This window comes from Cryptomeria japonica, chromosome 10 (assembly GCF_030272615.1).
Source record: "Cryptomeria japonica chromosome 10, Sugi_1.0, whole genome shotgun sequence".
Taxonomy (NCBI): domain Eukaryota; kingdom Viridiplantae; phylum Streptophyta; class Pinopsida; order Cupressales; family Cupressaceae; genus Cryptomeria; species Cryptomeria japonica.
This window is the reverse complement of record NC_081414.1, coordinates 179,112,403-179,256,581: the sequence shown is the minus strand read 5'-3', so window position 1 is coordinate 179,256,581 and position 144,179 is coordinate 179,112,403.

Sequence of the window (144,179 nt, the reverse complement as noted above, 5' to 3'; positions counted from 1 at the left end):
AAACAACTAGTGTTGACATCAATGACAAAACATTAATGCAACACATAATCAATTCCTCTAAATGGCCAACACAAACAATATCATGGCCACAAATTGACCTCATGAACTACACAAATATATCCAAAAAATAGACCAAATTTTCCCCAATTGGCATTCCACACCTCCTTAGCATAACCATTGCACACCAAAGTGCAATTGCTAATTTATGTTGTTTTATTAAAATAAGAGTTCTAGTTAATATTACATAAATATAATTATTCTAATATAATTTTAAATCAACAATGATTCAAAACTATAATGACTAAAAATTAAAACAAATATTTTTAGTATTTAAAAATAGAATGATTTAAAGATTAATCTTTATTTGTTCACTTATCTATCTCCCTCCCTCTTCCCCTCTCTCTATATGTCTAACTCTCTAGCTCTATATCACCATATATATATACTCTCCCTCTTCCATTATATATCTCTCTATCTCTTCCTCTTTTGTCTCTTCCTCTCCATCTCCTCTCTTTCTATGTTGATCTCCCCCTCTAACTTTCTCCATCTCTTTTCCCCTCCTCCTCTTTTAATCTCCACTCTCACATGCTCACCATATTTCAAACATAACATGTGCATGTTTCTAATAAAATTTGAGTATCTTCTCAATTCAAAGGTTTCATTTCAGTGATGATTGAGTCCTTCTAAGTGGATACGCAATAGATTTTAAGCTATCACCCTTCAATTAAGTGTTTTTTTGTACAAACAACATCATGGGCATAAATTGACATCATGAACTACATAAATATATCCAAAAAATAGACCAATTTTTTCCCAATTGAGCTTCCACACCTCTTTAGCATACCCGTTGCACACCAAAGTGCAATTTCTAATTTATGTTGTTTTATTAAAATAAGAGTTGTAGTTAATATTACATAAATATAATTATTCTAATATAATTTTAAATTAACAATGATTCAAAACTATAATGATTAAAAATTAAAACAAATATTTTTAGTACAATACTATGACGACAAGTACTCGCCACTACGTGGCACTTGTTATTTGTTATTAAGCATTTATTTCTTATCTTTATTATTGTTTATTATTGTTAGTTATATTATCTATGTTGCTTAGCTTCTATAATTTCTAGTACATAGAATTTGTATTGCAAGTTTTATCTCTTGGTTTATTTTTTCACCTTTTTATATGATATCATTATCATATGTCACATTGATCAACTTATGTGTATGTTCCTTTAAATTGTGTGATCTTTGATCATTTTCTTCAACAACATTGTATACATTTTATGATCACCTTTCTACTTAAACTGACTTATCATGCTCTTAAATATATCATATCATGTATATAGCTTATATGATCTTTAATTAGTCACAGTGATTGCATATCATTTTTTTATAGGCATGTTTCTTATCATGTATAAATCTTACAATTATAGATAATCAATCTTTATGATGAGACTTAGTCATGTAAATGGTAATATGATCTTTCTTTTTAGATTTTAGGATGTTCTCCTATAATTTTTGTATCCCATAAACAACATTCAATGCATACTTTTATGACTTATAAACTTAAATTATCCTTGTCTTCCATATATAATCATCCTTATTTTATCATTTCTCAATGGTTTTTATAATCTCATCCATATATCTCTATCCTTATACCTTTTTTCATAATCTTTTATTGTTTGTATCTAGCATATATTGCTTTCATTATCATTTGTCTATAGTAGGACTAATCCGCTAACATGCTTTGATGGCTGTCTCTAACTTATCATGTTGTTTTTTTCTATAATACAATATGCCATCATGCTGAGAAAATTCTCCTTTTCTTTGAATCCTCGGGTCCTTAATATAAAACCTAGTATAAGGGATCATATGTATCACTAATGTTCCTTAATTACACCGAAGGCGTACCCTATTTGAAGTAACTGAGTTAACTTTGAAGATCAACGGTTTACATCTTCTAAAAAATGATGCAAGATGATTGAACTTGTCATGACCATCGATATTAAATTCACAAATTTAAATTAATCCTATTTTCCTCATCACTCAACATTCTTTTTTTCTCATTGGCCAGTTGGGATTGAGAAAGATTTTTTTTGTAAGCAAAGAAAAGTATCCATTTTTAAAATACTATTATAATTTTGTGAGAGAATTTTATAAATAAATAAATAAAATTTTTACTAGTGGATGGATATTGAATTCAAATTTTTTAATTAATCCTATTTTCCTCGTCACTCAACATTGTTTTTTCCTCATTGGCCAATTGGGATTGAGAAAGATTTTTGGTCCATTTTTAACATAATATTATAATTTTGTGAGTATTTAATCAAAAAATAAATAAATAAATAAATAAATAAAAGTTTTACTAGTGGATAGAGATTTAAGTGAAAAATAGAAATAAATCATAGTAAATTATAATAGTTCAAGATTTCATTCCATGTTTTTTTCCCTCTATATTGTTATTTTCAAGCTATCACAATTTGTCATTTTATAAAACAAGATTAAAAACTATTTTAAAATTTTGTGAGAGTATTTTATAAAATAAAATAAAATAAATAAATAAAAGTTCTACCAATGGATAACAACAATCTTGATCTCAAAAATAAAACAGTAAAAACAAGATTAAAAACTATTTTATAATTTTGTGAGAGTATTTTATAAAATAAAATAAAATAAATAAATGAAAGTTCTACCAATTGATAACAACAATCTAGATCTCAAGAATAAAATAGTAAAAACAAGATTAAAAACTATTTTATACTTTAGACTGCTTTCATTCCATGTTTCTTTCCTATATATTGTTATTTTCAATTTGCATGACAATTTGTCATTTTTTTGTGCTACACACTGCTGGTTTTTTTTTTGGCTGCTTAAAATGTAATTCTCTTATATAAATAAGAGACAATATTATCCACATTGAACCATTTAGATAATTATTTCTTTGCTTTGGATAATATGTTTCATTATAGAAATTAGTTTTGTGTTGTCCACTTTTGCATGTAACTATAATTTGTTCGATTTTCAACAAGCAATAGAATAGGTGTAGGAGAGAGCTTAGAGCATCTTTTTGAAATAGGTTTTTACCCTATTTTATTTAATTCTTCACTGTTTTTACTTATTTGCATTGGTTACTATTTCTTTTCCTGCATTTTTCTTATTTCCAATAATTTTGATCACTCACTCTAATCTTTTTCATTTTTCAACTAATCAAATTTTAATAAATGTTAAAAGATATACATGTATATCATTCATTGATTACTAGTGATTGTTGTAAATGTTCGTCCTTAATATTTTTACTGGAAACTATAATATCCCTTTTTTAGATTATCTTGTAATTTACGCTCCTGAGTTTGCATACCTAGCAAAGCCTATGCACCATTCCCCTCCACACCATTTGCTCATTGGATGAAGATTACCCAAAATTTATTCAACAAAGAGATTGTCTTTTAAAACAACCCTACACAAAATCTTTATGCTTGCTCCTACAACAGGTTCAATTGAAAGAGATTAGAATACCAACTATCTACTCTTACAAATCACCATAAGCATAAAATCATAACATAGTTTGAATATTCTTGTGATTCTTACCTCTTCAGTATCAAGTTCAAACTATCCAAGTACCCATACACCTGTACCTAGTTTTGACTTTATACAGTCCAAGAAACATCTTGAACTTCTAGATAAAAACAAAAGTGTGCAAAATATTAATAGTTGAGCAAAATTTCATGCACTCCAAATTCTAATTTTCTAAGTATGTAATTATTGTTATTTAAAAAGAAAAATGGCATTAAAGAGAAATCATATCTGCTTACAAATGTACAAGAGAGCATGGAATCACAATCTTCATTTGTGGCAAATATTCCACCTGCACTTAGAGAGGTTGTGGACGTGCACTCTTTACTACAACTAGGGAAAGGATGACCAACTCCTACTCTAAATTGGCTACTGATTTATCCATCCCCCATAAATAAATACACCACTGAAGGATTATTCGCAATGGAATTTCCCACTTTGTTTCCAAAAGGAAGTGCCATGTTCAAACAACAACGCATCAAAGAAGTTAAGTTACATGAATATGCTCTACATCTTCTATGATACCATGATAATAGATTTGGGCAACACCCATGATTTCGATACTTCATACTAAACATATTGATGCATCATCAAAGTCAAGCCACATCCTCTATTTTTGTGCAAAGACAACTAGATGATTCTCTACCAACAACAATTTATGATCTATGCCAAAGACTAAAGGACTTGCCTGATGAAAAGCTTGCTAACCAACTCATGCGATTTACCTCATCAATTTGTGGTAGATGCCCATTCTGGAACCAATGTAGAGGAGAGCTCTCAGACATGGTTATTCAGATTGGTTGCCCAACACTATTCTTCACGCTCAGTGCAGCAAATACAAAATGGCCAGACTTGCATCGTATCATGCCATACAATGCACCCACAAATCTATATGTAGCTTCTAGATGGAGGATATAAAATATAGCTCAAAACCCACACCTTACTGTAGTATACATGCACCATAGATTTACAACACGTGAAGAGGTCTTGGAAAAACTCCTTGGTGCAAAAGACTATTGGTATAGGTATAATTCTTAAACTATTGTACTCTTGTATTACAACACTTGTTACTTATATTACTCACTAAAAATTCCTTTAACAGGTATGAGTGGCAACACAAAGGATCTGCACATATCCATGGTTTCATTTGGCTCCATGAAGCACCGGTCTTTGAAAAATTACAATGGAATAACATTCAATCAGTACAAAATGCACTTGACTACATTGATAGATATGTCCATGCATGGAACCCAAAAACCATAAAATTAAGAAACATAATGATTCGCAGATCTCCTATTGATGATCCTTGATTGATGGACACAAGAATGGTAATGACAATAGACCCTTCGACTAACTATAGTGAATTGGCAAACCATGTGGAACTCCAAACAAAATGCACCTTGCAAAATTGTCTAAGGAAAAAATGGACATCTCTTCTTTGTCGCTATAAAGCCCCTTTGAATATGCAAGAGAAATCAATCTTGTCCAATGATGATAATGGCCAACCTAAACATACTCTGCAAGAAAGGATGGTCGCTTGAATCTTCACAACCCATCTATACTCTCTATTTGGAGGGCCAATGTAGATTGCCAACCTGCTCTCTCAATAAATGCAGTTCTAAAATATATTGCAAAATATGCAGCAAAAGCCGAACAAAAATCTGAAACATACCATGCTATGCTATCTCGCATTTCAACCAATTTTGAGCCTAAAAAACATGCCCCAATTACCTATTGAAAAATGCTTACTGATACTCTTGTAGATTGATACATTGGTGCTTAAGAGACTTGCCACCTTCTATTAAAATTACCACTCTCCATATGTAGCAGGACATTTGTTTCTTTAAATGTAAACCAAAAAAACTTTCAACATATTTCAATCTCACCCACATCCACAACCATGTCCCCAGGTTATACAGATGCTTACATGGAACGACCTACACATCTAGAAACATTGTGACTTATTCAAGTCACTCAAAAGTGGACCTTCAAAGCATCTCATAAGCACAACCAATGGAAAGAACAATCCACACCAGCCATTGTTCGAGTATCTCCATGATTCACAAGCATCCCAACAAAAGATGACAAAGCTTTCCAAGCATTCTTTTGGACTGAACTATTATTATACCATTCATTTGGCAACATTCAGAATGATATTTTTACATCAGATGACAAAGTTATGAAAAAATGGGCAACATTCTCTTGCTGCTAACAACCATGGCATGTGTGGTGCACGCCTCTACAACTAGATGAAGAAACTAATATTGGAAGTCCACCTATTAAAGAGGACCGCATGCAAGAAGATATACCTGATGAATGGAAAATCTTATCAAGTCTATATCTAGGCCTCTCTATGCACATTAATGAAATTGACATGCTTGGTCGATGTGGACTTGACCTCAACCATGATTGGGGAGAGGCTCATGTAAATACGCAAGAAGAAATAATAGCTACTACTTTCATAAACTCAAATCAGCCAATATGTAAATCCGCAAGAAGAAATAATAGCTCCCTATGGTATCAATCAAAACACCCAACTTCACTTCTCTATTGAACAAAAAAAAGCATATGATATAGTTGTTTCACACCTACAAGCCACCACTTTGCAGCCACCACTTAAGATAATTGTTCAAGGAACAACTGGAACTTGAAAGTCTCACTTGATTAAAAGCATCAAGATCACATTGATGAGTTCATCACCAATTGGCCAATCACCACTACTACTTCTTGCACCAATAGGTATCGCAACATTCAACATACAAGCATCAACAATTCATTCTGCCTTGAGAATACCAATAAAAGTAATGGCCCCCTTACAAGGACAAATGCTAGAAACATTCCAAGAGAGCATGTACTTCATTTGATACATTCTAATAGATGAAATGAGTTTCATTGGCCCAAAGCTACTACAACAAATTGACAACAGATTGTGTGAAGCATTCCCAAGCCAAAATCATATCCCATTTGGAGGACGATCAATCATGCTATTCGGTGACTTAGGACAGCTACCACTAGTCAAAGATATCCCTATGTATGCTTAAAATTCTTATTGGGGAATACTGTGGCATTCTTTCACAACAGTTATAACTTTGAACAAAATATTTCGTCAAATTGGAGAGGATCTAGCACAAATTAGTTTTCGTGCCCTTCTCTCAAATTTACGAAATGCAAAGCCTACAATTGCAGATTGGCAACTTCCAATGTCATGATCAAGCTCCTCACTCACAACTAAAGAGAAATCTCATTTCTCATCCTCCATACATCTATTTGCAACGAATGAAAAGGTGTTTCCACATAATAAACACATGTTGTTATCTAAAACAAGGCCAGTAGCATTATCCATAGTAGAGCAACTTAGGGGATCAAAATGCTCAAATCCAGAAGAAGAACAACTTCAATCTAACATACTCCTATGTATTAGCCAAAAGGTTATGTTATGTTCAATTTTGTGGGTGGAAACAGGGCTTGTAAATGGTGCACTTGGAAAGTCAAAGCAGTTGTATATAAACATGGATAAAAACCACCTCAACTTCCATTATTTGTTGTTGTCTACTTGAAAAATTATAGAGGACCAATGTGGGATCACAATCAACCAAAAAATGTTCCTATAACCCCTATGAGTTGGGGTGTTTGCTGTCAAATACCACTAAAAATGACATGGGCATTAAATATACACAAATCACAGGGGCTCACACTCCAATGAGCAATAATCGACACCAACAACATTGATCGTCAAGGATTGATATTCACAACTATCTCAAGAGTTTGTGAACTCACAAGTCTCCACATACACCCTACCTTCACATTCGAAAGATATTCATGCAAATGGAAACCAACCCATATGTTTCTCATTGAAAACAAGAGGAGGAGCAATTGCTAGCATTATCAAATACTAGTTCTACAAACACAAGTTAAAAGATCTCTAGGTTTGTTCACTCCAGCACTTGTTTCTGTAACTTTAAAATGTATACATTAAAACCATACTTTTTAAACTTGCAAACTATTCAACAAATACATCCTTTAATTTTGTTTGAATTACTAAATACATAAATATTTGGTAATCAATGTTAAACAAACAAGCATGTAACAAAAGTTGTACAATATTCAAATTCTAATTATATATCTTTTCCATACTCTATAGGTACAAATTCTATAAAAGGATAATTGAACACTTATTCATAATACTATTCTATTATTACTACAAGTGAAAAGATCTCTAGGTTTGTTCAATAAATCACTTGTTTTTGTATCTTTATAATGTATACATTAAATCTAGACTTTTTCAACTTCCAAACAATTCAACAAATAGTTCCTTTAAACATTCAAGCATGTAACAAAATTTGTAGAATTTTTTACTTTCTAATTATATTTCGTCTTCATACTCTACAGGTGCAAATTTTACAATACGATAATTTCCCTTATTCATAACACCATTGTATTATTAGTTACTTCCAATTCAAAAGAGTTTGCATAAACAATTTGTACAAAAAAAGGAACATTACTGTGTTAATTGCATACATTGTTCAAGGTCCAAAACTAACTTAAATGCAATATCAAAGATATCATTGGCGTACCCATTGCAAACTAAAGTGGGATTGCTAGTAGTTATGTTGTACAATGATACATATATATAATTCCCACTCCCATAATAATATTTATCAAAAAAATGTTCTAGAACCCTTCCACATTTTAATATAATTGAAAGTTTCTATGATTTTTTCATAATGAAGAAAATCTTATCTTAATTTCTTTATAATATTGCTTTTACTTTCAAAAAATTTAGCTCCTCCTCAATCAAGTTGAAGCTAATGCAGGTTCAAAATTGAATAACATAAGTTACTATAAATTTTATGTTATTAGTTGGCAAAGGACACAACTTTAACAATGAAAATAATGATGTTAAAGTGTAAAGTGGTATAGACAGACCGCTTTTTCTATATAAAACAGTATCTGATTTAAAACACAAAATCTGCAAATCAGCACAGTTTTTAAAGTGATCTTTACTAATTTGATCCTCTTAATTATATTCAAAACTATATATACCAGTTGAAGGCAAGGTGTTATGTACTTGCAAATCGTTTGCAGCAACAATGAGTTCCTCCGCCTTCTTTGTCCTCTTCATGTGTGTTTCAGGTATCCATTTTATGGATCAATTTGCAGTTTCAAGTTCATATTAACATTATTAGAAAACAGTTGTATCTAGGAAAGCATATTAACATTATAACGCATTTGCAGGGTTGTTAGCAATGGAAGATTCACTATCCAATCTGACGAAAGACAGTGTGAATTCAAGCTATAAAAACCCTAGGCTGTTGGGTGTGCGTAAGTTGAATCTTTGGAACGCCTTATCAAGAATTTCATGGTTAGGAATATGATGGTTATGATTTATATATTTGCAGGTATTCCGGAGAGAATAGGGCAAGGTTGTACAAAAGAAGACATAGTAGTGAATCAGAGCCCCGAATCCCCCATGCCAAACGGAGTTCCATCATACAGTGTAGAAATTCAGAATTTGTGCAGCACAGGCTGCTCGATAGCACAAGTACACGTCACCTGCGGATGGTTCAGCTCTGCAGTAGAGATAGATCCAAAATTATTCAAGCGTTTGAGCTACAACGACTGCCTTGTCAACAATGGGCGTCCCATAAAAGCCGGAGGCTCCGTATCCTTCGTTTATGCACAAACTTATAAATATCCCATTGCAGTCTCCTCTGTGAAATGTGTCTAATGACTAGCAAACCATCATACTGTATGCGAGAGGTTACGGCCTTGAGAATATTAAATAAAACTATGATCCATGCATGTGAGATTTGATTAGAATGATCAATTATGGGATGGAGATTACATTAGATGTTAAGCCTTTGCTTGAGCTTTCTGTTTTAAGCAATAATTAGCATGTTGATCTGTTTGTTTCAAAAACACTTCATCCATTGTTTTCTCTTGTAGATTGTTTTTTCTAATTCTGTCTTTGTATGGAACAGATTCTAAAAACAGTTCATGCGCTGTTTTTTAATATTGTTTTTTAAGTGTTTTTTGTTCTTTTGTTTTTCCTTTACAGTCCATGCTTGAATAAGAAAAATAATGCTAAATGGATAGCTTGATGTGTACTTCTTTGTTGATAGAAGAAATACATTGAAAAGGCTATGCCAACGGTGATGACCTACCTTCTCATAACTATCAATTACCAATTATCAATATTTCGCATCATGTTTTATTTTCTATTGTGGTGTATGTTTCTACATTCTATATTTTTAATAACTCGATATTTCACATCATGGATTGAATATGACATAAATATTCTATATCTATTATCAATGGAATTGTTCATTTTAGTTAGAGATCAAGTCAAAATAATAAAAAGCAGTAGCCATTGATATTCTTACATTTTTCATTTTCTTCAATAACTTTGTAGTGTAAGATATCATAGTAAACAAAAACACTAGTGTAATGTAGTTCATGGATGTTGAAAAGGTTAGTGGTAATCTACAAAATCGCATGAGCTGAAAAATGATTGTGTTCCTATTTGTGTCTAGGTTTGGGGTTAAAATCTATGTGAAAAAAAATGAAAGGTTGATGAGAGCTACATTTTGTTTGAATAAATTTCATTAACCATAAGAGTTGGGTTTATGATAGTGGAAAGTAGTGATAACTTTAAGAAACTCCTCTCAAAAAAGATATAAAATCTTCGCGAATATTTATTTATTTTGGATAGAAATAATAATTTGTATTGGGGAATTTTTTGCATCAAATTTTTTGGTAGAAAATCTTGACAAATCTTAAAAAATAATACGTATGGATTAATTACTATTGTGAATAATTTCACTAAAAATATTAAATTATCATGGAAAAGTAGAGGTCTAAGGTGGAAAATATTAATGAGTTTAAAGGGTAGACATTACCTTATTTAGTTACTACGATTAATTGAAATTAATCTAATACTCTTCTTTGTATTTTGTTAGATAAAATGTACTTAAATTTGTAATACTCATGGGCCTGAAATTGTTTTTATACCATTAACTTCCATTGGGGTCAACAATTGAGTGCATTATAGCTTGTAGGTACAATTTATACCTCGTGGAATGCAATGATGGTCATTAGATTATATTTTAAATCAATGGTGGTAACTAAAGATTGCTGATAAAACCCTAAAGTAACTAATAATTATGATGTATTATAGGCGAATTAATTTAATTTTTTACAATAAATTATTAATTTTTGGTGAATTTGATCCAGTCATGTATCGAATATTTTGGTGAATCTTTGAGCTAAAAAATTTAATAAAATAAATTCTTTGATGACAAAAATAAAATTTAATAAAAATGTGGTGATTAAGGTCACCTTAAAACTTGAATTATTAGGCAAATTTTGATATCCAAATTTTTAAAAATAGCCAATTGGCAAATATTAGCCACTAAAAAAATCACTCATACTAAGTGGGTAATGTTGGAGAATCTAAGTTTAGTGCTTTTTTTTTGTACTTTTTGTTTTTTTCTTAAAACAACTCCTAATTATAGATTTAAAGATAATTGTACAAGAGAGGGTTAGGAAGGTTGTACTTCTTTGTTGATAAAAACATACAATTCTAAAATAATTGATTTGCATTAGAGATATCCTTCAACATAATTTTCTTTATATTCATCTAGTCCATAATAGTTTTTTTAATCTTATTGTGAGGTTGATCTAGAAGTTAAACTATTAGTTTTTTAAATCATTAAATTGTACATTTATAGAATTACTAGTTTTTTTAAATGATTAAACTCCACACTAAATAGCTATCAAGTTAACCATGAGGTTTTTAACAGATTTCATTTTTATTGCTTTCTACATGCATAAAATTCTCTAATTTGCTGTCTAGTGTATTTTACAACTATGCAAAGTACATATTAGTCTTGGAGTATTCTCTAATTTGTTTGAATACAATGAAAACTCTAAATTTGAAACAAGTCTTCTATGTAGACAACAAAGCAAGCTCACATTCAAGAAAAGGAAGCCCAAATTCAAGTTATTCCCATCAAAATGAAAAATAAAATTCTTCTATTATAATGTAGTAGGACTTTCACTTGAAGAAGAGGGAACAAGGTCAACTAGATGACAAACTAGATCAACATTCTTTCTTGGTAGAAGAAATACATTGAGAAGGCTATGCCAACGGTGATGACCTACCTTCTCATAACTATGAATAATTTGTGTATTAAATATTTCACATACTTAGTGTCATCTCCTCAATTACTAATGACAAAGCCAATTATCAACTTCGATGATGTTTTATTTTCTATTGTGGTGTGTGTTTCTACATTCTATATTATTAATAACTCAATATTTCACATCATGGATTGAATATGACATAAATATTGTATATCTATTATCAATGGAATTGTTCATTTTAGTTAGAGATCAAGTGGAAATAATAAAAAGCATTAGCCATTTATATTCTCACATTTTTCATTTTATCACATAACCTTGTAGTGTAAGATATCCTAGTAAACAAAAACACTAGTGTAATTTAGTTCATGGATGTTGAAAAGGTTAGTGGTAATCTAGAAAACCACATGAGGTGAAAAATGATTGTGTTCTCATTTGTGTCTAGGTTTGGGATAAATCTATGTGAAAAAAATGAAAGGTTGATGAGACCTACATTTTGTTTGAATTGATTTCATTAACCATAAGAGTTGGGTTTATGATAGTGGAAAGTGTGATTTTTCACCATCTTCATACTAAGGGGGTAATGTTGGAAAATCTAAGTTTAGTGCTTTTTTTTTTTTTTTTTCTTAAAATAACTCCTAATCATAGATTTAAAGATAATTGTACAAGAGAAAATAAGGAAGGTCCTAGTCCCATGAATGTATTGTCTCAATTTATTTGAAGAGTAAATAAAAATAAATACATAACTATTAATGTGCTACTCTAAATTTACACTTTCTTGAGTTCTACTATGTCGTAAAAAAGAAACATACTATTAATAAGTACCTTAATTGGGTTGTACAAATATCATGGAATTCACTAAGATGTATATTTTTTACATTAGATACAAATGTGTCACTTTGATTTTTCTAAGATCATTTACATCTAATTTTTGTTCATTATCACAATGATTTTAATAAATGTCTTGAAATAGTATCACATAGCATAAAACAAATTCATTGCTTAGATAAATTATCTCCATGCATTAACCAAGAATGTATGAGCCTAGCAATATAGATGTTAAGAAATAAGATGGACCAAGATAGAGTTTGAAGGTTATATTAATGAATCTAAGATAGGAGATGTTAATATTTTAGGGATGATCATAAATATGATGGAACATCCTAGAAGTAGGGATTTCTTTCATCCAAAGTGGACCAACTAATATGTGAAGAGGATTCTGGAATTAAGGGTTCAAAGTTGAGTTGTAACATAAAAGTAGATAAGAAAGATTGTAGCCAAGATCACAAATCTCATAAGTGAAAGAGGGGCTAAGATTATACAAATTCTACATAGTGTAAAACTAGAAATTGCACCTTAGTGTGCAATGGGTATGCCAAAAGAGGTGTGTTAGGTGAATTAGGAAAAACATTGGTCTATTTTTTATGCATATAATTGGGAAATATATGAGGTCACTTGTTACGTCATAATGATGTTTTTCGCAACAAAGTTCTCATTAGAGAAGTGATAGCATTAGATTAACTATGCATCCACTTACAATGATCCAATCATAATTGAAACAAAACCTTTAAGTTGAGAAGAAAATCAAGTTTCATTACCAACAAAATATGGTGAGAGCGAGAGAGAGATGGGTAACGAGATTAAGATAGAGATAGAGAAGAAGATAGAGATATAAACAGAGTTAGAGACAAAAATGGGGAATAAGGAGAGGAATATGGAGAAGAAGAAAGAGACATGGAGCTATAAAAGAGAGAGGGAAGAGGAATAGATAAAAATAGAAAAGAAAAATAAAAAGAGAGAAAGGGAAAGATAAAAAGATAGAGATAGCAAGTGATATATAAAGAGAGGGAGAGATATCATGGTAGAGAGAGATAAAGATAACTAGATAGAGTTAGAGGGATATATAGATATAGAGAGAGAAAGTGATATAGATAAATAGAGGTCTAAAGAGAGAGAGAAAGAGAGAGAGAGAGAGAGAGAGATTAATAAAAGGAGGCATGTTTATAGATATAGGGGAGAGAGGAAGATATAAGTAGAGTTGAAGATAGAGTGAGAGAGGAAGATATAAGTAGAGTTGAAGATAGAGTGAGAGAGGAAGAGGGAAAATACATAGAGAGATAGAGAGAGGTAGAGGGAGATAGAAAAATAAAAGATAAGGGGATATAGAGGAAGAGATAGGGAGAGATCTGTAAATGAAGAGGGAGAGATACATATAAATAGATGGTGAGATAGAGTGAGAGATAGATATCTAAAGACATATAGGGAGAGGGGGAGAGGGGGAGTGATAATGAGATTAACAAACAAATAGATCTAGGGATAGACAAATAGATATGGAAAGAGGGTGAGAGAAATAGGGTGAGATAGAGGGAGAGATGCAAATATATTGGAAGAGAAATGGAGAGATGTAGAGATATACATGAAGAGAAAGAGAGATGGATGGAGATAAAGAGATAGATAGGGGATATGGAGTGAATGAGGGATAGAGAGATGGGGAGAAATGGAGGGGATGGTATGGTAGAAAGTGGGAGGTCTAGGGGAGAGAGAGAGAGAGAGAGGCGGGGTGTAGTACCCCTCCTCGATCAACCTCTTTTTGTATATTTTGATTTACTTCAGTGATTGTTCAGCGGAACATTTTATATATTGATTCAGATTATATGCAATGGTATTTCATGTTTATCTGGAGGTATGGTGTATGCTTTTATGCAGTATTTTAGTGCTTAGGATTAATTCTATTTAATGGATCATTATCATAGACTAACACTTTTACCTTACATTGCGATATATTATTTATATGTTGTGTTCTTGCAAGTGTATTGGGATGCGAGGGGATGATTTTCCTTCACTCACTCTAGTGAGATAGGGAACGTCATGATTCTCCTTCATTGGTGTGCATTTCGTGTCTGTATATATATATATATACATACACACACACACACACACACACACACATATATATATATGTATATATATATATATGTATATATATATATATATGTATATATATATATGTATCTATATATGTATATATGTATCTATATATGTATATATGTATATATGTATCTATGTATCTCTGTATGTATGTATATATATATATATGTGTGTGTGTGTGTGTGTGTCTATATGCACATGTGGATCTTTGGTGCAGGACATTGCAGGTACTAGTATCGGGTAGGTACGGGGTATTGACTCCACTTGGTTTCACAGGTCTAAACATGTCTTTTATATATATCCGATGGGAGTGGAGGAGATAGTTTTTGTACCCTAGTTTGACCTCCAGTCACACTCGTGTGAGTGTTGTTAGTCGGTTGTCTTTCTCGTCTAGTTGTTATGCGAGTCATGGTGCCTTGGTTTGGTTATTTGAGAGTCATCATTTGATCATTATTGGTTTTACATATTTCCGTTATTTAAATGGATGATGTTATCTTTTGCGGGCATAATTAGTTGATTATTATGCTTTGTGGTTATTGATTTAATTAAATAAATGCTTTGCTAGATTAAATGGTTAAATGGCTTATTTATTTTGTATGGTGTATTGATATATTTTGGAAGGAAATAAATAATTCCCTAGCCATTTAAATGTGAAATGATTTGGAGATAGAAATTAATAAAAACTTTCCTTTTTAATTTTTCATTTGACTTTTTCATTTTAATTATTAGAAAATAATTATTTTTTGAAAAGGAGTAAATCTGATTGTTTTTACTTTTTAAATATTTAAATCTAATTGGTTGGGAAACTTTTAACCTAGAAAGTTTAGGTTAAAAGATAATTTTCATGCTATTTCTAAGATTCATGGGAAGAAGGAAGAGGGGAATTTTGGAGAGAAATTATGAAAAACTTCCTAGAGGAACTAGAAATTTGACCTGGTTTGCAAGACTAGAAATTCTTCATCTTTTTGGTTGCTAGTTGGCTTCAAGGTTGGATAATCCCTTCTTGTTTTCATTTTAAATTTGAAATTTTCAGTTTTCTTTTTGTGTGTGGAAATTATGCACACCTTCATGTAGATGCTTGCGGAATGATTGGAATGGAAGAAAGAGTGTTTATTATTGTTGGTTTTGTGAAATCTATATCATATGGTTTCCTTTAAGAAAGAAATGGTTTATTTCTCTATCTGTTATGTGTCTGTTCTTGAAAATCAATTTCTGGTTATACCTCTTCTATTTGGAAAGAATGAAGTAGACTTAGCTTGTTGTTTGCTTTCTAATATCTTGTTGTCCAAGATTTAGTGTTTTCGTAGGATTTTATTTCACTATTTGCCTTATTTAGTAAATTTCCGTTTGAAAATTGGATTTGGCACTATATATGTGTGTTCCTGTGAAATGTTCTGGAAATGAATCATTTTCTTGCTTAAACAATTAGGTGGAGTGTTGATTTTAATGCCTTGGAGGCATGTATTTTTTTTTTTTTGTTTGTTGACCTTACCTCACCACGTGCTGGGCTAGTCCCACCAAGCAGGTCAGTAGTCTCTACTGCCTGCACATAGCAGTACTATCAGTCAGCAGTACTGCTATGCGGTAGCAGTACTACCGGTCAGTAGTACTGCTACATGGTAGCTACTGCTACCATTGGTAGCAGCACTACCGGTCGGTAGTCACTCTTACCAGTTGGTAGTAGTGCTACCAGATGGTAGTGCCTACTACTAGTCAGTAGTGCCTGCTACTAGTTGGTAGCAGTACTACCAGTAGGTAGTGCCTGCGGCCCCTGGCAGTGATACTGCTATGGGTTGGTTTTGATCCCCATGTAACCATGTCCCTTCATTGATTCAAACCGGTTAGTGCTATAAAGTTAACTTTTAATAAATAAAATATATATTTAGAGTGGTTTTTGGTGTTAAACGAAATATATTTTAGAATGAATTTTGTGTTGAAGAAAAATAAATAGCGATTTTCATGTGATGGTTATTATGTGGTTAATAAATTTATCTATGGAAATCAAGGCATGGAATTAGGAATTCAAATTGGTTAATTTGGATATATTCTAGAAATGGATTAAATGCCTATTTGGAATTCCTGTTTAATCTAGTTGAATGTTTAATGTGGATTTCATTCCAGATGGAATATTGATTTGGAAATTGATTAGATGTGACTGTTGGAAAAGAGTGTTTTATTTAATTTTCAATCAATGATGTTGCAAGTGTTTATGATGCTGATTTCCTCAAATATTGTCTCAGTGCAGACTTAGAGAATTAGCTATCCTTGCAAGTGTATAATGTGTTAATTCTGGTATGTGGTTCAGTCATCCTATGGTGACGTATTTGGTACCTTTTACCAAGTGATATATGTTGGCTTCATTGTTGTAACCATGTAGTGTCTTTTCCTTATGGTTAGCCAAGAGTCAGAATGTCCTTGTTTGACCACTTCTTTTTGAAAGTGGTACAATGGCTATCTGCTTCACCATAGGGTCCTCGGGGAGTGACCTTGTCTATTTTGTGTCCTTTGAGAGAGTGGATTTCGAGTAGGTTACTCTTGCGAAAGTTAGATAATAAGTGATAACCTAATTAATTGATCAGGTGGGTAGTACCCAAGCATTAATGAAGATAATTGTACCTCGCGCATAGGTGAGTGCTTGTACAGGGTTCATAATGTTGCGAGAAGGCTTGAAATGGCAAACTGACCACCTTGTCTTCACAAAAGGCTAGAAGGGTCTGCATGAGACTTAGTTGGAGTCGGAGGTTCGAGAGAGGTTAGTAGGTTAAAGAGCTCATTGTTAGGAGAGCCTACCGAGGTAACCATCAAGTTATGTGATGACACTTTCTCATTTGGTTCACTTGTGTGTTTGTGATGTTGAGTCACCTGATTTTTGTGGAGTCATATTATGCTGTCATGGATTCGTGTTGTTTTGTTGACCATGTCATGCTTATGCTTGTTTGAGGGTCCTGAGCTATCTCCTAGCATGGTGGGGTGATTCCATTTTGGGAATTACATGGTCGGGTGGTAGTACCACTTCCCATCGGATGTTTGAATTTGTGCCTTCATGCAAGGATTGGCTTCATAGGTGTTCTTGTGGTTTGTGGCTCATGATTCATCTCATGTTTGGAGATTGTTGTTATTTAAAGGCCTATGTGGTCATTGTAATATTGATCTTATGTAACCTTGTATTTGGTTATGATGTATCTTTATATGTATATTGAGAAGCTATGTATTGGAAGAGCAATCTAATCCTATGTTGGGATGTTTTTATCAGTTTCCTTTATGATATGTGTACATGCATATTGAAGTGGAATTATAATGTATCCTTTCAATCTTTCAATGGTGTAATCTGTTATTTGCTTATGTCTTCTTGTGATCATTGAGTTAATGATGGATATGTGGTTTAATGGTAATTGTGGAATTTATCTTATGAATTTAATTCTTCGTTGGTAACCCTTAAGGAATTCTAGTGTAAGTCTTCCACTTGTGTAATCGTGCATGTTGTGTAAATAATTAAAATTAAATTTTAACTTAATAAACAAATAATCTTGAAAAAAAAAAGAAGTAGAAGAGTTAAAATAAATTTAAAAATAGAATATCTGATAAAAGAAGGTAACATTAAAAATATTCTCATCAAAGAAAATATTGAATTAAGAAATATTATAATTCTAAATATAATTATTCTACAACAACTAACATTTTGATAAGACAAATAATTATAAATTAAATTAATTTTAATAGTTTTTAATTATTATTTGTAATTTCCTAAAAAGACATAAATAACTAAAATAAATTTTACACTTAATAAAAATTAATCATTAAAATTAAAAAAGTTCAAATGGTTGAGCTTAACTGGTTAAAACACCGGGTTCTCATTGTGGAGACCCAAGATCAATTCCCAATAAGGACATCTAAAATGGAATTCTAAGCTGTGACTCTTGGCCTTCCATGGGATGGGGAAGGTCTAATAATAATAATAATAATAATTCAAAATATTGCGGCTTCGGCCTATTACCTATCAAAAAAAAAAATCATTAAAATAAAACGGAAAAGATGAATTAGAATAAAGATAATTACTTTTGTTTGTATTTTTTTTTCTTTGTAAAAACTTAATAATATATTTATTTTCCCACATTTTCTTTTTCTTTCTTAGAACTTAGAACACAAGATGGAATATCTCAATAAAATAAATAATATTGGAAAAATATTCTTATTCGATTTTTTCCTTTATGAACATTATTTTTTTAATTAATTTATATTTAAATATATATTTTTTAGTTTTTTATCATAAAAGATATCTTTTCTAAATTTAATGTAAATATAAATATGTGGTTGTGATTAATTCTATAATCTTGCATCCTTCTCAAATTTGAATTGTTGATTTCACAAAGTGAGTGGAAAACTGTATATAAGGTATGCCTTTGGCATAATAATATAGGGGATATTTGATTTAAACCCTCAAAGAAATCCTTTAACATTACAAATGTTTTTTTTTGTCATGCTATACTATCTATGAACTTATGAGAAAAACATTTATAAAGCAAATTCTAAAACACTATTAAAAACTTGTCATAATAGATCAAATTTGAGATTTTGATATTTATCATAATTAATTATTAACTTATTTAACATTAATATGTACATAATAGATCAAATTTGAGATTTTGATATTGATCATTATTGATTATTAACTTATTTAACATTAATATGTAATATATATGATTCTATATTTGATTTTTTGATATCAATTTAGAAATTTAATTAAATTAATTTTTTTTTTGAAATTATTGCTTAAATATTTTTTTGACAACTATTATATTTTTTAAAAATAACAAATAGCAGACATTGAAATGACCAAATTATCATGCAAATTTGGTATAAAGAGGATTTAAAAACACTCTATGCGCTATTTTTCTTTGCAAATTGTTTTTAAAGGTTTTTTTCTTGCTTTTCTTAAGTCTTGTATGAAACAAATTCTAAAAAAAGTCCATGTATTGTTTTCTTCCTAGATTTATTTGATTATTTTTTATTTTTTTTTCAAATTCTAAAAAGTTTTCTTTCTAGATTTTTTTTGTTTTTTAATTAATTTATTTATTTTAGATTTGAAAAATAGTCCATGTATTATTTTCTTTGTAGATTGTTTTCAATTTTTTTTTACTTTCCTTATCATCTTGTATGATGCAGATTATGTGCCTTTGCAAACTGTTTTCTTTCTAGATTGTTTTCAAGTTTTTTTTTCAAATTCAAAAAATAGTCCATGCACTTTTTCTTTGTAGATTATTTTTTAAGTTTTTTTTTATTTCTTTATCATTTTATATGAATCAAAGTATTTTCCTCTGAAAATGTAATTTTCTTTACCATAATGATAATTTACATTTTTATAGAATTCAATTCTTATTATTGAATTTAATTTTGCTTATTGGCTTAGTATGAATAGATTTTTTATAATATGCTTCAACATAATTTTAGTGCTATTTTAATTTTACATTTGTATAGAATTTAATTTTTACTATTGGCTCAATTGAATAGATTTTATTTAATATGCTTCAACATAGGTTTTTGTTTTTCTTTATTGAAAAGGGGTAAAAATATTATTGAAAAAAAAAGAATGATACAAAACCAAGACCAAAGGGGACCCAAAAGAGTCCCAACTAGCACATCATATCATCATCAACAATTTTATCTAAAGAAATCACACAATCCTATGATAGCTCACCTCTTCTCCCAATGTTCTAGTCATCCATTCTCTTAGAAGCCCACTTTTCAAAACCATCAATTGTCTTATACCATTCTCTAGGAATATAACAAAAGACTACAAACTACAAAGGGTTCCTAAAACTCAATTTTTTCCTGCCCACCATTGCCAGATGCCAATCCACACTTTCTAGATTTTTCTTGTTTAGCATGTCCACAACAATCTAGGAATTAGATTTATAAATAATCTTCCTCCAACCAAGAGCACAACCTTGTTCAAGAGAAAAAAGAACTGTCAATGCCTCCATAAAGTTATGAGTATGATATCCCTTATAACTAGAGAATAGGAAGATCACATTCCCAAAACTATCCCTACCAATACCTCCAATACCTACATGTCCCAGGTTTCCTCTCTAAGAGCCATCAGTATTAATCTTCAAAACTCCCAGGGGAGGTGGAGACCACTTACCATTGCATTGAAACTTCTTTTTGACAAATATTCAATCCTTATTACACCCTCCCAAAATATTCAAATTCCTTATAATAGACAAATATTCTAGCTTCACATTAAAAGAAAGATTACATTTTGTCCACAAAGTTTCCTCGAGCATATTAATTACTCTCTACCATACTTGTTGCACAAACACCTTCTTATACTGGAAAATCTTATGATTTCATTCTAGCCATAACTTGTAGATAATAAAGGAAGGCCCAAGATCCCAAGCAACCTAAAGGATGGAGGTTTTAGTTTGGGGCCTACCAAGACTATTCTAGAACTCTAATAGAGAATTGACATGAACACAAGCATGCTTCCAAGCTCCCCACCAAAAATGCTAAATATCCTTAGAAAGGTTGCAATAGAAAAACAGATGAGGAGTACTTTCCTTATTATTGTTACAAGAAACACACTGAAGGCCCATCAAGTCCTCTTTCACAAAGGTTCTCCTAAGTTAAACATCTATTTTACATGACAAGCCACAAGAAGAAATTACACTTGGGACAAGAGAGCTGATTCCAAACCTTTTCCTGGCAAGGAACAACTTCCTTCCCAAAATTCAATTTTTCAAGCTCCTTGTAGCCCGAGGCCATTAAAAAAATAACCCCTTGGATAAGGATCCCAAGCAAAGATATCTTGATCCTTCAGCGAGCTACACAATTGTGCATTGAAAATCCTAGCAAGTTCCTCATGATCCCCAATTGACCCACCAAGGGGTCATTCTTGAGCATCTTTCTACCTACCCACTACCCCATGTCCTAAGATTTGAGGGGCTTTCAAGTATTTGAATTTACTCCAACAAACTTCACAAAAACTATCCATTATAGACTACAAATAGAAAAATAGAGTTATATTTTGGGGGAATCCATCTCAAGAGTCATACCAAAATAAATAATTGAATCCTTTATTACAGGTCCAAAACAATCATTTCTTAACAACTTGTGCCCCTTTTTTTAGAATATTCCATATCATGAATCCACTGCCTGACAAGCTATATCATGGCACATCCCTGCTATCCTCTCCCCCCAAATACTTTCAATTGAGAAGCTTAGCCCACAATTGATCATGTTCCATACACCATCTCCAAAAGAGCCTACTAGCCAAGACTCGACCATTCATTTCTATTTTGCATAATCGGAAGGTTAAATATTGAATAGGTCTCCAAGAAGAATCCCATTTAACCAATCTCCACTTTGATGATAGAAGATTACCAGTCCACAAAAAACTATGTACAAAGAGCATCAAATTCCTTAATGAAGCGAGTTGGTGCACTTTGCATAAAAAATCTATCAATGGGAAGATCTTGAATCATAGTTTTAAAGAGAGTCGCATACCCAAAAGTTGAGATCCATTTATGAGACCAATGACAAACCTTCTTACAAACCTTATCCAAGATATCCTACCAAAATATTTTAGGCAAAGGGCAAGAAGGAAGAGGGATCCCAAGATAAACAATAGGAATTGTACCAACTTGAAACCTTAAAATCCTCACAATACATAACTCAATAGAGACAATATTTTTAAAAACGAAGATAAAAGACTTATTTTCATTAATTTCTTGTCTTGAGGCTGCCAAATAAATATGTAAGGCCTTCCTAAGATTTGTTGCCTTTAAAATTCTAGCAACACCCATAAAAGTTGTATCATCCACAAACTGTAGATGAGTGAAGGAAGGAAGACCATAGCCCCAATTCCAATGCTAAATCAATCCTTGCCTAACTTGATATTTAATAAATATTCCTATTCCTTCAACCATTAAAATGAATATGTATGGTGAAAGAGAGTCACCTTGCCTTAAACTTCAAAAAGGCTCTATAATGCCTCACCAAGAACCCCAAAGGAAAACAACACAACTAGGCAACTAAAGGGTGAAATATTTTTATTTTTTTAAAAGACTAAGTGCACTAACTAATCCATTGCACATTAAATAATACAGTGGAAGTCTAACATATGTTTTCCTAAGGGTTACCAATGAAGATTAATTCGTACATTATATTAACACCACAGTTAATCCATTTAATTAGATAAATTGAATACTTAAATTTAAAACTACACATACATCCAAAATTTCATAATAAAGAAATAAAAGTATTCCAATGTATCCAATTTCCATAAACAATTCAAACATAAGATCAAGCAATAACATCCATTCCATTGACATAATATTACAAAATCCATTAATACATGGCTTCCAATAATGCCACTGATTACAAAGTTACAATATCTAGGTTACATAAAAGTTTGATACAATGACCACAAGGTCTCAACTGAACAACCATCTTGAACAAGAGCTAGTACATAAACCATGAACCAAGAAACACCAATGAAGCCTTTCCTCGCCTAAAAATACAATCCAAAACATCCAATGGGAAGTGGCACTACCACCCGACCATGTGATCCCGAAATGGAACCACCCCACCATGCTAGGAGATAGTAGAAAACCGTCAAGCAAGCAAAGTAAGACAATTACCAAAGGACTACAAGACTCTGCAAGCATCCATGTGACTCAACTCACAAAACACTAGTGACTCTAAGGAGAGATTGTCATCACATAGCTTGATGGTTACCATGGTACAACCTCCATAGGTCTCGACCCTCGTCCTTGGGTTTCTTCTAGTAACCTCTCCCGAGCCTTTGGCTCCAACTAAGTCTCATGCGGACCCTACCAATCCATTCGTAAAGATAAGGTGGCAAGTTTTTCATTCCAGGCCTTCTCAGAACACTATGAGCCCCGTACAAGCACTCACCTATGCACAAGGTACACTTATCTTAATTAATGTTTATCTCACTCCCACCCAATAATTTATTATGTTATCACTTTTTAAGTAACTTTTGATGGGTTATCCTGTCATCTACTCTGGGCACGGCCCCCGCTCAAAAGCCACTCTCTCTCATAGGACACTAACAAGAAATGTCTCTCTCTACAAGAACTCTATGGCAAAATAGACAACCATAAACAATCCTAACAAGAAGAGGTGAAGGATACACAAATACCAACCCAAGATTGACCATTTGGACAAAAACACACAATGGCTCATATCAAATAGGTTATACAACATCACCTGGTCTAGGAGAAATAATAACATAGGACACAATGACAATTCAACCAGAATACCAAAGGAATTTAAGCTTGACTGAAAACATCATTTACACAAGATCCTAATACAAGCAATCTTTTCTCAACACTGCCAAAGCATGAATTACTTGCAAATAAAGATTTCCTAGAAAATAAGAAATACAACTATATTTAAATAAATCAATTTGGTCATTTATCTAATAAAGTTAAATAAATTCACATATGAATTAATTCTCCTAACATGTTTAAACATAAATATAGGATCTTAATTTATAAACTTTTTCCTGAATAACTAAATTTGAATTAATTATATATAAACTAAAATCTTCAATTATAAATTTCTCACATTTATAATTTAGCAAAACCTTATTTAAAATCCCAAAACATAAAGAAACTATTTTAATTAAAAGCAATATAAAGTAAAGACAACTATATATATATATATATATATATATATAAATATAGACATATATATTAAATCAAATATATTATTATTTTATTTTATTAAATTTCTTCAAAAAGAAAATTATAATAAAATAAAATAAAATAAAATAATAAACATCACTATTTGGCTACCCTAAGGTAGCGGTGCTACCATAGGTAGCCAACGCTACCCTTGGGTAGCGCTGCTGTCCTAAGGCAGCAACCGCTACCTTTGGGTAGCACTGCTATCCTATGATAGTAGCCACTACCAAAAGTATTACGACGTGGGTTAAGGCATTGCCTCCCCACATTTTTTTAATTATTAATTTTTTTTTTTAATTAATTTTTTTTTTAATTAAATTTTTTTCTTTTAAAACATAAAATTACAATTTTATTAAAAATCATTACAGCAACATAAAAAAGACTAAATACCCAATTCAATAAAATTCTAAAATTGAATTTTATTCCAATTTTTTTAAAATTAGATACTCTCATAAATTTAATTCAAAATTAAATTTATTCCTAAAGAGATCAACAATTTCCAACTAGGTACCATTATTTGAAAAACTATTAAAACAAATCAAACAAGAGAGGATAATTTCTCAGGTAAATACCCTTTCTCATAAATCTTGCAATTTCCATGCATCCTAAAACTTGACAAATTTTCTATAATAATTTCTCATAATTTTCTTAAAATTACATACTTCCTATAAATTAGAAATACACATCAGGCATGGATTTTAAAACAAAACTCGAATTCACCATAAGAGGGTTTGTATTTGACAATAACTTTACACACACACATCAATCAGAGAAAAATAGAAATATTTACTAAAAACCCACAACTAAGAATTCATCCAACCTGGTATAGCTTTCTTGGAACTATTCCCCCTTTTTAAACTAAAATTCTAGGTTCAATAGCTTTTCTTAAAAACCTAAATTTAGAATAAAAGTAATTTTATTTTCTTTTCTAATTTTATAACAAAAGATAAGCTAACATGCAATAATTAAAAATCATTATTCTTTCTTTTCTTTTCTCATGCAAATTAATTAATTCTCTAAATAAAGAATTAAAATAATACTTTAATTCTAATTAATTCTTTTATTCATTTATTTATTTATTCTTATTCTTTTAATTATTTAATCATTTATTTATTTAAAATTTAAAGAACCAATAAATATAATTAATCTAATTTATTTTTTCTATTTAAATAAAAATATATTTCAAATATCATGTAGCTTAATTTAATAATTTCTTTTAATTAACTAAATTTATAATCTCAATGCATAAATAATACAAAAATGAGATAATTTCATAAACTTAATTAATTAATATAATCTACTTAAAACACTTAAATTAAATAAATCTCAAGTAATTACCCATAAAACATAAAATGACAAAATACGAAAGCCGAACAAACTAATAAGATGACCAACTGACAACACTCACATGAGTGTAACAGAGTAAAATAGGCTCAACTACTATCTCCTCCACTTCCATCAAAAAATATAAGGCATGCTCAGACCTGTGAAGGTAGGTGGAGATGATACTCTGTACCTACCCAGTAATTGTACCTGCAATATCCTGCATCACCGAACCACACATGCATATATATACAATATAGAAAATATGACATACACACCAATGAAGGAGAATCATGACGTTCCTTGTCTCACCGAAATGAATGAAGGAAAATCATCCCCTTGCATCCAATACACTTGCAAACACACAACCTATAATTTCACATTGCATAGGTAAAGTAAAATGTCAGTACATAGCAATAATCCATAAATGCCATAAATCACAAGTACTGAAATACTGTAAATCAATTATACAATCTCTAGATAAAGCATAATATTATAAAAATCTGAATAATATATCATGATAATGTATCCACTGAAAAACAACCAATAATAAAATATGAGTCTAATGAGTTCAAACAAGTAGGGGTACTACAAACTCAAAAGAGGTCTCTAGGTTCACCATTTATAAGAACATAAAAGAAAGGATGGTGATGCAACCCATAACCCAGTTAATCAACTAACTATTAGTTTAAAAAGTTGCAAGCACTTTACGAAGAAAATCCCAATTAGCCCTATCATGGGCCTTAGCCATAACCATCTTACTAAGCATTGCCTTCTCCTTGGAGTTAGCCATAGAATGTATAACTTGTTTTTCTATAATAAATCCATCTAGAATTTTCCTTCCAGCCACTAAACCACCCTGCTCTTTGGAAATTAGGTTAGCGAGCCATGGCTTAAGCCTTTCAGCAATCAACTTTGTGAAGTTTTATATATCACATTACAAAGAGAAATGATACGAAAGGAAAAAAGAGAATTGGCCCCTTCCTTTTTTAGGAATAAGAGAAATAAATGAAGAAATCAAAGCCCTTAACATCTTCTTGTTTCTATAAGATTCTTGTACCACCTCAAACAGATCATGTTTGACTAGTTCCCAAAATTATTGATAAAATTCAATATGAAAGCCATCTAGACTAGGTGATTTTCCTTCCTTCATTCCAAATAACACTCTTTCAACTTCTTTCAAAGTGATGGGCCTACAAAGATTCATGTTCATCTTAGCACTAATAATAGAGGGAATGCAACTTAGTACTAACTCATCTTTCCCAAAAGCAGGTGGAGAATTTTCACTAAATAGGGCTTGAAAGAATCTAATGGCCTCCTGAGAGAAATCTTTATAAGAAGAGAGAAGGGAACCCTCAGAGGAAATGAGAGAAGGGATAGAATTACCACACCTCCTATCATTCATAGAACTATAAAAAATCTACAAATTCCTATCACCTTTTTGGTGCCAATCAATACGAGACTTTTGTTTCCAAAAGATTTACTCCCGCAGCTCCCACTCCTCCAACTCTTTTACAAGAACTAACTCTTCTTTATACAAATCCTCTAAAAGGCCTTGATCTCTATTTTTTTGGTTTATACCATCCACTCAAGATTGAGCTTGAATCTTATCCATGAAAATATTTTCAAAACAAGACTCGTTCCACCTTTTAATCCTATACTTGACATATTGAAGTTGCTTGACTAAAGAGTACTACCGTAGGCCGTCTTGTCTTCCTGTCACCACACAAACATAAGGTCCTAGAGCGAGGACTCACAAAGACACATAAGCTAAAACTTGAAAGAAGAATTTTTAGAAGCTTGAAAAACCCAAGTAGTAGATTTAATTGGCCAGTGATCTGACCCTTTCTAGTCTCAAATCTAAGAATTAATAATTTTGTTTTCACCTATCCCATAGAAAGAGACCAATAATATGTCTAGCCTCTCAACTATTGCCTCCTCATTGCATGTCCTATTATTCCAAGTGAAGATCCCATCAGCTGGCTTAACGTCCAAAACCATTAGAAGCTCAATATAATCCCTTAGGAGACCCACAGAAGAATCAAGCCAAGCATTACCACTAGTTTTTCCTCCAGACTGTAGATTGCATTGAAATCCCCTACCAAAATCCAAGGGAAATGAGGGGCAAGAGATCTGACATATCTAATATTTTACCAAAGTACATATTTTCCAACCAAATCAGTTGGGCATAAACATTAGTGAAGAGTAAATTTTCAGTACATTCATAAATCATAGAAAGCATGGACATAGATTACATGCAAGAAATCCACTGAAGAGGCCTTAACATCTATGGATCCCAGGCGAAAGCCATACCACCTAAATTATCCATACCTCTAATGTACTGACATTGAATTCAAGCCTAAATTCTAGGAACCTTATTAAGCATACCATCAACCAATAAATTATTTTCTTGTATGAACACCACATCAGGGGAATCAGATCTGATCAAATCTCAAATAGCCTTTTGTCTACATTTAACCCCTTAACATTCCATCAGATGACAATCATTTTTTAGAAGGAGACAAATGGGAGTCTAAGGTATTCATAGTACTAGACTCAATGAAAGTCTATCCTATAAGCTTAACCTTTTCCTGATCATTCTTGCTCCCCTTTGTAGTGAGGGGGGTCTTATCAGTAGGACCTTTTTCCTAGTCTTTTGTTGGGTCCCCAATAGCTGAGGTTCCTCTTCCTTTAATGACCTCTATAGAGTCTTTATTCATATTAATTGTTAGGATAATAATACATGAAGAAGTAAGAGCAACTTTACTACCATTAACATCCAACTCACCTGAATTTGACAAAAGGCTGTCTGAATCCATTTGGACATCTTGACTTGCATCCTGGGTGCCTCCATCAAGAGTAATAACCTTCTCATTATTAATTTGATCCATAACCTGAATATTTGAATTAGTAGGCATCCCTACAAGTGCATTATTAAAATTTTCTAGGTCTTCTGAATCATCAAATCTATTAAAAACCTCATCACTTTGTTTGTCCTTAAGGGTTCTCTTCTGACCTCTTCCCCTAATTCTTGCTTTGGTTGAAATAAAACCTTCTTTATCTTTTGTATCTGGTGTTTTACCTTTATCCTACTCAGGTAATGGTCATGAGGATCCATTGTTTGTAATCTCTACATGGTTGGTTTTTGGACACATTCACTACAAATGCTCATTCATGCCAAATTTGACAATGGAAAGGAAGGGTTTCATAATCTAATTGTTGGATCCAAGAGTAGAATCCTAAACGGATTTCCATAGAATCATGCAAACGCTTACTTAAATTAAGTTTAACACATATGTGGGTATAGGTGATTACCTTTTTGTCCATGGTTTGTCTCAAATGGCCAATATGCTTGCCAAGTTGTGTCACGACTAAATTGAAAATATCATTTCTCTAAAATTCTACGGGAACTAAGAAAGCCTTACCCACACCAGAATATTTGATGGAATCTCCTCAGAATGATTAAATCTAGCATGCAATGGCATAATAAAAAGACCCACTTGATTATAGAGATAGGGGCCCCCTTCAAAACCCCTATTTTTGTCTAACATGCACGAAAGGATCATCATAAAATAGCTATTATCTACTAACAACACCTCCATTTCTCCTTTTAGGTTCCAAGTATGTCAAGCCCACAATTCCAAAAAGGGTAGAGATATTCGGAGCCCCATGAGCTTACATATTAAGGCATGATTAGATGATTAGTTGATGTCCTCCTCAATCACTTTTGGTTGGATCATAAGAATAGGTCTTTCATCACTCTTAGCAAGGAATCCATTTACTTTTGAAGGTCTTAAAACCCCTCCTTGAGAAGAAGATTCACACATTGCAAATTGAGACATACCAAAAAGTGGTTATGTTGAGACTTTCTTTAAGAATTCAGTTATGTGTGGTGATGATAACATTAATATAACAAATATGTGCATGATGTGATGAAAATGGTTAGTTGATATGATTATTTGATGTTATATATGCTAACAAATTTTTCAGCCTTTCCTTTGGACTTGAGTTGATTTTTTTTGTTACCATTCAATGTTCTAGTTCTTGAAGCCATTACAAAATAAGTATTGATTTGGTCAAATGGCAACTAAAACAAATTGGACTATTTAGAAGAAGCACTTACACATGGGACTATTTTGTTGTGATTTAAGTACCTAAACATGTATCAATAAATTGTTTGTTGCATCCCATGTAATGGTTATTTATGTGATAGGACAGGTGTTAGAAGTTGCAGTCCTTATAGGACTCTTGGTTAGTTTGTGCTCCTTTTTTAATTAGTCAATCTCCCCTTAGATATTGTGATCGAGGTGTAATAGTCATGGGAAATTTATATAAATAAGGAAACCATTTCACCTAAGATGGTTAGCAATTTGGTATCCTCATGCTATTAGTTGTGTTTCCTTTTATGAAGATCATCATCAATGAAGAATGATTCATTTCTGAGTTGAACTTAATTTTGTGAATTTGTGATTGAGTATGTACCCAAGGGGACTCACTTGACGTGCAACACTACTATAGTTTTTGATTAAGACAAAACTAGGTTTTGAAGGGCCCTAAAACCCTTTACAACGAGATTTTAAATGGATCTTGAACCCTCAACTAGAATGTTGTCTTAACAAAAATAAATTGAAAGCACCAGACAAACTTGGGTAAAAATGTCTCCCATAGCCAAAAATATGGGTTTTAAAACTAGGCTCCCACAATCTAAAACAAAATCTACAAAAAGAATAGCCAAAAGCCAACGTAAAACCAACCCCCAACCAAGAACCATAAAGATTTAAACTTAGAGCTACTCTTGTGGGAGAGAGTCATGTCAAAAGAAGACTTGGAGGACTGAGGTTTCTTACCCTTGATAGAAATCCAACCCTCATCCACTTGCACTGCCATACCATGCCATGCTAGAAAAACACCACCATTATATTGGGAATGATTACGTGCAAAAAGATTCTCTACAATCATAGAGTCATTTATTTTCCTACCAATAGGCATGGCATTATTAGAAAAGCCACCAGATTTGATGGTTGAGATGCTACCACTAGAAATTTTATCCTGATGCCCAATATCTCTCTCTTTAGAGGTTTCAACATGATAATCTTTCACAACTTCAGCAACCCCACCAATTGCGACATTTAGAGAGGATGCCCCAAGACCCTATGAGTCCATTTCATCCACCTGAGAAAAACTTCTACGTTGCTTATATTTCTTCTCAACCATATAATGTTGTTGAAAATCACGTTTCCACCATGTAGCTTGCATATCCTTTTTCTCAAATCGACATTGTGTTGCCACATGACCTGTTTTAAAATATCTTCTATACTAGAAGGGAATTCCTTCATAGTCCAAAGATTGAACCCAAGAAACCTTACAATATTTGAGTAAAATCTCAGAAATTAGCCCCTTTGAAACATCCATTTCAACCATAATGCGGGCAAAGGTGGAGTGAAAAATACCAGATGATTCATTATCCACCATCAAAAAATCTCCAAGGGATTCACCAAATTCTTCTAAAAGAGGTTCAACCCATAAATGAAGGGGGATATTAGGAATACGAACCCAAATCAGGATCTTATTAAACATTGCAAAAGAAGGCTTAAAATCATAGTGCCAAGGCTTAATCATCAACCAAAATCTGTCCTCCCAACTAAAATAATGATCACATGAGATTTTATTTCTATCTTGAGCATAATCAAACATTGCAATAAAGAACCCCTTAGTGATGGGGAAAATATGAAGTTTACCAGTAATAAGAGGCTCATAATTTTCAGAGATCAAGACAAGTAGCTAAGGGAGGTTGGGAATGAACCCACCACCAAATGACTGACTCCCATGTCGTGACCTTGGAACCTCACCAATTTGTCTTAGCCCAATAGTCATACCAATGATAAGGGTACAGGGACGGGATGAAACATTATTCGCAGTTTCACCCACATGGGAGGAGACACGCAAGCTTCCCGCACCAGTGGCATTGCCACCAAGATCCGTAATAGGAGTGACAGAGGCCGAGGGTTTAGCTTGAGAAACACCATCATCAATTTTGAAATCGCTGTATGGGAAGGAAGAGTCGTTGCAGACATGATGGGAAGGCTAGTCCACCTTTTCTTTCTTCAAAAATAGTTGTTAATATAATTAAATTAAAGTTTGCTTCATTTCTTGGGGTAAGTTTTCTTAGTCGAGTACACAATTCATTTGTTATTGTTTACTTTCCTTAGAATATTTGTTATTGTTGCTCCTTATAATATTTATTTCCATCTGTTCATGATGAGGAAGATTGGAGGTAGACAATTTACTATATACTAGCTCATATCTGCAATACCTTTTTCCTTTTTGTGTTTGCTTGCATGTAATGTTTTCTCCCACGGTGTTCTACTTTTTGGGTATCATATTTATTTAGTTTTATTTAGATGACACTTCAGCACTTTGTTGGCATAACGATGTAAAGGGACCAACCTTGTTATGACATTCTTCAATATGTATACATTCCTTCTTCTATTTGTTGTAAATTAGCCTTTTTCATAACTATGATTTTGTTGTGGTACATTTTTTTTATCTTTTGGGTACTATTTCTATTCTAAGTTTGGAATTATCTTGTATCTCCAATATTCAGATGAAATGCTATTTAGCTTCTCTATAATTTATCATGTGTATGGATGTAAGTTTTAAACTTCCTTATTGTGGGGGAGAAATGTAACATCATAACTTGTTAACCTTAACAATTTCACTTTAGGTTTACATCTAATTTTTTATGTGTGATTGATTATATGAGCATGTGCTCAATTTCATGACCATAATGGAAAGCTAGGTTATTTGCTCTGTTCTTAGGCCTTTTTCTTAGAATACGGCACATCCCATCAATATGGACTTATATTTTGAGGGATGAAATTGTAATCCAAGTGCAATTTTCATGATACAACCTTTCTTTATTAGATCATACCAAAAAGTTATTTTGAAAAAGGTGTAAGTTACATATAAAAACAACTCCCTTTCCCATGTTCTAGAAATATAAACTAGCATATTCAAAGGGTGAACAAGCATATATACATTCAAACAACAAATAAAGAAGTAAATTTCAAGTTCATGATTCAAGAATTCAAGAGTTTAAATCTACTAAAATAGTTATGATCAATTATGTCAAGTTATGTGTACATAGTAACATGTTGTAGGACTTCATGATTATGATATCAAAACTTTATGTTAAACCTCTATCATTGTCAGGTCACACATCCTATCTCATTATTGTAGTCACAAAATTGTGAAAACTACATGAGGTTTGAGTTAGGTAAACCCCTATATAAAAAATTCATTTTTTCATGTTTTATGTGTGTATAGTGATAGATCTCAAAGAAATAATTTTATTGAAAAGAAAAGTAGAAATCAATAAACAATCTCACATTTTAGACTGATGAAAGCCTTAGGACTAAGGAACCTACCAACTATATCATGCTATTTTGACACATTTGTTTAAGAGATAGATTTATAGAAGTTATTGATTCCATTTTTGGCTATCTTTTGATTCTTTATAACCTCCAAACATGCACACCCAACACTCTTGTCTAGTATAGTTAGTTTTAGAGTTCACTGTTAGGTTCTTCCCTATGTCCTAATTTCAAATATGCCTTCCTATTTATGTTTCTCATGCTCTACTTAATATATTATATAAAATTTGTTGATTTTATCAATAGTAAAATATTTTACCTACCCACACCTCACTATCACAATATTTCATAGCAAAGGAGTAAAATCATAGTGCCTCTCTCCTTTGCAAATAGTAGCTAAGATTATTTGTGTTACAATGTTATGATAGGAATTGATACCTTATTTTATATTTATTCTAGCATAATGACCACTTTTCCGCACATTTCAAAGATGCACAAACATATAGAAAGATGATGGGCCATCTAGAATAGAAATTGCTGTCTAGGATATAAGCATGCAACCCCATGCATGAAAGAAAAATTTAGAAAGCTTATTCATAGTAGATATTACAAACAACCTATCTTATCTAAAATAATGAGTATTCACATTAATAGTTTATCTGCTATTAAAGGAATGTGAATTCACTTAAAGAATATTGAGGTCAAGTCGCTTTGATCTTTAATGCACATAAATATAGACCATCATATTATTCTTCTGTATCTTATAAAAAGATTCCTATTGATAAAATAGTTGTTGATGAATATAATATGAATTATTAATATTATGATTCTCATATACATAAAATATAGAGGCTTGTGTGCATAATATTTAATCAAGAGTTTCATCTTCGTAATCTCCTACCCTTATGATGATATTTTGAGATGAACATACTTGAATTAAATTATCATTAAGGTCTATTTCATGTTGTGGGATAAATCATGATCATATTATTTATTTTATCTTTATAGGCATAATGTATCAAATACAATATAGGTAGTGGTAACTCTTATCTCTTAAGCAATTAAAGGTAAACTTTTATACATTAGGACACATATAAATAATAGATTATTGATTCAAATTTAATGGTTTTCTATGTTATATATGCAAGTTACACATTTAAGGAACTACATATCCACATGTTGGTTCATTAACTTGAGATTTATATATGTCAATATAGATGTAGAAAGATCATGAAATAAAGAAAGAATTGTAAAGTAAAAAAAATAATTCATGAATAAATGAGGTCAAATCATAACAATAAATGATTCATAAATATTGAAACATCAATTGATCCTTATAATATTATTTGCACTTGGTATGACTTTTCTAAAAATTATTTGAAAAAAATCTTCATGGTATAGTTCTTAGAAGGTTTTCTATAATTTAAAATTATTTTTCGGTGACAATATATTGGTTGGAATAAAAAAATGATAATGTTTTTGCTTTGAGAATTGGTCAGGTCATGTGCCTAGTAAGGATACAAGATACATGGGTAAAGAAGAAAGTATAGATGTAGCTCTTCCACAATTGATGTTTTTTACTTGAGAATAACTCTTTGTAGATAAACATAATATTATTTCAAAGTCAACTTCTACTTTGTAAAAATTTCATGAGATTCATATAATCGTATTATAGTGTAACTTATTCACTATGCATTAGCTGCTTATATCCCAACTCTTAAGGATCTACCATACAAGTGTGAGAAATATATTCATACTAGATTCATCAAGGATATTAGAAAAAGAAAAGGAATTATAAAATTAAATATGTGAATCAATCAAGCTATTAAATATCATCATTTCTTCTACCAAATAAAAATAAATAAAAAACAAGTCTTTCATGTTTAAGGACATCCATCATTGATTCCAAAGAAAAATTTGATGGTTCATTAGATGTGAAATCAATATATATCCAACAACTGCCAAAGATTAAAATTTGGGTTTTGGAGGAAAATTCTTGTAGTTCTACTTAATGGAATTAATTATTCAAAAAGAATAAATTTCAATCAAGAAGCAACTAATGTGATTGAAAACAAAAATAATGTCATTGAAAAGGATGACGTTACCATTTTTGATATTGATGATCTCTATTATTTTCCATGATAGATTGAAGAATGGGATAGTTTATTCATATGCTTTTTCACTTATATTTGTTCTTACATGTCAAAATTATATTTCTCATATCATGCTTGTTGTGTCTTTTTATCCTTTTTTTGTACATAGAGGATCTTATTATTTATTACATTATATATCTCTATTATTTTTACTATTTATGGTTATATTATTTATGTTTTTTAGCTTCAATATTTTCTACTACATAAAATTTGTATTGTGTGTTTTATCTCTGGGTTTAACTTTTCACCTTTTTATATGATACTATCATCATATGTACATTGATCACCTTATGTGTATGTTTCTCTAGGTTATGTGATCTTATTATAGTTTCAATTGATCATTTTCCTCAACAACAATATTTACATTTTATGATCATGTTTCTACCTATATTAACTTATCATTCTCTTAAATATATCACATCATGTATATCTTATATGATCTTTAACTGGTTATAGTGACTAGATATCCTTGTTTTATAGGCAAGTTTCTTAGTATGTATAGATCTTAATATTACAAATTACGATCCTTATGATGAAACTTATTTGTGTACATGGTAATATGAGATTTCTTTTTACATTTTAGGATGTTCTCCTATAATTTGTGTACCCCACAAACAACATTTAATACATACATTTATGGTTTATAAACTTAAATTATCCTATCTTCCGTATATACTCATCCTTGTTTATTTTTTCTAAATGTTTTTTGTAATATTATCCATATACCTCTATTCTTATCTTTTTTGCATATTCTTCTATATTTTATATCTAGCATATATGACTATCCTTATTGTTTGTCTATTGTAGGGTGAGCCCTTTAACATGCTTTGATGACTATCCTATTGTTTGTCTATTGTAGGGTCACTGCCCATAGTGGCACCATGGCATCCCTACGGGTCTCTACCCATAGTCATGGCCTCAACCGCTATTGCAGGTGGCCACCGCAGTGGCTGCTACCATCTCCACAAAACTGCGTATCCCCCTGCCTTACCACTGTGGTTTAAGACCACTACCACCGTGGTTTACACTACGGCTCTCCCTCCACCGCCACCTCCACTAAACTTGCACATACACACCAAAAACCTAAGGAAAAAAAAGGGGCATATGATATGTTAAAATATGCAACCGTAACCCATTTTTTGGGTTAGGGTTAGCATTTAAAATAAGTGAGGAAAGAATAAGATATGAAACCCTAGCCCATATTCAGGTTAGGGTTAGCATTTAGAAATTATAAAATGAATAGGTTAGTTTTTAAAATAAAATAAAAGGGATAACTCAACCCTAAGTAGGGTTCATAATTAAATATGATTAAAATGATTGGAGGGGGAATTCCTTTTAAAATTTGAAAAAGAATTTCCCCCCATTTAACTTAGCCTTATGTGGGATTTATTTAAACTCCTTATTTTGACTAAGATGAAAATTGATTAATTTTCATATAGTTTCTATCATCAAGGTTTAATTCAAATTTGGGGATTAATTTTATATAGTTATATTAATTGGATAATTGATTTAATCTTATTAACCAATGGTTAGTAATGAGGAATATTATATAGTTATTAATGAGGAATATTATATAGTTATTTTTCATATTTAATTAAATATGGATGTTAGGTTAAATTTAATTTGGGGGATTTTAAAAATGAAATTTATTATTTGTTTTATGCGAATTCTAGCCTATGAGGTCATTATTGGCCAATTATTTAATAGTTGAAATTTTAATGTCTTAGGGGTTCTAAAATTGACTTTAATATAAATTATATTCATTTGGCAAATATTATATTTCAAATAGGTTAACTTTATTAATTTAATTAAAGGTGTTTTCATGGTTGCTCAATTAATTATTTTTAATATAAGTTAGCAGTATCATTATTTTTATTTAGTCTTCAATATTTTAAATTAATTTCCTCTAACGCTTAATTAGATGTGACAACTTAACAAGTTGTTCCAATTGAAATCTTAAATGATATTAGAATGGTGTTCTAAACTTAATTTAATTAATTTTATAATTTCATTATTACAATACAACTTGACCTATTATACCCCAAAAAGGGTCATCACAGCTTAATTTATTAGCTGAAATTTGAATGTCTTAGGGGTTCTAAAATTGACTTTAATATAAATTATATTCATTTGGCAAATATTATATTTGAAATAGGTTAACTTTATTAATTTAATTAAAGACATTTTCGTGGTTGCTCAATTAATTATTTTTTATATAAGTTAGCATTATCATTATTTTTATTTAGTCTTGAGTATTTTAAATGCTATTAAGACATTTAATATCTCTCAATTTTAATTAAAGGAAAATAATTTAATTATATTAATTAATTAAGTTGCGATGACCCTCTTAGGGAATGATTAGTCTTCTCTAATTATTGTCGCTATATTGATCTAGTTAATTAAATAAACTTTAGTATACGATTCTATTCAACCCAGAGTTAACCCTTAGTTAAGATAAAACTTATTTGATTTCATTTTAATGTAGATTATCTTATGAATTTATGTTGTTTTGAAAAAAAAATCGTTGTTGTGTTTTTCCCAAAATTTTGGGAATGACATGTTAAGAAAGAAAATGGACCAAGATAGAGTTTGAAGGTTATATCAATGAATCTAAGATAGCAGATGTTAATATGTTATGGATGATCATAAATATGATGGAACATCCTAGAAGTAGGGACTCCTTTCATCCAAAGTGGACCAACTAATATGTGAAGAAGATTGTGGAATTAAGGGTTCAAAGTTGAGTTGTAACATAAAAGTAGATAAGAAAGATTGTAGCAAAGATCACAAATCTCATAAGTGAAAGAGGGTGTAAGATTATAGAATTTCCTTCTACACGTCACATAGTGTAAAATAATATAAGGGATATTTGATTTAAACCCTCAATGAAATCCTTTAACATTACCCATGTATTTTTTTGTTATACTATACTACCTATGAACTTATGAGAAAAACATTTATAAAGAAGATTCTAAAACACTATTAAAAACTTGTCATAATAGATCAAAATTGAGATTTTGATATTTATCATAATTAATTATTAACTTATTTAACATTAATATGTAATATATATGATTTTATATTTTATTTTTTGATATCAATTTAGAAATTTAATTAATTTAAAATTTTTGTTTATATTATTAATTAAATATTTTTTTAATAATTATTATATTTTTTTAAAATATCAAATAGAAGACATTGAAATGTACAAATTATCATACACATTTCGTATAAAGAGGATTTAAAAACACTCTATGCACTATTTTTCTTTACAGATTGTTATTAAAGGTTTTTCTCTTTCTTTTCTTAAGTCTTGTATGAAACAAAATCTTAAAAAAGTCCATGTATTGTTGTCTTCCTAGATTTATTTAATTATTTATTTTATTTTTTCTCAAATTCTAATAAGTTTTCTTTCTAGATTATATTTTTTTCTTTTCTTTTTTTTTCAAATTTGAAAAATAGTCCATGTATTATTTTCTTTGTAGATTGTTTTCAATTTTTTTTTCTTTCCTTATCATCTTGTATGAAGCAGATTATGTGCCTTTGAAAACTATTTTCTTTCCATATTGTTTTCAAGTTTTTTTTTTTTAATTCTAAAATAGTCCATGCATTGTTTTCTTTGTAGATTGTTTTTAAAGTTTTTTTTAATTTCCTTTATCATTTTGTATGAATCAAATTGTGTCCCTTTGAAAATGAAATTTTCTTTACCATAATGATAATTTACATTTGTATAAAATTCAATTCTTATTATTGAATTTAATTTTGTTTAATATGCTTAAACATAATTTTATTGCTATTTTAATTTTACATTTGTATAGAATTTAAATTTTACTATTGGCTCACTTGAATAGATTTTATTTAATATGCTTCAACATAGGTTTTTTTTGTTTTTTTTTTTAAAAGGGGTAAAAATATATTGAATAAAAAGAATGATACAGAACTAAGATCAAAGGGGACCCAAAAGAGTCCCAACTAGCACATCATATCATCATCAACAATACTATCTAAAAAAATCACAGAATCCTACGATAGCTCACCTCTGCTCCCAATGTTCCAATCATCCATTCTCTCAGAAGCCCACTTTGCAAAACCATCAATTGCCTTATACCATTCTCTAGGAATATAACAAAAGACTACAGACTACAAAGGGTTCCTAAAACTCAATTTTTTCCTACCCACCATTGCCAGATGCCAATCCACACTTTCTAGATTTTTCTTATTCAGCATGTCCACAACAATCTAGGAATTAGATTTATAAATAATCTTCCTCCAACCAAGATCACAACCTTGCTCAAGAGAAAAAAGAACTGTCAAAGCCTCTTTAAAGTTATTAGTATGATATCCCTTATATATAGAGAATAGGAAGATCACATTCCCAAAACTATCCCTACCAAGACCTCCAATACCCACATGTCCCAGGTTTCCTCTCTAAGAGCCATCAGTATTAATCTTCAAAACTCCCAAGGGAGGAGAAGACTACTTACCATTGTGCTGAAACTTCTTTTTGACTTTTCAACTCCTCACTTGGAGACTACTTCCAACCACTGAATCCTTATTACACCCTGACAAAAGAATCAAATAGCTTATAATAGAAAAATATTCTAGCTCCACATTAATAGAAAGATCACATTTTTTTGAAAAAGTTTCCTCAAGCATATTAATTACTCTCTACCATACTTCTTGTAGAAACCTCCTCTTATGTACTAGAAAATCCTATGATTTCATTCTAGCCATAACTTGTAGATGATAAAGGAAGGCCCAAGATCCCAAGCAGCCTGAAGGAAGGAGGTTTTAGCTCGGGGCCTACCAAGACTATTGTAGAACTCTAATAGAAAATTGACATGAATACAAACTTGCTTCGAAGCTCCCCACCAAAAATGCTAAATATCCATAGAAAAGGTGCAATAGAAGAACAAATGAAGAGTACTCTCCTCATTAATGTTACAAGAAACACACTGAAGGCCCCTCAAATCCTCTTTTACAAAGGTTCTCCCAAGTTAAACATCTATTATGCATGACCAGCTACAAGAAGAAATTACACTTGGACCAAGGGAACTGATTCCAAACCTTTTTCCACCAAGGAAAAAATTCCTTCCCAAAAGTCAAATTTTCAAGCTCCTTGTAGCCCGAGGCCATTAAAAATTTACCCCTTGGATCAAGACCCCAAGAAAGGACATCTTGATCCTTTAGTGAGCTACAAAGTCCCGCATTCAAAATCCTGGCAAGTTCCTCATGATCCCCAACTGACCCACCAAGGGGCCATTCCTGAGGATCTTTCCACCTACTGACTACCCCATGTCCTAAGATTTGAGTGGCTTTAAATTATTCCACTTTACTCCAACAAACTTCACAAAAACTATCCCATATAGACTACAAAGGCAAAAATAGAGTTAGAATTGGGGGGAATCCATATCAAGAGTCATAACAAAATAAAGCATCGAATCCTTTATTGTAGATCCAAAACAATCATTGCTTAACAACTTGTGCCTCTTTTTTTAGCATATTCCATATCATGGATCCACTACCTGACAAGCTATATCGTGCCACATCCCTACTATCCACTCCCCCCAAATACTTTCAGTTGAGAAGCTTAGCCCAGAATTGATTCTGTTGCATACACCATCTCCAAAAGAGCCTACCAGCCAAGACCTGACCATTCATTTCTATTTTGCATAATCGAAAGGTCAAATATTCAATAGGTCTCCAAGAAAAATCCCATTTAACCAAACTCCACTTTGAGCGATGATAAAATATTACTGGTCCACAAAAAACTATGTACAAAGAGTGCATCGAATTCCTTAATGAAGCTAGTTGGTGCACTTTGCATAAAAAATCTATCAAATGGAAGAGATTGAATAATAGTTTTCAAGAGAGTCACGTGCCCAAAAGTTGAGATCCATCTGTGAGACCAATGACAAACCTTCTTACAAACCCTATTGAAGATATCCTACAAAAATATTTTAGGAGCAGAAAGAGGGGTCCCAAGATAAATAATAGGAATTGTACCAAATTGAAACCTTAAAATCCTCACAATACATAACTAAATAGAGACAATATTTTTTAAAAAGAAGATAAAAGACTTGTTTTCATTAATTTCTTGTCCCGAGGCTGCCAAATAAATATGTAATGCCTTCCTAAGATTTTTTGCCTCTATAATTCTAGCAACACCCATAAAAGTTGTATCATCCACAAACTATAGATGAGTGAAGGGAGGAAGAACATAGACCCAATTCCAACGCTAAATGAATCCTTGCCTAACTTGAGATTTAATAAATATTCCTATTCTTTCAACCATTAAAATGAATACGTATGGTGAAAGAGAGTCACCCTACCTTAAACTTCAAGAAGCTCCAAAGAGGTCTGTAGGTTCACCATTGATAAGAACAAAAAGGAAAGGATTGTGATGCAACTCATATCCCAGTTAATCAACTAACTATTAGTTTGAAAAGTTGCAAGCACTTTACGAAGAAAATCTCAATTCGCCCTGTCATGGGCCTTAGCCATGTCCATCTTATTAAACATTGCCTTCTCCTTGGAATTAGCCATAGAATGTATAACTTATGTTTTTGAATATGGGAAAATAGGTTTTGATGGGCCCCTGAAACCCAATATATTCAGAAGATCAAAAGATAAACATTACAATGCAACTAAAGAAAAAGACAACAAACAAAGGAAAGATAGTTGGCAAAGCAAACACCAACAAACAAGAGAATGCAGATTATAGACCAAAAAAGACCAAAAAAAGCCTAGGCTTAGGTTAATTTATGAAGCATTTCTGCCACTTCTAGCTCCATCTATTCAATATTGTCCACTGCCCACTTAATATCCTCGATATCCTTATTGTGGCTTTGCATCCTTTTAGTGCTTGCTCTCATTCTTCTCCCAAGCCCTGTGTCCTTATCATATGGGGTGTCATCCTTAGCATCAATAATGCCCATCATGACCTTATCCCCTTGGTAGTTCTTCAGCTTGCAGATAAGGGCTTTCATGGTGGCCGAGGCAACCTCTATAATCTTGTGGCTTTGCTCACCTATTTTTTTAAGCATGTGCTCAATTCCATCAAGTCTCTTTTTGGTTGCACCTACTTTGTTTTCCAAGCCAAGAAAGCTATTGCAGTTTGCATTGATAATCTCCTCAGCATTACCAATCGCTTTGGTTAGCTCACTGAGACATTCTAGGAGGGAATTGAACTTTCCTAAGCCTAAAGCTTGTAATGTCTCAATTTTCCATACTTCCTGGGATTGCTTGGTTTTGATGCCTTCAGTTTCCTTATGCATGGAGTTGAGCACAAGTGTTCGAGGCCTTCCATACCATTATTGATGGAGAGATCAATATCCAAGTGACGCTCTTCCTGCTTTTTCTTAGCAGTAGTATTGAGATTAACTTCCAAGCCAACCTCGCTATCCTTAGAGCTCTAAGGTTCTTTCATTGCCGTATCCTCCTTCATCAAGCTTTTCTCCTTTAAATCAGTCTTGAGAGGTGACCGGTCCTTGGTGCCCACCTCCTTACTTTTAGAAGTCCCTTTTTTCTGCTTTAGGCTCAAAAGGATTTGGACCCCCTCACTTCTAGTGTCCATATCATGATCAGTCCCATACTCCTCATAGCCACTATTGTCCTCCCCTCTCTACTTCTTTTTGGCAAACACTTTGTTTTGTTTCCCCTGCTCTATTTTATTATTTCTTTTGCTAGACCTAGGAATTTAGGGGTCATCCTCTATCTCCACTTCCATATCATAGACATCGTCTTCCTCCTCATCAGAGTCATCAAAATCCTCATCTGATTTAGAAATCTTAGTTATATTCAACTTGATAGTCATGTTCTTGATATGATTATACAGAATCACCATCAAACCTTCGTGCACTACAAGGTTAATACTAGGGTTGAAAATTTCATCCTTGATCCCCGCATTAAGGGCACAGAAAAGATAATAGGGAATTTTTTTTTATCTTTATACCTAAAATGATTAATTAAAACAAAGTGGTAGTTGTAAACCCTAGTGTATCTACCATCAAGTGTGATAAAATCCATAATAGCAAGCGAAACCCTTTGCCAAATTAACTTAATTACCTTTGGCGAAAAGTAGGTATGGCTGCCCTTCACTAGTCTAGCCCTTTCCTCCTCATTCTTTGGAAATTTATTCACGACAATATCTGAAATCTTTCTATCCCTGTAATAATTGATGCCCTCCATCAGAAGACCCATTGCCTCTGCAATCATATTTTCGGTCACCTTGACCTTCCTATTTCTAATAGTTAATGTCCCTTCATTCCAACCCTTCTTGAAGATTCTTGTGATTTTGGGTTGTTTCTCATGCATATTTTCCATAAAATCCATCATCTTGGTGACTTGAAGGATAGCCTAGACTTGCAGATGACTCTTCCATTTCTCAATGGTGGTAGCCTCCATTCTCATTTGTTTACCACCCATGATCCTATTGATATGAATAATCTACAACTCCCACCTAATTCCTTTCTTCTCAATAAACTCTCTGTGATAACCAGTTTTAATTCTATAGTACTTTCTGATTCTATTGTTGAAGAGGGATAAAAATACCCATAAAGCATGTCAGGTTAACCTACAATTATTATTGTACCTCCTTCTCGATAGCCTATAGAACCAGTGCCTACTGCCATGATGTCTCCTTACACTTTGGGAAGTGATATCAAATATGTCCCTACTTACCATGCAATCTTTCATAAATTAAAATATTACATGCCATACATGGTAGTTCCCCTTCGCCATTCCAGGTAATAATTATCTCACTCTGTATCGCCACATTGGCAGCCCAGTCAACACTTTGGTTAGCCTCTCTAAAGACGTGTGATGTGACATTTTTTAAACCCCTAAATTATCTCTCTAGCTGTCTCAATGATGTTCTTGATAGTCCATGAAGGTTGATGATTACCGAGAAGGTAGTTAATAATGTTTGTAGAGTTACCTTCCAATCAAAGCATTTTGACCCCTAAATTAGAGGCCAATTTAATAGATTGAAGTTCACCCATAACTTTTGTCATATGATTGGTTTGAATTCCTAAGGGATAGGCCACCAATCCAATGCAAAAGCCAACCCCATTTTGGATGACACCACTGCAATCGATGAGATCTAGATTTCCTTTTGCCACCTCATCAAAGTTGGCCTTGAACCACTCATTGGGGGAAAGGACTAGAAACACAAGATTCTATTGATTTGGTTGATGTTAGAGCCCAAAGAGGCTGGGATATTCCATCTTTTGAGAACATCAAAGTCCTCCTTACTGGTACAACTATGCACTCCCCTGGCCATTACATTCTCAACACAGTTATTTTTTATCTTGACCCATACCACTTTAGAGGTGTTAATATCATTCCAGAATATTCTATTATTTATCTCTTTCCATATCCCCCAGAGGATATGGGGAAAAGAGATCTTCCAAAGATTTCTTATGGTGATGTTATTGGTGGAATAATGTCAACTTCTGAAACAATCCCGCATCTCCTCTTGGAAAACCCAATTCAACCCCCACTTTTGAAAAAAAATCTCCCAAATATGAGTGGTATAAGGACAATGTAAAAAGATGTGGTTCATAGATTCCTCACTATTAAGACAAAGGTAGCAAAAGTTAGGGAAACAAAAGCCCCTCTTTCTTAAATTGTCAGTAGTAAGAATCTTGTTTTGCAAGAGGATCCACAAAAAGATGTTGATTTTGGGAGTCAACCCTAGATACTAAGCCTTGGCCCAGCACAGAATAGGGTCTTGGGAGTGTGCCAGTAAAAGGACAATAGAAGAGACCAAATAAGTTCCTGAAGAAGTCCCACACCACACCATATGGTCTTCCCTTCTAGAATTTAAGACCACATGGTTGATCATTAAGTTTACCTACTTGAGTTTCAGACCAATAGGTTTGAGGTCCACTCAAATTTGATCTTTCCAATAATAAACCAATTTGGTACCTATCTTCTCCTTGCAATTCTGGATGAGTGTATGAGAAGCCAACTTATTAAGAGGGGCTCCTCCAATCCAAGCATCATCCCAAAAGTCCACCTTCCTGTCATCACCAATGGCATAGACATTTCCAAGACTAGCAATACCTTTAGCCTGGATAAAACTATTCCAAAGGAAAGAACCACTTGGTATCTGATTTGAGACTAGGAAATCCTAAATGGTGGGAGACTTCCTAGAGTACTTAGCCTTCAAGATATCATTCCATTCTCATTTTCCCCGATAAGTTTTGCAAATTTGTTTAGTCAGGAGAGTTTTGTTCAAAGTTCTAATATTCCTAAGACCCAAGCCCCCCTTCTTTTTAGGTTTACAAACATTTTCCCAAGCTATAAGAGCCATTTTCTTCTTCTCCTCCACCCCTGACCGTAGGAAGGCTTTCTGGATTTTCTCAATGGCATCAACAAATTTGCCAGGGATTTTAAAGAGGCTTATAGCATAAATTGGAAGGCTTTGGAGGGAAGATTTTAAGAGTTGGACTTTTCTATCTTGACAAAGAAGGGTCCCTTTCCAACCAGCCAGCTTTCCACTGAATCTATCAACTACACTATTCTAGAACAACTCCAAGGGTTTCAATCCCAAGGGGAGGCCAAGGTAGACAATAGAAGGCTTACCAATTTGGCAACCAAGGATCCAATCCATTCTGATTTGTCTATCTTCTAGGGTATTGAAGAAGAAAACAAAACTTTTCTCCCAATTGATGGTTTGACCCATTGCCTTACTATAAGTGTTGAGAAGGTTCTTCAAATTGGAAGCTTCTTTGATAGTTGATGATCCCATCAGAATGGTATCATCAATAAATTGTTGATGAGTGGAAGCTCTAAAACTAGAAGAAGGTGAAATACCATAGAGGATCCCCACATATACAAAGTTGTTGATAAATCTTACCAAACATCTAGCCAAAGATGATGAAGAGTATGGGGGATATAGGATCCCCCTACCTAATACCACTAGAAGTTTTGAAGAAAGTGGAAGGCACCCCATTGAAAATGATAGAAAAAGAAGGGGTCAAGATGAGTTGGTAAATCATCTTAATGAATCTCACTCCAAATCCAAAAGCACCCAACACCTTACCCAAGAAACTCCAATCCACATGGTCATAGGCTTTAGACAAATCCAACTTCATCAAAAATCCTTGTTTGTTTGAATCCACCAACGAATGAATGTTTTTATTGATAGCAATGATGGAGTCAAGGATTTGTTTGCCAGGGACAAATCCACTCTGTTGGGGAAAAATGATCAAAGGAAGAATCCTAAACAACCTACTAGTAACCACCTTAGAGATTATTTTATTAAAAGGAGTTGCATAAGCTTATCGGTCAGAACTTATCCATAGAATCTGCTCCCAAGCATTTAGGTATTAGAACCAGGAAGGTAGCATTAAGTTCCTTTAAGATCATTCTATCCCCAAAGAACTCCTACACACCTTTAACCACATCATCTTTGAGGATGTCCTAGAAGGTTTGGAAGAAGAATAATGGAAAACCATCTAGGCCTAGGGCTTTGTTCCCATCAAAAGAAAAGATAGCTTTTTTAACTTCCTACTCAGAAGGCATGGCTACCAAGGCCTTATTCTGATCCTCATTAATAGTAGGAGGGATATTGTCAAGGATGGTGTTTTGAGATTGACCGTGCAAACCAGAGTCCATCGAAAGAAGAGAAGTAAAGAAGTTCTTAGCTTCCTTCCCAATCTCATCATCCTTCCTCAATTAAATTCCCCAAATTTTCAGCTTCGATATTTTGTTAGCCACCTTGTATTTCATCATGGTCATATGGAAAAATCTATTATTTCTATCTCCTTCTTTAAGCCATAGGGATCTGGACCTTTGTTTCTAGAATTCTTCCTCTCTTCTGATAATCTTGTGGTACTTCACCAGCACTGGGTGAACTCACAATACTGGTTCCCACTTTTTGACCAACTTTGACACTTAGATGAACATTTTGAAAAAAAACTTCACTTTCCGACACCTATAACTTTTAAATCGTTAAGAATTTGAAGATGATGTAAACTAGTGATTTGTAGCATCCTTTTTGTAGATTCTAAATATATTTTTTTCAAATTCTTTTGAATAAAATTTTATTGATTTTTCCATCTCCCTCAAAAGTAGTTTTTTACAGGAAACAACATTTTTTAAGAGTGATGTGCATCCCGAAATGTATAATTTTTTTTCTATAAATGATAAAAACTTATCTCTTTTAAATTTTGGTTTGTAACATCAATACCTAGGGCATGTAGTTGGTTTGATAGTGATATGTTGAATATTTTTTATTTTATTAAGTTTTGAAGTCCGACTAATTATAATTTAGATATAGGTGTACGTTTGAACACATAACTTGCTCTATATATATCAAAATTAAGTTTTATTTTTTTTGTTAGAAAGAAGACATCAATACCTAGGGCATAGATATTTTTCAGAATTTTTTTGAATTAGTTTGCTATTTTTCCCAATGCATTGAACAAAGAAGTTCATGTTCAGTGAAAAATCTACATTCATATAAAACAAAATAAAAATATATTAATAAACTTAAATATATTAAAAATTATATTATTTGGAAAGCTTATAATAAGGACTAAATCCTCAAAAAAACAAAACTTCTAAATGAATTCATTTGACCCCTCAAAATCTAATGTAAAATTAATTTTTTATCAGCATTTGATAGATGCAAAGGAGACTCCATTGCAAGTATGATTTAGAAGTAGAGAGGTTCTATCCAAGAAATTTTGATCTAAGAGCCTTTGATCTAACTCTCTTCAATTAATTACTTCAAATGGGACCTCTTAAAGCTTAAATAATTATATTTTCCAAAAAATGTATGATTTCAGCAAAAATCAGGATGTACCAAAAAGTGGGAACCAGCTTTGTGAGTTCACCCCACTTCATTTTCCTCATTGATTGAAACTTCATTGTATCTACTAATTTGGATTTTATCCTACTTTTCCTTGAGTTCCAGCTGAGGTTTAGTTTTGGCAGTGAACAGATCTTCGAAAACCTCATTATTCCATTTTTTAATATTGTCCTTCACATTTCTCAATTTTTAAGGAACTCTATACATAGCAGTACCTTTGACATCAGTGGAACACCACATCTCAATGGCCTACACTAGGTTAGGGTGATCTAACCACATCCTTTCGAATCTGAATGGGAAATTGCTTTTAACAATGGTGTTATCAGCAGTAAAAATCTCAGGGAAATGATCAGAACCTATTCTAGAGATAGCCGAGAGGGAGCATTGATATATTATTAAACTACTCATTAGAAATGAGGGCCTTGTCAAGTCTGAGTTGAATGAGATCATCTCCTGTCCTTCTATTTGACCAGGTAAACTTGGTGTTGGCATATGCACACTCCAATGAGGCATTGAAGGTGATTGAAGGTTTTGTCATTGATGGCAACCTTACAATCCTATGGCACCAGCAAGGCATCACACCAACACTAGTAAGATCAGACTCTACACCAGCACTCAGACCACCGGCACCGGTAGAGAAAGGAAGCATACCGGCACAGAGGCCGACAAGACTTTTTGTTATATTATATTTTGTTTATTATTGTAAAATCTTTAGAACTTGACTTGGCAACATTGTAATATGACTATTATATATAAAAGGTCATTGTAGGACATTTGATAAAGTAGGATGATGAATGCTAGAATGTAATTAGGCAGACTTATTATGCGAAATATAGGTTAAGGGTTTATGTAAGAAGTAGAGCAAAAACCGGTACTGGATCTGGCATTGTAGATGCTATTCTAAAGCAATACAAGACACTGGATTTATATAATCCATCATTGTAAGTTAGTGAGACTTCCCATTGAGCAATGAGCTCTAGGCACTTGGCCTTCCTGCATATGCAGGCCCCTCTTGTAAGTAATATTCTCTTATTGGCCAGTAAGTGAATATTGTGGGTCACAAATCCCACCAAGGTTTTTCCCACACTGGGTTTCCTCATTAAAACATTGTGTTATGGTCTGTTTCTTGTGTAGTTTCTTTTAATTCTATTTGTTGCACTATTTCTTGCATTCCAATACACTGCTATAATATGTTCTACATGTATTAAGTTAAGAAATTACACATACTGGTAAGATACTGGTTCACCCTCCCTCAGTATATGTGGGAATCCTAACAATTGGTATCATATCCTGGTCCTCTATTTTCAGAAGCCTAACAGCTTGAGGAAGATCTTGACACCGATAGAGATGGAAAATCTAATGAAGCAACTAGAAGCAGCTCTCTCAGACTATGATACAAAAAAATTGAAAAACATCAAACTTGAAGATGATCTAAAGGCAGCTCAGGATATCATTCAGGCACTTCAAGAAAATTTTACCATTGCAAGGAACAAGAGAAGAGAATTATGTGAGAAGATGCAAAATGAGAATGATGTAAAAGAATCACTTAATGATTAGATAAGCAAGCTAAAACAAGAGAACATGACACAAAAGAATGAGATTCAAGATATGACCATGAGATTTTGCAAGGAAATTGAAGATAGGAAGAAGAGTGAAGAAGAATTGATTAGAAGACTAAGTGATGTAGCAAATGAGAACACAAGACTTAACTATGAAAATGACCTATTAAAGACAGATCTGATGCATACTCAAAATGACTCCAATGAACTGATGAGACAGAAAGAGATCTTACAAAGAGAACTAGATATTGCAAATCAACACAAAGATAAATTCAAGACAAGCTCAGAAGATCTTGGTGACTTATTGAAGATTTAGAAACCTAATGGTGACACTTATGGAATTGGCTTTGAGGCAGGAGAAAGCTTCGGTACTGCAAACACTCAGGATCATAGAAAACTAGTAAGGCAACCTAATGCTTATAAGTTCAATGGAAAATGCTTTAACTATAATAAGTATGGGCATAGAGAAAATAAATGTAGATCTAGAAATTATCAGAACATGAACACACCCACCGATCAATGTTCAAAATGCAACAAAGTTGGTCACAACTCTGAAAATTGTAGAATGAATGTGAGATGTTATGTTTGTGGAAGATTTGGACATCTATCTAATCAATGTAGAACACATACCAACATAGGTTATGGTAAAGTTATTCAGAAGAATAATGTGACTTTCTATGCATGTAACAAGATTGGACATATTGCAAAATTCCGCAGAAGTAAAGGATCACCGACACAAAACAAATGTTCTAGTTTGAGAGGAAAATAAAAAGTTGAAGAGGTTAAGAAAGAATTCTCAAAACAATGGATTAGAAAGTCAGACCTAAATATTTTTGGGAATACTCCTCCACCAGTAGAATGAATCAACACTTCACCAATAGGACAGAGTAATGCTTCACTAGTAGGACAGAGTAGTTGAAAAAAAAAAAATTGAAGAAAATTTTCTTTGAGGGTTTGGCAATCAATGAGACATGTGCTATTATTCCCTCGGTCAATGGTGAGAAGTTGAAAACTAATTCTATACCGGCAGACAATGTTAAGTGACTACTTAACTGACATGTATTAAATGTGGTAGTTGGCAAATAAACTTTATAAATTTGTGATTTTGGCTCCATTTCACTTCACTGAGATTTCAAACTTCTGAAGAGCGTGAAATTTGCAGAGCTAAGGCATTACAAGCAAAGTGGCAAAGCACTTCAACAAACCAATCCATCCTAAGGTAGAAAAACGTATTTATTATCATGGCATCCTCCTTTGCACCTGAATTCATAGCAAACCCTACTACAGTTGAGGTCATAAAACACCCTAGGCCCGTATTTCAACTAGTTCTTGAGGTAGCAAAGAAATATGACAATGTAGGTGCATTCTCCCAAATTCCAAAAGGAGTTGTTTTTGCAGAAGATCCCAGAATATACATCCATTGCAACATAGAGGAATTAGGAGATGAAGAAATCAAACACATGTATAAGACTGTTATTTGTGATGATTCCAAAAATGTAAAACCTGAACACAAAGTTGTTGAAACCCTATGATTCACTGAAATCCTTTGCATTCTTGAATTTCCTAAGGAGGTGATTAGGATAGTTTTAAGTAGGGTACATGGTTCACTCTTTTGGCTTGACTCAATTCACAAAATTACAAAGGAAGCTGTGAAAGTTGTAACAGGGTTACCTTCCATCAGTAATAGACCAGACAAGACTAAAAAGGTCTCAGATGACCTAGGAATAAACCTAACTGGTGCAACATTAGACAAAAGGTCTCTAAGGGTTAATGATGTGACAGATATAAATGTGAGATTTGTTAGCATGATTTTAGGATACAAAGCTACTCATGCAAATAGACTTAACTCAGTCTCAAGTATATGTATAAAGAGTGCATATGATATGGTTAAGGATAATGTAAAAATTGATGTCTGTGAATGGTTAAAAGATGAGTTGATTGATAACTCAGGCAAAATTAAGAAGGATAAGAAAGGAAATTTTAGGTTTCGTAATCTACATATATGCTTAATGCTACATATAACCAAATAGGTTCCCAGTATAGGCAATAAGAATCTTGGATTTGATATAACGGTAGGAAAGCAGTTGACAGACTTATTCAATAACATGGGTGATAACAAGGAAAAGAATATCCATGACTATTTTCAAGCACTAAAGGCTAGGATGAAGAAAAGAATTAGACTATCATAGAAAATTGTCAACAAATACAAGGATGAAATATGTTTTGTAATAAAAAAGGATGAGATCTGGATGGAAGTAGTCATCCAGAGAACAATTTGGGTAACTGAGATGGGTTATGAGACTGATGATCATATCATTGAGACATATGCTAAAGCACTTCTAGAAGCACCTAGAGAACCTAAGGAAGAAGTATTTGATAGTGTTGAGACCATAGAAAGTCAAATTCAATCCAAGAAAAGAGTGAAAAAGGTTGAAGCAATTGTGAGAAGAGGTTCTAGATAGGCTAAGGCTATTAAAGAAGATGTACTGAAACAAACCGGTATCACTGAGGATGAGTTAGCAACTTTACAACCTAAAACTCACCTATCACTAGTAGCTACTTCTTCAGAGAATGAAATGCCTGCAACATTCAAAAGAGTTGTAAGGAAAAGGGATCCTTCACCGGCATCCACCCCCTCACCTAGAAGAACTAGACAAAAACAACAGACAATGAGGTCTTCAGTCCAGAAGACAACTCCAAATTATTGAATGAAATCACGGAGGAAGGGAAATTGAAGAACATAGCAAAGGTAAATAATACATTGACAACAGATGAAAAATAACAAGTTGAAAACAGTGTTATCTTGCACATGGACATGTATAAGAAGTTCTTAATTGAAGTGGTAGATGAACTACTAGATGAATTATTTAAGAGATTAGAAGCAAGAAGACAAGCTGTTGTAGAGCTTGATAAGAAAATCAAAATAGAAAAATTACTTGTTGTTTACCTTGTAAACTCACCCAGGGAAATAGATGACTTAATTGTAGAAGCCAACCAGTCAGTATTCTCTACTGCACACTAACATATTGCTTTAATGGTTGGAAGAGTTAATGAAGTAATAGAGGAAATAGAAAATGCATGGGATATATTCCTTGTGGAGAAGGAAAAATAGGAAGAATACAGGAACCCCAAACCAATAAAGGTATATTAGAAGGAAAAGGACAAAGGAAAAGGAAAGGTTGGTGGACCTCCTACCATCAAAGTAAAAAACAACTTACTCCCACTGCCTCTGATTACTCCATCGGTAATAACAACTATTGAAGATCAACCGACAAATGTGAGTATGGACTTAGAGGATACTAATCCTAATTCTGAGGTACTTTACACAATAGATGTTGATACCCAAACTATCAACATAATGATAGATCAAGATACAACTGACAAGACAGATATGGCTAGTGAGCCATTGACAACTGACAGTATGGACAATATTGAAGGAAAAATGGAAGATGAAAGCAAAAGAGAACAAGTAGATACTCAAACAAAGAAACAAATAGAGAAACAAGAAGAGCAATAGGCTCCAGAACAGGAACAAATTCACATGGAAACAGTGCTGCCGGCAATAGGAGAAGATCAAAAACCATTGCTTAAAGAGATGGAAACATAGATAAACCTACCAAAGGTCACTAGAAGCTTGGTTACTTCCTCCACTAGCGGAATTTTGAATATTGGTTCCTCCTCAGTAAGCTACAAGTCTACAAATGTAACTGAAGTACTTTTGGACTCCATCAAAAGGATAACTGATTGTAGTTCACAAGCTTACAAAGCTATAGATGACACAATCCTAGTTTTGAAGATTATAGCTCCTAACTGTAATAGAGACAATAAGGATTCTTTAAACTAGCTTGACACCTTGTGTAAATACATCACTGAGAACACAATGACTATTAAGCAAATAAAGGAAGAGACATTGAAAGATAAGTTGGAAAATGAGAAGCCAAAAATCTTTGAAGATCAAATAAAGAAGTGTACTAGGGAGTTTGATACACTTCTACTAGAATTGTGCAACTCACTAAAGGAATACAAAACTCTGTATAAAGACATCTACAAGAGAAACCTTCTAACAACTAACATAGACAAGAAAATGAGCAAGGTACAGGATGAAATCAAAAAACTTGCTGACAGTTTTGTTAACTCACCTGATACATTATCAGTTTTTGAAAACAAGATAACAAGTTTTGAGGAAGAGTTACTTAAATTAGGAAGAGAAAAGGAAAGAATTTTAAATAAGGCAAAGAATTTGAGACTAAGACTGAGTCCAAGATTGGACTATCTAGCATCTTTGCGGAAGGAAATATCTGAGGCACTAGTATAAGGATAGAAAACACCGGCAGAGAATATGCAACACCTCACTGGTACAGTTCATAGAATAGAGACAACAATAAAGGATAGCAAAAAGTTTATGGAGAGTATAAACTTGAATTTGGTAGATCTTTTTCAAATTGTAACCACCTAGTTACAAGGTTGAGACTGCAACTCTATTGACACTTTGACAACCGTTGTCATTGATGCCCAAGGGGGAGTAGCAGTATGAGAAAATAACCGGCAGAAGACTTATCTACTTAGGGGGAGCTTTATATATTTTTTCTGTCACAGATTTTTGGAAACAGTTTTTGGATCACAAGTTTTGGATACACTTTTTGAATTTTCTCATGAGTGTTGCCATCAATGCCAAAGGGGGAGATTATTGGCATATGCACACTCCACTGAGACATTATAGGTGATTGAAGGTTTTGTCATTGATGGAAACCTTACAATCCTATCACACTGGCAAGCTATCACACCAACACTAGCAAGATCAAACTCTACACTGACACTTAGACCACCAGCACCGACAGAGAAAGGAAGCATACCGACACAGAGGCCGACATGACTTTTTGTTATCTTATATTTTGTTTATTATTGTAAAATCTTTAGAAGACAAATTGGAAACATTGTAAAATGACTCTTATATATAAAAGGTCATTGTAGGACATTTGATAATGAAGGATGATGAATGGTAGAATTTAATTAGGTAGACCTATTATGCAAAATATAGGTAAAGGATTTATGTACGAAGTAGATCAGAAACTGGTACTAGATCTAGCATTATAGATGCTATTCTGAATCCATACAAGATACTGGATTTATATAATCCATCATTGTAAGTCAGTGAGACTTCCCATTGAGCAGTGAGCTCTAGGCACTTGGCCTTCCTGCATGTGCAGGCCCCTCTTGTAAGTAATATTCTCTTATTGGCCAGTAAGTTACTATTGTGGGTTACAAATGCCACCAAGGTTTTTCCAACACAAGGTTTCTTTGTTAAAACATTGTGTTATGGTGTGTTTCTTATGTGGTTGTTTTTAATTCTTTTTATTGCACTATTTCTTGCATACCAGTACACTGCTATAATATGTTCTACATGTTTTAAGTTAAGAAATTACACATACTGGTTAGCTATTGATTCACGAGCCCCTCTTAATATTTGTGGGAATCCTAACACTTGGCTCCCTGGAGCTCAATATCATGTAGGCCTTGATTACTGATAAATTTCAAAAGATCCATTCTACTATCCAACTGAGAGGGGACATCTCCAAGCTTCTGATTTTCTTGGAGGGGGGTGTTGAAATCACCCATAACAATCCACATATCATCCTTGTAGAGGGCCCTAAGAGCCTCCAGCCTTTTCCAAAATTTTCTTCTACCATATCTATTATTAGGGGCATAAATATTGGTAAAAAGTAAAGAGGTACCATCCCCAATGTGATGAAACTGGATAAAAGCCAAATTGCTATCCTGTATGACCAGCTCCCTAGAAACCCACTTTAGGTTCCCAAAAATAGCTACGCCCTTAGAATCCCCATCAGAGCTTCCACCACAAACTTCCTCATTCTTAAAAATCCTAATCTTTTCAACTTTCTCTTTAATCATTTTAGATTCTTGGATAATAACAATGTTCGGTTTATGTGCTCTAACTAAATTTCTAAGAACCCTTGTTTATGTGGACTATTCAGTCCACGTATATTCCATGAGATTATTTTCATTTTCTAACTAGGGAACATACATCATGGATGGTCATTTGAGTACCATCTTCTATGTTCTTTCTTGCCTCTTGATCTCTGATTTGGCTTTCTTTTTTCCTTCTAGGAAGAGATGGGTTGAAATCTGTTGTTAGGTCTCAGAGACAACTGAGGGGGAGGGGGTGAATCAGTTGTCTAATAAATTCAACCAAAATTAACTTAACCAAAACTTAATGCTTAATGTCGGTAAAACAAACCTTATGCTGGTAGAGAGTTTTAACAGTTAATTGTAATACTAGTAAAGATTAATGCATGAAATAGAAAGACAATAACATCCACAACTCATAACACAAATATTTGTACGTGGAAACACTGTAAGGGGAAAAACCATAGTGGGAAGCCTTACCCACAATAAAATGATACTACAGTAGATAGTATGTGTGTACAATATGGATTCTGCACATGTAGAAAGGCCAGCTGCCTGGAGCTCAGTACTCAATCACAAAATGGGAGTCACACTGATTACAATTGGATGGTCAAATCCAATGATAATGTACTACTTAAAATAACATCTCCTTATCCTAGATTCAGTACTGGTTTAGGTCTGGTTGCCTTCACAAAAACCTTCCTTCAACTTTCAAATGATGTTTGCATGTATAGCTCTGCTTATATTCACATGTACCCTATTACAATTCATTTTGGAATTGCATATCAATCTCACAATTGAGATCTTACATTTATACCATAACCTAAGACAAATTGAATAGGTTAGCTCACTAAAAGATATTACAATAAAATCAATTACAAATAAATCGATTTCTGATGCATCATGTCAACTCAATGCATTTACAATAATAATAGATCATCCCCATAACATATTGTGCTGATCTGGAATAGATATGCTTGTCGGTGCATAACCTGGACCTATTTGCCGGTAACAACAAATATGCAAACCTGAGTAGACCAATAACCAAATTTCCAAAACCAAGTTATCAAATAATGTCTTTGACATAACCAAGTAGTCTCCAAGTCATTCCAAGTGCTGGTGAACAATATAATATGACGATGAACCAAATACCATTGACTGTGCATAAGTCTCTAACTTGCCGGTGAACATAACAAAGATTTCCAAGTGTTGATAAGTGTTGACAAGTGATGACAGGTGTTGACATCAATGAAAAAACCATATAAACATATCCAAAATACCAACAATCTCCCCCTTTGGTATTGATGGCAACACAAGATGGAAAAACCATCAAAGTGCCAAAACATAAATGCCAAAAACCAAAAACCAACAATCTCCCCAAGAGATCATTATCCAGAAATCAAAATACAAATACAAAGAGTAATCAATCTCTCCAACAATAAATCTCTTCCCTAAGAGATAATGTGGTGTTCCATATGAATCTCTCCCCCTTTGACATCAAATGCCAAAGCAATACAAAAGCAGACTCAAATACAAAATAACAACTCATTACAATATACCAACTACTCCCCTTGAGAAGTAGCTCTACTCATCAAAGTCGAAAAAAAGATTTTTCTGTTAATTCTGCTGGTTGATGACAAACATCAACTATCTAAGTCTCTACCAGTGGGGGTAGGACTCCAAGATGCTCTCTGAGATATTCAAAAGTCTCCTTATCCAAAGGATTTGTAAAAATATCTACAATCTTCTCTTTAGTATTCACATAAACCAAGTTCACTTCTTTTGCTTCAACATTCTCTTTCAAAAAATTGAATTTGATAGAAACTGTTGGCATATGCACACTCCAATGAGACATTATAGGTGATTGAAGGTTTTGTCATTGATGGAAACCTTACAATCCTATGACACTAGCAAGGCATTACACTGGCACCAGCAAAATTAGACTCTACACAGGAACTCAGATCACCGACACTGGTAGTGAAAGGAAGAATACTAGCATAGAGGTCGATAGGATTTTTGTTATAATATATTTTGTTTATTATTGTAAAATCTTTATAAGCTGACCTGGAAACATTGTAAAATGATGCATATATATAAGAGATCATTGTAGACAATTTGTGGATGTATGATAGAATGTAATTAGGTGAAATAAGGTAGACCTATTATGCGAAATATAGGTTAAGGGTTTATGTAAGAAGCAGAGCAAAAACTGATACTGGATCTGACATTATAGATGCTATTTTGAAGTAGTACAAGACACTGGATTTATATGATCCATTTTGTAAGTCAGTGAGACTTCCATTTTTTTAATTGAGCAGTGAGCTCTAGGCACGTGGCCTTCTTGCATGTGCAGGCCCCTCTTGTAGCAGTAATATTCTCTTATTGGCCAATAAGTGAATATTGTGGGTCACAAATCCCACCGAGGTTTTTCCCACACTGGGTTTCCTCATTAAAATATTGTGTTATGGTGTGTTTTTTATGTGGTTGCTTTTATCTCTATTTATTGCATTACTTCTTATTTGCCGGTAAACTGTTTTAATATGTTCTACATGTTTTAAGTTAAGAAATTCAATATATTGGTTAGATACTGATTCACCCCCCCCCTCTCAGTATGTGTGGGAATCCTAACAATTGGTAACAGAGCTTGGTCCTCTATTTTCAGAAGCCTAATAGCTTGAGGAAGATCTTAACACTGGTAGAGATGGAAAATCTGATGAAGCAACTAGAAGCAGCTCTCTTAGACTATGATATAGAAAAATTGAAAAACATCAAACTTGAAGATGATCTAAAGGAAGCTTAGGATATCATTCATGCACTTCAAGAAAATTTTACCATTGCAAGAAATAAGAGAATAGAATTATGTGAAAAGATGCAAAATGAAAATGATGAAAAAGAATCACTTAATGATCATATAAGCAAGCTGAAATAAGAGAACATGACAATGAAGAATGAAATGCAAGACATGACCATGAGATTCTGTAAAGAAATTGAAGATAGGAAGAAGAATGAAGAAGAGTTGACCAGAATAATAAGTGATGCAGCAAATGAGAACAAAATACTTAGCTATGAAAATGACTTATTAAAGACAAATCTAATGCATACACACAATGACTCCAATGAAATGATGAGATAGAAAAAGATCTTAGAAAGAGAACTAGATATTGCAAATTAACACAAAGAAAAATTCAAGAAAAGCTTAGAAGAACTTGGTGACTTGTTGAACATTCAGAAACCTAATGGTGACACTTGTGGAATTGGCTTTGAGGCAGGAGAAAGCTCTGGTATTGCAAACACACAAGATCATAGCAAACCGGTAAGACAACCTACTACTTATAAATTCAATGGAAATGCTTTAACTGTAATAAGTATGGTCATAGAGCAAATCAATGTAGATCTAGAAATTACCAGAACATCAACACACCCACCGGTCAATATTTAAAATGCAACAAAGTTGGTCCTAACTCTACAAAATTGCAGAATGAATGTGAGATGTTATGTTTGTGGAATATTTGGACACCTATCTAATCAATGTAGAACAAAAACCGGTATAGGTTATGGGAAAGATATTCAGAAGAATAATGTGACTTGTTATGCATGTAACAAGATTGGTCATATTGCAAAATTTTGCAAAAGTAAAGGATCACCAGTAGACAACAAAAGTTCTGGTTTGAAAGGAAAAGAAAAGGTTGAAGAGGTTAAGAAAGAATTCTCAAAAAAATGGATTAGAAAGTTAGACCTAAATAATATTAGAAATACTCCTCCACCAGTAGAACCAATCAACATTCCACCGATAGAACCAATCAACACTCCACCGACATAATAGAGTAGTACTCCACTAGCAGGAAGCTCTTCATCAAATTGAAGAAAATTTTCTTGAGGGTTTGGCAATCAAATGAGACATATGCTATTATTCCCTCAGTTAATGGTGAGAAGTTGAAAATTACTTCTATACCGGTAGATAATGTTAAGTGATTACTTAACCGACATGCATTAAATGTGATAGATGGCAAATAAACATTATAAATTTGTGATTTTTGCTCCATTTCACTTCATTGAGAATTCAAAAGTTTGAAGAGCATGAAATTTCCAGAGCTAAGGCATTTTGAGCAAAGAGGCAAAGCACTTCAACAATCAATCCTTCCTAAGGCAAAAAAAGGTATTTATAATCATGGCATCCTCCTCTGCACCTGAATTCATAGCAAACCCTACTGTAGTCAAGGTAATCAAATGCCCTAGGCCTGTATTTGAGCTAGTTCCTGAGATAGCTAAGAAGGATGACAATATTGGTGCATTCTCCCAAATCCCAAAAGGAGTTATTTTTGCAGAAGATCCTAGAATGTACATCCATTGCAACATAGAAGAACTAGGAGATGAAGAAATCAAAAACATATAGAAAACTATTATATGTGATAATTCCAGAAATGTGAAACCAAAACATAAAATTGTTGAAACCCTAATATTCACTGAAATCCTCTGCATTCTAGACTTTCCCAAGGAAGTGATTAGGATAGTTTTGAGGAGGGTACATGGTGCATTCTTTTGGTTAGATTCGATTCACAAAACTACCAAGGAAGATGTGAAAGCTATAACAGGGTTACCTTCCACCGGTAATAGACCAGACAAGACAAAGAAGGTCTCAAATGACCTAGTAACAAAACTAATAGGTGCAACATCTGACAAAACGTCCTTGAGGGTTAATGATGTAACAAACATAAATGTGAGATTCATTAGCATGATTCTAGGTTACAAAGTAACTCATGCAAATAGACTTAACTCAGTTTCTAGTTTATGCATAAAGAGTGCTTCTGACATGGTTAAGGACAATGTGAAAATTGATGTATGTGAATGGCTAAAGGATGAATTGATTGATAATTTAGGAAAAATCAAGAAGGATAAGAAAGGGAATTTTAGATTTTGTAATTTACTTGTATGCTTAATGCTACACATAACCAAATAGGTGCCTGGTATAGGTAACAAGAACCTTGGATTTGACATACTAGTAGGGAAATAGTTATCAGACCTATTCAACAACATGGGTGAAAACAAGGAAAAGAATATCAATGAGTATTTTCTAACACTAAAGGCCATTATGAATAAAAGAGTCAGACTGTCACAGAAAATTGTTAACAAATACAAGGATGATATATGCTTTGTAATAAAAAAGGATGAGATCTAAATGGAAGCAATTCTCCCAAGAACAATTTGGGTTACTGAGATGGGTTATGAGACCAATGATCACATCATTGAAACTTATGCAAAAGCCCTTCTGGAAGCACCCAAGGAACCCAAGGAAGTAGTATTTGGTAGTGCTGAGACCATTGAAAGCCAAATTCAATCTAAGAAGAGAGTGAAGAAAGTTGAAGCAACTATGAGAAGAGGCTCAAGACAAGCTAAGGCTATCAAAGAAGATGTACGGAAACAAACTGGTATCACTGAGGATGAGTTAGTAACATTACAGCCTAAAACTCACCTATCACCAGTAGCAACTTCTTCAGAGAATGACATGCTAGCAACATTCAAAAGAGCTGTAAGGAAAAGGGATCCTTCATCAGCATCCACACCCTCACCTAGATGAACTAGACAAAAACAATAGGCAGTGAGGTCTCTGGTCAAGAAGACAACCCCAAAGAAAAAGCTAACACCTAAGAAGAAAAGGACTCAACAAAACATTGCCCCCATTGACAAATTGCTGAATGAAATCACAGAGGAAGGAAAACTCAAGAACACAGAAAAGTTATATAATACATTATCATTAGATGAGAAAGAGCAAGTTGAAAACAATGTCATTTTACACCTAGATATCTATCAGAAGTTCTTAATGGAAGTGGTAGATGAACTACTAGATGAATTGTTCAAGAGACTAGAAGCAAGAAGACAAGTGGTTGTAGAGCTTGATAAGAAAATTAAAGTTGAAAAACTACTTGTTGTTTACCCAGTAAACTCACCAAAGGAGATAGATGACTTAATTGCAGAAACCAACTGGTCAATATTCTCTATTGCACATAGACATATTGCACTAATGGTTGGAAGAGTAAATGAGGTAACAGAGGAAACCAAGAATGCATGGGATACATTCCTTATTGAGAAGGAAAAATAGGAGGAGTATAGAAACCCTAAACCAATAAAAGTATATCAGAAGGACAAGGACAAGGGAAAAGGAATGGTTGGTGGACCTCCTAGCATCAAAGTAAAAGATAGCTTACTCCCACCACCTCTAATTATTGCATCGGTAACAAAAATTGAAGATCAATTGGTAGATGAGAGTATGGATATAGAGGATACAAATCTTAATCCTGAGGCTTTATACATAGTTGATGTTGATACTCAAAAGGTCAACATTATGATAGACCAGGACACAACCGGCAAGATAGATATGGCTAGTGAGCCACCAGCAACTGATAACATTGATAAAACTGAAGGAAAAGTGGAAGATGATAGCACAGGGCAATAGGTAGAGACTCAAACAAAGACTGAAATAGATCAAAAGACAGAGAGACAAGCAGAGCAATAGGCTCTAGAAAAGGAATGGGTTCATATGGAAACAGTGCCACTGGCAACAGGAGAGGAACAAAAACCTTTTCTTAAGGAAATGGAAAAATAGATAGACCTACCAGAGGTCACTACAAGCTTGGTTACTTCCTCCACCGACAAAATTCAGAATGTTGGTTCCTCCTCAGTAGGTTACAAATCAACAAATGTAACTGAAGTTCTTTTGGACTCCATTAAAAGAATAACAGATTGTAGTTCATAGGCATATAGAGCTATAGATGACACAATCCCAATTTTGAAGATGATAGCTCCAAACTGCAATGTAGATAATAAGGATTCTTTAAGCCATCTCGACACTTTGTCTAAATACATCACTGAAAACATAGTGACAGTTGAGCAAATAAAGGAAGAGGCATTCAAAGACAGGTTGGAAATTGAAAAATAAAAATTCTTTGAGGATCAAATAAAGAAGTGTACTAGGGAATTTGACATAGTTCTACTGGAACTACGCAACTCATTGAAGGAATTTAAAACTCTGTATAGAGACATTTACAAGACAAACTTTCTAACAATTGACATAAATAGGAGAATGAGAAAGGTACAAGATAAAATCAATAAACTTGCTGACAATTTTGTTAACTCACCTGATACATTATCAGTTTTTGAACAAAAGATAACAGGTTTTGAGGAATAATTACTTAAGTTAGAAAGAGAAAAGGAGAGAATAATAATCAAGGGTAAAAATCTTAGACTAAGACTAAGTCCAAGACTAGACTATCTAGCATCATTGCAGAAGGAAATATCTGAGGCATTAGTACAAGTACAGAAAACACCAGCAGAGCATATGCAGCACCTCACCGGTACAGTTCAAAAAATAGAGGCAGCAATAAAAGATAGTAAGAAGTTTATTGAAAGCATAAATTTGGTTTTGGCAGGTCTTTCTCAAATTGTAACCACCCAGTTACAAGGTTGAGACAGAAAACTACAACTCTATTGACACCTTGACAACCTTTGTCATTGATGTCAAAGGGGGAGTAGTAGTATGAGTAAATAACCAACAAAAAACTTATCTACTCAGGGGGAGCTCATATTGGTACACATTTTTGGAAATAATTTTTGGATTACAAGTTTTGGATACACTTTTGAAATTTTCTCATGAGTGTTGCCATCAATGCTAAAGGGGGAGATTGTTGGCATATGCACAGTCCAATGAAACATTGTAGGTGATTGAAGGTTTTTCCATTGATGGCAACCTTACAATCCTATGACATCGGCAAGGCATTAAACCAAGACCAGCAAGATTAGACTTTACACCGGCACTCAGACCACCGGCACCAGCAGTGAAAGGAAGCATACCGGCACAGAGGCCGACAAAATTTTGTTACAATATATTTTGTTTATTATTGTAAAATCTTTATAATCTGACTTGGCAACATTGTAAAATGACTCATATATATAAGAGATCATTGTAGAACATTTGTGGATATATGATAGAATGTAATTAGGCAAAATAAGGTAGACCTATTATGTGAATTATAGGTTAAGGGTTTATGTAAGAAGCAGAGCATAAATCGGTACTGGATCTTGCATTATAGATGCTATTTTGAAGCAGTACAAGACAGTGGATTTATATGATCCATTTTGTAAGTCAGTGAGACTTCCATTTTTGTAATTGAGCAGTGAGCTCTAGGCACTTCACCTTTCTGCATGTGCAGGCCCCTCTTGTAGTAGTAATATTCTCTTATTGGCCAGTAAGTGAATATTGTGGGTCACAAATCCCACTGAGGTTTTTCCCACACTGGGTTTCCTCATTAAAATATTGTGTTATGGTGTGTTTTTCATGTGGTTGCTTTTATCTCTATTTATTGCATTACTTCTTATTTGCCGGTACACTGTTTTAATATGTTCTACATGTTTTAAGTTAAGAAATTCAATATACCAATTAGATATTGATTCATCCCCCCTCTCAATATCTGTAGGAATCCTAATAGAAACATGTTTAGTCATTGAGTGAAATACTGGTTTCCTTGATATATCAATTGTTGCCATATTATCATAGTAAATAGTTATAGGTTCCTTGCATTTTACCTTTATGCCCTTCAACATTTGTTTGATCCACAATACATGTGTACAATTAGTTGTTGCTGCAACATATTTTGATTTTATTGTTGATAGACTTGTACAACTCTATTTCTTGCTCAACCATGAAATTAGTCTGCTACCAAGAAAGAATGCTTCGCTAGTGATGCTTTTCCTATCATCTACATCTCCTGCCCAACTAGCATCTATGTATGCACATAAATAAAAAATTTCATCTCTAGGATACCATAAACCAAGATTTGTAGTGCCTTGTAGGTATCGAAAAATCCATTCTACTATTGATTCATGATTTTCTTTAGGATTACTCTAAAATCTTGAAACAATACATATTGAACTCGTAATATCAGGTCTTGTTTGTGTCAAATAAGGTAAACCTCCTATCATAGACTTGTATCTAGTCAGATTAATAGGTGTTGATTCATCCTTCAAAGATAATTTATCAGTTGTAGTCATAGGTGTGTTTATCGGTTTATAGTTTTCCATGCCAAATTTCTTTAGTAATTCCTTCAAGTACTTAGATTGACATAGGGATATACCTTTATTAGTCTATAAAATCTACAATCCTAACAAGAATTTTATCTCCCCAGTCATAGACATTTCAAATTCTTGCTGCATTTTGTTAGAAAAGTCTTTACACAATCCATCTTCTCCTCCAAAGATTATATCATCAACAAAAAATTCAATAACCAAGATATCATCATTACTCACTTTGTAGTATAGATTTCTATCAGCATTACCTTTAGTGTATCCAAGCTTCAAAAGATATTTGTCCAATCTAGCATACCAAGCTCTAGGAGCTTGCTTTAGTCTATATGAAGCTTTCCTTAACCTACAAACCATATCCTTGTTATCTGTGAAAGAAAATACATCAGGTTGTTCAATATAAACTTCTTCTTCAAGATCTCCATTCAGAAATGCACATTTAACATCCATTTGATATACTTTATAGTTCTTGTTTGCTACAAAAGACAACAAAAGTCTGACTGCCTCAATTCTAGCTACCAATGCAAAGGTTTCATTGTAATCAATTCCTTATTTTTGAGAATATCCTTTACACACTAATCTTGCTTTGTTTTTTATTACCTTACCATCTTCATTAAGTTTATTTCTAAAAACCCATTTACTTTCAATTACATTTTTGTTTTTAGGCTAGGGAACTAATGACCAAGTGTTATTCCTTTCAATTTGTTCCAATTCATCTTCCATTTCTTTAATCCAATATTTATCTTTCCATGCCTCATTAATTGATGTAGGTTCAATTTGAGAAATAAGACATACCTCTTCATTTTCCAATCTTCCTCTAGTCATAACTCCTTGAAATTTGTTTTGAATTATTTGATCTTCAGAATGATTCAATCTTACATATCGAGGTGTTTTTACTTGTTGTTGTTCTTCAGTAAATGTTGAATCTTCAGAAGATACTGGTGTAACTAGATCACCATTCTATATAGGTGTACTCATAGTAGGTTCATTTGTTATTATCTGTATTGTCGGTTCAGTGTCCATGTACCTTGAATTTCCTCTAAACTGTTCATCAATCTTCACATTTGCACTCTCAACAATTTTCTGCAATCTCTTGTTAAAACATCTATATGCCTTGCTCTTAGATGAATAACCAAGAAATATACCTTCATCACTTCTAGGATCAAATTTTCCAATATACTCATCTCTTCTAATATAGCATTTACTTCCAAATATTCTGAAATATTACCAAACCATAGTTCATGAGGGGTCTTACCAGTTTCACCTCTGATGTGAACTCTATTGAATGTATAAACTATTGTATTGAGTGCTTCTCTCTAATATATATGAGGTAGATTTTCTTCTGATATCATACTTCTTGCTGCATCCAAGATAGTTATGTTTTTCCTTTCAACAACTCCATTTTGCTGGGGTGTCTAGGGTGTTGATAACTATCTTTTGATCCCATTCACTTCACATAATGTATTAAATTCCTTAGATGTGAATTCACCTCCTTGATCTAATCTCAAGCATTTGATTTCTTGTCAGTTTCATTCTCTACCATCACCTTGAATAGTTTGAATTTCCCAAATGCTTCATATTTTTCCCTAGGAAAAGTAACCCAACACATTCTAGAATAGTCATCAATGATTAGCATAAAATATCTATCTCCTTGTATACTTCTAGTTCTTGCTAGACCACATAAACTAATATGAATTAAGTCAATAAACATTGTTACATTTCTCTGGAATAATCTTGAAAGTTTCTCTAACTTGCTTTCTAAATTGACATTCCTTACATACCAGATTATGAGGTTTAACAATCTTAGGTAAATCTCTTATTGTCTTAGTTATACTAATTTTCTCAATGCAATCAAAATTTACATGACAAAGTCTCTTATGCCATAACCAACTTTCATCAATATGTGCAATCAAACATACTTTCTCATTGTTGCTCAAATGAAAGATATTAACCCTAGTTTGATTACCAGTTGCAATTTCCAAATCAGTTCTATTTAAGATTTTGCATTTAACATTCTTGAATTTTAACTTAAATCCTTTCTCAACTAAATGACCAAAACTCAAAATATTATGCTTCAAACCTTTAACATAGTAAACATTATCATTATTATGCTTCCCATCAAAAGATATAGTTCCTTTTCCTTTGATCATACAAGCTTTATCATCTCCAAATATCACTATACCTCCATTGTAATCTTGAAAGGTTAAGAATTTACTCTTATCACCAGTCATGTGATGTGAACATCCTGAACCAATAATCCATTCATTCTTATCTTCAACTTTAGCTACTAGGGCCTGCTCTACTGGTTGAATAGTAGTTGCCAACTGATCTTCTATTATAGCAACAAAATCCTATCCATTGTCTACCGAATCCTCATCAGAATCATCAATGACTCCTTCATCAGCATAATAACAAGATTTATCTTGATTCTTCTTAAACTTGTATCTCTGATAATCAGGTTTAGGCTTATATGTTCTTTTAGTTTTTTCTCTTAATCTTGTATGTCTATCAAGACATCTAGATGCCATATGACCAATCTTATTATAGTTAAAACTTTTAAAGGGTGCTTTACCTTCATACTGACTTCCAATTGGACCTTTAGGCATTTTCCTTGCAAATAGTTCTTCAAGCTCTTCCAGTTCTTCATTTTCTCTCTTGCTTTCTTGAAGTTCTCTTGCATAGAAAGCTTTCCAATCAGATTTATTAGATGATGATGACAATGATGCAGATGACAATGCCTTGAAAGCTAGATCAGTTTTAATAGTAGCAACAAGACCAAATTCCTCAAGTTCAAAAGCTGAAAGTTTTCCAACCAAAGTGTTTGTAGATACTAATGCATTAGACATTATTCTTAATTTATTTATAGCAGTAACTTTCATTTTGTATGCTGGTGAAAAATCTCTTAAAACTTTAGAAATGATCTCATCTTTACTTAAGGTTCCTCCACAACATTGTGTATCAAAAACAATTTCATTTACTCTTTCCATAAAATCAGAAATTCTTTCAAATTCTTCCATTTTCAGATTTTCATACCTGACCTAAAAGCATTCAATTTTTGTAATTTTGATTGTGGAATCTCCTTCATTAAATATTTCCAATTTGTCCCAAATAGATTTAGCAGTAGATCTGTCTGACAATCCCATGACTTGTTGATCTAACAATGTGCTCAAAAGTGCTTCTCTTGCTTTGCAATCATTTTCCTCATCTTTAGCCAAGTTTGGTCGATTAGGTTGACTTTGAGTAGGAGCAGTATAGCCACTCTTTGTAACATCCCATATTTCCTTTCCAATGCAATTTAAATATGTCTCCATCTTGATCTTCCATATGCCATAGTTGGTTCCATCAAGTTTCAGACTGGCCTTCCTGAAATAGTTAGAAGACATTGGATCTCCTCAAGCTATTAAACTTCTACAAAAAGAGGAATATGCTCAGATACCAATTGTTAGGTCCCAGAGACAACTGAGAGGGGGGTGAATTAGTTTTCCACTAAATTCAACCAAAGTTAACTTAACCAAAACTTAATGCTTAATGTCAATAAACTAAACTTTATGCCGGTAGAGAGTTTTTATAGTTAATTGTAGTACCGATAAAGATTAATGCATGAAACATAAAGACAATAACATCCACAACACATAACACAAATATTTGTACATGGAAACCTTGTAAGGGGAAAAACCACAGTGGGAAGCCTTACCCACAATCAAATGATACTATTGTAGATAGTATGTGTGTACAATCATATTGTGGGAGTCACACTGACTATAGTTGGATGGTTAAATCCAATAGTAATGTACTGCTTAAAATAGCATCTCCTTATGTTGGATTCAGTAGCAGTTTAGTTCTAGTTGCCTTCACAAAAACCTTTTTTCAAGTTTCAAATGATGTATGTGTGTATAGCTCTGCTTATTTTTGCATACACACTATTACAATTATTTTTCCAATTGCATATCAATCTCACAATTGAGATCTTACATTTATACCATAATCTAAGACAAATTGAATAGGTCGGCTCACTAAAAGATATTACAATAAAATCAATTACAAATAAATTTATATTTGATGCATCATGTTGGCTCAATGCATTTGCAATAATAATAGATCATCTCCATAACATGTTGTGCTGGCCTGAATAGATATGCTTTCCGGTGCATTACCTGGACCTATTTGCCGGTAACAACAAATATGCAAACTTGAGTAGAACAGTAACCAAATTGCCAAAACCAAGTGATCAAATAATGTCTTTGACATAACAAATTAGTCTCCAAGTCATTCCAAGTGCTGGAGAACAATATAATCTACCGGTGGACCAAATACCGGTGACTGTGCATAAGTTTATGACTTGCCGGTGAACATAACAAAGATCTCCAAGTGCTGATAAGTGTTGACAAGTGATGACATGTGTTGACATCAACGACAAAACCATATCAACATATCCAAAATACCAACACTCATGTCATCTTTTCTATGGTTTCTTGTCTTGACTGAGTTAGCCTGAGGGTTAGATTTAGGCCCTTTTTTGCCTCCTCTTTTGCTCTGCAACTTTATTTGTATTGCAATCTTCCTCTTGAGTGGTTGTCTTCTGGTCAGTATCATTGACCTCTACCCACTTAACATTAAGCAATGAGGTCATAGGTGATTGCTGAATGGTGGCTAGTGCTATTTCTATAGATTTTTGTGATCCTAACAATGAGATCCCTCCAAAGATCAAACACCTCTGGGCTTCTTCAAAATAATTCCTAAGGCCTGCTCTACTGGTTTTTTCTATAATGTGGTTCAAATCTGCTTCCTCATTGTTCTGTAACACCACCTATATCTATCCTTCTTCTAGGTTATCACTCTTTTGATCCTCTTGATTCATATCTTGTTGATCTCTATCATCTTTACCTATTTGATCCATTTCACCTTTATCATTTAAAGGTATTTCTGGGTTTTCCCCATTAACATCTATTCGTGGCTTTATCATGTCAGGGATGATGACACTCTGGGCCACTTCGATTCTGTTCTCTTTTTTAGAGCTCTCGGGATGCTTAACAAGATTTTTTTCTTTCCATTGTCATGTCCTTTCTTTCTTTTCTTTCTCTTTGGCCACGTAAAGAGGGCATTTCCTTGTTATGTCCCACTATTTTGTAATGAAAGCAAGTGAAAGGGAGACTTTTATATTCCATAGGTTGGTTCCATTTTTGCAATCTAGAGTTGATTTCAATGGATAAAGGCACATATGTGCCTTGTGTGACCCCAATGTAGATCCTGGCAAAAGTAAGTCTTCTTCTAGCCATAGTTATGTGGTCCATTGAGAGGAGTTCACCAAAAGAGCTAGCAACACCTTTAAACACATATTCCACCCAGAATTCTAAGGGAAGGCCTAGCAGTCTAACCCAAACAGGAGCCTAGACAAAAATTGATTCATTAAGTTCCTACTTAGGCACCCATTTTTGCAAAGCTAGCATTTCTTTACCGATCAGCCAAGGACCATCACAAAGCACTCTTGACATATCTTCCTTGTAGGAGAAGGCCAAAGACAACACCCCATTTGACATAGCTATGATCTCCACTTGATCTTTAAGCAACCATTTGTGTTTAGCAAAAGCCTTGACAATATCAATATTTGGCCTGGGACCCAAATTTTTTCCAACTAGTGTCATTTCCATAAGATTGATGTTATGATCAATAATAGGGTCTGGCATTTCAATAGAAAATCCACCCTTTTCTATATTTGAAATATTATGAGCTGGGGGGAGTGAGGACATTCCACTCTGTTTGACACTGAATAGAGAAGTCCAAGACTGCCCATTGTCCCTTCACACCAATTCCTACCTAGGAGTTCCTGAGCACATGACTCATCCTTTTTTTGATTAGGATCGATGGGCTTGTCTTCTACTTGTGGGTCCCCATCCATTGGGTCCTTTCCACTCGGCTCAGAGGAATCTGGGCTATCCTAGGAGTCATCCTTACCCTTCTCCCTCTGGTTTGCCTATCCATTGTAGGGTTTCTTGCCTTGCCCTGCATTCAAATGTCCCGCCTCTCTATTCTCCCACTTCTCATGCTCCATCTTGTATAACTTATATTTCTATAATAACTCCATCTATTGTTTTCCTCCCAACCACTAAACCACCTTTCTTTTTTGAAATCAAGTTAGCGAGCCATGGCTTAAGCCTTTCAGCAATCAACTTTATGACAATTTTATATATCACATTACAAAGAGAAATAAGATGAAAGGAAAAAAGAGGATTGGCCCCTTCCTTTTTAGGAATGAGAGCAATAAATTTAGAATTCAAAGCCCTTAACATCTTCTTGTTTGTATAAGATTCCTGTACCACCTCGAACAGATCATGTTTGACCACCTCCCAAAATTATTGATAAAATTCAATAGGAAAGCCATCTAGACTAGGTGCTTTTCCTTTCTTCATTCCAAATACCACTCTTTCAACTTCTTTCAAAGTGATGGGCCTAGAAAGTGTCATGTTCATCTCAACATTAATAATAGAGGGAATGCAACTTATCACTAACTCATCTTCCCCAACAACAGGTGGACAATTTTCACTATATAGGGCTTGAAAGAATCTAATGGCTTCCTCAAAAAAGTCTTTATAGGAAGAGAGAAGGTAACCCTTAGAGGAAATGAGAGAAGTGATAGAATTACCGCACCTCCTATCATTCATAGAACTATAAAAAATCTACAAAATCCTATCACCTTCTTGGAGCCAATCAATACAAGACTTTTGTTTCCAACAGATTTACTCCCGCGGCTCCCACTCCAACTCTTTTACAAGAGCTAACTCCTCTTTATATAAATCCTCTAAAAGGCCTTGATCTCTAATTTTTCAGTTTATACCATCCACTCGAGATTTAGCTTGAATCTTATCCATAAAAATATTTTCAAAACAAGACTCATTCCACCTTTTAATCCTATACGTGACACATTGAAGTTGCTTGACAAAAGAGTACATTGTAGTACCATAGGCAGTCCTACCACCACACAACCATAAGGTCCTGGAGTGAGGAATCACAAAGCCATATAAGCTAAAACTTGAAAGAAGAATTTTTAGAAGCCTGAAAGACCCAAGTAGTAAATTTAATTGGCCAGTGATCTGACCCTTTCTAGTCTTAAATCTCAGAATTAATAATTTTGTTATCACCTATCTAATAGAAAGAGACCAAGAATATGTCCAACCTCTCAACTATTGCCTCCTCACAACATCTCCTATTATTCCAAGTGAAGATCCCATTAGCCAGCTTAACGTCCAAAACCCTTAGAAGCTCAATATAATCCCTTAGGAGACTTGCAGAATAATCAAACCGAGCATTACCACCCATTCTTCCTCTAGACTCGAGATTGCATTGAAATCCCTTGCCAAAATCCAAAGAAAATGAGGGGCAAGAGATCTGACATATCTAATATGAGACCAAAGCACCAATTTTCTAGCCAAATCAGTTGGGCATAAACATTAGTGAAGAGTAAATTTTCACTAGATTCATAATTCACAGCAAGAATAGACATAGATTACCTATAAGAAATCCATTGAAGAGGCCTTAACATCTATGGATCCTAGAGGAAAGCCATACCACCTGAATTATCCATACCTATGATGTACTAACACTGAATTCAAGACCAAATTCTAGGAACCTTATTAAGCATACCATCAACCGATAAATTAGTTTCTTATATGAACACCACATCAAGAGAATTAGATCTGATCAAATCTTGAATAGCATTTTGTCTACATTTAACCCCTTAACATTCCATTAGAGGACAATCATTTTTTAGAAGGCAAGAAATGGGAGTCTAAGCTATTCATAGTACTAGACCCCACCAAAGTCTATCCTATAAGCTTAACCTTTTCCTGATCATTTTTCCTCCCCTTTGTAGTGAGGGGGTGCTTATCAATACAACCTTTTTCCTAGTCTTTTGTTGGATCCCCAGTAGTTGAGGTTCCTCTTCCTTTAATGATCTCTATAGAGTCTTTATTTGTATTAATTGCTAAGCTAATAATACTTGAAGAAGTAGGAGAAACTTTAATACCATTAACATCCAGCTCACCTGAATTCAACAAAAGGGTGTCTAAATCCATTTGAACATCATGACTTGCATCCTGGGTGCCTTAATCAGGAGTAATAACCTTCTCATTATTAATTTGATCCATAACCTAAATATTTCAATTAGTAAGCATACCTACAAGTTCATTATCATAATTTTCTAGGTCTTCTAAATCATCAAATCTATTAAAAACCTCATCACTTTGTCTCTCCTTAAGGGTTCTATTCTGACCTATTCCCCTAATTCTTGTTTTGGCTGAAATAAAACCTTATTTATCTTTTGTAACTGGTGTTTTACCTTTATCCTGCTTGGGTAATGGTCATGAGGATCCATTGTTTGTAATCCCTACATGGTTAGTTTTTGGACACATTCACTACAAATGACCATATTCATGCCAAATACGACAATGAAAAGGAATGGTTTCATACTCTATTTGTTGGATCCAAGAGTAGAATCCTAGATGGATTTCCATAGAATCATGCAAAGGCTTACTTAAATCAAGTTCAACACATACATGGGCATAGGTGATTACCTTTTTTTTCATGGTTTGTCTCAAATGGCCAACATGCTTGCCAAGTTGTGTCGTGACTAAATTGAAAATATCATTTCTCCAAAATTCTAGGGGAACTAAGAAAGCCTTACGCACACTAGAAGATTTGATGGAAGCTTCTCAGAAGGATTAAATCTAGCATGCAATGGCTTAATAAAAAGACCCACTTGATTATAGAGATAGGGCCCCCCTTCAAATGCCCTATTTTTTTTAACATGCTTGAAAAGATCATCATAAAATAGATATTAGCCACTAACAAAATCTCCATTTCTCCTTTTAGGTTCCAAGTATCTCAAGCCCACAATTGCAAAGAGGGTAGAGATAGTTGGAGCCCCATGTTCCTACATATTAAGGCATGATTAGATGAGTAGTTGATGTCTTCCTAAATGACTTTTGGTTGGATCATAAGAATAGGTATTTCATCGCTCTTAGCAAGGCATCCATTTACTTTTGAAGGTCTTAAAACCCCTCCTTGAGAAGAAGATTAGCCCATTGCAAATCGAGACATACCAAAAAGTGGTTATGTTAAGACTTTATTTAAGAATTATTTTATGTGTGGTGTCAATAACATTAATATAATATATATGTGCATGATGTGATGAAAATGGTTAGTTGCTATGATTATTTGATGTTATATATGCTAACAAATTTTGCAGCCTTTCCTTTGGACTTGAGTTGATTTTTCTTGTTACCATTTAATGTTCCAATTCTTGTAGCCATTACAAAATAAGTATTGATTTGGTCAAATGACAGCTAAAACAAATTGGACTATTCAAAAGAAGCACTTACACATGGAACCCTTTCGTTGTGAATTTAACTAGCTAAAGATGTATCAATAAATTATTTGTTGGATCCCATGTAATGGATATTTACGTGATATAATAGGTGTTATAAGTTGCATTTCTAATTGGAATCTTAGTCAGTTTGTGCTCCTCTTTTTATTAATAAATCTATCCTTAGATATTGTGATCAAGATGTAGTAGTAATAGGGAATTTATATAAATAAGGAAACTATTTCACCTAAGATGGTTAGTGATTTTGTTATCCTAATGTTGTTAGTTGTGTTTCCTTTTATGAAGATCATCATCAATTAAGAATGATTCATTTATGAGTTGAACTTAATTTTGTGAATTTGTGATTGAGTATGTACCCAAGGGGACTCACTTGACGTGCAACACTGCTATAGTTTTTTATTAAGACAAAACTAGGTTTTGAAGGGACCTGAAACCCTTTGCAACCAAATTTTAAATGGATCAGGAATGCTCAACTAGAATGTTGTCTTGACAAAAATAAATTCAAAGCACCAGACAAACATGGGTCTTAAAACTAGGCTCCCACAACCTAAAAGAAAAGCTACAAAAATAATAGCCAAAAGCCTACCTAAAACTAATCCCCAACCAAGAACCATCAATATTTACACTTAGAGCTACTCTTGTGGGAGAGAGTCATGTCAAAAGAAGGCTTGGAGGACTTAGCTTTCTTACATTTAACATAAATCCAACCCTCATCAACTTGCACTACCATATCATACCATGCTAGCAAAAGACCACCATTAGATTGGGAATGATTGCCTGCAAAAAGATTCTCTACAATCATAGAGTCATTTTTTTTCCTCCCAATAGGCATGGCATTATTTGAAAAGCACCCAGATTTGATGATGGAGATGCTATCACTAGTAATTTTATCACGATGCCCAATCTCTCTCTTTTTAGGGGTTTCAACATGATAATCTTTCACAACTTCAGCAACCCCACCAATTATGACATTTAGAGAGGATGCCCCAAGACTCTATGAGTCCATTTCATCCACTTGAGAAAAACTTCTATGTTTCTTAGATTTCTTCTCAACCGTATAACGTTGTTGAAAAGCACCTTTCCACCATGTAGCTTGCATATCCTTTTTATCAAATTGACATTGTGTTACCACATGACCTATTTTAAAATATCTTCTATATCGGAAGAGAATTCCTTCATAGTCCAAAGACTTAACCCAACAACCCTTAGAAGATTTGAGTAAAATCTCAACAAGTAGCACCTTTGAAACATCCATTTCAACCATAATGTAGGCAAAGGTGGAGTGAAAAATACAAGATGATTCATCATCCACCATCAAAAAATCTCCAAGGGCTTCACCCACTTCTTCTAAAAGAGGTTCAACCCATAAATGAAGGGGGATATTAGGAATCCGAACCCAAATCAAGATCTCATTAAACATTTTGGAAGGAGGTTTGAAATCAAAGTGCCAAGGTTTAATCATCAACAAAAATCTGTCCTCCGAACTAAAATAATGATCACAGTAGATTTTATTTGTATCTTGAGCATAATCAAACTTTTCAATTTGGACAAAACATAAATTTTCTGATCAATTTCGTCTTTCATCTCTTCTTTCAGATTAATGGAAATGGCATTTGCAATGGGAAAGGAGTGACCACCATACGACTGACTCCCATGTCATGAGCTTAGAGCCTCACCAACCTATCTAAGCCCAACAATCATACAAACGATGACATTTGGCAACTTTCCAGGAAGCCGCACATCTTGTGGATTTTCAACGATAAGGGCATAGGGGTGGGATGAAACATTATTTGTAGCTTCACCCACATGGGAGGAGACACACAAGCTTCCCATAGCAGTGGCATTGCCACCAAGATCTGCAATAGGAGTGACAGAGGCTGAGAGTTTAGCGCGAGAAGCACCATCATCAATTTTTGAAATCTCCTTATGCAAAGGAAGAGTCGTTGTAGACATGATAGGAAGGCTAGGTCCACCTTTTATTTCTTCAAAAATGGTTGTTAATATAATTAGATTAAAGTTTGCTTCATTTCTTGGAATAAGTTTTCTTAGTCGAGTACACAATTCATTTGTTATTGTTTACTTTCCTTACAATAATTGTTATTGTAGCTCCTTAGAATATTTCTTTCCATCTGTTCATGATGAGGAAGATTGGAGGTAGACAATTTACTATAGACTAGCTCATATTTGCAATACCTTTTGCCCTTTTGTGTTTTCTTGCATGTAATGTTTTCTCCTATGGTGTTCTACTTGGTGTGCATATTATTTATTTAGTTTTATTTGGATGACACTTTCGCACTTTGTTGGCATAATGATGTAATGGGACCAACCTTGTTATGACATTCTTCAATATGTATAGATTCCTTCTTCTATTTGTTGTAAATTGGCCTTTTTCATAACTATGCTTTTGTTGTGGTCCATTTTTTTTTATCTTTTGGGTACTATTTCTATTCTAAGTTTGGAGTCATCTTGTATCTTCAATGTTCAGATGAAATGATATTTATCTTCTCTATAAATTATCATGTGTATGGATGTAAGTTTTAAACTTCTCTATTGTGGGGGAGAAATGTAGCATCATAACTTGTTAACCTTAACAATTTCATTGTAGGTTTACATCTCATTTTTAATGTGTGACTGATTATATGTGTATATGCTTGATTTCATGACCATAATGTAAAGCTAGGTTATTTCCTCTATTCTTAGGCCTTTTTGTAATCCAATTGCAATTTTCACAATACAACCTTTCTTTATTAGATCATACCAAAAATTTGTCTTGAAAAAGGTGTAAGTTACATATAAATACAACTCCCTTTCCCATTTTCTAGAAATATAATCTAGCATATTCAAAGGTTGAACAAGCATATAGACATTCAAACAACAAATAAACAAGTAAATTTGAAGTTCATGATTCAAGAATTCAAGAGTTTAAATCTACTAAAATAGTTATGATCAATTATGTCAAGTTATGTGTATGTAGTAACATGTTGTAGGACTTCATGATTATGATATCAAGCCTTTATGTGAGATTATATGAGATGATTTCATACCTAGGGTAATATATTGGCATTTTAGCATTTTCCATTTGTTAAACCTCTATCATTGTCAAGACGCACATCCTATCTCATTATTGTAGTTGCAGAATTGTGAAAACTACATGAGGTTTGAGCTAAGTAAGCCCCTATATAAAACAATTATTTTTTTCATGTTTTATGTGTGTATAGGGATAGAATTCAAAGAAATAATTTTATAGAAAAGAAAAGTATAAATCAACAAACAATCTCACATTTTAGACTAATGAAAGCCTTAGGACTAAGGAACCTACAATCTATATCATGCTATTTTGACTCATTTGTTTAAGAGATAGATTTATAGAAATTATTGATTCCATTTTTGGCTCTTTTGATTCTTTATAACCTCCAAACATGCACAATCAACACTCTTGTCTAGCATAGTCATTTTTAGAGTTAACAGTTAGGTTCTTCCCTATGTCCTCTATAATGCCCTGCCAGGAAACCCTGAAGGGATTAAGCTAAAACACAAGAATAAAGTGCAAATATTTTTTTTAAAAAATTTTTAAACACAACACAATGATACAATGAATTATCAAAGTTCAGATTACACAGCTGAAGACTTAAATAACACCTAAAGAGTTTCACAACGTGATTACTTAATTCAACACTTAACTCAACTCACGCTAATTAATTCAATTAATTTGATTAACTTAATGACATGATAATACTTAAACAAGGATAAATTCTTTTGGTATGATAAAAATATAGATAACATGATAAGGTTCAGCTATTTGAGGTTAAAAGTATATATATATAATGATTAAGGTTCATCCAATAAATTTTAACCATATATTATGTTCAAACTTTCATGAAAACTTAAGTCATGCATCTAATTTCATATTGTACTTAAATTGCATCATAAACTAATGAATACTTTTCATGCATACTTAATCTCATTAACAATAACTGAATATATTCCACTGTTCTAATCTACATTCTTTCATGATTCAAATTACTGCATTTAATAAGATGACTACATACATGCTTTTAAAATTAACTTCATCTAATCCACATTATACATTCTAACATAATTCCATCCATACATAATAAATTAAAAGGAAACATAAGAACATAAACATTACATAAAACCAAAATGATATTAGAGTTCACCCCTAGAGGGATACCTCTCCTAGTCTACTCAGCTGCAAGACCCCTGAGATAATTAAATAATAGAGAAGAATACTTAAGGTTACATCATTTACAATCCCACCATCAAGGTGAACATAACCAAAAAACATAGGACCACATCGGTCAAATAAATACATGAATGATTCGTGAATAGGAAAGGATCCAATGGAACATAATAAGAAGCAATCATAAAAGATCACCTAGAGCATTTGTGAAACTAAGTCTTCTCAACCCATCATAAGAATCCCATGGTCTAACATGGATATCAAGTTCTCACAAGCGCATAGAAATCAGGATGACTCCACAACAATGCTCCTATGAAGACATAATAATAACACACTAGCGAACATAAGGGACAATTGTCATCACATAACCAGGTATGGTTACCATTGCAGGTCTTCATATGTTCTGGCCACATCCACTAGGTTACCCTAGCAACCTATTCTGAACCTCCCACCCATCCAAGCCTGATGTGGACCCACCCATCCTTTAATGAAGATGAGGATGATGGTTTGCCATTTTAGGCCTTCTCACTGCATGTTGAGTCTGTAGTTGCACTTATCCCATATGTGGCGTATAATTAACTTACTCAGTGATTCATTAAGTAACTCTCTAGTATGCTATTAGGTTATCACTTATTATACACACTTTCGATGGGTTACCCAGCAACCACTTTGGGCACAACCCCCAATCAAAAGCCACTTTCTCATACGAGACTAGACCGTAATCAACAAACTCCTAAACCAACTAATATACTAGGTCAAGCATATAGAGTTCAAAATGGTTGGAACACCTAGTTGGTCAAACAAGACTTCATACGAGGTGCACTGATTGACGGTACTCTAACTAGTGACCTGACAATCGATCCAATTTTCTAAAGGATCTAATTTTTTCAAAATACAATAATAGAAAATCAGCATACGTGATAAATTCAATACCATGATTGCAATAGTACAATTTTGCCTATTTCCCAATACAAAGAGAAATATAAATTAAACAATTTATTTTACTAAATGAAAATGTCATTTACTTGTCAATTTTACAAATGATACATTATTTAATTTCCAATGTTTCTAAATAATACGTTATTTTATCCTTTTCCCCAAATAAGATACTTCATGCATACATAAAGAAATGTACAAATTAAATATTAATTAATACATATATATTAATCTGTGATTAATAAAATATATACTAATTAATAGGTAATAATAAATTTAAAAATTAAATATTAATTAATATATATTTTAACCTCAATTAATAAAATATATATTAAATAATAATTAATAATAATAATAATAAAACTATTAATAACTTTTTAAAATAAAATATATTAAAAAGTTTAAATAAACAAAAATTAAACCAAGATGCAACTTTTAATTTTATTTTAATTTTATAATAAATTTAAAAATAATAAAAAAGAAACATAAGGTGCGGGCCCCACATTCAATCATGGGAGTGGTGGTTGCCCACTCCATAGCCCTGTGTTCACTCTGTGGTCGCAGGTGTCTGTGGCCACATGGTGGTCACAGATAAGGCTGAGGCCCAAGGGCAAGGGACGGGTCGAGCCTCGGCTCCCCCACCCCTCCAAAACCAGAAAAAATAATTTCTTTTTTTATATATTCTTCTTTTTTTAAACCCTTTTTTAAAAAAAAAATGAAAGACCCCAATATTTTTTATTACACAGTCTCATACAGGGACTAAAACAATTTTTTTTCATCCAAAATCATATGCGGGCAAAGAATCATATTTCACAAATTGATTCAATCAATTTGCCCAACCCCAAACTAATTTTTGATTTAGAACTTAATCAGAAAATATTCAATGGAGTTTTAAACAAAACTTCATTAAGAACAGCTAAGCCCCAATGCTTTTTTTTTTTAATGAAAATCAATCTGAGCAACTCAAATTAAATCTGGAGGTTTGGACAGAAAACAAGGAGGGTTTGAGTTGGATATTAAACTATAACTCTTTCATTTCCCCAAATAAATGATATTTTTAACCTTCACAACTAGATTGCTACAAAATCCAAAACAATTTCTTTAAACAAAGAAACCACGAAATAAACTAGAGACCTACCTAATTCAACAATCCTGGAAGAGATTTGAAGGAGAGCCCAACCTACAAGCTCTAGAAATCCTTCTTCCTCCCAATGCCCAGAAATTTTCTCCATTCAAAAATATTCTCCCAAAAATATTTTCCAAAACAACCTCTAAAAAAAAAAAACATCCTCCCAAAAATATTTTCAAACCTAGGTTAAATGGGAAAAGTTTTGACCAAAAATCCCATTTTTTAATTTAAAATATTTTCACTTAAAATACAATCCCAAAATTCTTATTTTTGAATTTAAAATACTTTCTTTTAAAATTAATCTCCAAAAATCATTCTTTCCAACTATATCAATATATATATTAAACTCATGTTTTAAATTAAAATTGATTTTCTTAAATACTTGAAATTAACCTTTTCTATTCCAAAATGCCAAAGAGATTAAATTAATTCTATTTCAAATAAATTTAATCTTTCCTTTCAAAATGCATAACTGAAAATATTTATCATTTAAAAGTAACCATTTAATTGAACTTGCTAGCAACTTGCATCGAGCAATTCTAATTAATGATTAATTGCATAAAAGGGAACTTATTTAATTTCATCCCTTAATTGCAGTGCACAAAAACACATTTAATCAAATTAAATACTAAGGATTAAATACTCAATTTAACCACACACAAAACATGCAACCCAAGAAAGCCAAATATATAGACGCCCTACATACCCCACCTAAGGGGATACTGACGGATGAATGATGACACTCACTTGAGCATGACTATGGTCAAACGAGGGTCTTACGACAACCTAATCTAATTCTCTAAGGACCAAAGAGGTACACTCAAACTTGTGAATCCAGGCAGAGATGGACCTCGCACCCATATGGTATTGTACCTGAAAACTCCTGCAAACAAGAGTCATACATGCATACATATATTCTTAATGAAAGTGTTAGCTCGAGATTAATAACACAAAATAGGAGAACTAATAAACTTGCATACAAATTGGTGTGAAAACCATATTAACAAGTATGCACAAAAACCAAAACATCTGACTATAACATTATAACATGATAAACTAACCAAGGTCAAACCAAGATTAGAAATTGATTAGGGCAAGGGTACTACATTCTTCCCCCCTAGGTTTCGACTTACTTCTGGAAGTCATAATGCTAGATGGAAAACATGTCGCATGCATCAACCTTGAAACTCATTTAACAAATATCAAATTGCACATAGGAAACTTTTCACCAATAAATGAAATATTATTGGTAAATCCTCTATGAATGCCATTATACATCGGTAAGATACATCTAAGTCCATCAATTTCTTGTGATATTCTAGGAAACTATCTACAATCATAGCAGAGAAGCAAGAATTTTCTTCCTTTCATTACACCAAATTAGTGCATTATAAAGAGGTAAGCAACAATTACCATACTCATCTATCAAATATGACAAGAAAACGTGCCATCATGATCAATTTCTTTTACCAATCCATCCTCATCATAAAATTTTATCATATAGAACTATCTTCAAATATCAAATTCTACAACCAAGTTAACTTTCAATAAATAAGAGCAACATATAGTACACAATTGTTAAGACTTGCGAGGCATAGAAAAATCTTTCCAATGACTATGTCCCATAACATAGTGGCAAGATAACACAATTTACTCCATGATTACACATAATAATGATCCACATAATTGCAATGCACAACTCACAAGGCCACAGGTGAGCATGTCTAATGCTCAATCAAAGATAACATGCACAATCAGTATCTCTATGCCCGATCTCAATACAAATAACATGATCATAAATATCCAATATCTCACTCAAGGGCTTGATGGTACTAGGGAAAAACATAGCGCTACTACCTTCAATACAAGACCTTCGTGAACATCCCTTGTTGAGTAAGGTGGTTAGCCTCCAAGAGATAATCACCACACATAGGTAGGTAATGGATCCTAGTTGCATCACAACCTCACATACCCCCATCCTCAAGGTTCCCTACGTCTACTTCCTTGTACACACTCAACCAAGACCATTTCATATGTCCTTGGAGAGGAATTCACATTTGAACACAAGACCAGCAATCGAAAACAATAAGGATAAACTAGGTTAGCCACCAAAATATGGATGAATAAAGATATAAATCATCAATTCCAATAGTAAGGCAAGAAAATTCTAGAATTTGCAACACCAAATCAAGTAACAAAAAGATGGCAAGGTCATGGTTAAACCTTGAAAGTCAAAATAGAATTAATTTTTGGTCCATAAAGAAATAAATAAGAATATCAAAACTGCACATAACATCACTATGTGAGTAGAATCTAGCCACCAACGAGGAAGGAAGGAACAATTGTCTAGCTATTGCAGTAGCTCATCATGTGATGTGGCCTAGTCACACATCCACACGACATGGCAGTGTGCACCTCAACATCACCCCACATCACATCATCACGCGGCATGGCAATGCTCCAAGCAGAGAAGACACACAATGAATGTACCCCGCATGGTAGTGTACCTCATGGAAAAGGGCACGTGCAAGTCACATCCCGCATAGCGACGTATCTCTCAAGATACTCATCGTAAGCCAGAGGTATACAAGGATAAGGTCCACCCACATGTCTACCAACACCTACTAACTGGCAGCTCAAGCGGACAAACCTACCTTTCATGAAGACAAGGCAAAAGATCCTCCAAAATACACCCTCACTATGCTCAAGAATTGCCATCAATATACTGCAATAAAAGAGAGGAATAGGCTAGCACACATAAACCTTATGAGTTGGTTCATCAAAAAGGGAAAGCATTGAGTACACCTTTAATATAGTTTCATTATATAACTATATTTTTCCTTCAAATAGAGAAGCTAAATTCAATTCACACTGACATTACTCCTACGCTGATCCATACTATTCAAGAAATGGTGACTTCTAATACTACTCCTTAACATACTGAATTGCCAACAACCAAAGGTTTGGTACTTAGTAGGGTAACAAATAAGAAACATCACATAAACAGTATGGTTTCCCATAGTCATAAGCAAACATTTCCTCCATGGTTGATGACTTCGCCATCCCATCGGCACATATAGAAAGCACTAGTATTGGTTTAGTCACATTTACGAGGAGTACTTTTCAGTACATTATCATCTACTCAAGGAAGGTTTTAAGTATGCATCCCACATGAATAACTGCATAAATTTTATTTTAGATATAAGTACTAAAATTATTAACAATTCAAAATTACATAGGGAATTAACATCATTCCTATATCTTTTACTAATTCCACTAAGCATCAATATTCACATTACTAAACATGCAAATTTTCTTTCTGAAGCTCAAGACTTCCATCTTTCCATATGAAGCCAAAATGCAAAAATACAATTTTACATGCTTAATAAACATTCTATTTAAATTAATCCATTCTTTAGTAGCATTTCTAAAAATCTTATAATCTAGGCAAAGAGAAGGGAAAGAGAGTTTGATAGTCAAACCATTTCTTATGTAAGCACAAGATTAACAAGGTCACACAACATTATAAAATTTCACACTATAAGCCTATCATCCTAATTGTATGGTTTTCATTTCACTGCCATTTTTAGAAGAATTCCAATAGGCCTAACATGACATTTCCAAATATTATGGTAGCAACAAAATGTTCTTGTTTTTTAAATAATAGATATCAAAGCAGACAATCTTTTTGAAAATGCAAGACCTCTTGTGAACACTTACTACTCTTAATTCTCTACAAAACATATCATAATCTGCAACCTTTCATTGAAAATCAAGGTATGATAAGAAGGTAAATGAGAAACTATCAACTAAATAATATATATTAATGCATGCACATCAAACAAGCTTTTGATTTGCACTTTCTAATCATAATAAGTCAATTGTATATATGTCCAAAAGCAAGTTCAATGGATTATTGTTAAAATAGGTCCTCAATTGAGTCGGTATAATTAAACAATAAAAACAATCTTTCGTGGAACACATTAATACACTCTTGAAGATACTATAACATGTTCCCTTTTTATACATCTTTTACAAACAAAGTAGTTTCACATTACAACTATTCATATACTAATGCAAATTACTAAAGATAGAATTTAATTATGCTACTCCTACAATATACATGGAGAATTGTTTAATGTCAACATACAATTTTCTCCCAATAACCAATATAAACTTTCAAACCCATAGCCCCTTTATTATCTAAAAAACACATAAGCATCATAAGGCTCACACAAGGGTTCAAGAAGTCGCAACCTTTCTCTCACAATAAGAAAATTCACATAGGAAATAATTACAAATATAACAAGCATTTTAATTTCCATAGAGGAAGAGGCAGAAGGGTGATAATCATTCAATTTTTTGCAAAATAAGCATTCAACATTTACCATACAAGTTCTTCAAGTGGACAACACTTAGCTAGATCATAATCTTAAAACAAGCACATATCGTACTTTCAAATTCAAGACAAGCAATAACCAACCCAAATGGATTAGTCTAAAGAGTACAACAATCAATAAGGAAGGTACATACAAATCTGTTTCCAAATAACAGTAATCATAGACCAAGACATCTATAAGAAAACAAAGCAGATATAGTCACTCAAAAGCACCAACATCAAGAAGGTGAGAGCAAGTGGTGAACACACACATTACACACAATTAAGGTTTGCTCAAAAGACTACGCAAAAGAATAGAACATGAGTCCTTAAGATCTTAAAGATCTTATGTCTCAATCACACGTATACAAAAGGAGGACACATATACAACATAAGGTCAATACACCTCACACCAACTAAGGGCACAAGCAACACCAGAGATCCTAGTGTTTGCAACATGGGCTTTGATACCAATTGTAATGCCCTGCCAAGAAACCTCTGAGGGATTAAGCTAAAACACAAGAATAGAGTGCAAATATTTTTTTTAAAAAAATTAAACACAACACAATGATACAATGAGTTATCAAAGTTCAGATTACACAATGGAAGACTTAAATAATACCTAAAGAGTTTCCCAACATGATTACTTAATTCAACACTTAACTCAACTCATGCTAATTAATCCAACTAAGTTGATTAACTTAATGACATGATAATACTTAAATAAGGATAAATTTTTTCGGTAAGATAAAAATATAGATAACATGATAAGGTTCACCCATTTGAGGTTAAAATTATAGATAGCATGATTAAGGTTCATCCAATAAATTTTAACCATACATTACGTTCAAACTTTCATTAAAACTTAAGTCATGCATCTACTTTCATAACGTACTTAAATTTCATCATAAACTAATGAATACTTTTCATGCATACTTAATGTCATTATCAATAACTGAATATATTCCATTGTTCTAATCTACATTCTTTCATGATCCAAATTATTGTATTTAATAAGATGACTACATACATGCTTTTAAGATTAACTTCATCTAATCCACATTATAGATTCTAACATAATGCCATCCATACATACTAAATTAAAAAGGAAACATAAGAACATAAACATCACATAACACCGAAATGATATCAGAGTTCACCCCTCTGATAATTAAATAATAAAGAAGATTACATAAGGTCACATCATTTACAATCCTGCCATCAAGGCGAACATAACCAAAAATACGTAGGACCACATCGGTCAAATAAATACGTGAATGATCCCTAAATAGGAAAGAATCCAACTGAACATAATAAGAAGCAATTACAAAAGATCAACTAGAGCATCCTCGAAACTAAGTCTTCTCAACCCATCATAACAATCCCATGGTCTAACATGGATATCAAGTTCTCACAAGGGCATAGACATCAAGACAACTCCACAACAGTGCTCCTATCAAGACAACACAACAACACACTAGTGAACATAAGAGACAAGTGTCATCACATAACCTGGTATGGTTACCATGGTAGGTCTTCATAGGTTCCGACCCCATTCACTAGGTTACCCTGGCAACCTATTCCGAACCTCCAGCCCATCCAAGCCCCATGTGGACCCACACATCCTTTCGTGAAGACAAGGATGATGGTTTTCCATTTCAGGCCTTCTCACTACATGTTGAGTCTATACTAGCACTCATCCCATACAAGTGGCACAATTAACTTACTCAGTGATTCATTAATCATTAAGTAACTCTCTAATATGCTATTTATTAGACACACTTTCAATGGGTTACCCAACAACCACTTTGGGCGTGAGCCCCAATCACCACTTTCCCATATGACACTGGACCATACTCAATGAACTCCTAAACCCAGGAATACACTAGGTCAAGCATACAGAGTTCAAAATGATTGGAACACCCACTTGGTCAAACAAGACTTCATATGAGGTTCACTGATTAACGGTACTCTAACTAGAGACCTGACCAACTATGGTTAACCACAAATCAACATTCAACACCCGCATAAAGGACGTGACCGGTTACAACACCATCACAAGATAACAATCAAAACTTGTGATCAAGGACATAAAAAGGTACCCAAATCAACCATACGACAGGGTCCAAAAAACAATTATAAGTCTTGCCATTACTTTAGCAAATGCGAATACAAAAAATTAAACTTGCATATTCATAGATTGCAAAAGACAATCTTCTTTCCTATTTTTTTCACACAATAATTGATCTAGTTTTCTAAAGGATCTAATTTTTTCAAAATACAATAATAGAAAATCAACATACATGATAAATTCAATACCATGATTGCAATAGTAAAATTTTGCCTATTTCCCAATACAGAGAGAAATATAAATTAAACAATTTATTTTACTAAATGAAAATATCATTTACTTGTCAATTTTACAAACGATACATTATTTAATTTCCAATGTTTCCAAATAATACATTATTTTATCCTTTTCCCCAAATAAGATACTTCATGCATACATAAAGAAAATTACAAATTAAATATTAATTAATATATATTTTAACCTCAATTAATAAAATATATATTAAATAATAATTAATAATAAAAAAACTATTAATTTTATTTTAATTTTATAAAAAATTAAAAAAATAATATAAAAGAAACATAAGCTTCAGGCCCCACATCCCATCATGGGAGTGGTGGTTGCCCAATCTGCAGCCCTGTGGCCACACTGTGTATGCAGGCTTCTGCGGGCACAGTGTGGTTGCAAGCCTCTGTGGTGATAGTGTGGTTACAGACAAGGCTATGGTCCAAGGGTGGGGGATGGGTCGAGGCTCAACTCCCCCGCCCCTCCAAAACTAGAAAAAAATTAATTTCTTATTTTATATATTTATTTTTTTTAAAACCCTTTTTCAAAAAAAAATGAAAGAACCCCAATATTTTTTATTACATAGTCTCATACAGAGACAAACAATTTTTTTTTTTGAATAACCAAATCCACAATAGTAATTTTTTTATTCATCCAAAATCATATTTGGGCAAAGAATCATATTTCACAAATTGATTCAATCAATCTACCCAACCCCAAACTAATTTTTGATTTAGAACTTAATCAGAAAACATTCAATGGACTTTTAAACAAAACTTCATCAAGAACAGCCAAACCCCAATGTTGAGTCTGAGGAACTTTGTTTTTGTTTTAAAATCAATCTGAGGAACTCAAATTAAATATGGAGGTTTGGATAGAAAACAAGGAGTGTGTGAGTTGGAGATTAAACTATAACTCTTTGATTTCCCCAAATAAATGAGATTTTTAACCTTCACAACAAGATTGCTACAAAATTCCAAACAATTTCTTTAAACAAAGAAACCACGAAATAAACTAGAGACCTACCTAATTCAACAATTCTAGAAGAGATTTGAAGGAGAGCCCAACCTGGAAGCTCTAGAAATCCTTCTTCCTCCCAATGCCCACTAATTTTCCCCATCCAAAAATATTCTCTCCCAGAAATATTTTCCAAAAAATATCTCTCCAAAAATCTCTCCCATTGCCCACAAATTTGCTACCAAATTGCATTGAGAAATTCTAATTAACGATTCATCGCATAAAAGGGAACTTATTTTATTTAGTCCCTTAATTACAATTCAAAAATAAACACCTAATCAAATTAAATACTAAGGATTAAATACTCAATTTAACCACACACAAAGCACACAACCCAAGAAAGCCAAATAGACAGATGACCTACATACCCCACCCAAGGAGATACCGATGGATGACTGATGACTCTCACCTGAGCACGACTATGGTCAAATGAGGGTCTTACGACCACCTAATCCAATTCTCTAAGGAACAAAGAGGTACACTGGAACCTCTGAATCCAAGCAAAGAGGAACCTCGCACCCATGTGGTACTATACTTGGAATATCCTGCAACCAAGAGTCATACATGCATACATATATACTCAATGAAAGTGTTAGCCCATGATTAATAACACAAACTAGGAGAACTAATAAACTTTCATATGAATTAGTGTGAAAACCACATTAATAGGTACGTACAAAATTCAAAACATTTGACTATAACATTATAACATGATAAACTAACCAAGGTCAAACCAAGATTAGAAATTGATTAGGGTAAGGGTACTACATCCTCATTCCAAATATGCCTTTCTATTTATGTTTCTCATGCTCTACTTTTAATATATTATATAAAATTTGTTCATTTTATCAATAGTAAAATATTTTACCTACCCACACCTCACTATCACAATATTTCATAGGAAAGGAGTAAAATCGTAGTGCCTATCTCTCCTTTGCAAATAGTAGCTAAGATTATTTGTGTTGCAATGTTATGATAGGAATTGATACCTTACTTTACATTTATTCTAGCATAATGGCCACTTTTCCGCACATTTCAAAGATGCAGAAACATATAGAAAGATGATGGGCCATCTATAATAAAAATTGCTATCTAGGATATGAGCATGTAATGCCATGCACAAAAGAAAAACTTAGAAAGCTTATTCATAGTAGATATTACAAACAACCTATCTTAGCTAAAATAATGAGTATTCACATTAATATTTTATCTTCTATTAAAGGAATGTCAATTCACTTAAAGAATATTGAGGTCAAGTTGCTTTGATCTTTAATTCACATAAATATAGACTTCATATTATTATTCTACATCTTATAACAAGATTCCTATTGATAAAATAGTTGTTGATGAATATATTATGGATTATTAGTATTATGATTCTCATACACATAAAATATAGAGGCTTGTGTACATAATATTCATCTTCATAATATCCTACCCTTATGATGATATTTTGAGATGAATATATTTCAATTAAATTATCATTAAGGTCTATTTCATGTTGTGCGATAAATCATGATCATATTATTTATTTTATCCTTATAGGAACCATGTATCAATTACAATATAGGTAGTGGTAACTCTTATCTCTTAAGTAATTAAAGGTAAACATTTATACATTCGGACAGATATAACTAATGTATTATTGATTCAAATTTAATGGTTGTCTATGTTACATATGCAAGTTACACATTTGAGGAACTACATATCTATGCCATATAATTCCTTGTTCTTATATATATTTAATTGTACTATACACATGTTGGTTCATTAACTTGAGATTTATATATGTCAATATAGATGTAGAAAGATGATGAAATAAAAAAATAATTGTTAATTAAAAAAATTAATTCATGAATAAATGAGGTCAAATCATAACAACAAATGATTCATAAATATTGAAACATTAATTGATCCTTATAATATTATTTGCACTTGGTATGACTTTAAAAAAAATTATTTAAACAATTCTTCATGGTATACTTAGAAGGTTTTCTATAATTTAAAATTATTTTTTGGTGAGATAATATATTCGTTGGAATAAAAAAATGATAATGTTCTTGCTTTAAGAATTGATTAGGTCATGTGCCTAGTGAGGGTACAAGATACATGGGTAAAGAAGAAATTATAGATCTAGCCCTTCCACAATTGATGTTTTGTACTTGAGAATAACTCTTTGTAAATAAACGTAATATTATTTCAAAGTCAACTTCTACTTTGTAAAAAATTCATGAGATTCATATAATCCTATTATAGTGCAACTTATTCACTATGCATTAGGTTCTTATATCCCAGCTCTGAAGCATCTACCATACAAGTGCGAGAAATATATTCATATTAGATTCATCAAGGATATTAGAAGAACAAAAGGAATTATAAAATTAAATATGTGAAGAAATCAAGATATTAAATATAGTCATTTCTTCTACCAAATAAAAAAAAAATGATATTTTTCTAAAAAACAAGTCTTTTGTGTTTAAGGATTGCCAAAGACTAAAATTTGGGTTTGTAGGAAAATTCATGTAATTCTACTTAATGGAATTAATTATTCAAAAAGAATAAATTTCAATCAAGAAGAAACTAATGTGATTGAAAATGAAAATAATGTCATTGAAAAGGATGATGTTACCTTTCTCGATATTGATGATCTCTATTATTTTCCATGATGGATTGAAGAATGGGATAGTTTATTCATATGCTTTTTCACCTTTTTATATGATACTATTATCATATGTCACATTGATCACCTTATGTGTATGTTTCTATAGGTTATGTGATCTTATTATAGTTTCGATTCACCATTTTCCTCAACAACATTATTTACATTTTATGATCACCTTTCTACTTAAATTAACTTATCATTCTCTTAAATATATCACATCATGTATATTATATGATCTTTAACTGGTTATAGTGACTAGATATCCTTTTTTTATAGGCAAGTTTCTCATTATGTATAGATCTTAAGATTACAAATTATGATCCATATAATGAAACTTATTTGTGTACATGGTAATATGATCTTTCTTTTTACATTTTAGGATGTTCTCCTATAATTTGTGTACCCCACAAACAACATTCAATACATACATTCATGATTTATAAATTTAAATTATCCTATCTTCCCTATATACTCATCCTTGTTAATTTTTTCTAAATGTTTTTTGTAATCTTATTCATATACCTCTATTCTTATGTTTTTTTTATATTCTTCTATATTTAATATCTATCATATATGAATATCCTTATTGTTTTTCTATTGTAGGGTGAGTCCTTTAACATGCTTTGATGACTATGTCTAGCTTATCATATTTTATTTTTCTATAATACAATATGTTATTATGCTTACAAATTTTTCCTTTCCTTTCACTCCTTGGGTCCTTAATATACAATGTATCTAAAGGGGTCATATGTATCACTAAAGAATTTTTCTTAATAGTTTTCTTGTACAATGATAGATACATAGTAAGACCCACTTAAAAAATATTTATAGAACCCTTCCACATTTTTGTAATGCCCCGCCAGAAACCCTAAAGGAAAAACAACATTACAAGGCAACTAAAGTGTACAACAACTTTTTTTTTAAAGATTAAGTGCATTCATTAAAACATTGCCTGTATAATAACACAAGCAGAAGTCTAACAATGACATCCTAAAGGGTTACCAATGAAGATTACTTTGAATTAAAACTACATCACAATGTTAATCCAATTATCCATCTAAATTAGGGAAAATCAATTACGATTAATTAACTCAAACTCATAAATTGAATTCCAAATAGATAGGTTTCAAGAGTTATAATATATTTACTGCCAATGATTCATTTACACATAAGATGAAGGATAACTGAAATAACATACATTCCATTGTATTTCAATTTACAAAAATCCATAAATTACATGGCTTCATATGAATTAATAAAGTACATAGGTTACAATACCAAAGTTACAAAGTTTAATAATACAATGACCACATGGTCACAACTGTACAATAATCTCAAACATGAGCTGAAGCAAGATTCATGAACCAAGAACCACCAGCGAAGCCGATCCTCACAAGAAGGTAAGAACAAAGATATCCAATGGGAAGTGGCACTACCACCTAACCATGTGATCCCATAATGGAACCACCCCACCATGCTAGGAGATAGCAGAAGACCCTCAAGCAAGCATTAAGACAAGGACAATAGTACACATCACTTCGTAGAACTCAGGTGACTCAACTCACAAAATACTAGTGACCCTAAAGAAAGAGTGTCATCACATGGCTTAAGATGGTTACCCTAGGTAGGTCTCCATACGTCCTGGCCCCCATCCTAGGTTATCCTGGTAACCTTTCCTGAACCCCCGGCTCCATCCAAGTATCATGTGGACCTTACCAACCTTTTGTGAGGACAAGGTGGTAAGTGTGCCATTCCAGACCTTCTCACACCACCTTGAGTCTATACAAGCACTCAACCATGTGCGAGGTACAATATCTTTATTAACATTATAACTACCCAACCCCTAATCAATTATTAGGTTATCACTTATTAACTGACTTTCGAGGGGTTATCCTTCTATCCTCTTTGGGTGCGGCACCCACCCAAAAACCACTATCTCTCCTAGGACACTAACAGGAAAGGTCTCTCTATGAGAACTCTATGGTGAACTAACAACCATATCTAATCCTGACATAACACAGGTGGATGATTTACAACCATTACTCAGGATTGACCATTTGGAAACATAACACACAATAACTCATATCCACATGGTTTAAACAATGACACCTGACTAAGGGGGTATAAAACATACAAAAAATGATAACTCACCAAAATTGCAATGAAATATAAACTTGAGTGCAATTACTATTAACACGTGATCCAAAACAGGCAATCTTTTCTTAAAGCAGTCAAAAACATAAATACTTGCAATAAAGATTTTCCATAAATAAAGAAAGTACATCTATATTAATATAAGGAAAACAATGAAATCACATGTCTACTATGGTTAATTAAAACCACATTTAAAATTAACCCCCCCAATCATTTGCTAATGATTAAATTACAATTAAAGCTGAATTGACTATAACCATAATCTAAATTTAATTCCAATAAAAACCTATGTATAAAATAATATAATATAATTTTAATATGTATATATATATATTCATCGAACATAATATTATATAATTACATCATATTAAATTATATAAAAATAAAAATCTAATTTTAGAAAGAATATAAGGTGATAATATAATTCTATTTTATTTTTTTATTTCTATTTTTAAAACTAGAGATCAATAAATACAATTGATTTAATTCATATCCTACTAAATTTAAATACAATCATATTTTTATAATAATGCAATTGCAAACCAAATTTAATTACTTCTTTTAATTAATTAAATTCAATATTACAAATGCATATTAATATATAATTTAAATATACTAACTATGCAATGATCTTATGAACCTAAATAAAGAAACCAATCCACAAGTGCACGTAAATAGAGCAACCCCAAACAAAGACTCTAGAAAAGGTCAACCAAGAACAACTCGAAGACCGAACCATAGAAAGGACAACTGACTGGTGACACTCACAAGAGTGTAATAGGTTTCAAATTAGGGTCAACCACTATCTCCTCCACTCCCATCAAACAAATAAGGTGTGCTCAGACCTGTGAAGCCAGGTGGAGATGATACCTCATACCTACCCAGTACTTGTACTTGCAATATCCTACATCATCAAACCACACATGCATATATATAAATATAGAATACACGACATACACACTAATGAAGGAGAAATGAGGTTCCCTATCTCACTGGAGTGAGTGAAGGAAATTCATCCCCTTGCATCCAATACATTTGCAAACACACAACATATACATGACACATCACATAGATAAAGTAAAGTGTCAGTACCATGTAATAATCCATAAATGCTACAATCACAAGTACTGAAATACAGTAAATAAAGTATGCATCCCATATCTAGATAAAGCATGAAATAATGTCAATGTTTGATTAACACATAAAAGAAATGTATCCACTAAAAGAACACCATAGAGAAATATGAGTCTAAATAGCTCACTCGAGGAGGGGTACTACATCCTACCCCCTAAAACTAGGCTTACTCCTGGAAGCCTAAAACAGATAAGAGTAAAGCTCTCTCATCTTCGATGCATCCTCCCAAGTCACCAAGGTCTCATCATTTGGGTCCCATAGGACCCTTACCTAGTCGATGGTATGACCCTTGAGGGTCAAGTCCTGACACTGAAGAATTCACACAGGATCCATAGAATGCTGCCCATCCTCGACCTGCAAAGAGTTCCAATCAAGAACATGTGTCACATCAAGGTGATAAGGTTGAAGAACTAAAACATGAAAGACATCATGGATGTGGGATAGACTCAGTGGCAAGGAAAGATGGTAGGCAATAGGTCCTATCCTCTCAAGGATCTCAAAAGGGCCAACAAAACAAGGCACCAACTTAGAACCCTTTCCATAAGAGATCAGACTCTTCTATGGATGCACTCTCAAAATACATGGTTACCAATAGAAAACTGACAATCTACCCTATGAGCATCTGCATACTTCTTTTGCCTATCCTGTGCAGCTACCAAATGCTCACGAATCCACTCAACTTGCTGCTCCATCTCTTAAAGAATATCTGGTCCTATAAGCATGCTCTCCTCTAGTCAATCCCAACTCAAAGGAGTATGGCAAGGATGACCATATAGTTCCTGGAAAGGAGACATACCTATGGAGCTATGATATCCATTGTTATAAGTAAACTCCACTAGATAGATATAATCCTCCCAATGCAACTACTGGTCCATCACGTATATGTGAAGCATGTCCTCCAAAACCTGATTCACACACTCGGTCTGACCATCAGTCTCTGGGTGATAAGATGAACTAAATTTCAACTATGTCCCCAAAGCATGCTGAAGTGAGGTCCACAATGCTAAGGTAAAGATAAGATCTCTATTGAAAATTATCTTCCTTGGTATCCCATGCAATCTCACTACATCTTCCAAGAAGACACATGCCACTGCTACTACCATATAGGATGCTCGAATAGGAACAAAGTGAGCAACCTTGGTCAATCTATCAACAATGATCATGATGGCATCATGTCAATGCGAAGAGATAGGCAATCGAACAATGAAGTCCATGGAAATGATGTCCCAATTCCAATCCAATACTAAATTAGGTTGTAAAAGCCCTACTAGGTGCTGGTGCTCTGCCTTCACCCGCTCACATTCTAAACATCTCAAAATGAAATCAGCAATGTCACATTCCATGCCGGCCCAATGATAGATCTATTTAAGATCTATGTGCATCTTTTTGACACCTAGATGTGCCGAATAAGATGCATGATGAGCCTTGGTCATGATCAAAATATGAAGACCCTCCAAAGGAGGTACATAGATCTAACCAAGATGACAAAGAAGACCATCTTCCTCAAGAGTATAAGTAGCAAACCTACCCTCCAAGGGCCTTCTAGACTCCAACATGGATCTAACATCTTGATACATAGTATCCTGAGGAAGAACTCCAAGAGTTTTCTCTCTCAAGTCCACCCCAAGGGACAATGCTGAAACTACATGCCACCTATGGCTCAAAGCATCAGCCACTACATTCTCCTTCCCCTAAATATAAACCTCAAAATCATACTCACAAAGGAATTCCATCCATCTTCGCTATCGAGCATTCAAGTTTGGCCACATGAAGATATACTGCAGACTGTGGTGATCAGTGTGGAGCTCAAACCGATGCCCTAATAGAAAATCTTGCCATCTAACCAATGCATGCACTACCGCTACCAACTCCAAATCATGAACTAGATAGTTCAACTCTTGGTCCTTGAGTTTGCGAGACTCATAGGCCACCACACATCCCTCCTGCATAAGCACTACACCTATACCTTATAAGGAGTCATCTGTGCATACCATAAAATCTCGAGATGGATCAAGGATTGCCAAAATCGAAGCACTAACAAGGGGTTCCTTCAAGGTACAAAAAGTTGACTTGCACTACTTTGATAAAACAAACTTCTTCCCTTTCCTCTTGAGAGAAGTAATCGGGTGACCTATCCGGAAAATGCCTTGAACAAAGCAACGGTAATATCTGACCAAACCCATAAAACTCTGAATCTTTGAAACATTGGTCACCATTGGCCAATCAAAAATGGCTTGGATCTTTGAAGGATCCATGGATATACCTTCTCCTAAAACTAGATGACCAAGATAGTTCACCTCAATTTGGAAGAAACCACATTTCGCCAAATTAGCATAAAGCTGATTCTCCCTCAAGCACTACAGTACTTGTCGTAAGTGACTCTCATGTTCTTCCATAGATCTAGAATAAATCAATATGTCATCAAAGAACACAAGGACAAAATGATCCAGGTATGTACAAAAAACCCCATTCATGAGGCACATGAAGACTGAAGGCGTGTTTGTCAACCCAAATGGCACCACTGTGAACTCATAGTGACCATAATGAGTATGAAACACTATCTTATGAATATCTGCATCATGAATGCGCAACTAATGATACTAAATTTTAGATCAGTCTTAGAGAACACCTTGGCTTCCTTCACCTAATCTAAAAGATCATCTATACGAGGTAATGGATATCGATTATGGATGGTTAGCTTATTCAACTATTGGTAATCAATGCATAACTGAAGAGATCCATCCTTCTTCTTGACGAAGATAGTAGGTGCACCCCAAGGAGAAACACTAGGATGAATGAATCCCTTGGCCAACAATTCCTCCATCTGCAACTTGAACTCACTCAACTCCTGAGTAGTCATCTGATATGGAGCTCTCAAAATAGGTTCCGCACCAGGAACCAAGTCAATGCGAAAGTCTATGTCTCACTTCGGAGGCATATCAGGAATATCCAATGGAAACACATAAGCATACTCTTGAAGAATAGGGTGACCATTAAGAGCAATTTCTCGACTCTCTTCCTCATCCACATCCTCAAGTGCAAATGCAAATAGCTAACACCCTTGAAGCATACACTACATAAGTTGCATAGCAAAAATTATACATAAGGATACCGATCTCTGAACTCCAACGATCCCCACTTTCCTACCATGGTCATCTAAACACTCAACTATCTTTTGATGACAGTCTACATGAGCACTGTGAGAAGATATCCAATCTATCCCAACCACTACTCCATAAGAACCCAAAGGAATGACTTGAAGATCAATAGAAGTAACAAAGGGTCCTAGGTCCAACTCACAACTAGGAACATAAGCATCTACAGACACTTGCACCTCGGTAGCTAACTCTACTTTCCACCTATCTGCTTGCTTAGCAGACGTGAGTCCACACTGCTCCATAATGGATGAAGAAATAAAGGAATCTGAAGCACTAGAGTCAAAAAGCACTGAGATAGGGATATCACACAACACACTTGTGGTCTCAATAATAGTCCCTTGATGATCAACCTAGCAATCATCCACAACTACAAACAATCTATGGGATCTACCAGCATCCCCTACTATCAGCTCTGATGCTGCTAGCCTTTGACTTCCCATCTAGTGGTAGTGCTGAGGACACTGCATGGCTAAATGGCCAAACTACCCACAAGAGAAGCAAGCTCCTCTACCGGGTCCTCTACCTCCAGTTGACCCACTGGACTACTAGAAGCTTCCTCGGCTAGGGGCCTAAGATACACCCTAAGAGGACTACCCTAGAGGACCCTATGTGTTCCTCTGCCAATTCTTATTTCTCCTATTCTAAGAATTGCCACCTTGCTGGCCCTAGAACTATTTCAGTCTTGGTGGCTATTGCTGCTGTCCACCCTTAGCGGGTTCCTGAGGAGTCCTAAATGGTGCAGCTAATAGGGACTATTTCACATGATCTCTATTCCCACTAAAGGGTGCACTCCCATTCTGCACACCTGACTGACCACCTAGTGCTTGGCTAAGGTTCTGCTCAACCAATCTAGCTTTCACCATGGCTACCTCAACTGAAGCTAGCTCAAAAAATCTCACCCCTGCACTAATACACTCATTAAGACCTCTCAAGAAATGTTGCACAAGCATAGCCTCATCATTACCAATCCGAGCATATTGTTTTAGCTTGTAAAATCTATGCTTGAACTGGTCAACTGACATACAAAACTGTCGCAAGGCGTAGAACTCGTCTACCCAAGTCTACCTCCACTAAGGTGAGAGAAACCGTGCCCTGAATCTCTCTAAGAATATCTCCCAAGAAATGGTGTTGATGCATACATCGATCTTCTCCTCCTCCAATCTCCACCAGATCAAAGCAAAGCTATTGAGATGCAGAATGGCACATCTCACTCTGGTGTTGCTACTATAAGGGAACATTGTGAAACACATATCCAAACTGATCAGCCAAGTCACTACCTTGAAACCTATGCCTCGACCATCAAAGAAGGGAGGGTTGGTTCTCATCAAGTTCCTGATGTGACCCATGGGAGCTGGGTCTAGAACAACAAGAACCTCCCTAATTCTGGGACATCTCTCTCCTCTAGAATTGGATGATGCAATTCCCCAACTTGAGCATGACTAGGCTGCTCACCCTCAGGCCTAGGGCCTAGCCTAGCTAGAATCTCCTGGAACATCTATCTTATCTCTTCCTTTTCAGGAACCTGCTCTTTTGCATGCTCGTCCTGGTGAACTGATTGTTCCTGCTCCACACTCACATGAGTGGTTGGTGGGGAAGGACTACGGTGGTCAGAACCTTGACCCCATGCCCCACCTCTGCCTCTATTATGGCCTCCCACAAGACCACCTCCCCTGGCTCCCCTAGCCATGACCTGACACTACAAGGGAGAAAATGGTTCAGATCAATGGCAAGGGTAAGCAAGGGAAGCACAAACATAAAGACCTACTCACAAGGTCAAACTAAATGGGCTCACTACAATCCCAGAGTACCTAGTGTTGAAACATGGGCTCTGATACCAAATATAATGCCCCGCCAGAAACCCTAAAGGAAAAACCACACTACAAGGCAACTAAAGGGTACAACAATATGTTTTAATAAGATTAAGTGCATTCATTAAAACATTGCATGTATAATAACACAAGTGGAAGTCTAACAATGACATCCTAAAGGGTTACCAACAAAGATTACTTTTAATTAAAACTACATCACAATGTTAATCCAATTATCCATCTAAATTAGGGAAAATCAATTACAATTAATTAACTCAAACTCATAAACTGAATTCCAAATAGATAGGTTTTAAGAGTTATGATATATTTACTTCCAATGATTCATTTACACATAAGATGAAGGATAACTAAAATAACATACATTCCATTGAATTTCAATTTACAACAATCCATAAATTACATGGCTTCATATGAATTAATCAAGTACATAGGTTACAATGCCAAGGTTACAAAGTTTAATAATATAATGACCACATGATCACAATTGTACAATAATCTTGAACATGAGCTAGAATAAGAGTCATGAACCAAGAACCACTAGTGAAGCCAATCCTCGCAAGAAGGTAAGAACAAAGATATCCGATGGGAAGTGGCACTACCACCTGACCATGTGATCCCATAATGGAACCACCCCACCATGCTAGGAGATAGCAAAAGACCCTCAAGCAACCATTAAGAATAGGACAATAGTACACATGACTCTACATAACTTAGGTGACTCAACTCACAAAATACTAGTGACCTTGAAGAGAGAGTGTCATCACATGGCTTAAGATGGTTACCCTAGGTAGGTCTCCATAGGTCTTGGCCCCCATCTTGGGTTATCCTGGTAACCTTTCCTGAACCCCCGGCTCCATCCAAGTATCATGTGGACCTTACCAACCTTTTGTGAGGACAAGGTGGTAAGTGTGCCATTCCAGGCCTTCTCACAACACCTTGAGTTTGTACAAGCACTCAACCATGTGCGAGGTACAATATATTTATTAACATTATAACTACCCACCCCCTAGTCAATTATTAGGTTATCACTTATTAACTAAATTTTGAGGTGTTATCCTTCTATCCTCTTTGGGTACAACCCCCACCCGAAAGCCACTCTCTCTCCTAGGACACTAACAAGAAAGGTCTCTCTACGAGAACTCTATGGTGAATTGACAACCATATCTAATCCTGACATAACACAGGTGGAGGATTTACAACCACTACTCAGGATTGACCATTTGGAAACATAACACACAATGGCTCATATCCATAGGGTTTAAACAATGACACTTGACTAAGGGGGTATACAACATACGATAAAATGATAACTCACCAAAATTGCAATGAAATCTAAACTTGACTGTAATTACTATTAACACACAATCCAAAACAGGCAATCTTTTCTTAAAGCAGTCAAAAGCATAAATACTTGCAATAAAGATTTTCCAGAAATAAAGAAATTACATCTATATTAATATAAGGAAAACAATTAAATCACATCTCTACTAAGGTTAATTAAAACCACATTTAAAATTAACCCCCCAATCATTTGGTCATGATTAAATTACAATTAAACCCTAATTGACTATAATCATAATCTAAATTTAATTCCAATAACAACCTATGTATAAAATAATATAATATAATTTTAATATATATATTCATTGAATATAATATTATATAATTACATCATATGAAATTATATAAAAATAAAAATCTAATTTTAGAAAGAAAAAGAAACATTTATTTCTAAAATTTTAACCAAGCTTTTATTTCCCAAAAAACATAACAAAATAAAACAAATAACAAAAATAATATATATATATATATATATATATATATATATATATATATATATATATATATATATATATATATATATATATATATATATATATATATATATATATATTATTTATTCTTATATTATTATTATTTTTAAACAATAAAAAAAATTATAAAAAAGAACTGAATATAAAATTCGAAGTTACCTGGGAAGATAGGTAGTGATTGAAATTTTAAGATGACGCTGCCCCCTTTACTGCTACCGAAGGTAGCAAATGCTACCTTATGGTAGCACTGCTACCAAATGGTAACAGGTGCTACTGCAGGGTAGCAGGTGCTACCATATGGCAGCACTGCTACCATGGGGTAGCAGCTGCTACCTTACGGTAGCACTGGTACTGTGGGGTAGCAGGCTCTGCCTCCCGATAAATTTTTTTTGTTTATATATATATATATATATAATAAATTTTCAATTCATTTAAAATGAATTCATAGACATTATTTTCTCTATGCATACTCTAAGACAACAGAGTCAAATAAAATGCACAGCTATAATTTTTTCTAAAAATTAAATTTTTAATAATGCCTGGATTGAAAACCCAAAGATTAAAATTTTTAAGAGGCCCATTAATCTTTTTTTGTTTTGAGAATTTTTCAACAGAGAAATATAAGAATATCCAACTTTTACAGAAATTAAGAGAATTCAATTTGCATAGGAAATACATTTTTTTTTTTTCTTTTAACAGAGATTCCAACAAAGAATTAAAATGCACAAAGATTAAAATCAATGCATCTTCCATAATCTATTCTTTTCTTTACCCAATTCTTTTTTTTTTAATCTCTTCTACTAGGAAACACAATATGCATAACACAGAGAAAAAATTCATGCACAGAGAAGGGTGAATCTGACACAATTTTGCCAGCATAACCCTCTATGATTTTCACAAAACAAGAACTAAAATATAAAGGAAAGAACAACAAATACATGAGAATTTCCTCAACAGAGGTAGGAGATTCAAACAAATAAACTAAATAAATTTTAGGAAGACAAGGAAACACCAGAAAAAGATCCCAACCTGAGAAGCTTTCCTGGAAGATTCACTAGGATGAGCTAGGATGAGCTCAGTCCTACAACTGGGTTCCAAGCTAATCTCTCCTACCAGCAATCCTTTGGTAAAGTTTTTTTTTCTCCAAATATTGCCTCCAAAATAATTTTTATCTCCCCAAAATTCTCAACCTCTTCCCGTGCACTCCCAAGAATGAAAAATAAAAATATATGTAACCTAAACTTTTAGGTTGAAAATATCTTATTTTTAAAAACATAATATTAAACTTGTTAATAAAGGAAAATTCTTTTCTTTCCTAATTTTCAAAAAAACATAAATCGAATGTGCAAGCAAAAATCAAATTTGTTTTTCTTTGTTTTTCTTTGTTTTTTCTCATGCCAACTAATTAACTTTTTCCAAAAAGAATATAAGGCAATAATATAATTCTATTTTATTTTTTTATTTCTATTTTTAAAACTAGAGATCAATAAATACAATTGATTTAATTCATATCCTACTAAATTTAAATAGAATCATATTTTTATAATAATGCAATTGCAAACCAAATTTAATTACTTCTTTTAATTAATTAAATTCAAAATTACAAACACATATTAATATATAATCTAAATATACTAACTATGCAATGACATTATGAACCTAAATAAATAAACCAATTCACAAGTGCATGCAAACAGAGCAACCACAAACAAAGACTCTGAAAAAGGTCAACCAAGCAAAACTCAAAGACCGAACCACATAAAGGACAACTAATTGGTGACACTCACAAGAGTGTAACAGGGTTCAAATTAGGGTCAACCACTATCTCCTCCACTCCCATCAGACCAATAAGGCACACTCAAACCTATGAAGCTAGGTGGAGACGATACCCCGTACCTACTCGGTACTTGTACCTGCTTTATCCTGCATCATCAAACCACACATACATATATATAAATATAGAATACATGACATACACACCGATGAAGGAGAATCACAACATTCCCTATCTCACCGGAGTGAGCAAAGGAAAATCATCCCCTTGCATCCAATAAGTTTGCAAACACGCAACATATACATGACACATCGCATAGATAAACTAAAGTGTCAGTACCATGTATTTATCCATAAATGCTACAATCACAAGTACTGAAATACTGTAAATAAAGTATGCATCCCATATCTAGATAAAGCATGAAATAATGTCAATAAGTCTGAATAACACATAAAAGCAATGTATCCACTGAAAGTACACCATAGAGAAATATGAGTCTAACTAGCTCACTCGAGGAGGGGTACTACAATTTTATTATGATTGAAACTTTCTATCATTTTTGCATAATGAACTAAATCTTATCTTAGTTTCTTTATAATTGATTTTACTTTCTCAAAATAGTTCCTCCTCAATCAAGTTGAAGTTAATGCTAGTTCCAAATTGTATAATATGCATTACTATTTTTTGTTTTTTTGTTTTTATAATTTATAAGAATTTAGGTTAATCATTTGATATTTGTTTACATCTATTTTATTATGTGAATGTGAGGGGGGAATGTGTTATGTGTTATTATAAACATTTGTTGTTTCACAGGCAAGTTACACATATTAGCTAGATTTAAAATGAGCAAATCACCAAATACTCTAATCTAGCTAAGCAATTTTGTAATGACAATGAAATAAAGAACAATCAAATCAACAAAAAGAATAAACAAACTATTCTAAACCCCCTTCATTAATATCATTGACAACTTTCATTGCTTCTTCTGTTCAATCATGTTGTGTGGCCCTAGTATCACATTTGGAATCAACCCTAGTATCACGTTGGGAATCTTGCATAAGTGTGACATGATTATTTTGAAGAATATTGATTCTAAATTTGTGAGGATTGGATGCTCCATTATAGATTCAGGAAGAGGAGGATGAACGTCAAGATTCAAAAGATTTTTGATTGATAAGACGGTTGATATTACATGCACAACAAAGTTTCCATTCGGGGAAGATTGAAGAAGAAAGAGGAAACTATGAAACGAAAATTTTTGAGGATTAATATATCTCAATTTTGAATTTATAATTAAGACTATTAAGATATTACAAATTTTAAAAATCAAAGATATTTATGATTGAAAAGTTGCCATTTTCTAAAGTATGGATGAATAATGAATTGGAAAATTAAATAAAGGATATTCATTTTCATTTCAAAGTCATAATTAGCCAATTGAATAAAATATTCAATTATCATAAAATTGAAATTGAACAATTTAATTAAATAATAAAAGATTATTTAATTAAAGCATGGAGATTACAATTAATTAAGTAATAAATATTATCCAACTAATGTTAAAGGGGAATAATTAATTGATGAATAATTCAGGAAGAATATTTAGTAATGAATGTCAAAATGTGGATTAGGCTAATTGGGAAGAATGGTAATTAAGTCAATTAAATAATTAAAGAACTATTTAATCAACAAGAGGAATAATTAGTATGACAAGAAATGTGACATTTTTAGGTGTCTACAAGTGCCAATAGTGGGAGTATGGCAAGTACTATAGTATTATAATTAAAAACTAAATCCTAATTACTATAATTTTAAATTGTTATTATTTTAAAATTATATTATTTTAACTTATGTAATATTAACTATTAGATAATTTTAAATTGTTGTTATTTTGAAATTATATTATTTTAATTATACTTATGTAATATTAAATATAATTCTAACTTAATAAAATAACAATTTAATAATTATAAAATTTTATAATATAAATATTAGAGTGAATTTTTCTCTACTAAATAAGGAAAAAATTAATTTATGATAAAAATTTATGAATTTTTTTTTTTATATATTAAAATGATTAAAAAGAAAATTATGATTTTCAAAATAGTATAAAAGAATAGACTGATTTAAAAAATTAATCTTTATTTGTTCATTTATCTATCTCTCTCCCTCTTCCCCTTTCTCTATATCTCTAACTCTCTAACCCTATATCACCATATATATACTCTCCCTCATCCTTTATATATCTCTCTATCTCTTCCTCTTTTGTCTCTTCCTCTCCATCTCCTCTCTTTCTATCTTTATCTCCCCCTCTCCGTTGCTCCATCTCTTTTCCCCTCCCCCTCTTTTAATCTCCTCTCTCGCATGCTCACCATATTGAAAACATAACATGAGTATGTTTCTAATAAAATTTGATTATCTTCTCAATTCAAAGGTTTCATTTCAGTAATGATTGAGTCCTTGTGAGTGGATGTGTAGTAGATTTTAAGCTATCACCCTACAATTAAGTCCTTTGTTATACAAACAACATCATGGAAACAAATTGACCTCATGAACTACATAAATATATCCAAAAAATAGACCAAATTTTCCCCAATTGACCTTCCACACCTCTTCAGCATACCCATTGCACACCAAAGTACAATTGCTAATTTATGTTATTTTATTAAAATAAGAGTTGTAGTTAATATTTTTTTTTTAAAAACTATGCTTGGTAAACTTTTTAACGTGACCAGTGACGCTGGCGCGACATGCCCTCTAGCTCCACGTGAATTCTTTTGACCTAGAGCTATGAACCAGTGAGGCCACAAATGGGGGACCTCATCCCCACACTTCACTTGTTCAAATCCACGAGCACAACAACCCAACGAAGTCACAAGGCCTTGCAAGCACAATGGACCAGTAGGGATTTGAGCCTTAGTGGCTGCTTCACCAATGAAGTGTTTTAACCATGACACTACATGTCCAAAGACCAGTTGTAGTTAATATTACATAAATATAATTATTCTAATATAATTTTAAATCAACAATGATTCAAAACTATAATGATTAAAAATTAAAACAAATATTTTTAGTACAATACTATGACGACAAGTACTCGCCACTACATGGCACTTGTTATTTCTTGTTAATCCTTTATTTCTTATCTTTATTATTGTTAGTTATATTATCTAAGTTGTTTAGCTTCAATATTTTCTAGTACATAGAATTTGTATTGCAAGTCTTATCTCTTTGTTTATTTTTTCACCTTTTTATATGATATCATTATCATATGTCACATTGATCACCTTATGTGTATGTTCCTTTAAATTGTGTGATCTTTGATCATTTTATTCAACAAAATTGTATACATTTTATGATCACCTTTCTACTTAAACTGACTTATCATGCTCTTAAATATATCATATCATGTATATAGCTTATATGATCTTTAATTAGTCATAGTGATTGCATATCATGTATAGATCTTACGATTACATATAATCGATCTTTATGATGAGACTTATTCATGTAAATGGTAATATGATCTTTCTTTTTAGATTTGAGGATGTTCTCCTCAAATTTTTGTATCCTAGAAACAACATTCAATGCATACTTTTATGACTTATAAACTTAAATTAACCTTGTCTTCCATATATAATCATCCTTATTTTATCATTTCTCAATTCTTTTTATAGTCTCATCCATATATCTTTGTCCTTATCCCTTTTTTCATATTCTTTTATAGTTCGTATATTGTATATATGGATATCATTATCATTTGTCTATAGTAGGATGAATCTGCTAACATGCTTTGATGACTATCTCTAACTTATCATGTTGTATTTTCCTATAATAGTATACATCATCATGCTTAGAAAATTCTCATTTTCTTTGAATCCTTAGGTCCTTAATATAGAACCTAGTATAAGGGATCATATGTATCACTAATGTTCCTTAATAGTTATGTTTTACAATGATAGATACATAGAAATTCCCACTCCCATAATAATATTTATCAAAAAAATGTTCGTAGAACCCTTCCACATTTTAATATAATTGAAAGTCTCTATTATTTTTTCATAATGAAGAAAATCTTATCTTAATTTCTTTATAATATTTCTTTTACTTTCAAAAAATAGCTCCTCCTCGATCAAGTTGAATTTTTTGATAAAGATAAATGGGTTTTACATGGACCCAAAACCAAAAGTTTTACAACAACCACCATCAACCAAATAGACATGAATGAACATCCAAATAGGGGAACACCCCCGAGTAGTCACAAAAACAAAAAGGACATAGACAAACAAGACAAAACAAAAGAAAGACTCTCAATTAAGAGAGAGCACTAGATCCTTCTTCTTCTAGATGGAAATCTTGTTGATTTACTCCAGTTCCTCCATAATGAATCTGAAGGTACCCTTTTGGCTACTCCTACTTCTGGTTTTGGAACTAGGACCAGTGGTTTTACTATCTCCAGCAACCATATCTGCCCCTCCAATATCTTTCATCAGTTCACTTTGGTAGGATCTGTAATCATCAACCAAGGCATTGATCTTTTCAGGCACCTCTATACTGTCGTTCATGGCTTCTTTTCTTATGTCAACCAGGTTCTTGAGATTTTTCTTAATCTCCGCCATAGACAGCTCCACCTTTTCAATTCTTTGTTCATGATTGCATTTCATCATCTCGACATCCTGGGAGAGTTTTTGGGTCCTAATCATGAGTTTCTCAGATTTGCTAGTGTTAGGGGAAGTAGTGAAGATATCAATAATCTCTTTAACCCCAACTTTAAGGGTATCAATTTTGTGCTCCACCCACTTCCAGTAACTCTCCTATCTTCTGGTAGCTTCCATAACCAGATTCATCAGGTTACCAGACCTCTGTATCCCATTGTTCTGTTCTTTGTCCATGGTCCCCTATTTTTCTTTCAGGACATTGATAGGGATGTCCAATTTAATTCCCTGATCTGAAATTTTTTAGACCATGGTACTTAGCTACTAGCATCTTCTTTTTAGAGAGGGGCTCAACATTGGAGATTAGTTCGCTAGTGGTTTTGTATTTTCTAGCCACCCATCTGGGAGGATTCTTGCTGCTAAATGCCAAAGGTCACCATCATCTCCCCTTCATCCATAAGTTTATATTTAGGGTCATCAAGAGGAACCTCACTTTCCTCCAATTCCATTTCTGAGTCAGCAACATCCTAGATATCAGTGTATTGTCTAGTCTTAGTTAGAGGGGGCACAACTTCAAGGGATTTAGCGTACTCCATGATGAGCACAATAAGTCCCTCATGGAGAATAGGGTCGTTTGGATTCTCCAAATGTTTTTCTAGGCTATTTTCAAGAGAGGAGGCCAGATAGAAAGGAACAAAAATTATTTTACCATACCTAAAGTTATTTCAAATGGTAAAATGATAGGAAAAGATGCTAGCATATCTACCATCAAGCGTAATATACCTCATGATGAACTCAGCCATGTCATCCCAAGGAGCCATAAGATCTTTCCTATTGTAGCTGCCATCAACCATCTTGGTAACTCTAGAGCGCTCCTTGTCTTTGTCAAAGAAACTCATCAAATCCTCCTCCCTTGTTTTCTTATCCCTATAAAATCTTTTGCTAGTCATTGCCAGACTAGTGACCATCGCCACTAGGGTTTCATCAATCTGATACTCAATGCCATAAGCCTTGAGACTCCTTTTTTTCCACCCATTGACAAAGGCCTCATTAAGGAGAGGAGAAGGGCCATGAAGTTGATCCAAGAAGGGGACAATTCCCCCATCAATGATTTCATGCCACACATCATTGTTTTTCTTCCATTTCTCACAAGTAGAAGGCTCTTGCCTATTCTTGTCCCCACCCATTATGCTCCTAGTCACCGAATAGCAGAAAATGAGACACACTACAGAAGGCACCGACCAGTTGTAGGAAATGGGCCACACTAGAAAAGTCTCCAAACAATAGTAAAAAATGGGCCACATAATAAGAGAAAATCTAGTCACCGGAGAAGTTTCTATATCTTCAGTTAGGGAAAACCAAAAAGAGTCATTTCCCCATCAACTCAATCTAATCATGATGAAAGATCATTGATTAACGTAATAATCATCATGGGCTAGCTCGCACAGATTTTTGGGGAAAGCATCACTACTACTCCACCATTTAGTTTCCACATATCCCACCGCCACATTCTCTAGTAGATCTGTCACCTTGTTGCCTTCCCAATATACGTGTGATATTTTGAAATCTCCCAGCTCATTTATTATATCTTGGCAATCCTTGATTAGGTTAGCTGTCATCAAGCTAGGATCCATGCATCCACTCAAACAATTGATAGTGTTTAGTGAGTCAGACTCAACCAGACTTTAGTAAAGCCTTCTCTTTTAGCCATGTGTAACCCAATGTGGGCAGCACTGGCTTCCCAATGTGTAACCCAATCAAGTTGAAGTTAATGTAGGTTCAAAATTGAATAACATAAACTACAATAAATTTTATGTTATTAGTTGGCAAAGGATACAATTTTAACAGATTATTAATTTATATATATGAAAATAGTGATGTTAACGTGTTACGTGGTAGAGAGAGACCGCTTTTTCCATATAAAACAGTATTTGATTTAAAACACAAAATCTACAAATCAGCATATTTTTTAAAGTGATCTTTACTAATTTGATCCTCTTAATTATATGCAAAACTATATATACCAGTTTAAGGCAAGGTGTTATGTACTTACAAATCGTTTGCAGAAATAATGAGTATGTATCACTTGATTAGTTCCTCTGCCTTATTTGTCCTCTTCATATGTGTTTTAAGGTATCTATTTTATGAATCAATTTGCAGTTTCAAGTTCATATTAACATTATTAGAAAATAGTTGTATCGAGGAAAGCATATTAATATTATAACGCATTTACAGGGTTGTTAGCAATGGAAGATTCACTATCCCATCTAACGAATTATAGTGTGAATTCAAGCTATAAAAACCCTACGCTGTTGGGTGTGGGTAAGCTATAAAAAGTAATTACACCATGCAGATTTCAAAAAAGTCTTCTAAAAGAATTTGGGAGTCATTAAACAAGATTTTTAGATTTGAAATTGAAAGTGCCAAGACAAGTGAACAAGAGATTATATGTATTGAATATGGATAAACGTGTAAAAATGGTAGATGATAAATGCAATCTTCACTCCTTACTAAATTAGTTAGCTAACATTAATGAAAAGGTAAAAGAGGATGATGTAAACATAAAACTTTTGAATAGTCTACCTTGTTGGAAAATGCACACTCCAATGAGAAATTGTAGGTGATTGAAGGTATGGTAATTGATGGCAACCTTGCAATCTTATGATACCAGTAGACACTGGCACCGACAGACTCTAAACCAACATACAAATCACCAGCACTCAAAGGGAAGAATACTGACACCCTGGTCGATAGCAATTTTGTATAAATGCATTTTGTAATTAATTGTAAAATCTTTTGTAAGCCGACATGGCAGATTGTAATATGACTCATATATGCATGAGATCATTGGAGAACATTTTGTAAGATGTATGAGGTGAAATATGAATAGAAGGTAGCAGACCTAATGTGTGAATTATTAGGTTAAGGGTTTATGTATGTAGAAGAGCTTAAACCGGTACTAAATCTGGCATAGTAGATGCTAATCTGAAGCAGTACAAGACATTGGATTTGTATAATCCATTTTTGTAAGTCAGTGTGCCTTCTTTTGTATCTGAACAGTGAACTCTAGGCACTTGGCCTTCCTACATGTGTAGGCCCCTATTGTAGCAATAATATTCCATTATTGGCTAGTAAGCGAATATTGTGGGTCACAAATCCCACTGAGGTTTTTCCCACATCAGGTTTCCTCGTTAAAATATTGTGTTATGGTGTTGTTTTCATGTTGTGGTTCTTGTTCTTATTTGCTGCATTATTTCTGCTTTCTGAGTACACAATTTTAATATGTTTTTCATCTTATAAGTTAAGAAAATTAATATACTAGTCAAATAGTGATTCATCCCCCCCCCCCTCTAAGTATCTTTGGGAATCCTAGCAATTGGTATCAGAGCTTGGTCCTCTATTTTCAAAAGCCTAACAACTCAAGGAAGATCTTGACGCCAGTAGAGATGGAAAACTTGAGAAAGCAATTGGAAACTGCTCTTTTAAACTACTATGTAGAAAAGGTGAAGAATATCAAACTTGAAGATGATCTGAAGACTGCTCAAGATATCATTCAAGCGCTTCAAGAAAATTTAATTATTGCAAAGAACAGGAGGAGAGAACTTTGTGAAAAGATGCAGAATGATGAAGATGAAAACAAAACTCTTAATGATTTGGTAAACAAGCTAAGACAAGAAATCAATACAACAAAGAATGAGATGCAAGATATGACTATGAGATTTTGTAAAGAAATTGAAGAAAGAAAGAAGAATGAAGAAGACTCAACTAGAAGACTGAATGATGTTGGAAATGAAAACACAAGACTTAGTCATGAAAATGATACGTTGAAGACATATCTGATGCATACACAAAATGACAAAACTAAACTCATGAGACAGAAAGGAATCTTGGAGAATGAACTGACTGCTGCAAATCAACACAAGGAGAAGTTCAAGAAAACTTAAGAAGAACTTGTTGACATGCTGAAGAATCTGAAACCTAATGGTGATAGAAATGGCGTTGGCTTTGAAATTGGTGAAAGCTTTGGTACTACAAATAATCATGATCATAGCAAACTAGTAAGACAACCTACTGCTTACAAATTCAATGGAAAATGCTTTAACTGTAATAGGTATGGTCATAGAGAAAATCAGTGTAGATCTAGAAACTATCAGAACACTAATACCCACTGGTCAATGTTCTGAATGCAACAAAGTTGGTCATAATTCAGAAAATTGTAGAATGTATGTAAGATATTATGTTTGTGGAAGATTTGGACACCTGTCTAATCAATGCAAAATACATATCAACATAGGATATGGGAAAGCTATTCAGAAAAACAACATGATTTGTTATGTTTATAACAAGATTGGACATATTGCAAAAATTTGTAGAAGTAAGGCATCACCGACAAACAACAAAGGTCCTAGTTTGAAAGGTAAAGAAAAGGTTGAAGAGGTAAAGCAAGAATTCTCAAAACAATGGATCAGAAAGTCAGATCAGAATGTTGATGGGAATACTCCTCCACCAGTAGAATAGAGTAACACTCCACTGGCAGGAGACTCTTCATCTAATTAAAGAAAAATCCTTTGGGGGTTTAGCAACAAAATTAAAAGCATGCTATTATTACCTCGGTTGATGGTGAGAAGTTGAAATTACTTCTATATCGAAAGATGAGTTAAGTTGTGACTTAACTGGTGAGCATTAAATGTGGCATTTGGAGAAAATAACATTATAAAGCAAGTGTTTTGGCTCCTTTTTCATTCACTGAACATTCAAACCTTCAAGAGTGCAAAAATTCATGAGCAAAGGCATCCTTAGTGAAGAAGTGAAGCAGTTCATCAAAGCATTCATCCTAATAGCCGATTGAGGTATTTATAATCATGGAATCCTCATCCACTCCTAAGTTTATTGCAAACCCTACTATGATTGAAGTAATTAAGTGCCCTAGACCCGTATTCAAACTGGTTCCCAAAATTGCAAAGAAAGATGATTGCATAGGTACATTTTCTCAAATTCCTAAGGGAGTAGTATATGTTGAAGACTCTAGGTTATACATGCATTGTTATATAGAGGAATTAGATGATGATGAGATTAAAAATATGTATAGGACTATGATTTGTAATGAATCTGGAAATATCAAGCCAGAACATAAGATAGTGGAAACCTTAAGTTTTACTAAAATCCTTGGTGTCCCAGATTTTCCCAAGGATATTATAAGGATTGTGCTAAGTAAATTTCATGGTGAATTCTTCTAGTTGGATTCAATTCATAAAATCACAAAGGAAGCCGTTAAAGTAGTGATAGGGTTACCTCCCACTGGTAGCAGACCTGACAAAACTAAAAGAGTCTCAAATGACATAGTGATGGATTTAACATGTGCAACATTTGACAAAAGGTCTCTAAGGATAAATGATGTAAAGGACATAAATGTCAGATTTATCAGTATGATCTTAGGCTACAAAGCTACACATGCAAATAGGTTGAACTCGGTTTCTAGCCTTTGTATTAAAAGTGCATATGACATGCTTAACAACAATGATATAATAGATGTGTGTGAGTGGCTCAAAGATGAATTGATAGACAATCTGTGGAAGATTAAGGGAGATAAGAAAGGAACCTTTAGATTTAGAAATTTACTTGTGTGTTTAATGTTGTGCATTACAAAACAAGTGCCCGATTTTGGTACAAGAGATTTTGGCTTTGACATACCAGTAGGAAAGCAACTATTGGATCTATTAAAAAACATGGGAGAAAAACTTAAATGAATATTTTCAGGCATTGAAAGCTCGATTGAAAACAAGAATAAGACTATCACACGCAATTGTAGATAAGTATCAGAAGGAAATATATTTTGTAATCAAGAAAGATGAAATCTAGATGGAGACAATTGTCCCTAGAACTATCTAGGTAACTGAAATGGGCTATGAAACAGATGATATTATCATAGAAACTTATGCAAAAGCCCTCCTTGAAGCACCAAAGGAACCCATTGAGAAAGTATTTGGAAATGCTAAAACAATTGAAAGTGGAATTAAGTCAAAGAAAAGGGTAAAGAAATTTGAAGCATTAGTAAGGAAAAGAACTTGACAAGTAGAGGCAATTAAGAAAGATGTTTTGAAACAAACTGGTATAAGTGAAAATGAGTTGGAAGGACTTCAACCAGAAACTCATCATTCACTAGTTGGAACTTCCTCTAAGAGTGATATGCCAATAGTATTGAAAATGGTAGAAAGGAAAAGAAAGCCCTCACTGATACTCTCACATGCACCCAAGAGAAACAGACAAAAAAAATAGGTAGTTAGGCCTCCGATAAAGAAAATGACTCCAAAGAAGAAGAAGGTAAAACAAAACATTGCTCCACTAGATAAGCTTCTTAGTGAAATTACAGAAGATGGTAAGTTCAAGAATATTAGCAAACTGTACAATACACATTCTGCTGATGACAAAGAAAGCATTGAATATAGTGTAATTTTACACTTGGATATTTATAAGAAATTTTTGTTGTAAATTGTTGATGAGATACCCAATGAGCTATTTAGAAGACTAGAAGCCAAAAGGGTAGCCATCGTTGAGCTGGATAAGAAAATTAAGATTTATAAACGACTTGCAGTTCATCCAGTTGACTCACTAGAAGAGATTGATCAATTAATCAGTGAAGCAAACCAGACTATATTTTCAACCACTCATAGACATGTAGCACTGATGGCTGGCAGAGTAAAAGAATTTTTTGAAGAAACAATAGATGCATGGGATATATTTTTTGTTACAAAAGAGGAACAAGAAGAAATAAAAAGACCAAAGACTATTAGAGTATATCAAAAGGATAGGGATAAGGGGAAATGTAAGGTAGGTGGTCCTCCAAGCCTTAAAATAACTAATAATGTACCACAACCTCCTTCAGATACTCCACCAGTAGAAAATACTGACAATCAACCACCCACAGAGAGTATGGAGACTCCACTAGAGGATAATAATCCTGAATCTGAAATTTTGTATATTGTAAATATAGACACTCAAGAGGTAAATGTTGTGGTTGACAAAGAAACCACTGAGGACAAGAAGAAAGATGTGACTACTGAGTCACTGGTTGTAGATGCTGATAACAAGGTAAATGAAACTGTAAATATAAACACAGAAAAACCTACACAGATAGAGCAACCAACAGAGGACACCACTGGTCAACCATTAGAGAAACTAGTAGATAAAACTAATAAATAGTCAGGAGAATTGAAAATGGACAGTGCAGAGGCTACACCTGAGAAATCGATAGTTCAGAGCTCAGAAAAACCTTCTGAGACACAGATGGAGAAAAAGGAACAAAAATAGGTTGAGGTACAAGTTCAGACAGAGACAGTGCCACCGGCACAAATTGAAAAACCTAAACCTTTACTTATAGAAAAGAAAACACATAATGACCTACCAGATTTTTAATTAAGCAAGGTGGTTACTACAACTGGTAGCATGGATATTGTGAGAATAGATGGACACACATCTGGTACTTCTATGACAAAATTTTGACCTACAAATGTAACAGAGGTCTTATTAGATTTAATAAAGAAGATCATAGAATATAATGCACAAGCTTATAAGGCTATTGATGACACAATCCCCATTCTTAAATTGATTGCACCAAAGTGCATTGTAGATAACAAAGATTCTTTAGGTCAACTAGAAACATTGTCTAAGTTCATCACCAACAACATTTTGTAATAACCCACCAAAATTGATTCAACAAAATTGAGTATTCTTTTTTTTTGTTTGATTAAGTCATTATGTTTTATTCAATTGCATACTCTAGGCATCCATCCATTTAGGATTAGGCATTCATCCATCTGAGATGAGCATCAAACCATACGGGTTAGGCAATTGTCCATATGGGACATAAGATTCCATCTATCCAATATGGGATAGGCATATACCCATATGGGGTAGGCATCTATCCAAATGAGATAGGCATCTACCCCTACGAGGTAGGCATCCATCCAAATGGAATAGGAGATGCTCTGGCTAGAGACTTAGACTCATCGGGACCATTCAGGTCCTGAGCCACTCACTAAGTACTACACTCTTCTAACAAGAATGCATCAAGGTCGCCGTCCTTAGGAGTAATTAAAAATAATACAAGCTTGAATTCTACCTCAAAATTTGGCTTAAAGCCTCGAGAAGTCAAGCGAATCCATACGGGATTCCTTCCGAGTATGCATTGAATTTCTTTTTAAATTTGATTATCTTATCTTTCAATTAGGATTCTTACTCAACCAAGCCTAGATGCTCATCCTGGATAGGATTCTTACAGGACAATTGCCTAACCCATATGGTTAGATGCTCATCCCGGATGGATGAATGCCTAATCCTAAATGGATGGATGCCCAGAGTATGCAATTGAATAAAACATAATGACTTAATTAAACAAAAAAAAAGAATACTCAATTTTGTTGAATCAATTTTCGTGGGTTATTACATGTGGTATCAGAGCAAAGGTTCAAATCTAGGCCTTGTGCTCACTTCAATTTATTCAACTAAGGGAATGTTTTACAATGATAGAAATTAATTTTTTTTTTTAAATCCTAAATTAGTTTACATCAAACCATAGAATAGAAAATAGAACTACATACTTTACGCCTTGATCCCGTGCCGAAGTGGGTATGTAGGTAGTCTTGGGACAGAGTTGTCCCTCGTACTTAGGCATTCGTGGGTGGGGTCTAGGCTTGGTTGAGTAAGAATCCTAATTGAAAGATAAGATAATCAAATTTAAAAAGAAATTCAATGCATACTTGGAAGGAATCCCGTATGGATTTGCTTGACTTCCCGAGGCTTTAAGCCAAATTTTGAGGCAGAATTCAAGCTTGTATTATTTTTAATTACTCCTAAGGACGGTGACCTCGGTGTATTCTTGTTAGAAGAGTGTAGTACTTAGTGAGTGGCTCAGGACCCGAATGGTCCTAATGAGTCTAAGTCTCTGGTCAGAGCATCTCCTATCCCATTTGGATGGATGCCTACCCCGTAGGGGTAGATGCCTATCTCATTTGGATAGATGCCTACCCTGTATGGGTAGATGCCTATCTTGTATTGGATAGATGGAATCTTATGTCCTGTATGGACAATTGCCTAACCTGTATGGTTAGATGCTCATCTTGGATGGATGAATGCCTAATCCTAAATGGATGGATGCCCAAAGTATGCAATTGAATAAAACATAATGACTTAATTAAAAAAAAAAAAAGGATACTCAATTTTGTTGAATCAATTTTGGTGGGTTATTACACATTTTGACAATTGATCAAATAAATGAGGATACATTTAAGGAGAGAATGATGAAGGAAAAAGAGAAACTCTTTGAGGAAATTGTGAAGAAGAATAAGGAGAAAATGGACACCTTATTATCGAAACTTGGAGAAATAATTTTTGACTTCAAGAAACTGTATAGAGACACTTGTAAAACAAATATTCTAACAAAAGATCTAGACAAGGAAATCAACAAAGCATAAGATGAGATAAATAATATTGCTGACAATCTTATAGGACATCGGATTCATTTTTGGAGATAGAAAAGAAAATTGTAGATCTAGAAGAGAAAATTGAGAAGTTAGAGAAGGACAAATAGAGAATAAAGGATAAGGCAAAGAACTTAAAATGCAAACTTGGTCCTAAACTAGATTACCTAATTTCCTTGAGAAAATAAATTTTTGAGGCTCTGGTTCTCAGACTTAAGACATTGGAAGAGAAAATGAACATACTCACCAGTACAATTCAGAGAACGCAAGAGGCTTTACAAGACAACAAAAGATTCAGCGGCAATATAAATTTGATTTTGATAGATATTTTTCAGATTGTAACCCACTGGCTACATGAACTAGGCAGGACTCCACTAACAGTGAATGCCAACCTTTGTCATTGATGTCAAAGGGGAAGTAGTGTGATGAGAAAAATAAATGGTGAGAAGAAAGGACATCATCAGCTCAAGGGGAGCATACATTTCTGACAACATAGTTTTGGTAAAACAATTTTTGGCAGATTCTTTTTGGACATTGTTTTGGACACTTTTTGTTTTTTCTCATGAGTGTTGCCATGAATGCCAAAGGGGGAGATTGTTGGCAAATGCACACTCCAATGAGAAATTTTAGGTGATTGAAGGTATTATCATTGATGGAAACCTTGCAATATTATGATACCAGCAGGCATCGGTACTAGCAAACTCTACACCAGCATACAAATCACCAACACTCAAAAGGAAGAATACTGACACCCTAGCCAACATCAATTTTGTAATTAATTGTAAAATATTTTGAAAGCTAACATGGGGAATTGTAATATGACTCATATATGTATGAGATCATTGTAGAACATTTTGTAAGATTTATGAGGCAAAATATGAATAGAAGGTAGCAGACCTAATGTGCAAATTATTAGGTTAAGGGTTTATGATGTAGCAGAGCTTAAATCGGTACTGAATCTGGCATAGCAGATGCTAATCTGAAGCAGTACAAGACATTGGATTTGTATAATCCATTTTTGTAAGTCAGTGTGACTTCTTTTGTATCTGAGTAGTGAGCTCTAGGCACTTGGCCTTCCTGCATGTGTAGGCCCCTATTGTAGCAGTGATATTCCCTTATTGGCTAGTAAGTGTATATTGTGGGTCACAAATCCCACTGAGGTTTTTTCCACACCAGGTTTTCATGTTGTGGTCCTTGTTCTTATTTGTTGCATTATTTTCACTTTACCAGTACATAGTTTTAATATGTTTTTAATCTTATAAGTTAAGAAAATTAATATATCGGTCAGATACTAATTCACCCCCCCCCCCCTCTCAGTATCTTTGGGAATCCTAACATACCTAAGAATATGTCTAGTTTTTTTTACAACTATGCAATGTAAATATTAGTCTTGGAGTATTTTCTAATTTGCTTGACTACAATGAACACTCTAAATTTGAAATAAGTCTTCTATGTAGACAACAAAGCAAGATCACATTCAAGAAATGGAAGCCCAAATTCAAGTTATTCCCATCAAAATGAAAAATAAAATGCTTCTATTATAATGTAGTAGGACTTTCACTTGAAGAAGAGGGAACGAGGTCTACTAGATGACAAACTAGATCAACATTCTTTCTTGGTAGAAGAAATACATTGAGAAGTTTATGCCAACGGTGATGACCTACCTTCTCCTAACTATGAATAATTTGTGTTTTAAATTTTTCACATACTCAGTGTCGTCTCATCAATTACCAATGACAAAGACAATTATCAACTTCGGTGATGTTTTATTTTCTATTGTGGTGTATGTTTCTACATTCTATATTATTAATAACTCAATATTTCACATCATTGATTGAATATGATATAAATATTGTATATCTATTATCAATGGAATTGTTCATTTTAGTTAGAGATCAAGTGAAAATAATAAAAAGTAGTAGCCATTGATATTCTTATATTTTTTATTTTCTCACATAACCTTTTGGCCTAAGATATCATAGTAAACAAAAACACTAGTGTAATGTAGTTCATGGGTGTTGAAAACATTAGTGGTAATCTAGAAAACCACATGAGGTGAAAAATGATTGTGTTCCTATTTGTGTCTAGGTTTGGGGTAAATCTATGTGAAAAAAATGAAAGGTTGATGATAAGTACATTTTGTTTGAATTGATATCATTAACTGTAAGAGTTGGGTTTATGATAGTGGAAAGTGTGATTTTTCACTATCTTCACACTAAGGGGGTGTTAGGTCTTGGAGACAACTGAGAGGGGGGGGGGGGGGGGGGTGAATCAGTTGTCGAATAAATTCAAACAAAATTAACTTAACCAAAACTTAACACTTAATGTCGGTAAACCAAACTTTATGGTTGTAGATAGTTTTATCAATTAATTGCAATACCGGTAAAGATTAATGCATGAAACAGAAAGACAATCACATCCACAACACATAACACAAATATTTGTACATGGAAACCCTATAAGGGGAAAAACCATGGTAGGAAGCCTTACCCACAATCAAATGATACTACTACAAATAGTATGTGTGTACAATATGGATTCTACACATGCAGAAAGGCCAACTGCCTAGAGCTCACTGCTCAATCACAAAATGGGAGTCACACTAACTACAATTGGATGGTTAAATCCAATGATAATGTACTGCATAAACAACATCTTCATATGCTGGATTTAGTACTAGTTTATTTCTGATTACCTTCACAAAAACCTTCCTTCAACCTTAAAATGATGTCTGCATGTATAGCTCTATTTATTTTTACATATACCCTATTACAATCCTTTTGCAATCGCATATCAACCTCAAAAATGAGATCTTACATTTATACCATAACCTAAGACAAATTGAATAGGTTAGCTCACTAAAAAGATATTACAATAAACTCAATTACAAATGAATCAATTAGTGATGCATCAAGTTGGCTCAATGCATTTACAATAATAATAAATCATCTTCATAACGTGTTGTGCTAATCTGGAATAGATATTCTTGCCGGTCCATATCTTGGACCTATTTGCCGATAACAACAAATATGCAAACCTGAATAGATCAATAACTAAATCACCAAAACCAAGTCATCAAATAATGTCTTCAACATAACCAGGTAGTCTCCAAGTCATTCCAAGTGCTGGTGAACAATATAACCTGTCTGTGAACCAAATACTAGTGATTGTGCATAAGTCTTAGACTTGCCAGTAAACAAAACGAAGATCTCCAAGTGCTGATAAGTGTTGACAAGTGTTGACATCAATGACAAAACCATATCAAAATATCCAAAATACCAACAACCTCCCCCCTTGTCATTGATGACAACAAAAGATGGAAAAACCATCAAAGTGCCAAAATAGAAATGCCAAAAACCAAAAAACCAACAATCTCCCAAAGAGATCATTAACCAAAAATCAAAATACATCAAATGCCAAAGCAATACAAAACTAAATAAAAAATACCAACTCAATACAAAATATCAACTACTACCCCTAAGAAGTAGCTCTCCTCATCAAAGTCGGAATAAAACATTTTTCTGTTAATTATATTGGGTGATGACAAACATCAATTGTCTAAGTCTCTACCGGTGGGGGTAGGACTCTGAGCTGCTCTCTAAGATATTCAAAAGTTTCCTTAGGCAAAGGATTTGTAAAAATATCTACAATCTTCTCTTTAGTATTCACATAAATCAATTTCACTTCTTTTGCTTCAACATTCTCTTTTAGAAAATTGAATTTGATAGAAACATGTTTAGTTTTTGAGTGAAATACTAGATTCTTAGATATATCAATTACTGCCATATTATCACAGTAAATAGTTATAGGTTCCTTGCATTTTACCTATATGTCCTTCAACATTTGTTTAATCCATACTACCTGTGTGCAATTAGTTGCTGCTGCAACATATTCTAATTTTGCTGTTGATAGTGACATACATCTTTGTTTCTTGCTCAACCATGAAATTAATTTTCTACCAAGAAAAAATGCTTCGTCGGTGGTTCTTTTTCTTTCATCTACATCTCCTACCCAATTAGCATCTATGTATGCACATATATCAAAATTTTCATCTCTAGGATACCATAAACCAAGATTTGTAGTGCCTTATAGGTACCAGAAAATCCTTTTTACTGTTGATTCATGATTTTCTTTAGGACTACTTTGAAATATTGAAATAATACATACTGCATTCATAATATTAAGTCTTGTTTGTGTCAAATAAAGTAAACCTCCTATCATAGACTTGTATCTAGTCAGATTAATAGGTGTTGATTCATCCTTCAAAGATAACTTATCAGTTGTAGTCATTAGTGTGCTTACCGGTTTAGAGTTTTCCATGCCAAATTTCTTTAATTATTCCTTCAAGTACTTAGATTGACATAGGAATATACCTTTATCAGTCTGTGAAATCTACAATCCTAAAAAGAATTTTATCTCCCCAATCATAGACATTTCAAATTCTTGCTACATTTTGTTAGAAAACTCTTTACACAATCCATCTTCTCCTCAAAAGATTATATCATCAATAAAAACTTCAATAACCAAGATGTCAACATTAGTTACTTTGTAGTATAGATTGTTGTCAGGATTACCTTTAGTGTATCTAAGCTTCAAAAGATATTTGTCCAATCTAGCATACCAAGCTCTAGGAGCTTGTTTTAGACTAGATAAAGCTTTCCTTAACCTGCAAACCATATCTTTGTTATTTGTCAAAGAAAATCCATCAGTTTGTTCAATGTAAACTTCTTCTTCAATATATCCATTCAAAAATGCATATTTAACATCCATTTGATATACTTTATAGTTCTTGTGTGCTGCAAAAGCCAATAAAAATCTAACTACCTCAATTCTAGCTACCGATGCAAAGGTTTCATTGTAATCAATTCCTTCTTTATGGGAATATCCCTTACACACTAATCTTGCTTTATTTCTGATTACCTTACCATCTTCATTAAGTTTATTTCTGAAAACCCATTTAGTTCCAATTACATTTTTGTCTTTAGGCCGCAGAACTAATGAGCAAGTGTTGTTCCTTTCAATTTGTTCCAATTCATCTTCCATAGCTTTAATCCAATATTTATCTTCACATGCCTCATTAATTGATGTAGGTTAAATTTAAGAAATAAGACATACCTCTTCATTTTCCAATCTTCATCTAGTCATAGCTCCTTGAAATTTGTTTCCAATTATCTGATCTTCAGAGTGGTTCAATCTTACATACCGGGGTGTTTTTACTTGCTGCTATTCTTCAGTAACTATTGAATCCTTAGATGATGCCAGTGTAACTAGTTCAACATTATGTATTGGTGTACTCATAGTAGGTTCATTTGTGATTATCTCTATTACCAATTCAGAGTCCATGTAGCTTGAATTTCCTCTAAATTGTTCATCAATCTTCGCATTTGCATGCTCTACAATTTTCTGCAATCTCTTGTTAAAACATCTATATGCCTTGCTCTTAGATGAATAACCAAGAAATATTCCTTCATCACTTCTAGGATCAAACTTTCCAATATACTCATCTCTTATAATATAACATTTACTTCCAAATATTCTAAAATATTTAAGAGTAGGAGTATTGCCAAACCATAGTTCATGAGGGGTCTTGCCAGTTTCACATTTGATGTGAACTCTGTTGAATGTATAAATGGTTGTATTGACTACTTCTCTCCATTATATATGAGGTAGATTTTCTTTTGATATCATACTTTTGGCTGCATCCAAGATAATTCTATTTTTCCTTTCCACAACTCCATTTTGCTGCGGTGTTCGGGGTAATGATAGTTGTCTTTTGATCCCATTCATTTCACAGAATGTATTTAATTCCTTAGATATGAATTTGCCTCCTTTATCTAATCTCAAACATTTTATTTTCTTTCCAGTTTCATTCTCTACCATCACCTTGAATAGTTTGAATTTCCCAAATGCTTCAGATTTCTCCCTAAGAAAAGTTACCCAAAACATTCTAGAATAGTCATCAATGATTAGCATAAAATACCTATCTCCTTGTATACTTCTAGTTTTTGCTAGACCACATAAATCAGTGTGAATTAAATCAAGAACATTGTTAGATTTATCTAGAATACTCTTGAAAGTTTCTCTAACTTGCTTTCCAAATTGAGAATTCCTTACATACTGGATTGTGAGGTTTAACAATCTTAGGTAAATCTCTTACTGCTTTAGTTGTACTAATTTTCACTTTACAATCAAAATTTGCATGACAAAGATTCTTATGTCATAACCAAATTTCATCAATATGAGCAATCAAACATGCTTTCTCATTGTTGTTCAAATAAAATATATTACGCCTAGTTTGATTACCAGTTGCAATTTCCAAATCAGTTCTATTTAAGATTTTGCATTTACCATTCTTCAATTGTAACTGAAATCATTTCTCAACTAATTGACCAACACTCAAAATATTATGCTTCAAACCTTCAACATAGTAAACATTATCAGTATTATGCTTACCATAAAAAGATATATTTCCTTTTACTTTGATCATTCAAGCTTTATCATCTCCAAATCTTACTAGACCTCCATTGTAATCCTGAAAGGTTAAGAATTTACTCTTATGACTAGTCATGTGATTTGAACATCCTGCATCAATAATCCATTCATCCTTATCTTGAACTTTAGTTACCAGGGCCTACACTACCAATTGTATAGTAGGCATTGGTCGATCTTCTATTATAGCAGCAAAATCCCATCCATTGTCTGTTGGATCCTCATCAAAATTGTCAGTGACTCCTTCATCAGCATAATAACAAGATTTGTCTCTATTCTTCTTAAACTTGTATCTCTGATAATCGGGGTTAGGCTTATATGTTCTCTTAGCTTCTTCTCTTATTCTTGCATGTTTATCAAGACATCTAGAAGCCATATGACCAATCTTATTACAGTTAAAACATTTTAAGGGTGCTTTACCTTCATACTTACTCCTAACTAGACCTTTAGGTATTTCCCTTGCAAATAGTGCTTCAAGCTCTTCCAGTTCTTCATTCTCCTTCCTAATATCTTCAAGTTCTTTTTCATAAAAGGCTTTCCAATCAGATTTATTAGATGATGATGATGATGTTGTAGATGAGGATGATGCTTTGAAAGCTAGATCTGCCTTAATAGTAGCAATAGGGCCAAATTTCTCAAGTTCAAAAACTAAAAGTTTTCCAACCAATGTGTCTCTAGATACTGATGCATTAGGCATTGTTTTTAATTCATTTATAGCAGTAACTTTTATTTTATATTCAGGTGGCAAACCTATTAAAACTTTAGAAATAATCTCATCTTCATTTAAGGTTCCTCAACAACATTGGATACCCAAAACAATTTCATTTACTCTTTCCATAAAAGCATAAATTATTTGATCTTCTTCCATTTTTAAGACTTTCATACCCGACCCAAAAGCATTCAAGTTTTGCAATTTTTACTGTGGAATCTGCTTCATTCAATGTTTCTAATTTGTCCAAATAGCTTTAGTAGTAGATCTATCTGATAATCCCATGACTTGTTGATCTGACAATGTGCTCAAAAGTGCTTCTCTTGCTTTCCAATCATTTTCCTCATCTTTAGCCAAGTTTGGTGGATTAGGTTGACCTTGAGTAGGACCAGTATAACCATTCTTTGTAACATCCCATATGTCCTTTGCAATGTAGTTCAAATGTGTCTCCATCCTGATCTTCCATATGCCATAGTTAGCTCCATCAAGTTTTAGACTGTCCTTCCTGAAATGATTAGAAGACATTGGATCTCCTCAAGTTGTTAAACTTCTGCAAAAAGAGGACTAGGCTCTGATACCAATTCTTAGGTCCTGGAGACAACTAAGAGTGGGGGGGGGGCTGACTCAGTTGTCCAATAAATTCAACCAAAATTAACTTAACCAAAACTTAATGCTTAATGTCGGTAAACCAAACTTTACGCTAGTAGACAGTTTTATTAGTTAATTGTAGTACCAGTAAAGATTAATGCATGAAATAGAAAAACAATAACATGCACAACACATAACACAAATATTTGTATGTGGAAACCTTGTAAGGGGAAAAACCATAGTGGGAAGCCTTAACCACAATCAAATGATACTACTACAAATAGTATGTTTATACAATATGGATTGTGCACATGCAAAAAGGCCAGGTGCCTAGAGCTCACTACTCAATAACAAAATGGGAGTCACACTGACTACAATTGGATGGTTAAATCCAATGATAATGTACTACATAAATTAGCATCTTCATATGCTGGATTCAATACTAGTTTAGTTATTATTGCCTTCACAAAAACCTTCCTTCAACCTTCAAATGATGTTTGCATATATAGATCTGCTTATTTTTACATATACCCTATGACAATCCTTTTTCAATCGCATATCAATCTCATAAATGAGATCTTACATTTCTACCATAATCTAAGAACAATTGAATAGGCTAGATCACTAAAAAGATATTACAATAAATTCAATTACAAATAAATCAATTAGTGATGCATCAAGCTGGCTCAATGCATTTACAATAATAATAAATCATCTTCATAACGTGTCATGCTAATTTGGTATAGATATGCTTGCTGGTGCATATCCTAGACCTGTTTGTTGGTAACAACAAATATGCAAACCTGAATAGATCAATAGCCAAATCGCCAAAACCAAGTGATCAAATAATGTCTTTGACATAACCAGGTAGTCTCCAAGTCAGTCCATGTGCCGGTGAACAATATAATCTATTAGTGAATCAAATACCAGTGACTGTGCATAAGTCTCTGACTTACTGGTGAACAAAAATAAGATCTCCAAGTACTGATAAGTGTTGACAAGTGTTGACAAGTGTTGACCTCAATAACAAAACCATATCAACATATCCAAAATACCAATAGGGGGTCTAGTGTTTTTTGGTTGTTCATGGTTTCGCAATTTCTTGGAACGCATTGCTTCTACAAGGGCCTTAGGAACCCATATATATTTTTATTTTTCTTTCTTTTGCTCAGTGAACTTTTGTGTCCTTCTAGATGGATGGAAGGTATGCGAAGATGTATGCCTTTTTTGATCCTGCATAAGGGATGGAGGAATATAGGGTCCTAAAAGGGATGGAAGAGATGAAGGGGAAGGCATGTACATGGATTTTGGTTTAGTAGGGATACCACCATCTTGAGGAATGTCACTGAGGCCATGACCCTTAATATTGTCTTTAACATGGAAGGGTTCTTTCTTGTGAAGGTCTACCCCTTTGCATTTATAAATATTTTAACTTGTAGGATCATGAGAGGGCTTTGTAGGCATAATGGATCCTTGAGGTGAACATGGAGGATTATGACAAGGAGATGAAGGTATACTTTGATCTTGATGTGAAAGAGGACCATTGGATAGAGTAGGAAGGGTGTTTGACTCTTCATTTTGAATAGGATCATTTAAAAAGGTGGAAGAGGCATCATGATCTTGCTTAGGAAGGATTCTTTTCTCTTGAGATGGAAGGGGATCATCTTGGAATAAATAGAAAGGTATAATGGGATCATCATGGGATTCTAGGGAGGTAGGATCCTTTTCAACCATTGGATGGGACAACCCTTGAGATAGCCCTTGAGGGTCAACATGAGAATATTCATCATTAGGTTCATCCTTTGAGGGATATGGTATGAATTATTTTTGAGAAGCCTTAGGAGATGGAGGAGACATGTGAGCCATTGCTAGACACAGGCTCATCATTTTGATCATGCTTGGTAATGACATCTAGTTTCTCTTTAGGTGAATTATTAGGATCTTCGATTTGAATAACACCATCATCTAGGAGGTCTTGAACTTTAATTCCATACACATTGAAGTCTTATGTTTGTTATGACTATGGTATGCATAGTATTTATTCAAAACTTCACATCCCCATGTGGTCTTTTTAGGCAATATGATAAGATTATGCTCAAGTAGCTCTTCCAAAGCTAACTCAATGGATTGCGCCAAAGGTGTAAACTGTCTATTTGGGGGATAGATGTTTTTTGTCTTGGTGAAGGTGTCTTGTCATCTTGTATGAGATTTTGATTTTGATTTCCAATTACTTTATGTTCCACCTTATGTAATTGTTTTAGCATTTTTTGAAGTCTAGTGTTCTTAATATCATGAATTTTTATCTCAAGAGGGGTCATTGAATCTTTTCGTTGAGCTTGAATGTCATACATTTCTTGCTTGAGATTTTAAATTTTTTAGGCCAAGGTAGCCATGGGCTTCTTACTTTTGTCAGAATTTTTAGAAGAGCTTTTGGTTTGAACAGACATTTACAACCGAGCGGACCGAGAGCTAGATGTGATGTAGAAGTCAAGATCAAATTGGAGCTAGTTGTTCGTTTAACGTATTGATTGAGAGAAGCAACTAATATTTCCTCTGGTTTTAGGAAAGATCTATCCTATGTAAGACGTGATCTAAGTTACCTAGTTTGATTTGAGAGAAGTGACTAAGAATTAGTCTGGTTTCTAGAATGATCTATCCTATGTAAGATGTGGTCGAAGTGACTTAGGTTTGATAAATAGTTGTTTAAACTAGCTAAAAGATGATCGACAAAATCATGCAACACAATGGTGCAAGGGTACATTGTTTGGATTTGTTTATGCTCAGGATGATGATAACCAGTTTTATGCTCCTTATAGACTGTTTTAGGTAAGTTTGACTACTCTAGACTAATAAAATTAGGAATTTGTATGACAGGGTTTACAGAACCAGATGACAGTTTAATATTATTTCGTACGAGTTTTTGCCTTGGTTCGTACGATAGGTTGGTAGACTTTAGATGATAAACTCATGGATATGATTATTTTTCGTATGACGCAGGACAGAGGCTTAGACAACAATTCCCTGACCAGGATGAAAATTTCTCATAACTCATATGATAATTGATAAAGGGTCAAATGACAAACTGTGAGGATAATGAAGTTCCGTTTGATAAGATATATGTATTAGGATGATATTTTAGAAGACTCATAGGATAGTTTACTAGACAGAGATGAGATTCTAACAGATAGAGTTTTCAATTACTGACGATGATCAGTTTTGAGATGGAGTGAGTTTTTGGACGATTGAGGTAGACTAGTTTTTGATACGGAGATATTTTGATCACTAAGTTGTTTATTGTTTTCTCTAGTTTTGGTATTCCAATTTCATTTTCAGGGATGAAAACATAGTAAACATGCAATATGTATAATGACTTCAATCACAACACGCTAACCCTATGGAAGTTGGTAAGAGAAGAAAACCTTTTCTTGTAGACTCGGGTACACACCCAATAGCTAATCAGAATACGACCACTGAGTCTCACGCAATGGATTCTCAATGTCATATTAGCCGACTCCAAATGCTAATGGGGTCACAAAATGGCAAGTATCTTGGGAGAGTTACTATCTCTTTTGCACAAAGATTATCCCCCCTTTCAGAGGTGAATCGGGTAGCCTCTATCTTATAGTTCTTAGTCAAGAATTTTGTTTAAAATTACCCCTTGAAGTCACGCAAGCATGATTGAGGCCTCTAGCTCGACAAGGTACCAAAACAAGTTGTAGTCATGATTTGATTGAGACCGTAAGGCCCTAAAAAATGCTCGGTATGAGAGATCTCAAAGAGAAAACTCAAATAATCCCATCCTCTGAGACTTTAATCACAAGAGGCCTATTTATTATAGTGAGTTGGAATGAATAGGCCCGACTATACTCACTTGGGTTGTTCTCAAAGGCTGATTACTTTTTCCCACTATGACAAGCCCATTAAAGGTACACAAATCTCAAATATAGGAAAAGCCTGAAGGAACTAGATTTCTGATTGTCTGTGCAGACAATAGCATACTCTCCTACCTCTTAGAATTTTCTTAAAACATAAAAGATAGAATTGTTCATTAACCAGATAGCAATTTAGGTGCCTAAAAAATGAATTTAAAGAAATACGCAATGATTACTTGAATATCTTCAGGCAGCCTACAAAGACAATGAATCATTAGTCATATTGTCTTTCTTTGAGAGCATATTCTTCGGCAAGTGTTCTGCAAAAACTGATTAGGTAGTGAAAATTCCTCAAACAAATAGACAACAAGCTAGGGTCAGCATTAGTATGATCAAAACTCAATAAAGAATTGTGAGGCCCTACCCTGACTCATCCCAGCATTTTAGTGATTTTCATGTTGAGACTTATTTTTATACATTATGGATTTAGAACTTATATGGTTCCATGATTTGGATAACAAAGATGTATATTGATGCTTCATTTCTATGCATTATGGATATAGAACTTTATATGATTCTAGAATATGATAACTTTGAGATGATGTATGTCATTATTGGATTTGTGGGACTTTAATATGATGATAGAAATAGGATGCATATATTATGAATGAATCTAATTATGAGGATTATGATAATTGCTTATGTGGAGTAATTGGGATATATGAGATATTGATTTGTTAATGTCAATTGTATGCAGAGTGTTTGATGTGTATTATTATTCATGTGTTTAATATTATATGAGGTTATTTGGAATTACTAATGTGTAATTGAGATGCGCAAGAAAATTATCCATGTGACCATGGAAATATTATGGAGAACCAAACCTAGACCTAGGTACATTCATAAAACCAAGGGTTGTCTATTTGGAAAGACAACACCCCCTATGTATCGTATTTTATTCATAATAGTAAATGATGCATGTGTGTTAAATTTTATTTATTGATTTATTTAAATCCAACAAGAGGCAATTTCCATGTGTCATTTTGTAATGTATTTTATTGTGTCACTTGACATATGTGTTGAATAGTATCTTGATTTTGACTTGTCTCTTGGAGGGAGATTGTTTCAACCAAAGCCTTTTTCAAATATTTGGATGTGGCCCTAAATTTTCCTTGGGTAGAGAGTCCTTGGAGTGGTCCACTCAAGTTTGACCCGAAGGTAAACTTCAGGTGGGTTTCTAAGGGGTCAAATGGACTCCTAGGGGTAGTTTAAGGTGTTTCCTAAGGTCCATAGGGTATACCTATGGGTTGGGGTTATTTTTAGGCATGTGACTACTCCCATGTGACTGTTTAGTCACCTCAAAAAGTGGTTTTCCCAAGGTGAGCAAAAATTCAACTTAGAAGGTGCCTCCTGGGATAGAAAACCTTCCTTTGTTGTGTCACTCTATCTTCCCAACCTTCTCTTACCTTTTCCCTTTCTAGTTTTAGCAAGATGTAAGAGGTTGGGAAGATCAATCAATGGGAACTCTCACTCTATCCAAGGGGTTGGGAAGAGTGAGAGAAGCCTTCTTCAGCAAGGATTAGGGGCTTAGTGAGTAATCACCTACTCTCCATCTTTGGAGATCTTGCAATTTTTGAAAAACATAGTTTTGGGATAGAATTTTGGCTAAGTGTAAAAGAAAGTATTATGGATTTGGGCTGCTCATCCTCAACTAGTTCTAGCAAACCTTTGGGTAGATTGAAGGTTGGTTCATCTTCACCCTTTTGTGTTGCATATTTATGTTTGAAAGATTGTTTGTAGGTAACTATTGTTTTTTCTTCTATTTTCCTTTATGAAATTATATGTGATCTATCTTGTTTTTCTTCTATGCATTTTATTGTGATATGGGAGTAACCAAGGCCTCCTACTCTTGGGAGAGTAGGATAGTCTTGGGGGTGGAAGGAGTTTGACAACCTTAGGATGGTATTAAAAATCATTTCTTTTCGAGCCAAGCCCTACCCCCAAGGGTACCTGGAGCTGAGCCTCTCATGGACCCTCGGGCGGCATCGGCCCTCTGTGGGCTGCAACCTACAGAGGCGCTGTGGGCACCACTATGGGCCGCATCCAACAGAGGCGTTGTAGCGCCTCTGTGGGTGCCACAACCTGCAGTGGCATCAATGGTTCCGCTATGGGCGGTTGCACCCACTCTTGTCGCCCCCACTATGTTTGGTCTCTGCCTCCCTCCTTGGCCACCACCTTCCTCCCTTGTCCTACACAAAAAAAATACACACACACAAACATTCATGCCCTAACCCAAATTTTGGGTTAGGGCAAACATAGTATGGTTTGTTTTAAAAAGATATGTTTGGGTTATGTATCATGTAAATTTTAGGGTTTCATTTGAATATAAAAAGAATTAAGAGGAAAAAAAGAAAAAAAAGGGGGGAACCCTATTCAAATTTTGAATAGGGTATCCCATGTTTATTTTTGGATACTAAAAGTTTATATTTAAATTCTTTAAGTTACTGATTTCATATAGATGTTAATAGATAAACATTCTAATTGTATATATATATATATATATATAAGAATATATAATAGTGAACTTAGTTAGGCATTTTCTTAATTAGGTATATAGTTATATATTACATAAATGTTATGTAAAAGCTTATAGGTATGTAAAAGTATATATATATATATATATATATATATATATATATATATATATATATATATATATATATATATATATTTTAATGAGTTAAAATTGAAAACTAATGGGTTTTATTTTATTAATGTTTATTAATAAGTGCTTGCTAGTATTTTGACCTTAGGGAATTATTTATTTGGTCAACATTAAGAGTTTATAAAGAAAATGCTATTAAAGGTCATTTTCACCTCTAGGAGAATTTTAAATGTATTATATTTATCGGTCGTTTAATATTAAGTTTTAATAGTCTAATACTAGATTTGATATAATTAATGCTTCAAGTAATTAAAAGATTATTTGAGATTAATAATATCAGTTGTCAATTTAATTTTGAGCTTTTATTTAAATGAGTTTATTTATTTATTTATTAATTGAAGAGATAATAAGAACTCTTGTGGAGAATTAATATTCCAAATCTAATTTAGAATATTTTTGCCTAATTGATTTAGTTGTTAGATTAATTTAAAACATAGTTAAGACTAAACTTGATATTGCAGATCTTTTTAGCAATTTAGTTTCATTAGGATGTTATTTTAAAAAAAAATTATTCCATTTGTGCCCAAAAGTTTGGGCATGACATTTTGGTATCAGAGCAAGGTTTCCAACACTAGGAACCTTTTTCCATTACGTTTCGCTTTAATTATTTAATTAATTATATTAAATTTTTTTAATTATTATATTTATTTTTAATTAATTAAATTTTTTGTCTGAAGATTATTTATTATTTCATTTTATCTTATTTTCTCATAAGGATGCCTCCAACTACACGACAAGCTGACAAACATGGTAGAGGTCCTAGGTGTGTGCACATAACACGTGAAGAGGTCAATAGGGAGGAATCGGTTCTAGAAAGGGACCCAGAGGCTCCTCCCGAACAACCAGTTGACCCAAACTAAGACATCTTATTAGCACTTTAGAACCTGATTGGGATAGTGCAAGATAGGCTACTCGCAGTTCACCATCATGTTGTAGACTTGAGCTTAGGGAGCTATAGATCAGCGGATAGGGAAAGGAGTAGGAGTCCACCTCCTAACCTTGTAGAGAATCAGGATGGGCATGAGCATGAGTCCGTACATCTACCAGAACCACCCCTAGTAGTTGCACTAGTGTATATTGAGAGATCACATCAGGATGTAGGGGATTTGATTAGAGAGGTTATGCGCCTCCAGCCACCGTCTTTTGGGGGATCTACCGATGGGGTAGAATCTGAGGCTTGGCTTTTGAGCCTAGATAGGTGCTTTACATTATGCTCCTATGAGAGCAATTTGAAAGCATGAGTAGTAGTCCACCTATTGAGAGGAACGACCTCCACATGGTGGAGACAAGAGGAATATAAGTGTGGCCTGGTTGCAGATACCCTCACATGGGAAATTTTTACAGAGAGATTTTGGGAGAGGTACTTATCAGAGCATTACAGATAGCATAGGGTGGATGAGTTCCATGACCTCTAGTAGAAGGGTCTCTTAGTGACCCAGTACAAGAGCAAGTTCTTCTAGCTCTTACCGTACGTGGACTACTTGAAAGATGAGAAGCTTCTCGTCAACCATTTCATTAGAGGGCTGAATGCCGGCATAGCAGGACCAGTGAGGATGGCTGCTCTAGGGAGCCTTTGGGTTGCCGTGGAGAAGGCCTTGATAGCAGAGGAGATTCAAGTTAGGCCACAAGACACAAGGGATCAGTCCCAGAACTGAAACCCTATACCCCAGACATACGGATTTCAGAAACCCCATTGGAAGGGTAATAGTAGACACACATCAGGGTTCTCTAAACCCCCTCCTCCGCAGTAGTCACAGTAGAACCAGAGACAGAGACCTACACAGAGTTAGCAAAGCATAAAGCCCAAGTAGTGGCATTCTCAGGGTCAGAGGCAAGACCAGTGACCCCAGGTTCCATACACACCTTTCAGTGAAGACTCAGCAGTCCTCTAGGGGTGGGTACAGTGGTTCTAGTAGGACAGGGGGACAATCTTTTTCTAGGCCTGAAGGCGTCCAGTTTCAGGCATGCGGTGCTTGTTTCACATGTGGAGCCATGGGGCACACGATGAGAGAGTGTCCTCAGGGTCAGATAGCTCGTAGTCAGCAAGTGGCAGCATTAGAGCCTATAGTTGGGGATATGGTTAAGTCCCATAGGGTCTTCGTAGTGGTTGACAACTACCAGGCAAAGCACAAGACCACAGTTATTGAGGCTGTAGGTATGATCAGTTGTCGTAGTGTATCTATATTATTTAATTCAGGAGCTACTGACTCCTTTATATCTCCATTGGTTGTGGAGCATTATGGGCTCGTGGCAATTAGACAAGGTGTTAGTTGGGAAGTGGAGTTAGCTTCAGAGGCTAGACTATCAGTGGAATCAGAGGTTAGGGGATGTTAGCTACAGATTGGCAATACCACCACCTTAGTCGACCTTAGAGTTACACCACTCAGATCTTATGGCATCGTACCTAGCATGGAGTGGCTTTATACCCACAAAGCCAAGATGGATTGTCACCTGAAAAGGATTGAGTGTGAGGATGATCATGGTTCTCCCATAGTAGTCACTGGAATTCAAAGACCCATGTCTCTTCGTATGATTTCCACAATGTAGCTTAAGCAGAGTATGTGAAAGGGATGCCAATTATTTTCCATCACCATTAGTGATAGAGAAGAAGAATATGAAAAGGAACCATCAATTGATGACCATCCTATCCTTCAGGGATATTCAGATGTGTTTCCTTCAGAGTTACCTGGTATGCTGCCCCATAGAGAGATTGATTTTCATATAGACCTTGTACCAGGAGCTGAGCTAGTTTCGAGAACACCTTATAGGATGACCACAAATGAGCTTAATGAGCTAAAGATGTAGCTTGAGGAACTCCTAGAGAAGGGCCACATTTTATCCTAGTGTATCCCCTTGGGGTGCACCAGTCATCTTCACGAAGAAGAAGGATGGATCTCTTCGGTTATGCATGGATTATCGTCAGTTGAACAAAGTAACCATCAAGAACTGATATCCTTTGCCCAGGATCGATGATTTATTTGACCAACTTTATGGTGCCAAAGTATTTTCCAAAATTGATCTGAAGTCAAGGTACCATTAGTTGAGAATAGTGGACAGCGATATCCACAAGACTGCATTTCTTACTAGATATGGCCACTATGAGTTCACCGTGGTTCCATTTGGTCTTATGAATGCTCTAGCTATTTTTGTGAGCCTCATAATGGGGTATTTCGTACATTTCTTGACTGTTTTGTGATTGTGTTCCTTGATGATCTATTGATTTATTCTCAGAATGAGGAGCATGAAGAACACCTAAGACAGGTTTCACAGTGTTTGAGGGATAATCAGTTGTACGGCAGTTTGTTGAAGTGTTCTTTCTTTAGATCAGAGGTCAAGTACCTTGGGCACATTATTTCTAGTGATGGGATCTTAGTTGACCCATCAAAGTTCAGAGCTATTATGGATTGGCCAGTGCCAACCAGTGTGACAAAGGTCAAGAGCTTCATGGGCTTAGTAGGTTATTATTGACACTTTGTTGATGGATTCTCTAGAGTCACACATCCTATTAATTATCTTTGGCATAAAGGGAAGAAATTCAAGTGGACAGAGAAGTGTGAGAGGTCCTTATAGGAACTCAGAAAGGCACTCACTAGTGCACCTATTCTTGTAGTGCCAGATCCCTCAGCTGACTTCATGGTTCGCACAGATTCTTCCCTAGAATTTTTAGGAGTAGTCCTTATGCAGGATGGTAGGGATATAGATTTTGAGTCTAGGAAACTTAAGACTCATGAGCTTAACTACCCTACTCATGACCTTGAGCTTGCAGCAGTAGTGCATGCACTTGTGAGGTGGAGACACTTCCTTTTGGGTCATTATTTTGAGCTTCATTCAGACCATTAGAGCCTTCAGTACATATTCATGTAGCCGAACCTTAATGCACGTCAGCGGAGATGGATGGAGTTCTTGTGCGAGTATGATTTTGACATTCACTACATCAAAGGGAAAGAAAATGTAGTTGCAAATGCTTTGAGTAGGAGACGTCATGAGGTATACACCATATCTATGGACACAGAATTGAGAGATCATATATTGCAGCAGTTACCAGAGGATGGATGGTATTTAGAGGTTTTTCAGGTGATATGATCTCAGTAAACTCTAGAAGGGAAATATGTGGATTATTCCCTTGAGTCGGATGGACTATTACACCATGGAGGGTGCATCTATGTACCTTCTTCTGGGGGATTGTGAGAGTTCATTGTTAGGGAAGCTCATAGAGCTCCTTATGTAGCAAATCCTAGAGTTAAGAAGATGCATGCTGACTTGAGATAGTTATATCATTGGTCAAGAATGCGGCAACTTATTATTGAGTTACTAGCTCGATGCCTCAAGTGTCAGAGAGTCAAGGTGTAGCACCGCCATCCAGGTGGGTTGCTCCAGTCTCATGCTATACTAGAATGGAAGTGGGATACTAAATCCATGGACTTCATCATTGGTCTCCATATGTCATCTCATCACCATGATGCCATCTTGGTGATAGTTGACAAGTTGACCAAAGTGGCCCACTTTTCACCAGTTCAGACTACCTTCACAGCACCAACAGTAGCACAAGTGTTCTTGCGAGACATTGTCAGAATTCATGGCATGCCATGCAAGATCATATCTAATGGGGATAGCCTCTTCACTTCTTCCTTTTGGAAGGCATTATAGATAGCTATGGGCACCAAGCTCAACTTCAGTACAGCTTATCATCCAGAAATGGATGGATAGACAGAGAGGGTTAACTAGGTGTTAGAGGATATGCTTCGCATGTACATCATGGATCTTCAGACCAAATGGGAAGAGTACCTTCCCTTAGTGGAGTTTTCCTATAACAATGGGCATCACACTTCATTGGGGATGTCACCCTATCAGGAATTATATGATAGGCCTTGTAGGACACCATTGAGTTGGGACCGCATAGAGGATAGAGTTTCTATTGGTCCGGAGATAGTTCAAGATATGGAGCAGTAGGTGGATCTGATTAGGTAGCATCTTAGAGAGGCACAGGATAGACAAAAGAAGTATGTAGATGTGAAGAGGATAGATCATAGCTAATTGGTTGGTGATAGAGTCTTCTTGAGACTGCAACTGCATAAGAGTCCAATCTGAACAATGGAAAGGGTTCTAAGCTCGCACCCCACTTTATAGGACCATTTGAGATCCTTGAGAGGATAGGACTAGTTACCTATCATTTAGCATTGCCACCTAGCCTATCATGCATCCATGATGTGTTTCATGTATCAGTTTTGAGGAAGTATATCTATGATGAGTCTCATATTTTAGATTGGGATACCTTGCAGGTGGAGTCGGACAGACAGTTAGCTTTGGAGCCCATTCACATTTTGGCTCATCGAACACTGCGTCTTCGAGGTCAAGAGCTAGACCAGGTTAGGGTCCAGTGGGATTTCTATGATAAGGTTATAGCTTCATGGGAGGACGTAGCACGTATGAGATCACAGTACCCCCATCTTTTTTATGAACTCCAGGAGGAAGTTCATGACTAGAGGGGGAGTGTGTGAGGCCCTACCTTGACTCATTCTAGCATTTCAGTGATTTTCATGTTGAGACTATTATGGATGCCTTATTTTTATGCATTATGGATTTAGAACTTATATGACTCCATAATTTGGATAACATTGATGTATATTGATACTTCATTTCTATGCATTATGGATATAGAACTTTATATGATTCTAGAATAGGATAACTTTGAGATGATGTATGGCATTATTGGATTTACAGGACTTTAATTATGATGATAGAAATAGGATGCATATCTTATGAATGAATCAAATTATGAGGATTATGATAATTGCTTATGTGGATTAATTGGGATATATGAGATATTGATTTGTTAATGTCAATTGTATGCAGAGTGTTTGATGTGTATTCTTATTCATGTGTTTAATATTATATGAGGTTATTTGGAATTACTAATGTGTAATTGAGATGAGTAGGAAAATTATCCATGTGACCATGGAAATATTATGGAGAACCAAACCTAGACCTAGGTACGTTCGTAAAACCAGGGGTTGTCTATTTGGAGAGACAACACCCCATATGTATTGTATTTTATTTGTTATAGTAAATGATACATGTGTGTCAAATTTTATTTATTGATTTATTTAAATCCAATAAGAGACAATTTCCATGTGTTATTTTGTAATGTATTTTATTGTGTCACTTGACACATGTGATGAATAGTGTTTTGATTTTGACTTGTCTCTTGGAGGGAGATTGTTTCAACCAAAGCCTTTTTCAAATATTTGGATGTGGCCCCAAATTTTCCTTGAGTAGAGAGTCCTTTGAGTGGTCCACTCAAGTTTGACCCGAAGGTAAACTTCAGGTGGGTTTCTAAGGGGTCAAATGGACTCCTAGGAGTAGTTTAAGGGTGTTTCCTAAGGTCCATAGGGTATACCTATGGGTTGGGGGTATTTTTAGGCATGTGACTACTCCCATGTGACTGCTTAGTCACCTCAAAAAGTGGTTTTCCCAAGGTGAGCGAAAATTCAACTTAGAAGGTGCCTCCTAGGATAAACAACCTTCCTTTGTTGTGTCAGTCTCTCTTCCCCACCTTCTCTTGCCTTTTCCCTTTCCTTTTTTAGCAAGATGTAAGAGGTTGGGAAGACCAACCAATGGGAACTCTCACTCTATCCAAGGGGTTGGGAAGAGTGAGAGAAGCCTTCTTAGGCAAGGATTAGGGACTTAGTGAGTAGTCACCCACTCTCCATCTTTGGAGATCTTGCAGTTTTTGAAAAAGATAGTTTTGGGATAGAATTTTGGCTAAGTGTAGAAGAAAGTATTATGGATTTGGGCTACACATCCTCAACTAGTTCTAGCAAACCTTTGGGCAGATTGATGGTTGGTTCATCTTCACCCTTTTATGTTGCATATTTATGTTTGAAAGATTGTTTGTATGTAAAAGTTGTTTTTTCTTGTATTTTCCTTTGTGAAATTATATGTGATTTATCTTGTTTTTCTTCTATGCATTTTATTGTGATTTCGGAGTAACCAAGGCCTCCTACTCTTGGGAGAGTAGGATAGTCTTGGGGGTGGAAGGAGTTTGATAGCCTTAGAGTGAGAGTCTCTCATTATGAGAGTGATCTCAAGGGTTTGTTTATGTGTCCCTTGCTGCATAGCCTTGTTTATGCATTTGGGGGTCATAAGGAAAGAAAGTATGGCATGAATGCCTTGGGGGGCATAAGGATGTGGGGGTTAATGAAACTTATGTGATACTTTTGTTGGCCATGAGGGGGCTTGTGCTCTACCATTGTTGCAGTCTCCTCAAGGTATTTCGTCCACTTCCACCCTTGTAAAAACATCACATTTTGTGATGTAGTTTAGCCTTGGCTGGGAAAGTGTTTGTTGTGTGTTTCCCTTGCTTGTTTGTGTTTGCTTGTGTGTAACCTGTCTAGGGCTTGGTTCTCCAAGCTCGGGGGTGGCTTCTAGAAAGCCTAGGCTAGGAGGTTAGCTCTCCATGGTCATAGCCTTATGATTTATATATAGGTTATTTGGAAAGAAAAGAAAAGAGTCAAGATAGGAGTTGTTGGTTTTTACTTGATTTGTAGAAAAAGATTAGGAAACGGGATATTGTATTTTAGTTGCAGCCATGTAAAAGAGAAGCTATATGTTGTATTTACTTTAAAAAAATAAATGTATTCATTTTATTTTAAGTCCTCATTTAATGGAAATGAGAGACTAGTTGGGTATTACACCCATTTGTAATGTTGACTACATTGTATCCTAAATATGCTTTAAAGAAATGCATTATTCTATTAAGTTATTTTTGCAAAAATGAAATGTATATTTTTTTTATTAAGTTCCTATAGTTACTAAAATAAAGTTTGTTGTATTCATGTTATATTTGAAATTAAAAGTTCATTTTATTCCTTCATGCAAAATGAAATTTTGGGAATGGGAAAAGAAAGCATCTAGACCTATTGAGTTAAATTACAAATACAAATTATGGTTAAATAGGTTTAATATGTCTATCTCTAAGTTGATTTTAAATGTTTTCTAGGCTAATGTAGTTGCTGTTAAAATTTATTACATTCTGTCATTTTATTTATTGCAGAAAATAAATCTAATTAGTGATCTATTTCTAAAGCTAGCATCTAGATTTTAAAAGAAAACATAAATACATTATTTAAATCTGTTAGTTAGAAAGCTTGTTGTTATGTGTTTTAAACAAAAAAAAAGATATATAACATAAAGTATTAATCACTATCCTATGGTTAATGTGCAAAGAACATTGTTAGTCATATGATATGCATTTAAAAGAAAACAAGGTCAAAATTTAAAGCATACATATTAAAATAAATATTACCTAAGAAAAGGAGCTTTGCATCTATTATCATGCTGTCAATAATTTATTAAATTCTGCATGGGCTAAAAAGTGAAAAAAAAAAAAGATAGATTAAGTGTGCATATATATATATATATATATATGAGAGTACACATTGTATTTAAGAATATCCTCAGCCTATGAGACTTATTCTTTTGATTAAAATATAACTACAGAAAAATACATACATAAAAATATATATATATCTTATATATATATACAAACAAATACACACACACACACATATATATATATACGTATTTATGCATATTAAATTAAAAAAAAATTATTAAAATTCATTTCTTTTCTAGCCAAGCCCTACCCTTGAGGGTACCCGGAGCTGAGGCTCTCATGGGCCCATGGGCAGCATTGCCTCTTTGTGGGATGCAACCCACAGAGGCACCGCGGGCGCCGTTGTGGGCAGTGGTCCATAGAGGTGCCGCAACACCTCTGGGGGCCACATCCCATAGGGACACCATGGCATCACTGTGTGCCACAACCTGCAGTGGCATTGACAGCACCGCTGTGGGCGGTCGCGCCCCCTCTCACCGCCCCCACTATGTTTGGTCTTCACCTCCCTCCTTGGTCACCACCTTCCTTCCTTGTCCTGCACAAAAAAAATACACACACACAAACATACATGCCCTAACCCAAATTTTCGGTTAGGGCAAACACAATATGGTTTGTTTTAAAAAGATATGTGTGGGTTATGTATCGTGTAAGTTTTAGGGTTTCATTTGAATATAAAAAGGATCAAGAGAAAAAAAAGAAAAAAAAGGGGGGAACCCTATTCAAATTTTGAATAGGGTATCCCATGTTTATATTTGGAGACTAAAAGTTTATATTTAAAATCTTTAAGTTAATGATTTCATATAGATGTGAATAGATAAATATTCTAATTGTATATATATATATATATATAAGAATAAATAATAGTGAACTTACTTAAGGCATTTTCTTAATTAGGTATATAGTTATATATTACATAAATGTTATGTAAAAGCTTATAGGTATATATATATATATATTTATTTTAATGAGTTTAAATTGAAAACTAATGGGTTTTACTTTATTAATGTGTATTAATAAGTGCTTGCTAGTATTTTGACCTTAGGGAATTATTTATTTGGTCAACATTAAGAGTTTATAAATAAAATGCTATTAAAGGTCATTTTAACCTCTAGGCGAATTTTAAATGTATTATATTTATCGCTCATTTAATATTAAGTTTTAATAGTCTAATACTAGATTTGATATAATTAATGCTTTGAGTAATTAAAAGATTATTTGAGATTAATAATATCACTTGTCAATTTAATTTTGATCTTTTATTTAAATGAGTTTATTTATTTATTAATTGAATAGATAATAATAACTCTTGTGGAGAATTAATATTCCGAATCTAATTTAGAATATTTTCCCCTAATTGATTTAGTTGTTAGATTAATTTAAAACATAGTTAAGACTAAACATGATATTGCGGATCTTTTTAGCAATTTAGTTTCATTAGGATGTTATTTTTAAAAAAACATTATTCCGTTTGTGCCCAAAAGTTTGGGCATGACAAGAACATAAAGAATGCAGTTTATTTTTAGCATAAAATACAGAATATCAGACGACAATTCTCACTGGGTCATACCATAATTCATACATCACCATATACCAGTTTGTCATTCGGGCCTGTGGGAAAACTCGTACGATATTTCACAGTAATTGTACGGGCCAAAAATCTGAAAAATTTAAATCTGAAAAACAAAAAAAAGTTAATTTGCAGGGCTGAAAGATGTAGTCTTTTGTTGCACGGTGGGTACCAGAAATGTGTGTGTGAAAGGTGGAATAAGTATCTATAATTTGTAAGATAAAACACTTCAATTAAGTCATTACATGTATGGTTAGACAAATATAAGCATGAATAATAAAACCATAACAAATCGACCATTTCCGTCTAAAATATGCGAGTCTAGACTTGCTCTTGGATTTGTATAAGCAATACCAATTACTAGGCTACACCAAGACAAAGGATTTAATCTATATAAGCATACGAATAAGCTAAATGAATTCAAGTAATCATAATTGAACTAAGTATGCAAAAAGCTAAACTAAGATGCAATAATCTCAAAAACACAATATTTTCAATGACTCCATAGCAAAAATTGCATAATAGCAATAAATTTCTAGGGTGTTTTGAATGAGAGATGAAGATTGAATTGATAGAGAATCAAATGAGAGACCAACGGTCAAGATCAATTAACAAAAAGCCGTTAAGATTATTCAAGAAAAAACACAATTTAGGATAATTGAAATAATTGAGAAATCAAATTCAGTTAACCTTGAGATAGATTCTAATTATAGCTTGATTGAAATGCATTCAGATTATAAGTTTGAGTTTTCATTGGAGGTAAAATTCTATCAATTCCATGCACTTGAGATAAAAATAGGTGATTCCATCCAATTTCTTTAATTTATTCAAGAAAAGAGTCTTTTCAATGCAACTGAACTTCTTTTCTCAAAAGCTTTGAGTTCCAATTTTAGAGAAAATTAATAAATCAATTTAATTGCTTTTCCAATTTCAAGTTATCTCAGTTTAGAAGAAGAAATAATATCTGAAGTTTGATTTCTCTCTCAATTCAATTCTTTTATTTTATTTTCAATTTAACTCTTTCTTTATAATTAATTCCTCTTTTGTAATAAATTAATTCCTTTTTCATGATTAAATGAAAAATTTCTTAATTAATTAAATATGCTAAGATATTTAATAAATTAAATAGCATAATTGATCATAATGATTTACTAGAATAATTTAATTAATTAAATAAATATTTAATTAATATAGAATAATTCATTTTCCATGTGACATTTCATGATTTAAGAATTAATTAATTGGGTTCTCAAGATTGATTTAATTGCCTTTGGTTAGGACCTTGGTGATGTTGTCAAGACTAGGGGCCCATGGTTTAGATGACCAATTTTAGGTTATTACAGTTATGGATGATCGTAAATATGATAGAACATCCTAGAAGTAGGGAATCCTTTCATCGAAATTGGACCAACTAATATGTGAAGAGGATTGTGCAATTAAGGGTTCAAATTTGAGTTGTAACATAAAAGTAGATAAGAAAGATTGTAGCCAAGATCACAAATCTCATAAGTGAAAGAGCAGGTAAGATTATAGAATTTCTTTCTACAAGTCACATAGTGTAAAATAATATAGGGGATATTTGATTTAAATCCTCAAAGAAATCTTTAACATTACCCATGTATTTTTTTGTTATGCTATACTACCTATGAACTTATGAGAAAAACATTTATAAAGAAGATTCTAAAACACTATTACAAACTTGTCATAATAGATCAAATTTGAGATTTTGATATTTATCATAATTAATTATTAACTTATTTAACATTAATATGTAATATATATGATTCTATATTTGATTTTTTGATATCAATTTAGAAATTTAATTAATTTAAAAAATTTGTTTATATTATTAATTAAATATTTTTTTTACAACTATTATATTTTTTTTAAATATCAAATAGAAGACATTGAAATGACCAAATTATCATACAAATTTCATATAAAGAAGATTTAAAAACACTCTATGCCCTATTTTTCTTTGCATATTATTTCTAAAGGTTTTTTTCTTGCTTCTCTTAAGTCTTGTATGAAACAAATTCTAAAAAAAGTCCATGTATTGTTTTCTTCCTAGATTTATTTAATTATTTATTTTATATTTTTCAAATTCTAAAAGGTTTTCTTTCTCATTTTTTTTTTCTTTTCTTTTTTTTTCAGATTTGAAAAATAGTCCATGTATTATTTTCTTTATAGATTGTTTTCAATTTATTTTTCTTTCCTTATCATCGTGTATGAAGCAGATTATGTGCCTTTGAAAACTATTTTCTTTCTAGATTGTTTTCAAGTTTTATTTTTTAAATTCTAAAATAGTCCATGCAATGTTTTCTTTGTAGACTGTTTTTAAGTTTTTGTTTTTAATTTCCTTTTCATTTTCTATGAATCAAATTATGTGCCTTTGAAAATACAATTTTCTTTACAATAATGACTAGCAGTTGCACTTTGGTGTGCAATGGGTACTCCAAAAAGGTATGAAAGGTCAATTAAGAAATTTTTTTTGTCTATTTAGAAAGGTAGTATATTTCAAGAGGAGAGGTGGAGATGGAGATGGGGATGGATATAGAGGAGGATAGGGATATGGAGAGGAGAAGGACAAATAAAGTAGTGGAGACAATTATAGATAGAGATGGAAGACATAAATATCTGGAGAGAGGGAGAGAGGGATATAATGAGAGAGGGAGAGATAGAAAGATAAAGATAGATATAGAAATTGATAGATAGATAGAGGTAGATAAAGAGATTGATATAGGGTATAGAGAGATGGAGATATAGAGGCAAATAAATATAGATATATAGGTATATGAATTAAGAGAGGGAAAGAGATGGATGGATAGAGAGAGAGGAGGGAGAGATAGGAGAGATAGATAGGGGATATGGAGGGACATACGGGGAGAGATAGAGAGGAATGGATAGAGATAAGTAGAGGAGGGAGAGAGAAAATGGCAAAGATTGGGAAAAAGAACAAAGCAAGAAAGAGGGAGAGAGATTGGTAGAGAGAGGGGGAAATAGAGGTAGAGAAAGATATGAACAAAAATAGATAGATAGAGGAGTGAGAGGGAGATAGGGAGAGAATAGAGTAGGAGAGATGGAATGAATACTTGAGAGAGACCAATAAATAGAGAGGGAGAGAGTGAGTGATATAGATAGAGAGAGACATATAAAGGGATAGAGATATATATATGGAGATAGGTACAAGAGAGGA